The sequence below is a fragment of the Zootoca vivipara genome, chromosome 3 (genome assembly GCF_963506605.1).
Source record: "Zootoca vivipara chromosome 3, rZooViv1.1, whole genome shotgun sequence".
NCBI classification, from domain to species: domain Eukaryota; kingdom Metazoa; phylum Chordata; class Lepidosauria; order Squamata; family Lacertidae; genus Zootoca; species Zootoca vivipara.
Window position 1 is genome coordinate 25,793,136 of NC_083278.1, and position 144,179 is coordinate 25,937,314.

General features: G+C 45.6%; 3 protein-coding genes across 4 annotated transcripts; 2 read left to right on the forward strand and 1 right to left on the reverse strand.

The window, feature by feature from the left end:
• Positions 1 to 14,051: 14,051 nt before the first annotated feature.
• On the reverse strand, positions 14,052 to 22,644 carry CMPK2 (cytidine/uridine monophosphate kinase 2). The gene is made up of 5 exons (XM_035110611.2): positions 21,769 to 22,644; positions 20,755 to 20,869; positions 19,203 to 19,404; positions 18,083 to 18,316; positions 14,052 to 16,594 (listed from the first exon to the last, which is right to left on the reverse strand). Exons 1-5 carry the CDS (start codon positions 22,417 to 22,419, stop codon positions 16,471 to 16,473), a joined length of 1,326 nt encoding a protein of 441 aa, XP_034966502.2. The 5' UTR covers positions 22,420 to 22,644; the 3' UTR covers positions 14,052 to 16,470.
• Positions 22,645 to 23,695: 1,051 nt separating this feature from the next.
• RSAD2 (radical S-adenosyl methionine domain containing 2) lies at positions 23,696 to 33,727 on the forward strand. The gene is made up of 7 exons (XM_060272476.1): positions 23,696 to 24,212; positions 25,345 to 25,506; positions 26,560 to 26,788; position 27,263; positions 28,104 to 28,253; positions 29,370 to 29,402; positions 31,402 to 33,727. Exons 1-7 carry the CDS (start codon positions 23,915 to 23,917, stop codon positions 31,564 to 31,566), a joined length of 1,038 nt encoding a protein of 345 aa, XP_060128459.1. The 5' UTR covers positions 23,696 to 23,914; the 3' UTR covers positions 31,567 to 33,727.
• Positions 33,728 to 38,307: 4,580 nt separating this feature from the next.
• RNF144A (ring finger protein 144A) lies at positions 38,308 to 89,986 on the forward strand. 2 transcript variants are annotated; one of them, XM_035109892.2, is made up of 9 exons: positions 38,308 to 38,694; positions 54,677 to 54,745; positions 74,256 to 74,401; positions 83,061 to 83,165; positions 83,360 to 83,420; positions 84,184 to 84,391; positions 85,829 to 85,976; positions 87,798 to 87,887; positions 89,399 to 89,986. In XM_035109892.2, the coding sequence occupies exons 3-9, from the start codon at positions 74,267 to 74,269 to the stop codon at positions 89,528 to 89,530; spliced, it is 879 nt and encodes a 292-aa protein (XP_034965783.1). In that variant the 5' UTR covers positions 38,308 to 38,694; positions 54,677 to 54,745; positions 74,256 to 74,266; the 3' UTR covers positions 89,531 to 89,986. The 2 variants fall into 2 exon arrangements, with proteins under 2 accessions (XP_034965783.1, XP_034965782.1); XM_035109891.2 differs by lacking the exon at positions 54,677 to 54,745.
• Positions 89,987 to 144,179: the final 54,193 nt, after the last annotated feature.

Sequence of the window (144,179 nt, forward strand, 5' to 3'; positions counted from 1 at the left end):
TTCTTGTGACCACCGATAAAAACTTTGCCACTGCTAGTGTTCTGGCATTTGACCGGTCTTCCAATAGGAACCTGATATAGAAATCCTCTGATTTTCCTGGGAGCAAGGCTAGCAGGGGTGAAATCACTTCAGCCCTAGCTCGCTCAAACTTTGGCATTAGTTGTTTACATTCTGTGTCTTTGAAAACACGTCTCACATCTATATTGTAATTCAGCAGATGGGCTCTATATTTCAGGAGCTCTTTAGGTGTAGTTGAATCAGAAAATGTCAGCATAATCCTGGTATGCTGGGAATCCGTACAGAGCAGATTTATCATATTCAAATTTTCACATTGGATGTTAAGCAGACATTTAAGGTTTCTCTTTACACTGTCAATTGATTTCCAATAGGGAAGTTTGCCGTAGTAAGGATAAATATCAAGGGCTACTTGAGTATTTTGTAGGATCAGACCCCTACTATCACTTTTGTTGTTTTTATTGCTTGTGGTTCCTCGCTTATCCAGTCCAGGTTGGTCACAAACAATCATTGCAGGACAAACAATCATTGTTGCATAACCTCCCAACAAATAAGTCACAGCGGATGCTTAATAAGACCTGGATCCAACCTGGCCTCCACATAAGCTTTGTGCAAGCAAATCAGGATGGATGCTAAAGAATAAAAATAAAAAGAGGTCATCTGAAGGAGACTTAAGTGGGTCTGGCCATTTAAATTACCTGGATAGGAAGCACACACAAGAAGAGAGAGAGAGAGAGAGAGAGAGAGAGAGAGAGAGAGAGAGAGAGAGAGAGAGAGTTTACTCTGAGATCTTTGGTGGAAGAGTGGAGCATAAATGTGATTGATAGTTGCATAAGGAGAAAGAGCTGGTCTACCTTTACCTTCCTGTGGAATAGAAGCAGCCAATATTGTCGCACATGTTCAAAATAGCTGCTGAAGCCCTGAAACAGGAAGGACTGCCAAATGCAGGCGGCCCGAGTTTGCCAAGGCGCCATCTGCTCAGCGCTTCTGTTGCCACACTCCTAAAGCTGCAGCAGAGAGATAATGGATCGCTGTTATGTGTCTGTCCTCGCCCGTGAAACATCTCCTCTGTCGCATCTGCACCGTTGCCATTCCAAACTGCAGCGGCGAAATAGAAAGGTATTTATTTGTCTATGCCGAGGCAGCTGGACAACAAGGACGTCTTGTTGGAGAGCAGCACAGCTGGGCATTTGCCAAAGCCTTGAGACTTATCTGAGGTGGACCTACCCTCCTTGCAGGGAGCATCAAAGAAGGCTGAAGACAATGCGTGAGGGATTTTTCAACCTGTGTAGCCAAGCACTAACTTTCAGCTTAATGAGGTCTTTTGACAGTGCCCCCCCCACCACCAATCCCTGCCAATTCCGGGGCTGCCACCAGCTATGTGGCAGAGAGACACAGAGCCCGATCTACAGCGAGAGGGAACTTTTCAATGCACACCTCACTACCCGATGCAGCACCAAGTGACTGGTTGGAGTAGGCCGCCTTACGCAGGATTCCCAGGCCAAAAGGTTTTTGGAAGTGGGTCAGATTCTGAAGCCATATCTAATCTAGAGCAGGTGTGTGCTTCCCTGCTGCCCCAGGCCTGCTGAAGGAACAGCCGGTGGAGTGACCCCCCCAGAGATATTAGTACATGAGTCAATTCCTTTCCAGTGCAGAGCGTGCCAACTGAGATGCTCAGAAGATGTTATTAATTATGATGATGCATGCACACACACACACACACACACACACACACACACACACGATGTTGAGGGCTCCTCTCATAGTCGAGGATTATGCACAGGGCAGAATAATCAGGCTCATGTATAAGCCACAATTTTGCAAGCTTGTAGGAAAAAGCGTAGGGTGCTATTATACTGGATGCAGGTTCTCAACAGGCCCCAACTTATTTTTTATTTTTTTAAAAAATTAATGTAGCGGGTTTCTAGCCCTTCTGTGAATATATGCTTCCACGTTGCAATGTCTGCTGAAATCCAAAAAGTCAGAAGGCTTGCTGAGTAAGATATCCAGATGACTGGGAGGAGAAGAGTAGCTTCAGTGTCCCGGACAGGTCATCACTCCACCTCATGATTTGCAAAATCCAAAATAAATTATGGAGGGTGAATCTATGCAAAGCAGGGGGAAAAAATTCAGATTTCCATTGCTTCGGTAGATGATTTGTACTGAGTGCATGCACACAGCCCAGAGAGTAATGGGTGGTTCTGGGGAATTTGAAGCAAGCAGATGGAGGCTAGCTAGGGCATTTAGCAAAAAGAAAAAAGAAAGAAAAAAGGGACTCACATATTAATCCTGGAAAGAAAAACTGGCTTGGTTCAAATACTTTCAGGGAACATTTAGTTGCAACAGAGCCAACATGGTTCAATGGGTTCTTATCATGAAAAGGCCTATTAAAAAGAGAGAGAAAGAAAACAAGCCTCTTTACCCCATCAACAGTAGCTGTTGATGGAGTCAAATCGATTCAAGGTCTTGGAAATAAAACATTGTGGCTTAAAGAATTAACCAGTGTGGCGACTCCTGCGTGCTGAGATGAACATTTTAAAATGAAATCCCCGTGATAAAGCAGCAGTTTCAAATCCTCCTGCCGATGCCACAACATCATTTATTCGTCTTCTGAGGAACTCCTGGGTATTAGTCTTCCATAAAACACTGGTTGTCTGCAGAAGATTCTGAGGCACCTTTTTTCAGGCAGAATTGGGAAACCTTAAACCTATGGGCCAAAAGTGGCCCTCGGTTTCGCTGTATCTAGCTCCTAGGATTCCCTGTAGGGTACACACCCTCTCTCCAACCAGCACTGAAGAAGTGTGCATGCACACAAAAGCTCATACCAATGACAAACTTAGTTGGTCTCTAAGGTGCTACTGGAAGGAATTTTTTTATTTTGTTCCAACCAACACCCTTCACCTTCCTCTTTGAGTGTTCTTGCCTGGCTGGAATATGTGCTTGAGTGTAATGCTTTTTTTCTTTTTGCTTGCCTAAATCTTCCTCCAGGATAGAGATGAAGGATGAAGGATAGAGAGGGATGTCTGAATGTGTGTGTGTGTGAGTGAGTGAGCACTAGACTACTGTACGAAGGTGAGATTTACACTTGTACTTTGGCCCACTTTGACCTCTGGCCTCACCCACCACTGCCACTACCAATTCCCTCAGAGACGCCTATAAGGCTTCAACATTACCTCACGTGATTTGGCAGTACACTCTCTGTGGCTCCCACAGATATTTCTAGACTACAATTCCCATCGTCTGTGACACCGGCTGAAGCTGACAAGAACTGGGATTCAGCAACATCTGGAGGGCCACAGGTCCCCCATTTTAGGGGAAGAGAGTTGCAACTGTAGAAAAGCTGTTCTTCAGAGAAGACCCTTCAGGGAAGGTCTACCATTGCTAATCTGTTCGTGGAGAAACCTTTGACGACCCCAAATCACAGCTGGAAAGCCGTCGGGAGAAAGATGTTGTGGAAAGACTTCAGGCTAGTGGGAACTACTGTGGTCTCTCTCTCTCTCTTTTTAACTAGGACCCCCTCCCCCAAATAGGAGTCATGTAGGGTTGCCAGACTCAATAGAGGACAGGACTTTGTTTAATTTCCAAGCAAAGGGTCTGCTGGTTTCTCTTTAAGGTTTCCAGACTCAAAAGAGAGCAGGGCAATTAAAGGCACAGAAGTCCTGTCCTCTATTGAGTCTGGCAACCCTAGAGTCATGTTCAATAGTGGTGAGAAGTGGTATAGCCAGATACAAAATGGTGGCTCAGCAGGTGAAGCCAATTATCTACTAAACCTCACAAGTTATACATTGGGACAACCTGAATGGGCATAGCTGCCAAGTTATCCCTTTTTTTAAGGGATTTTCCTCGCGAGAAAAGGGAAAACTTGGCAGCTATGGGCCAGATGGGCTGTGTGTATGTGTAATGATATCTTCATCTAAACTTCTACAGAGCTTGCTATTGCTAAACAGTTGGAAGTAAAAATAAAAATTGCCATCTACAGCAACCTACCAGCAAATCCTGGTTTACCACTTCTTTCCACTCTTGTGGCAGCAGGTGCGTTTTAACAAGATTTGAGCGCTCAGACTCTGCATTTGCTTTCCTGTGTATTTTGTGCTTTAGCGGTTGGAAGGTTACTGAAAAGTGACCATAATGTGGAATCAGCATGTTGAAATCTGCTTTTCAGGTTATTCTGCTGGTAGACAATATACTCGATTACCAGGTGACCATGCTCTTGTTCTCGCTGCAAACACACGTGTGTGTGTGCGTGCGTGCATGTACACACACACACACACACACACACGCAGAGAGAGAGAGAGAGAGAGAGAGAGAGAGAGAGAGAGAGAGAGAGAGAGAGAGAGAGCGCCTTTAAGCAATTGCTGTTAACTGGAGGTTATTATTTTATTTAAGCCTTTATGACATTTTTAATTAAAAAGGTTTTAGTGCTTCCCTCCGTAGCATAGTATTTGATTGCACTTTAGATAATGCCCCCATCTGAGCCCTGGCTAATGGTCAGTAAGCCAAATATAAGATATATTCCCCCAAAAGCGCTTTTGCCAGATTTGCCTTGAATGAAAGACACTCTTTTAGAGCAAATTTCCTTTGCAGAATGAAAATACAGCCTCTGCCAAGAGCAAGACAGCTGAAGAATAACACACCACCCAAACCACTGCGTGTGCATAACTGGTTACATTTTCACACTCCCTTCCACAGTCAGCCATGCGCTCTTGTACTATAGAGCGACTGAACTCTCTGTGAACCATTTGAAAGCACTGATTGAAATTAAACGTGCTGTAAATTATGTGTTTCCTGTTTGAATAACGCTGGGACTGATTTGTACTCTTATTTAAAGTAAGTTTTAAACTTAGATTTAATTTGTCACTTCATTAATGCAGCTTTTAAATTAAACCACGAGTCGTCGACACTTTGGGAGAAAGGAATGTGGTCCACTTCTTTCCTCCGCTTTCTTTAAAAAAATATAATCTGCCGCTTCTCTGGATGGAAACAGATAACTGGAGAACCAGAGCGGATAGCCACTTAAATGTTTCCCATGCGGAGGCAGCCAAACCTAGCAAGTGTATATTCTTGCTAGTTAGCATGAGAAGGGGCTGAGCCCACAGAGCTGTATTGCTGATAGGCAACACACTCAGACCATAGAAATACAATTGATAGAGAGGGCTCTGTGTGATGTCATTTCCCCTCCTTCCCCATCCCATCCCAACCCAATTCAGCTAATAGTTGCTTTGGGAGAGGGCGAGTGGTTTAGATTAGGACAAGGGAGAGAAAAGGCGTCACTCCCCCCAGTCTTCAAAGCAGCCGCCACCACAGGGCAGCGCAAATTCGTACATTGAGGGAGCAATCCAAACAGGCCCGTCTTAACTACATCCAGTGCCCTGGTGCAAAGGTCCCTCTGGCGCCCCCTCCCTTCCCAAAATTTAGCCTGGAGCGGAGGGCACCATTGGGGCCGCTGCCCAACGGCTGCGAGGAGCTGGGTTGGCCAGCGAGTCGCTTAGGAGAGACACACGGCAATGGGTGAGGGAAGTGGCTCCGCAGGGCAAGCGCGGCCCCCTTTGGCCCCAGCCGAGCGAGAGCGACAGCGCCCGCCACGACAGGTCGCCACTGCCTGCTGGCTTTGTGCAGCCGCCGCCGCCTGCAGCAGGAAGGGAGGCGGTGCAGCGCAGCGGCTGACGGGGACCCCGCCAGGGGTGGCGAGCCCACCGCTGCCTGCCTGTCGGGCTCCCCAGGCGGGCGTCGGCTGGCAGTGTGGCTTGGGGAGCTCTGTCCGCGCAGTAGTGTCAGCAAGGGGCCGGTAGGAGGTGGAGTCCCGCTTGCCTCCCCCAGAGTGAAGGCGCACCATGCTGCGGTTCGGCCGGCGGTCGATGCAGCGCTACAGGCGAGCAGCCGGCAAAGGAGACAAGCACGGCGGGGTGCCCCAGTGGCCTTGGTGGGAGTTTTGCTGGCCGCGCCCGGCGCCTCCACACATCCCCTACCGAGCCGTGGCCCCCGGACCCCTTCCCTGGCGCCCTCCAGTGCCCTCCAGTGCCCGGCGCCGTGGTTCCCCACGCCACTAGCCTCTATAGCTAAGACAGGCCTGAATCCAAATCCAATCCAGAATAGAATAGATTGGTTTCTGGCAGCTGGCTGAGCCACCTGAAGGCCCAGCTCAGATAGGTATATGCCATCGGAAGTTCTCCGAGCTCACCTGGCGCTGGGTGGAAGCTAGCTGAGCCGAGGCTGGAGAAAGTCCTGGAAAGGGGCACCCTGGGAGGGTGGAATGGGTGTAGTGGGGGCAGAACAGGGCAGTGGGTAACATACCCTTATTCCAAACACTGTTCTGTCATGGAATTCTACTCAGTACAGTCATACCTCAGGTTGCGTCTGCTGCGGGTTGCATTTTTTTCGTGATGCAAACGCAGCGGACCCGGAAGTGTTTCCTTCCAGGTTCCGCTGCATGCGCATGCGCAGAAGCGCTCTATTGCGCTTTCGCGCATGCGTGAAAGCGCTGATCGGGTTGCGGACTTTTCAGGGTGCAAACGGCACCCCGGAACAGATCGGGTCCGCAACCCGAGGTACCACTGTATTGATCCAGAGTAGAATCCCAATGTATAGTTGCCAGAGCAAAAACTTAAAACACATTGCAGGATCCGCCAAATAGACCAGAGGCAATAAATATTTCAACCAGCAGAGGTTTACAAATGAGCATAATGGTCAGAAATCCAACACATCCGGGATTGGCTTTGTCCATGAGAAATCCAGTTGCCGCAGACTTAACTTAAACTTATCATAACTTATAATAATTCACTAACCTGGAGAAAGTGAAACCCGGACTCCCTCTGGCCCTATTTTTATAGTCAGCAGGACCTTGACAGAAGAGATAAGAGAACCAGTTTTAACCAGCTGTGCTCAGCTTCTCTGAAGGAATAACCCAAACATCATGAACCTCCTGCTTGTTTCTTTCACACAGAGCAGCTTTCCAGAACCCTCTTGAATTAATTAGAATATGAAAGATCTCTACACATCAGATCAATACTTTCCGCACTAAGAAATGCAAACTGACATGTTCTCCTCAGTCATGTGACCTAGCAACCCAGTGGTGTAAGGCAATGTCTATTTTAAAGGCTTGTTTTCCCTCTGGAAGGCTCTGGCAGGCTCCTGAACAGCATTTGGAATGGGGGGTTGCCCACATTTCTGCTTGTGTCAGGCCCTAGAAGGCACAAGACCACAGAATCATAGAACTGGGGACAAGGGTCCTCCTGTCCAACCCCCTGCAATGCAGGAATCCAAGGAGTCCAAACTGTTTTCCTCTTGCCATGCTCCTTGTTAAGCTATTTAGCGACAGATTGGAGCAAGTGGCAATCCGGGGGAGAAACCCAAATTGTTGTTTGCTCCAATTGAGCGCTAAAAGAGCGGTTTTCCCTGGGGGGGGGGAGCCAGGGGACAAGAGGGACAGTGGAGAAGCAAGTTACACCAGCATCATTTACCCTTGCGTAAATCGCACTCGCTTCCTTTAGTTTGGATCGTGCAGAGGCTTGAGACATCCTCATCAAAGATCTCCTTTATCTAAGCGAGTTTGGACCTGAGAAGACTTAAATTTAAGCCATATTATAAAACAATAATATCCGAAGATTAATTAGCTAAGCTCTTCATTAATAGTTCTTTACTTAATTCAGTGAATTTAACTAGCTAAACTATTGTGTTTGCCCGACATAAAAGGATCGCTAAGCTTGTGGATTGCAACTTGTTCATGTCAAGGGTTGGGCTGATTAAGAGAGACACAAAATACACATAAAACTTCATCTCCCCCCTTGAACCACATTCCCATAACTGCCAACTGCAAGATGGTGTTTCAGCGCATCCTTTCATAATTCCTTTTTCGTGATTTCTTTTAATAGCAAATTCACATTGCTGCTATATTTCTATGCACCAGAACAAAATTGGAGGTGGGGGGTGGGGTGGGGGTTGCGTAACACAGTTGGAGGGGAAGGGAGACTTCAGGAGCTAATGTATTATTGTGCCCACTCCCCTCTCTTTTTCTTAATGAGCCAATTTGGTAAAAAAAGAATGTTTTAAGGCATCCAGAAAAGCTTTAAAAGCAGTGGGACCTCTTGTATATATCCCAAGATGCAGCCAAGAGTGAAATTTTTATAGACCCCCTGAAAAAAATCAGATCCCTATTATGGAAAGTCTGACACACCCTTAATTATAACAGCATGAGCGAACCTATTAAAATAAAATACATCAGAGGCACAGAAGGGCTCTCTACAATGTGGTGTCAGATCAATGCAATTGGTACATGGTTTTGGAGTTCCAGGAACCAACAATTTCCCCAGGCTGAATGATTCAATGATAATGGAAATAGCGCTAGTTAGGTAGGTAGCCGTGTTGGTCTGAGTCGAAGCAAAATAAAAAAAATCCTTCAGTAGCACCTTAAAGACCAACTAAGTTTTTATTTTGGTATGAGCTTTCGTGTGCATGCACACTTCTTCAGATACAGTACACTGAAACAGAAGAGCCAGACCCTTATGTATATTCAGAGGGTGGGGGGGTGGGTGGGAATGGGTGATGGGCTGATAGGAGTGGTAAACCTGTTGATGGCTGTTAACAACTGCTGATGACTGCAATAGGTCCTGCGGGGAAAAAGCAGGGGCTGAGGTGCTAAAGAAAGCTTGATCGTGCATAATGAGATAAGAATCCTATGTCTTTGTTCATCCCAGGTGGCTCCATGGTTTTAAGCTTGGTAATGAGTTCCAATTCAGCAACTTCCCTTTCCAGTCTGTTTCTGAAATTTTTCTGTAATAAAACAGCTGCTTTGAGATCTTGTATAGAATGTCCTGGGAGATTGAAGTGTTCTCCTACTGGTTTCTCTGTCTTGTGGTTCCTGAAGTCAGATTTATGTCAATTTATCCTTTGGCGTAGGGTTTGGCCTGTTTGTCCAATATAGAGAGCTGAAGGGCACTGTTGGCATTTGATGGCATACACAATGTTAGAAGATGAGCAATTAAATAGTCCTGAGGTGGTATGTTGGATGTTGTTGGGGCAAGTAATGGTGTTTTCCGGGTGTATGTGGCAGCAAAGTTGGCATCTGGGTTTATTGCAGGCTCTGGTACCAGTGTCCATGTTAAGTCTGGTGTTAAGTCTGGTATTATTGTGGTTGAGGAGTTATTTAAGATTGGGTGGCTGACAGACAGCCACCCAATCTTAAACAACTCCTCACCCACAATAATACAACCACCAGACTTAACATGGACACTGGTCCCAGAGCCTGCAATAAACCCAGATGTGTGCATGCACACGAAAGCTCATACCAAAATAAAAACTTAGTTGGAAATACCGCTGGTTGAGAACGGCAACGTTGCAGAGCAGGTCCGCTAAGAAAGACTTTGAAAATTAAAGAGTGATGCAGCTGAAATTGGAAGTTTAGCTCATAGGAGCTGATGAGATGGGCAATTCTATAATGATCAGTGCACCACCACGTTCCGCAGAAATTTAAAGGCTACAAATACGTACACACCAGGGCTACGTGCAGGGTTCAAGTTTCACCTTGCATTTTGGTGCTTTAAAAACATTCCAGCCTGTTTCCAAGGCGTTCTGTGCGCTCTCTGCTTTGCTTTGTAATCAGCTCCCAAGATGCTCTGTGTAAAAAATGAAGCTCTGGGTCACCTGATTCACTACAATGGGGAATCTAAAAAATAAAATAAAAATTTTGGAATGCTTTCTTTCTTTCTTTCTGCCAAAATAGAGGAAATTTACCCACATAGGTGTGTGGATTAAGCCTCTAGAAAGGATGAAGCTTGGGAAATTGCAGACAAATAGCTCCAGGGGCTTTTTCTGCGAGGGAAGTAAAATGGATTCACTTTCTTCCACATCCCTTATGGCAGGGATCTCTAATAAGTCTTATTATGTGAGGCTTTCTAGATCAGATCACCACCTGCAGAGTTCTGAAAAGCTGTGGTGTGTGTGTGTGTGTGTGTGTGTGTGTGTGTGCGCGCGCGCGCACACACACACACACACACACACACAAACACACATGCATGTGTGGTAAAGCAGAGCAACACAGGATTTAAAAACCAACTCTTAAAAAAATCTAACTCAGGAGAGAGGAGCTACTGAGGTCTCCCTTCAACTTATGGGAAGGGTACCCTCAAAGCACCTGTTTGCCTTGTTCCTTGGCATCCCATTCAGAGCCAGTGTACACCCCTGATATATGCAAACACTGAAGTCTGGTAAAATGTGAGCAACTGTTGTTCAATCACAGTGCCGAAGAAAATGCAACCATGGAACGCCCTCCCAACAGATGTCAAAAAGGAAAACAACTACCAGACTTTTAGAAGACATCTGAAGGCAGCCCTGTTCAGGGAGGCTTTTAATGTTTAATAGATTATTGTGTTTTATTCTTTTGTTGGAAGCCGCCCAGAGTGGCTGGGGAGACCCGGCCAGATGGGTGGGGTATAAATAATAAATTATTATTATTATTATTACTATTATTATTATTATTATTATTATGTTGGTGTAGGCAGCTGCGCCCGCCCCCCATCAAGTAAATAAATAGAAATACTTAACTAACTGACCAATTGCATCACAGATAACTCGGTTCTGCCTCCCCTAACCTAAAACCTGCCCCCCTAAAATAAATCCCAGCTACACCCATCTGAGCAACCCTGAATACTTACTACCACCACCTCACTGATTGTACTCTTTATCTCATTTACTTCAGAGGAGTCCTGTTAAGGTCACCTCCATAAGGTCAATATCAGTAGACAACAGTTTTGCTGCCTTCCTTTATAGCCTGTGTTTTGTGTTTTCGATAAATACCTGTTTTCTCGGATGTGTGGTCCATTTCAGGAACTCCCAACTAGTGAATTGCCTTTGAACAAGAGCCAAAGAGATGAGATGCTAGCAGGGGTCAAGGGATATGTTGGCCTCCCAAAAGCGCTACTTTCTAGTTTTCACACGATTTAACAGATTTGCCCGCTTTGGAAACACGTCCGAAACGTTTTCGTTTCAGAACACGGAAACCGCAGCAAAATTAAGATGCTAAAGAATGGTTTCCATCTTTAGGGATTATAATCACTTGCAGCAGACACCTTTTCAATGGGAATGCCAAAGTGTTTTTGAGCCAAAACAGCCTTTCTCATCATCCTGGTGCCATTCAGATGAAGTCATTCCAGCACCCATCAGCCAGGGATTATGGTCAGGTACAGCAGGAGCTGCAAACTAGCAAAATCCGGAGGGTGCCAGGTTTCCGAAGGCTGTCTTGCAGCATTTCGTCCAGGGAAGCCCTCCCACATATTCACAAAATCCTGCCGGACCGCGATCTATCAACAGCAGCTCTACCAGAGAGCTACAGCATGGCCTGAAGCTCTAGACTGAGCGTAATGCGTTCTGCTGTTTCAGCACTCTTTATCTCTGCTCGCTATCCCTCCAAAGCTGGAAATGATTGCCTTGACAGAAGGTATTTGTTGTTGCCTGACTTTTGAGACATGCTGTGCCTAGCTCTTTTCTGCCCTCCAGTGGCAATATCTGCTCATCTAGTTAAAAACAACAACAAAATGAGATTTCCCCCCTAACAAAACCTCTTTGCTCATTTTAAAAGGCAGCGAAGAAACTAATTTCCGTAGAGCAGAACCAAGTCCTTTGGATTAAAAAGAGCCAATGTAAATATGGGTTGAGAAGGCGACGCACCACTATGTTAATGGTATTTTGGTCCAGTAAAATATCATGTTAGTTCTAGATCAGGGGTGGGCAAACTAAGGCCCAAGGGCCGGATCAGGCCCTGTCACCTTCTAAATCCGGCCGGTGAAAGGTCCTGGAATCAGTGTGTTTTTACATGAGTAGAATGTGTCCTTTTATTTAAAATGCATCTCTGGGTTATTTGTGGGGCCTGCCTGGTGTTTTTACATGAGTAGAATGTGTGCTTTTATTTAAAATGCATCTCTGGGTTATTTGTGGGGCATAGGAATTCATTATTATTTTTCAAAATATAGTTCAGCTCCCCACAAGGTCTGAGGGTCAGTGAACCGGCCCCAGGATATTCCAAGGGGGCCACAGGTGAAAATGCATAAATGGGGGGCCACAGCACGTGGATAGACTGCCACAGAGGGAAGTGATAAGTGAAGAAAATATATATTATTATTATTTTAAAAAAATCCTGATTGGCTGGCTATCCTCTTGGCCAATGAAAAGCAAGTAAGGGGGCAGCCCACAAGGGCCCAACACTATTTGCCATGTGCATTTTCTTGGAGCAGTCCTGGCTTGTTTCCGGTGGGAGAGGGCAATCGCTCAGGCTCCTGTTTCAACTGTTAGAGCCTGCGATCCTGAACCCCGAGGTCAGGTAAGTGTGGTGGTGGGGCGGCAATGGGAAAGGCTGGGTGAGCTGGAGCTGCTTTTTGCTGCTACCAGTGCTGGGCCCGGTGGTAGCCTGGGCCTGACTCTGCAAGGCGCAGGGTGCAATCCACTCCAGTGGATCAGGGCCTTCAGATGTTGCCTTTGAATGTTGTGTCTGCCCGGCTCCGCAAGTTCACAGGTTAAAATCCACCCCAGCGCATAGCCAAGGGGTGCTGCAGACTTGCATCTAGTAAATAACGGTCTACTCAGAAGAAAGCCGCCTTACTCCCAGGTAAGGGTGTGCGGGGCTAGTGTTTTATCTAGGCAGCCAGCTTTCCTCTGGAGGACAATATCTTTTTGCAACAGGTCAGTGAGGACCACTTGCTTTTTATGATTCTCCAATATATACAGAACTCCCTTTTGGACTGCATCTGTAGGTTTCCTCCTCTGTGTCAAATAACTTGGGTCAAATAAGTGTTTACTTTTTAATAATCCATGGAAGATGGATCTCCCTCGGGAGGTTCTGGTCTCTCCTTCCCTGGAGGTTTCTAAGCAGAGATTGGATAGCCATCCGTCATAGATGCTTTAGCTGAGTTTCCTATGTTGCAGGGGGTTGCACTAGAAAGATGACCCCTGGGGTCCCTTCCAGCTCCATGATTCTGTTTTTCAGCTTCCACAACATTTCATTATGTTCCCGAGAGCCAGTGTGGTGTAGTGGTTAAGAGTGGTAGACTCATAATCTGGTGAATCTGGTTTGCGTCTCTGCTCCTCCACATGCAGCTGCTGGGTGACCTTGGGCTAGTCACACTTCTCTGAAGTCTCTCAGCCCCACTCACCTCACAGAGTGTTTGTTGTGGGGGAGGAAGGGAAAGGAGAATGTTAGCCACTTTGAGACTCCTTCGGGTAGTGATAAAGCAGGGTATCCAATCCAAACTCTTCTTCTATCATTTTGTGTAATTGCATTGTGGATAAATTATGAAAATTATAAAACCTGTTCTATTTGAAAACAAAACATTTAAATAGCTACCTTTCTACCGATAGAACAGGGGGGCATGAGCGTAGCCAGGATTTTTGTCAGAGGAGGCAGGCTTTTGTTGGGGGAGGGCAGAACCTCAGATTTGTATTGATTTTTACCTATTTGGGGAGCAGCTGTCCCCCTTGGCTACGCCCATGGGGGAGCCACAGGAAGGAAACAAGGTTGGAAGGGGGCCACAGTCGGAAAAATGTTGGGACACACTGCTTTAGTCCCATTTAAAACAGTGGGGCTAATTTAAGTCCCAATGAGACTGAAGTTTGACTGTCTGGATCCAACCCACAGTATGAACTTTTGGGAAGGGGCATCTATACCACTCAGGAGCAGTGTGCAATTGGCTCCTTTGTGTGTAATTTAGAAAATTTAAGTACTGTGCGGAACTACAGGCTAAGAATTTTATGAGTTACCTTGTGCCCAGATGTAATGGGAGATCGGGGAACAAGCTACTCAGAAACAGGAGATATCAAATCACATTACTCCTTACACAGCTAAACTTTAGGTGTTAGCTTCTTGAGGGAACATTAGGATACTACTAGCTATTAAAATTTGGTTTGAGAAAATCTGGTTCTTGTTTATCCTGGACAAAATTCTGTGATCAGATGCATTCTAATGGCTTCCTGGTCAACTGTTAGCCTTTCGTTACCTTTGCCAAAAGTGAAGGAGTTATTGTCATTATTATTTATTGAATTTATATACTGCCCTATACCCGCAGGTCTCAGGATAAAATCAGAATATAAAACCACAAAGCACACAATCAAAATAAAAACAACAGCCCAATAACCCTCCCCCTCAACCCATTTTAAAAGCGCATAGGACGTCAATCAAATCAACCAAAGGCCTGGTTAAAGAGGAACACATTTTTGCCTGATGCCTAAAGGTGTATAATGAAGGCACCAGGCGAACTTCCCTGGGGAGAGCATTCCACAGATGGGGAGCCACTGCAGAAAAGGCCCGTTCTAATGTTGCCACCCTCCAGACCTCTCGAGGAGGCACAAAAAGGCAACCGTAAATGGTTATGGTTGCACAACAGTAAATGGTTAAACATAAACTTCAAATTGGGTGCTATATCCCGGCTATGTTATCTTGCTTCCTAATTTTTTTCTTCAGTTCTGTTTCTTAAGCTTCTCCTTAGAGTATTCATCTTATTTTTGCTCTTAAATTTTAGTGAATTGAAATATGCATTAAAATCGCAAAAATCCGCTGGTTGACATTTTGAGGCTTTCTTTCAATTTACAGCACCAAGCCATTTGAAATAGGACCATTCCTCTTTGTGGAAATGCAATAACAAACATCTATTAGTGACTACTAATAGTCATGTTGGCAACTACACAGAGTTCTTCTTAGGCTCTCATGTTGTCTGCCCTGGATGAGTAGTCTGGTTTATTTTATATGCACACGCATAACCACCTAGACAACAGGTGCACAGCCAAAGTTTTGCAAGAGAAATGACAATTTTAATCCATGTAAGATACATTACTTCTCCTGTAGGACAGTGACAAATTCAGCTGATTAAAACACAAGAAGTGGGAGAGTAAACTGGCCCATTTAAGTGAAAGCTAGAGACCCCTCGGCTCTACCCACTACAAGTCAAAGTTTTGGATTACTTTCCTACCTAGAGTTTGCTTGAAGAGACATGAATCTTCTTCATTTGCAATTGTTCAGGTATCAGCCACTCCAAATGACCATTGGTAATATAGGCCAAAACTAAAAGTTTACATCTAAACAATATTCCTTATGATCTTTTGCTGAAGCCAAAACCCAGCCCAGCGGGCTACGCATAAATATTCCTGTTTCCCCAACTTCTCTTTTTAAAACAGTGAGCTGCTGCACCTCTCTTTGCTGCCACATGAGTGTGCCAAAAAAAAGGAAGGAAGGAAGGAAGGAAAAACGAAGTGGAGCGGTGTGAATTACTTTGTAAGCCACAGAAGAGCAGCAGTGTGGCACGAAAGGACTTGCACATCCACCATTCCGTGCTGCCCCCCAGGGCAGAATTATATCTCTAATTATCAGAGGAATCAGCTCTCAGGACATCATTTTACATTTTTATGGACTATGACTCATTGGGCAGATCGACTCTACAAAAACGCATTAGTGTTATAATGGCTTAATTGTCATAGCCTCCCTGCAAAGAATTGTAACTGAAGTTTGGTGAGAGTTGGGAATTAGGATGATGCCAAATTGTACGTGTGTGTGTGTGTGTGTGTGTGTGTGTGTGTGTGTGTGTGTGTAATTCATGATCACCACCTCTTTACCTTTTTGGTGTACCACTTTGCAACTTTTCAGAGCTTCTGTCTTCCCTAACCCACAGTTCCAGCTCCGTATTTTTTTATTAAATGGGCTAGCAAAACAGAAATCATGTAGGCAGCATAATGAGTTTGCTAAATTAAGTAACCCATCAGGTTTGGCCCTGTGATATTGTCACAAAGCCAAGTCAGAGAAAGAGCAGGAAGTAGTGCCCTCCCTCTTACCTTGCAGTCCCCTGAAAGACTGGGGAAAACGAGAGGGAGGGCAACAAATCCCCTGATTTGCCTCTGGTTCTACTGAGATTTCTGCTACAAATCCCTGGTGCTCTTCAGCAAACTATAATTGACAGGATTTTTGGCTAACCCACGACAATGTGGCATCTCCCCCTATAATCCAATATGCTTCTCACTCTTTGAGGAAAATGAAGTTGTTAACACTCCTACTCAACACTTACAGGTAAAACTCGGAAAATTAGAATATTGTCGAAAAGTGCATTTATTTCAGTAATGCGACTTTTTATTTTTCATTTTTCTTTTAATTTTTACAAATGCTTTCTTTTGAAAATTCCACAGTAATAAATAGTTACAATAATACAAAAATAAACATCGCTATTACATTTCATGAATTACATTCCATTTATAATTGACCTGCCTAACGACAAATAATTACAATTACAGCAAATAAAGGCTTGACATATCTTGCTTTGCATGTCATGCATCTATCTCATATATTGGTTTCACCTTTTAAGTTGCATTACTGAAATAAATGCACTTTTTGACGATACTCTAATTTTCCGAGTTTCACCTGCATCTGCTGGGAAGTTTAGGGTCAACCCCCTTTATGCCAGAGCAGCCTGGCACTACTACATTCGCAACCAATTATGGTAAACGACACTGTTTTTTAACCAGGTGCAGAACAGCTTTGAGAACCTCTTCTCTAGAGGGACTGGCGTCAACTGGTTGACACGTCGGATTCTCCATCCTTCTGTAAGATTCTTCAACTCTATCAGAAAAGAGTAAGCAAGATTTCAAATTTAACCCACACCTAGAAGTCAGTCACAATGTTTCCATTGCAATGCTACTCAGTTCGGTCCTTAGGAACTTACTCCCCAAACAATGTATTTAGGATTGACTCCTGTAACAGATTTCAGCTATCCACTGATATGTTTATAGTACTATCCTCCCAGGGTGGTGGCACAGTCGGAGCCATGTAAGTGCACCAGCGGGGATGCCTGATTGGCTCTGCCACTGTGTTTCTTCAGCTCCAACCTCACTAACCCCACTGTGCCACTCTCACACCATCCCAGTAACCAGCAACAGTGTTAATGTCAAATGGGTGGCTCCATGGCGCCACCCCACCTGTGTTTACCCAACATGAATCACACCAAGCTGAACAGGCCTTTCACACTAGAAAGTTTGTTTGGGGATTGTAGCCTTAATTGAGCTGTTTTAGATGCATCTCTCCCACTTTCCAACTGGAGTCAAAGGACTTCACGACACATCTGAAGTACAGCCACAATTAAAACATCAAAAGAAATGGATTCCTAAGGAGAACTAAGGGACGGTGTGGCAGGGTGGAGAGAGGAGGGTGAAAAACAGCTCATAAAATGGGCAGGGGGTGTAATTGTCAGGTTGGTGGAGGGGTCAAGTGATCTGGTTCAAGAGCAAATGGGTAGCAGGATCTTTACCTGCCTGCCTCCTTCTCCAGGCTACCTCGCCTGGAGCAGATGGCCTTATCCAAGTCTTTAAACATGCCACATGGTGTAAGCCATGGGTAAGCAAACTAAGGCCCATGGGCCGGATCCATCCCAATCACCTTCTAAATCCAGCCCGCGGACAGTCCGGGAATCAGCATGTTTTTACATGAGTAGAATGTGTCCTTTTATTTAAAATGAATCTCCAGGTTATTTGTGGGGCATAAGAATTTGTTCATCTCCCCCCCGCAATATTGTCCAGCCCCCCCCCGCAAGGTCTGAGGGACAGTGGACCCGCCCCCTGCTGAAAAAGCTTGCTGGCCCCTGGTGTAAGCCATGAAGTGGGAACTTATGACCCTCCAGATGTTGTTGGACTACAACTCCCATCATCCCTGAATATTTGCCGCACTGGCTGGGGCTGATGGGAATTGCAGCCCAACAACTTCTGGAGAGCCACAGTTAAAACAACTCTCTTTAAAAAAATGTACAGCTCAATTCTTCCCTTCTTCCTTCTCTGTACAGGGTGTGGGTCCCCTCTGACAGCTATGCTTTCTCTATACAGGCATTCCTCCTCAACCAACACCTAAGCCTTCTTCAGCCATCTTGGTTCCCATGGCAACATATCATCAGGCTGTTGACCTAAGAAAGCAATATGCCGGGATAGAGCTGACCGACTGGTTTGTCCATTTCAGCAGTACCTTACAAACATAGAATCAAGAGTTGAAAGGGGCCCTTGAGTTCATTCACTCCAATTCTCTGCCCACGCTTGCAACAATATTATGGGTAGCAATACATACTTTTGACGGAAAAAAGTATTAGCTTCTAGCTCAGTCTCCTCCTCTGTTTTCTCCATCCCTCGTCCCTGCAGTCTCCGGATTCTTTCCTCAGGACTAACAGTTAGCAGTAGAACAACATCTGGTTTTAGGAGGTCTTCGGGCCAGTGGTATACTTCGTGATGCAGCGGAGGGAGATTTTGCACTTTCCCGCTTATTTCGGTGGCAACTGCATACGCGGCAGTGCTATGCCAATACCTATCAAATTATGGGTGTGAGCGAAACTCGAGGCATTTGAAATTCAGGTTTCAAGAAAATTCAACACTAGGTGTATAGAATGAGCTGTGCACATAGGCGACTCTGCATCTAACAAAAATCCGTTTTGTGGCCTCCATGCTCATTTTGGACCACATCTCTTCTCAAGAGGCATTTAAAGCAGTCTATACGAAGGGCCAGCCTCACAAGAACCATGTGTGAGGTAGGTTAGTTTAAGGGATGGTGACATTGGTCACATCTATGCCATGCACATTTAAAATACGTCTATACAGTGGTACCTCTACTTATGAATTTAATGCGTTCCAAATGCACATTCGTAAGTGAAAAAAAAAATGTAAGTCAAATCCCATAGGAATGCTTTGGGAGAAAAAAATCCTAAGTCAAAGCAACCCTATCTAAAAATTCGTAAGTAGAAAAAATCCTATCTAAACCGCATCCAAGATGGCGGACGGAGCTCTGTTTGTAAGTAGAAACATTCGTAAGTAGAGTTATTCGTAAGTAGAGGTACCACTGTACCACTTTTACAGTCATGGCTTCCTCCAGAGAATCCTGGAAAGGGTAGCTGCTGTTGGAGAAACACATGTTCCATCTTCCTTGAGTGCAAGCAACAAGTTCTCTGGATTCAGGCCTGTTAACTTCGGGTAAGAGTGAGATCCAGCCAATCAAAACAAGGGGTGATTGACTGGTTACATTATACATGCTTCTGCTTTCTAAGATTCTAAAGCAGAACAATGGCAATTAGGGCAAAAGCAATGCCAATGGTGGGCCCATACAGGAAACAGGTAATGTAATTATATACAGACAGAAAAGGGGCTCCCAAGTTCTTTTTGATAATGTGCAATGAAGGGGATATTTCGTTTTTACCAACCTGTCTATGATCACTGGTGACTTAGATGATGCTTTCGCTATTTCGGAAGCAAGGATGTAGTTGGTCAGAGCATAAAATGCCCTCCGTATGAGCGTTGGTTCATCATCAAATATCTTTCTCCACTGGCTGACGCTAGGCGGAGGAGACTTCAAGAGAGCAGCATTTAGTGAATCCTTCACAGCTTGAGTCAATGTTGTTTTGCCTATACAAGGAACAGCATGTCCTTTATTCATGGCACTTGGAGTTCCTCTAAGAAGTTCAACAGAAACAAAAGCATCCTCTGAAAGCCTCTTGAATTTTGTAGCAGCTGCATAAGTACTTAAAAAATGCATAATGTTCAGCCAAAAATTGCAGGATGCAATGTATTATTATCATCATCATCATCATCATCATTTGATTGATTAAATTTGTATACCACCCTTCTTCCAAAGATTCCAGGGTGGTTTACAACAGAGAAATACAAAATGAGAAGACAAAATACATAACATAACAAATCCAACCAATAAGTCCCCTCCCACAGACACATTTAAAAAGCCACAGAATGCCTGGTTGGAGAGAAACGTTTTTGCCTGGTGCCTAAGAATATGTAAAGAAGAAGCCAGGTGAGCTTCCCTGGGTAAAGCATTCTACAGATGGTAAAGGGACACAGGTGGCGCTGTGGTCTAAACCACTGAGCCTCGTGGGCTTGCCGATCAAAAGGTCAGCGGTTCGAATCCCTGCGACGGGGTGAGCTCCCGTTGCTCGGTCCCAGCTCCTGCGAACCTAGCAGTTTGAAAGCGCGCCAGTGCAAATATATAAATAGGTGCCGCTGTGACGGGAAGGTAAATGGCATTTCCGTGCGCTCTGGTTTCTGTCACGGTGCTCCATTGTGCCAGAAGTGGTTTGTCATACTGGCCACATGACCCGTTTGTCTGTGGACAAACACCGGCTCCCTTGGCCTGAAAGCGAGATGAGCACCACAACCCTACAGTCACTTTTGACTGGACTTAACCATCCAGGGGTCCCTGACCTTTACCTTTTTACCTCTACAGATGGGGAACTACCGCAGAAAAGGCCCGTTCTTGTCTTGCCACTGTCCAGACTTCTCATGGGAGAGGGACATAATGAAAATGTGCCTGAGGAATTTAACGGCCTGTTTGTCCCTCCTTCCTGACACTTCTTTTGGCGAGAGGAAGACACCAGTTGTCTCCCACCCTACTGTGATTCCCTTCCTTCACCCTCAAGACATGTTTTGTGGCCTGTGCTCTTGCTGCTCTTCTCCCACCCCTGACAGGTTAGGGTCATCCTGAACTGTCAGTGTGTGAATAGGATTGCAGGATTAGCATCATCACCAGAGAGACCCAACCTTCTTGGAGCAGCCCTATTAAGGGGGAGCCCCAAGAACCGTCCAATGAAGACCAAATGTGCTCAGTGGCCACTGAAAGTTGACTATTGGGGATGGACAGAAACTTGGGTGGAGCGGCTAAAGCCCTGAAACACTTCTCACTGCAACATCCTGTTGCAGAGCTCACAGGTTTATTCACGCCTTTTGAGTTTTGCCTTAAACTCTTACCTGTTGCGTCCAGACCCTCGATAACTATCACTGGGAAATCACCCTTCTTTGGATGCTGAGGGCACTGATCCACCAGATCAAGGACTGCTTTGGCCTCAGGAATGAGAGAAGTGCACTGTAAGGAAAGCATGTATTTACTAAAGAAAAAGTTGCTTATCAGTAACTCGGGGGCTGAAGCCTCAGCAATGTCTATGGGGGAACATTTAAAGGGCTGTCACAAAAGCCTTGCGAGAACTCTGAAAGGTAGCATTTGTTTCCTGGGGTTCTTTGAAAAGCCCCAATGGCAGTCTGCCCAGTCCCCTTGCTGGGAGGCCAAGATATGTTTGAATTCCCTGAAAAGGGGCCAGTGCAGAGAGAGATTCATTTGGGCATTCAAGGAAACAGAGAGGGAAGAAAAAATGCTACTATAGTAGCTTCTGGATAGCTCTGTTAGCAAAGCATGAGACTCTTAATAATCTCAGGGTTGTGGGTTCAAGCCCCATGTTGGGCCAAAGTATTCCTCCATTGCAGGGGGTTGGACTAGATGGCCCTCGGGGTGCCTTCCAACTCTTTGATTCTATACTTTTCCAGCAGGTGAAGACCTTGTTCCAACAGGCATTTTGGACCTGACTGCTTTTAACGAGGGAGGTGGTGCCATGCTGCTTTTGTTGTGATTGTGATAGATAGAGAAAGAGAGGGGGATTCAATTCTATGAATTCAATTGTGTGTGTGTTTTTTAAAAAAACTGATTGATTTCTTTCTATGCTTTTCAGCTGTTTTTAGCTGTATGCTGACTTGTGCCCCTCTTGGGGGGGGGGGAGATACTGTAAACAAATGCACAACAGTGATGGGTGTTTTCAGGGGGTACTCAAAGGTACGCAGTACAGGCACCTCTTTTTGTTGTTGTTAAAAAGTGTGGCATTTATTGTAGCAACGTGATGGTTTGTGCCGGCACCTGAAGGCTGCCCATTCTGTAAATCCTGGGAGTTATTTCATTCGCCTGAGCAACAGATGCACATGAGAAGCAACACTCACCTCCTCCAGGACCATCCGGGCAGCTCCCCGAGAGCGGAACACGGCGTCGTCCAGGAGGTGCGCGACGGCGGGATGCAGCGCCGGCTCCTCCTCGGCGACCACGCGCGCCCTGCGCACCAGCTGCCTGCCCTGCGCCGCCCCGTCAAGGCGCCACAGTGCGCAGCGCACCTCGCCGCCTTCCGCCACCTCGTATACCGCGAGGTGGACCGGTGCCGGCAGCAGGTGGCGAAGCAGCTCTTCGACGGAGCGCTCGGTCTCGGGAGCCCGCCGCTCGTCCCGCACAAGGAAGCCTCTCTCGAGCGCAGCCTCGCGGTGGGGGCTGTAGGAGAGGAGCGCCAGCGCTGCGCTCCCGGCCCCGAAGGGCTGCTCCTGGCTCAGCCTCCGCTGCAGAAGCCGGTGCAGCCGGGCAGCCCGGACTCGCTCCCGGGGGCTCCCCGCCGCCGGGAGGCAGAAGGAGTAGCATCTCCCCGGACGGGGCGGGAAGGACCGAGGAGGCGCACGGTTGTTGTTGTTGTCGTCGTCGTCGCTAAGGGAGAAATGGACCAGCTCCGAGCCCGCGAGTTCCACCACGAAGCGGCGATCGGGAGGCGTCGCCATGGCGGAGTGGCGTCTGAGCGGCACCAGCAGAGCGAGGGCGCCCCGTCGCAGCATCGCTTCGCCGCAGAGAATCGAAACTTACCGAGCGGGGCGCGCAACAGGCAGGGGAGCGAAAGTGATCGAGGAGGAGTGGGGGCGGTTTCCGCCAGGCGGCGCATGCGCTCTCTCTATAGTGCCTTTGCTCGGGGGGGACGAGTTGCTTTCTATTTCTTTTCATTGGGCTTCTTTCAAAAAGCAGGTTCGCTTCATCATCAGCCGCTCTTGCAGAGGGAGAAACGAACCTGAACTTTGGCAGGGAGCGTTTTGCATGTCATGATTAGGCGGGAGCTGAGGAAAGGGGGCGGGTGTGCCCAGGCAGCACTGATTTGCCAAGCGGAGCAAGAATCAGATTCAGAAAACGGAATGGAAACTGACGCAAAGGGAAAGTGAAGCCGACCCTTCCCCTGGGCATTCTCAATTGCTGGGGCGACACAGCCATAATAATAATGATGAAGGCGCTTTCGCAGATACATTTTGGAATAAGCTTTCATCAGCTCACATTCGCGGGTAGGCTATAAGGAAAACGGAAGCGAGGACCCCACAAAGACCCCCAAATTCTAGGAGGGAAGCCTGAGACGTTTCTAATACAAAGCTCAAAAGTGGAACGGAGCGGCCGTCCCCTGCGTTGGTTATTGTTGTTTACACGAACTTCCTAATATCATGACTTGATCGAAGTTGGGTTTTTTTAAGCGTGTAGTTGGTGACAAAATATGGAATTGGTGTGGGGATTAATGTGCACTTGGTAAGAGGATACTGTAATACGCAGTTTTAAAAATGGGGGGCGGGCGGTTTGAGCATTCAAATGATAGGCAGTATCAGCAGGGGCACAAACTATTTGAGGGTGGGAATGTGCTCCATTTCTATACTGTACTTCCAAATCATATTAAACACCAGCTTCACTTTCGCAGTCGGGACAGGTAAACATTCCGCATGAAAAGTTAGGGCCCTCCCTCTACCTTTTGCACAGAAGTAGAGTCATGAATGAATCACGGCTGTATACTAGCTAAGAACTAAAGAACTAGGTGTGTTCTCTCTCTCTCTCTCTCTCTCTCTCTCTCTCTCTCTCTCTCTCTCTCTCTCTCTCTCTCTCTCTCTCTCTCTCTCTCTCGTGTGTGTGTGTGTGTGTGTGTCTAGTTACAGGTAGGTCTGCCGTAGTCGAAACAAAATAATAAAAAATCCTTCCAGTAGCACCTTAGAGACCAACTTAGTTGCGCTCTCTCTCTCTCTTTGTGTGTGTGTGTGTGTGTGTGTGTGTGTGTGTGTGTGTGTGTGTGTGTGTGTGTGTGTGTTGTGTGTGCGGGGGGCTGCTAGTGGGTGCGCCTTTGCATAGGCAGCCGAGCGAGTCCTCGCGCCCTTGGCAACCCCGGGCCAATTTTAGTTTCTCGGGAAATGGAAACCGAAACTCTCCTCCTCCCCCGGCCCCGCCGTCCCGTTATCTGCTCGCTAAAAAGCCGCCGGCTCGCTCTCCGCCGCGCACTGAAGCCTCGGAGAGGAGCGCCTGTCCGTAACGATGATGATGATGCTCTCTCCTCCCCGCCACCTGCTCAGCCTCCTGCTCCGCGCTCTGGCCGCGCTCTGGAGCAGCCTGGCGCCCCTCTGGCACTGGGGGGCTCCCGGACGCCGCCAGTGCCGCCTGCCCGCCCCGGAGAAAGGACGCCCCTCCGGGACGCCGGTGCCGCTGAGCGTCAACTACCACTTCACCCGGCAGTGCAACTACAAGTGCGGCTTCTGCTTCCACACAGCCAAGACCTCCTTCGTGTTGCCCCTGCAGGAAGCCAAGAGAGGGCTCAGCTTGCTCAAGCAGGCAGGTGAGTGAGTGGCCCGAGGCTGTCTGGCTAGCTAATAGGGCTGCCAACTGGAATAATATAAGAAGTAAGTAAGCCAAGTCATAATCGATTACAAGATGCTGGGTGCGCACACTATTTGAATAGCAATGCCCATCAACTTTGGACGGGGTGGGTGGGTGGGTGAGCAGACATCTCAAATATTTTATGGGGGGACTGGAAGGGACCTCGGCCCCTAGGAGTTGGCTCCTATACTAGCTAGATAGCTGGTGCTTTTCCTCCAGGAGAGAGTCGTGCCGTTTGTTGTTTAGGCAGACAGTAGTTCAACCATGCAAAGCGGCAACAGTGGTGGGACCTCTTGATGTTTGCCTCCCTTGCAAGTTCAAGTGGATTTATCCTGGTGTGAATATGTATAATAATAATAATAATAATAATAATAATAATAATAATAATAATAATAATAATAATAATAATAATTTATTATTTATACCCCGCCCATCTGGCCGGGTTCCCCCAGCCACTCTGGGCGGCTTCCAGCAAAACACTAAAATACAGAAATCCATCAAACATTAAAAGCTTAAGTATAAAATTGCAACCTAGATTAATTGTGCACAGCCTTTCGTTTGCAATAATTAAGACAATACAATTGCATTCCAAGACTCCAACCTTTTTTTTTTGTATAAAATTTTTATTAAGCTTTCTGTTTTACAATTTAAAATTGTACTCATTTTACATCCTTAAGATAACAGTGACTTCTTTTCTTCTCTTTCCGTAGTTCATTTTACATATCATAAATCCCTGCATATTTTACAAAAACTGTACCACTCAGTATTCAATTATTGCATCCATCAAAACACATTTACACTGTTGAATTTATCTTAATCCTGCCAATGTTTTTAGCTGTACACATTTATTTTCCATATATTCAATAAACGTTTTCTAATCTTCTTTAAACACGCGTTCTTCTTGTTCTCTTATTCTATATGTTAAGTCTGTGAGTTGCGCATATGCACGACTCCGGCCTCTTCTTAACCTGCAGGGGCCCGGCACTTTCCTGTGAGCCCTTGTGACAATACACACACACACACTGCATGTGCAATTGTTAGAATATACTTTTGACTTTCTCTCTCCCCGCCCTCCTTATTCTGCATCCTAGGCATGGAGAAAATAAACTTTTCAGGAGGGGAGCCATTTCTGCACGAGAGAGGAGAATTTGTTGGGAAGCTGGTCCAGTTCTGCAAGGAAGACCTTCAGCTGCCAAGCGTTAGCATTGTGAGCAACGGCAGTATGATTAAGGAAAGATGGTTCAGATGCTATGGTAAGAGAGAGCGCAGGAGAATCTTAGAGTTGGAAGGGACCATTAGGGTATCTAGACCAACCCCCCCTGCTGGGCAGGAATCTTTCTCCTAACGTAGGGCTCGAACCCACAACCCTGTACCTACTGAGCTATCCGGCCATTCCGGTATGGATGCTTTACTTGAAGCCTCATGAGGAAACAAGTAAAATAAATAATCTCCCATTTACCACAAAATGATAAACACTAATACTAATAGGGACCTTGTTCTCTGAATGTAAATGGAGCCAATGGAAACAGTCTATCCACGCACAACAGGGCATTGACCTATCCCCCTACAACAGCTTACGAATCAGTATGGCTAACCTGACCCAACAACCTACCCCCACCTCCACCCCCTGGAAATATTTTTTCCAATGATCATATTTTTTATGATTGTAAGATTGCAATACTGTACGATGGTACCTCCGGTGACGGACGGGATCCTTTCCGGAGCTCCGGTCAGATCCCGGGGTTTCCACAACGTAAGCCAAGGTGCTACTGTATGTATATACACTGATGGAGATTGGATCTGTAAACGGGTGTTTTATGCTAGCTACTCCATCTGCTTTTGCTCAATAGCATTTGATGCTGAATACACGACTACTCCCATAAGTTGAATTTTCAGTGCAGCCTTTCCGTGCACGTTTTGGTTTTTTTGTGTGCATTTTGGTAGTCAAGACATTAATTGGTAGTTGTTGGAAGAATGAGCTCATTCATTGAATAGGATATGAGTCATTGGCCCATAGTGTGGATCAAGACATTTTGCTACTTGAGGCAGACCCCAAAGTAGCCCCAGGAAACAAGGGGTGAGGGAAAGCTCTACATCATGAACAAGGAGGGAAGAAAGATCAATACCAGGAACTGCTACCCTGGTGGATCCTGCTGCCTGAGGCAGTCACCTCACCTTGCCTCATGGGTGGGCCAGCCCTGAAGAAAGATCTACATTGGGATCTGCTGCCCCTGGGGCTCTGGCTACCTGGGGCTCTTGCCTCACCTTGCCTCATGGTGTTCATGGGTGAACGTTGTCTCTTTCAGGGAAATACTTAGACATACTTGCAGTGTCTTGTGATAGCTTCTGCGAGGAAGTCAATGTTTTGATTGGCCGTGGGCAAGGGAGGAAAAGCCATGTTGAGAACCTCCAAAAACTGAAGAAGTGGTGTCAAGATTATGGTGTGGCTTTCAAAATAAACTCCGTGATTAACAGATTCAACATGGAAGAGGATATGAATGAGCACATTAAAGCTCTGGATCCTGTCCGTTGGAAGTTAAGAACCTCTTCTTTTCAGCAAAATGCTTTCATTTCATTATAAGATTTCTTACTTGCCCTTCACTATAAGGTCCCAGGGCACATTAGAACATAATGGCTGTGTTTTATCTCCACTGTTTGAGGCAGCATATCCCTAAATACCAGCTGCTGTGAATCCTGCAGAAGCAAAAATAATACATGGTATATACAGACCAAAAGTAAAGTAGGAAGAAAGGATAATGTGCTCAGTGGCAGGTTTATATCTCCCTGTCTCTGAGCACCGACCTTGAGTTCTCGCATGACTCAAAGGAGAAAAACACCAGCTGCGGTCATGTTAGCCTAGAAAGTGCAAGAATGTGCTCAAATGTTCTAGTCTAGTGAATCCAGGAAGATTCTGCACCTATAAAACTCCATCCCAGACAGGATTGCTCCAATGCACTCAGGTTCTGCTTACAAGCTTCCTATAAGCATCTGGTTGACGACTGAGAGCAGAGTTCTGGGCTAAATGAAAGTTTGACCTGACCCAGTCTTCTTTTTCTAGAAAAATAGCACTGGTTGTGCGGCTCCTCCCAGTTCTGGGCCAGGAGCTTCCATTGAGAAAGCAGACTCATTGCTTCAGAATTTACGCCCGACACAGTGGTGATGATGAGGCTGGACATGCAATTGCACAGCCTCTTTCACCACATTCATCCTCTTCACACGAATAATCCCTGAAGAGACTAGTGATTCTCTATTGCTGCTCTAGGAGGATAATGGACCTACTGGCTGGTGGGACAAAATGCTGTGGGTGCATTTTCTCATAATTGACAGCAAGTGAGCCTCCAGTCACTATCATATTGTTTAAAGGTAAAGGTAAAGGGACCCCTGACCATTAGGTCCAGTCGTGGCCAACTCTGGGGTTGCAGCGCTCACCTCGCGTTATTGGCCGAGGGAGCCGGCGTATAGCTTCCAGGTCATGTGGCCAGCATGACAAAGCCACTTCTGGCGAACCAGAGCAGCACATGGAAACGCCGTTTACCTTCCCACCAGAGTGGTACCTATTTATCTACTTGCACTTTGACATGCTTTCGAATTGCTAGGTTGGCAGGAGCAGGGACCGAGCAACAGGAGCTCACCCCGCCGCGGGGATTCGAACCACCGACCTCCTGAACAGCAAGCCCTAGGCTCTGTGGTTTAACCCACAGCACCACCCGCGTCCCATATAGTTTACCCGCGGTCTATTACTGTGTAAAAAGAAACTACCGAGAGTCTCTCCATCAGATCATTGTTTTGCCATGGTGGTTGTGTGACTGACAAGCAGCCTCTCTTAATCATACACTTGGATGTCTCACAGGTATTTCAGTGCCTGCTCATCGAAGGAGAAAACACAGGGGAAGAGGCTCTGAGAGAAGCGGAGAGATTTGTCATCAGCGACGAAGATTTTGAACGATTCCTGCATCGTCATAAAGATGTCTCGTGCTTAGTGCCCGAATCTAATGAAAAGGTAAAGTTCTTTTAATGCGGACTATTCATCAACTCTGAGAAAAGACCTTTTTATCTTGAAAACTAGAAATGCTGTTTGGTTTTGTATTTTGAAAGGAGCTTGCTAGCAGAAAAACGCAGGCACAAGGTTTCTTGCTTTCCCTGGTTGGAAATGGGGGCCACGTTGGCTAGAATTCTTGTAAGCTTGCAGCGCTGTATGATAAGCACTCCAGATGGATAGGGCTTGGACTGATAGGTCTATCAGTGGAAAACATTAAGCCATAACATTATGCTGGCATTGCAGCAGTGTTAAAGCAGCTTCTGAAGCAGTGTTTCATCAGAGAGGGTAAAAGGTAAAGGAACCCTGGACGGTTAAGTCCAGTGGAATTCAACTATGGGGTGCAGTGCTCATCTCCGTTTTCAGGGAGCCAGCATTTGTCCGCAGCCAGCTTTTCCAGGCCATGTGGCCAGCATGACTAAACCGCTTCTGGTGCATGGAGCCCTGTGATGAGTGCCAGAGCACACGGAAACACCATTTAACTTCCTGCTGCAGCGGTACCTATTTATCTACTTGCGCCGGTGTGCTTTCGAACTGCTAGGTTGGCAGAGGGGGTAGCTTTGTTGGTTTACTCACTTCCTAAACATTAGCTCATTTGTTTCAAAATAGTTAAGAAGACAAAATTGTGGTAGTAATAGAGCTGTTGCTGATGAATGCTCTCACCAGGGCCATGTGCTGTATTATTTTATTATATTATTGTGAGGTGTAAGAGAATAAACTGGGATTGGGTATAGAATTCGGCATTCTGTAAATCTTAGGGGGTTCACCCCCTCACTTAATGTTTGAAGATAGACCATCCCCTTTATCTGTTTCCTCTCTGTTGAATTTTAGATTGAAAGCACTTTAAGACAGAGAGCTGTCCTCTTATACCCAATGAAGTTGTTTTTGTCTTAAAGCATAGATCAGTTCTATGTAATTTATATACAGGTTTAAGTTAGTAGAAAACCAACAATCCTAAAACTATAACAATTTCTTAGGTAAAATATTCATTATTACTGTTAACCAATCTTCAAACCTACAGATATATTTTAATATTATTATTTTTTTCTCCACCCCCCTCCATTTTTCTCCATTTAACAGATGAGAGATTCATACTTAATTCTGGATGAATATGTAAGTTGTTTTCTTTTGTTGTTTTATTTACCCCACAACCACAACTTGAAATGTCCATTCAATCTATGGGGCACAATGCCAGCCTTTGCCCTACACTTACTTGGCTGGCCGAGTCTCACTTTTAAATCAGTGGGGATTGTTCTTTCACAGCCCCATATTTACCGGTCCCACATCTGATGTCACATATGGAATCTGTGGTGTGGTCTGGGGAAAACTGCCTCACAGGCCAAATTAGGAGACCCACCCCGCCACTGTTCAAGATTAACCACATTTTAGGGTTTGAACAGAACAGTAAACTGTGCTTAATCCAAAACAGAAGTGAAAGCTTTTGATCTTCTTGTGACCATTCTGGTGGAGAGGAGAGGTAGGCTTACTGAAGCTTATCCCTGTAATGTGTGAATGGCACCGATGTAAGCAAGTATTTACAATTCTAGTTTATATTTCATTATGAGAAAAGTAAAGGAAAAAAGAGGGAATGCTACATCCTGTGGAGGAACCTAAGGAAGTGCAGCGCCCCAGTGAAACAAAGCAAAACAATATTAGGATACTGCACAAATACCCACCATGTTTCCCCCCACACACTTGGATACCAGAAGTATTTATTTATTTATTTATTTATTTAATTTATATCCCATCATTTCTCTGTGGAGTTCAAGATGGCTTATATAGTTCCCCCGATCCTCATTTAATCCCCACAAGAACCCTATGAGGTAGGTTAGGCCAGTGTGGTATAGTGGTTAAGAGTGGTAGATTCATAATCTGGGGAACTGGGTTCGCGTCTCCGCTCCTCCACATGCAGCTGCTGGGTGACCTTGGGCTAGTCACACTTCTCTGAAGTCTCTCAGCCCCCCTCACCTTACAGAGTGTTTGTTGTGGGGGAGGAAGGGAAAGGAGAATGTTAGCCGCTTTGAGACTCCTTCGGGTAGTGATAAAGCGGAATATCAAATCCAAACTACTCTTCTTCTTCTTCTTCTTCTTCTTCTTCTTCTTCTTCTTCTTCTTCTTCTTCTTCTTCTTCTTCTTCTTCTTGGCTTGGAGGGAGTGACTGGCCCAAGGTCACCCAGCGAGCTTCATGATTGAGTGGGGAATCAAACCCTGGGGTCTCCCAGCTCCTAGTCCAACATTCTAACCATTGCACCACCAGCTTTTAGATGGGCTTCGTGAACAGATGACTCTGCTTGGCTGTGCAGTTCTGGAATATAAATTGATTCAGCTTGAGCCTTCCTGTACAGTGGAACCTCAGTTTACGCCTACCTCTGTGTATGAACGCCTACGTTTATGAACGCCGCGGACCCGGAAGTGTTTACATCTGGGTTCCGCGGCGCTTGGATGTGCAGAAGCGCTCTATCAGCGCTTCGTGCATGCACAGAAGTGTGCCTTCGGCGAGCGAACACCTCCGCGAGCGAACGCTTCCGCGGAACGGATTGCGTTCGCAAACCGAGGCACCACCGTATTTTGATGGAATACAACACCTATACCTGAGAGGATGGGTAGATCCCCTGTCCCTGAACATTTCCTGGTGTGTGTCTAGTGGTTGAGATTTGTACTGTCAGCATCTTGAGGTTTTAATTCCTGACCACACAAATGTATCAATTCGTTGTTGTTGTTGTTAAATGTATCAATTCGTTGTTGTTGTTGTTGTTGTTGTTGTTGTTTACCCTACCTAGGAAACCTGCAGCCCAAACTGCTCAACCATAAATGCTTTCTGAAAGTGTGTTTTACATTTCTATTACCTGTTCTATTTCACCTGCACACTTGTAGTGCAAACAGGTCTCAAAGTGGTGTGCAAAAATACAGTGTGGCAGGCTAGGAAATGCATTTATTTAAAATGTTCCTGTGTGGATCTTCACTGCATACTTTACAAACATTTGGAGTTAGGCACCAGGGGTTGTCCCAACAACTTGAATCTCAAGTGATTGGGATGTGGGTATTTGTTGTGTGGGATCTGCTATACAGTATATGTTCTTAATTCTCCTCTCTGTCCGCCGCCCGCCCCCAGATGCGGTTTCTAAACTGTGCAAATGGCCGGAAAGAGCCTTCCCGATCTATCCTGGATGTAGGTGTAGAAGATGCAATAAAATTCAGTGGATTTGATGAAAATATGTTTTTCAAGCGAGGAGGAAAATACATCTGGAGCAAAGCAGATATGGCACTAGAATGGTGACCCAACCTGCCTATTTACACATGTGCACTGAAACCATGAACAGTATCCATTTCTTCCACCCTCGAGAGAGAACGATATGATTTTCTTTTTTAAAAAAGAAAATTTCCTGCATTTTAGCTTCTTTGGGTGTTTGGCAGGATTTTAATGACTGTGGACTGCTGCAAGCAAAATAGATGTACATTTCCCCACAAGTGGGAATTGGCTTTCAGTCACTGTATATTTAAATAATGGCTTGCACCAGCAACAAAAGCTGTGTATACATTGACTTGGATAAAACATCTCCCCAAAGACTCAAACCCAGAAGAAGATTTGAACTGCCACACCAAGTCTTCCTAAGCCTTTGGGTTTGTGGAGGACGACTACATATTAACCAGCAATACCTAACGTCGGTGAGGCTTAAATGTATAAAGAGGAAGGCCCATGGTGTCAAGGACACAAGCGCTCAGGTACTTTTTTACATGCACGCAGGCAGCTGTCATCAATAAGTTCAGATAAATGCTGTTAAGCAAATCGAAGATATAGCCGGGCATCAAGCAGAGACAGACATCACTGGAGCATTACTAAATTACCAAGAGTGAAAAGACTGTCTTCGGCGAAGACTTTAGCAATACGGTACATATGAAACTAAATGTGCTACCGCCAAAAAACGGGGAAACTCTCAAACGGACTAATGGCCCAACAGTGGCTAATGTGGCATTGGAACTCAACAGAACAAATAAAATGGCACAATCTTTTTAAATATATATATATATAGGTGTGATCGCCATTTATTTAATACACCAGCAACGATCCGTTAACTCTGGCTGGACACACAGAGCTTTATTATTTTGTAAAAGGAAACAAAAATTCATAGAATTGTAGAGTTGGAAAGGACCCTGGGGGGTCGTCTAGTTCAACCCCCTGCAAATTCAGGAATAGGCAGCTGTCCCATGCAGGGATCGAACCTGCCACGTTGGTGTCATCACTGCCATCCTGAGCTATCTGGTAACTTCCAGATTATAGCTCCAGCTATTGAGAACACAGAAGCTAGACTACTGATGGGGGCAGAGTGTGCTGGCAGTGTGTGACTACGCTGCTAGATCACCTGCACTGGCTGCCCAGGTTCAAGTCTCTCATATTAATATACAAAGCCTTTGAACTACTGTACTTGTGTTCAGGATACCTTAAGTGCTCCCTGAGTCCATTCATCCCAGCTCCATCACTGAGATCATGTGGAGGAGCAAGATTTGTCCCTTGTGTTTCAGAGATCCAAGTGGCGTCGGCTTGAAGTCGGGTGTTTAGTGATGCTAAATGTGTGGGATTTTTTTTGGGGGGGGGCTATAGAGTTGTTTTTATTTCTATTATGTATTTTGTGGTTTTATATCTTGATTTTATTCTGTGTACAGCCCTGAGACCCCCGGGTATAGGGCGGTATATAAATTCAATAAATAACAATAATAGATGCTATGGAAGTTTTATTAAGGTTAGGCAGGCACCTTGAAGATTATTTTGTCTTGTTTTGTTCTGTATATATTGTTGTACACCACCTTGATGTTTCTGATGTGACATATAAATACTTTTGTAAACTAATACAGGTGAATGGTCATAAAACTGGAAAAACCATTGCTTGTTTCTAGTGCTTATGTATTTTTTGTGTGTGTTTTTATATTGTGATTTTATGTTGAAACCACCCTGAGAACTGTGGGTATAGAGCAGTATACAAATGTAATAATAATAATAATAAAAAAACAAGTACAGTCATACCTCGGTTTAAATATGCCTCGGTTTGAGTACTTTCAGTTTAAGTACTCAGCGGACCTGTATGGAATGGAATAATCCATTTTCCATTACGTTCAATGGGAAAGTTTGCTTCAGGTTAAGTACAGACTTCCAGAACCAATTACATTCATACCTCGGGTTAAGTAAGCTTCAGGCTGAGTACTCCGCGGACCCGTCTGGAACAGAATAATCCACTTTCCATTACTTTCAATGGGAAAGTTCGCCTCAGGTTAAGTACGCTTCAGGTTAAGTACAGACTTCCGGAACCAATTGTGTTTGTAAACCAAGGTACCACTGTAGTGTTGTTGTTTTTAATAAGATGGGGGATTACATGCGCTTGTATGTGTGTGTGTGAGGGATGGAAGTAAAAGCAATAAATAAAAATGGCTGTTAAAAGAGAAGGTGGTGCCATGTGCCTTGCTAAAGCATAATAAATCTCCTTGCGCAACATAATATTCCCTCCCCCTCACCCCACCACCCCTAAACCAAGGAAGGAGAGTCCACCCCAGAATAGATGCCAAGCACCTCCACACTCATGCTTAGAAACAACCTTAGAGGGTTGCAGGAAGGTTCAATGCTTAGAGGGATGCAGGAAGGTTCCTTATACTGAGACAAACCATTGGTGCACCTAGTTCAGGATTCCTAACGCTGGATAACAGTGGCTCTCCAGGGTTTCAGGTAGGGACATCTCCCATCCCTACCTGGAGATGTCGGGGACTGAACCTGGGACCTTCTGCATTCAAAGCAGATGCTGTACCATTGAGCTACGGCCTTTCCCTCCTCCCCACAAATGCCCCATGTCCCCTCTACTTCCATACCATTGGCGAACTAGCTTGGAGACAGGACTTTGCCAAAATGATGCAACAGATGGTAGCCCCAGTTCATCTGGGTGGGAGAACTGGATGCCTACAAGACCAGGGACTCGAAGAACACTGGGAGGCTGATGCTCCTCTGCACTATTTCCATCCAAGAACTAGGGCTGGGCGATATCTGGTTTTCAACATTGCAATATGTATCACCATTTAAACATTGCAATATACCCGATATAACACAATGTCCAAAATAAGGATGGAGCTGATTTTCAACATTGCAATGTATCGCTAGCCAAACATCACAATATACTGATATATCACAATGTCTGAAACAAGGATGGAGCTATGTAACGGCATCTGCTGGCTTCATAGTTGCCCCCACATTGTTATTTTTGCATAACACACACACACACACACACACACACACACACACACACACACACCATGACTGTAATATGTTGCCAGGTCAAAAATCATGAAAGCAACATCATGATATGGACTTCAAACCAGTTTTGGTTGATATATCGCCCAGCCCTAACACATATCCCGATTCACGATATATTGCCAGGTCAAAAACTATGAAACAGATATCACAATATGGAGTTCAAATTGATTATTTTGAACGATATACCGGTAGCGATATAGCGCCCAGTCCTACCCAGGACAAACATCATGACAAGGGGGAGACAGGGCCGTCTTAAGCACCTCTGGCGCCGTGGTGCGACGGATCCCTCCGCCGCCCCGTTTTCCTGCGCGGCGGGCGGGCTCAGCGCGCAGCGCGGTCGCCGAGGGTGCTGCTGCACGACGGGCGGTCGGCCTTGCTGCACGGGGGAGTGGCCGGCGGGTGGGCAGGCGTGGCTGCGTGGCGCCCCCCCCCCCCCGGCGGGCCGGCACCGTGACACCCTGCGCCACCCAGCCTGGCCGTAGAGCCGGCCCTGGGGGAGACCAGCTTGGCCCTCGCCCATTAGTCAGTGAAGGAGCCGCTGTAGGGAGCTTGCTCCCCTCCTCTCCCACCACCAGAAAGAACACTGGACTCTCCTTCCTTGAGATTCTTGCATTGCAGGGGGTGGACTAGATGACCCTTGGAGGTACCTTCCCACTCTATAATTCTATGATTCTATGGATAGCAACTGCCGGAGACCATGGGATTGCAGGCTCTGACCATCAACAGGGCTGTTGGCCTGCATGTGAGTTTTTGGAGCTTGTTATCGCTGCTGTCAACAACTTGTAAGATGCCATGAGAATAACTGCATTTCAAAGACAGGCTTAAAATCCTCAAAATAAATGAAGAAATAATAAATACTCCAAATGACAATGAACCTAGGCAGGTACTGTAATGCACTGTTATGCAACAATCGCTTTCATTTGAGAGGGATTTTATTTTGTCCATTTAACCACACAGCCTTGTAATATTTTGAAAGATGAATTTTAAGTTGGTTACGACGTCCTGCGTTACATCGGCAGGACACCAGTTTAGACCAAAGCCACAGGCTCTATATAAAGATGTATCGTTTGCTGCCGGGACAAAATAAATATATATATAAAAGAACTACTTAAATGGTAATTCTCTGAATCACTATTTTTATTGCCATAACCATAATCATATACAACAAAGTGTGTCCAGAAATTCTCCCATCCTTATTATTTCTTTTATATAGGCCTTTGACATTAGTTTCCCCCCTCCCCGCCTTCAAAATATGTAAGAAGCAATTATGGGGCTTGATTCCACAGCAGTTTAGCCAAATCTGCCCTCTCTTCAGATGGAATCTTGCCTAAATAAAGTTTGCAAGTCTACACCCAAACCACATATCTTTCATTATGGATTGCATTGAGCCTTAAAACCTCAAAGCCACCAGCACACATGTTGCAAGAAGCGTGATGGCATCTGTTCCAGCCTTACTACTGTAGCAATGCTACTCTACCATTACAACCGCTGCCTGCTGTTCATCCAGAATATCTGCTACTTAGCAGCTGAATGTATTACAGCCTGTAGAACTGAATCTCCTAGCTGAGTTAGTCAGCAATGTACGGTAGTTTTCCTGGGCAATTCTGCACGGATATTCTTCCTGATGCCCCAGAGAATGATCTAATTAGTGTGTTGATCTTGCACATAATTAGAAAAAAAATAATTCTTTTTTTTTTAAGCTATACACTTTGAAACTGCCAGGCTTCCATTTGCAACTGGCATTCATGGTTATGAACAGATAACCCACTCATGTCATCACCAGACAGTTAAAAAATGCTGCCCACTTGATTGTGCTTGATGGGAGTGTGAGGGGAGAGGTAGTACCTCTGGTGGGGGAGACGTTGTGGTCCTTCTGGAGTAGTTTGTCCACTTTTGGTCCCCCCCCCCTGCACTCAGCTGCTGTCACCTGTGGCTCCTATAAGCTGTCAGAATGTGACAGCAGCCATACCCAGGGAATGGCTTCAACTGGCTGGCTAAACCAAGCGAGGGCAGCCGATTGGTATCAAACCCTTAATGAGTGAAGGCAAGCTCTGGAGGATTGAGCAGACAGACCAAAAGTGGGTCCAACAGCCGAGAACACGGTTTCTGCACATGCTGTAGAGCAGGCACCCCCAACTTGCAGCCCTCCAGATGTTTGGGCCTACAACTCCCATGATCCCTAGCTAACAGGACCAGTGGTCAGGGATGATGGGAATTGTAGTCCAAAACATCTGGAGGGCCGAAGGTTGGGGATGCCTGCTGTAGAGGGAAGAGAGGAGCAGATATGGGTCATCAACTTGGGAAGGTAGCCCATCTAGAAGAAACGCCTGTAAACCTGAACTGCCTCAGGAGAAGAAAAGGCTACACAAATCCAGAGTGGAGTCCCTAAGGCGGTTGGATGGCACTTTGTACGCCTCCTTCCGGCAACTCCTGCAGCCAAACTGGTGCTAAATGTATTGCTCTGCTTTCCTTCGAACCACATCAGTGAGGCTTGGTTACAGGTAGGTAGCCGTGTTGGTCTGGGTTGAAGTAAAATAAAAAAATTCCTTCAGTAGCACCTTAAAGACCAACTAAGTTTTTATTTTGGTATGAGCTTTCGTGTGCATGCACACTTCTTCAGATACAGTGAAATAGAAGTCCCCAGGCACTTATGTAGAGAAGGGGTGGGGAGGGGTGGGGATGGGGAGGGGAGGGGGGATCACTCAGAAGGGTGGTGGAAGTGGGTGATTGACTGACTGATAGCTGTTGATGACCGAAAACGACTGCAAATGGTTTTGCATGAAAAAGCAAGGGTTGAGATGGCTGAAGATCGCTTATCATGTATAATGAGATAAGAATCCGATATCTCTGTTCAAACCAGGTCCCTCCATGGTTTTGAGCTTGGTGATAAGTTGTAATTCAGCAACTTCTCTTTCCAGTCTATTTCTGAAATTCTTTTGTAGTAAGACAGCTACTTTGAGATCTTGTATAGAATGTCCTGGGAGATTGAAGTGTTCTCCTACTGGTTTTTCTGTCTTCTGGTTCCTGATGTCAGATTTATGTCCATTTATCCTTTGGCGTAGGGTTTGGCCTGTTTGTCCAATATAGAGAGCTGAAGGGCACTGTTGGCATTTGATGGCATACACAATGTTAGAAGATGGGCAATTAAATAGTCCTGAGATGGTATGTCAGTGAGGCTTGTCATCTGGGCAGCCCGGGTGCTCCATACACGCTGCCCAGGTGAAGCAATGAATGTGCCTATTACCTTTCTCCATCTCGGATTCCTAGATGATGTTGTACTACAACCCTCACCCATCCCTAGCCAGCAGGGACCAGAAGTCAGAGATGACGGGAGTTGTAGTCCAACCCCACCTGTGTACGTACTTACAGTACTTAGGCTAGTTTTTACTCACACTCATCTTACCTATATTGGCCAGGGAGGACACAATCTCTCCTCGCTTTCTGTCACGGGTCGACGGCAGGCATTCGCACACAGCCGCACAACCCACCCAGAGGCGCTTTTTCGCAATGGGTGAAGAAACCGCCCTCCAGCTCCTGGAGCCCTCTTCCCCGGAGGCGCTTCTCTTTCCCAAGCCGGAGAAAGGAGACCCCGCACCACGCCAAGCCTCCGCCCCGTCTGAGCCAGGCGCGAACTGGAGCGTCCGCCGCGGGCCGGCAGGGGGCGCCTCCTCCCCGCTCGCGCGCCGCGCCCCGACTTAAGCGGCGCGCTTCAAAGCCCAGCCGCCGCGGCTGCAAAGCCGCCGGAGCTTAATGGCGTCCTTGCGCTCAGATTAGCTGCTCCCTTTTCCTTCCTTCCTCCCCTCTCCTCCTCCCTTCCTTCGGGGAGGCGGGCGGCGGGCAGGAGGAGAAGAAGAAAAGGAGCGGCGGCGGGAGAGGGAGAGACAGAAGCTCCCAGGCGCGCGGGCAAGACTTCGCCGTGAAAGCAGCGCGGGCGGAGGCAGCCGCACACAATGCGCCAAGAGGCAACACCCGGGCAAGGCAGCGCGGGAGACTGAGGCGCAGCGGTCCAGGCGAGCGGGCGGCGGAGGAGGAGGAGAAGCAGCAGCAGCAGCGCAGGAGGGAAGAGGCAGCGGCGTCCACAGTCCCACCTTCTCCCCGCGCGACGGCAGGAGGGTAAGGCGGCGCGGCGCGCTCGGCTTTGTGTCTGCTTGCATCCGACGGGGATGGCGCGCTCGCTAGGCCGCTGGCTCGGGGAGAGGCGAGAGGCGGCTCCTTCTCCGAGGCGTCCGCACCGACGCGCGCCTTGCCCGCGCTGCCTCTCGCGCTTTGTGTTTCCTTCCCGGTGACGAAGATGCGGGCATAGGAGCCCCTTCCTAGGGCCGAGGTCTCCCCTTCGCTCCCCTCTCCCAATAAAATATTGGAGGGGGCTGCCCCTTCCCCCCCAGTTTATGGACATTGCCATTCAAATGGCGTGTGCGCACCGCCACGTCTTGTGATGGATTACGCGGGGCGGAGCTTACCTGGTCCCCCATTCCCAATATTTTGTTCAAGTTGGCACCCCTGTGCAGGGTTAGATTTTAGCCCCCCCCCCAAAAAAAGAGAGGCTGAGGCGGTGGCGCCTTGGAGAAGTTCACTTTGCCCTCCAGGGGCGGCTGGGAATGCGGATTCCAGATTCTCGCCTGTCCCTCCGGCTGGGTCGGTGGGTGTGCATGCACTCTGAAGGGTCCTCTGCCTCTTGGGTGATGGGCATCCTTGGCTATTCTCCTCACTCTTTTCCGCCAGGCAAATGAGCGTAGGAAATTGGATCGGGCTGCCTCTTAAAGCTTCTTGATTTCTAAAGTGCTATATAGATAGCGTCTCCCTTGGGGGGGGGGGGAATACCACGCAAGTCCTTGATCGCCAAGAGGCACAAATTGGTTTTTGTGTTGGTTATTTATCTCTCTTGGAATTGGTTTTAATGTCGGTTATTTATTTCCGTTAGCTGGCCTGCACACTGGCCAATAAATGAGGGTGTATGGGGGAAAATCCTGCTTGATTGGCACCCGTGGCAGGTACTGATGGCTGTGGAAGTACTTTATTGGATAGCTTTTTGGCATCATGTGGCACAATGGGTCATTGCATCTGGCTGCTGACCTCGAACCTTGGTGGTCCGAGCCTACCAAGGCACGGCTGTGCGCAGGATTCCTGTATAGCAGGGGGTTGGACTAGATGACCCTTGGGGTCCCTTCCGACTCTATGATTCTTTGTACGCACACAATTTAATATAATCATGGGCTTCTCTCCTGCTGTCCTCCTACCGCATTTGGCATCCATCCTGGCATGACCCTCCATTTATAAAGCCCTCTGTGCCCATGGGGCAATTTTTTTCTTTTGCTTAGTTTCCCCCACCCTGCCCCAGCCAAGAAGCAGGTTTGTAGAGACAGTACAAAAAGGCAGGGGGGTGCAGCCAGCATCCACAGCCTCCACCGACACTAATACTCAGGCAGCCTTGGAATCCCTTCAGATGGAGAAGCAGCAGCAGGGAGAGCAATCTCCCAACTTAATCCTTTCCACTGGCAGATTTTCTGCAGGGGGGAAAAAGGGCGAGATCTGACAACCTTTGGCCGCACTTGAAGGTCTGAGTATGTGGGGAGGGCTGCCAGAACAGAGGGGAAAGCGTTGGGAGAGTATTTAAGAAGCTTTCCGAGGATTTAGGCCTGGGATGGTGCTACGTGTGGATGGGTGGATGGATATGATTATAACGCCGAGAGATTCCCCTTTGCTGGTTCTCTGATTTGTTGAGACTGGATAATATTATGTCCCTCGGGAACGTCAAGGCTGTAAGGCTGTGATGGGGAACCTGTGGTTGTTGAACCCCCAGATGGTTTTTTTTTAAGGACTCCTAACTCCCATCATTTGAGAGCATTGGCCATTCTGCCTGGGGCTGATGGGAGTTGGATTCCAACAGCATCTGGAAGGCGGTAGGTTCCCCATCCCTGCTGTTGGGTAATTGACTTATACCTGTGGACATTTTCAGATGAACTGCCTCTTCAGAATACATTGTTGGGAGCAGCTGCACCTGTTGTCATTTCATCCATCTCACACTTATGGGTTCTGCTTTGTGATGCAAGAGTGCTATCCAGCCACGTCCATCCCCTGTTCGAAAGCCATTTGATCCAGTGGAGGCTTCCATTAGAGCAGGGTTCCCCAAACTTGGCTCTCCAGCTGCTTTTGGGCTACACTTCCCATTATCCCTGACCAGTGGTCCTGCTACCTAGGGATGATGGGAGTGGTAGTCCAAAAGCAGCTGGAGACAGCCAAGTTTGGGAAGCACTGGTTTACACACCCTGGCTTCCACCCCTTTCCTGAACCCATGCTTGCCGCTTCTTGTTATGGGGATCTTGTGTGTGAAACCCCCAATCGCTCCGGCTAGAAAAGCATTGGCATTGCTGCTGGCTATTGCTGCCTGAAGCCACTGTGGATCTGTTGTCTGTGCAACCCTTATAACCAGGGAAGCCTTGGGTGAGGCCGCTTGAGAGATGGGTGGGGAAGAGAAAGTGGCCGGCTCGCATGTGTGAACCACTTCCTTGTGATCATAAGGAACCAGATGGCGGAGCTTGCCTGGACCAATTAATGGACAACATAAGGGGGCATTCTGGTTTATGGAGTACCTGGTTCACAATCTGGGAACGCTTTGTACCTCCTGTTCACATGTTTAGCAAACATCCTGATACAACAAACAACAACAACAATTCTTTTGCAATACATTCTTTGGGCACTTCACAAGTGGGTTTTTCAAAATGCAAGTGTGGAAGTGTTGAGGCTTAGAGTGCAAGCCCCTTTTCCCCATTCCCTCTGTCCGCTGGAGGAGCCAGAGTTACGTGAATGTCAAGTCTCTCTCTCTCTCTCTCTCTCTCTCTCTCTCTCTCTCTCTCTCTCTCTCGTGTTGCTACTGGCAGATGCCTTGCTCTTGGAAGTTCAGATCTGCTAAAATGGCTGAAAGGTGGCGTGTGCCTAAAATTAGCCTCAGAAGAAGCAGCAGAATTGTGCAAATACCAAGTGTAGGAGGAACTGGTATGTTGCATCCTACCACCTCGAGACCACAGAACTGCACAGAGGCCCCCTGACGTGTTCTCTAAAGGAGCTCCGGCCATCTCATCCATAGGCTGGCCTGGCGAATATTCCACTCCCTCCAACTCTGCTTGCCTGGAGAGGCTCATATGCTATTCTTGGTATGTTTTTTAAAGCGAGCCTTGCTGAAGCTTCTGGCAAGAAACCCACACAAATTGACTCAGGATACTCATCATTTGCTGCAGGGAAACATAAAGTAGATAGATGGGGGCAGGGAGGAGGAATGGTACCCTCAAGTATGCTGTCAACGCAGCAGCGCCGGGCATTTATCCATAACCTTGCTTCCCGTAAAGAGGCGAAGAGGGAGATCGAAGTGTAAGAAATAGAACACGGAGAAAGAAAGGCAATAAGTATTGCTTGGCCAAGTCGTCGTTCAGAATTGCTGTATGCAAGCTTTCAGGCGACACAGGTTCCTTCCCTGCGTAAATCAAAATTTAGGAATATATGTGCATGTGTTGCATCGTGTCTGGGCTGTACTTATTTACTTATAAACTTATTTATCGGCTGCCTTTATGGGCATAGTCCTTACAAGGTGGCTTACCTATCATAAAAACACAATACAGTACCATTTAAAGCCAAACTAGACCATTTTAAATGCTAGCAGCGCAAAATTACCCGAATCATAGACCAGTTAAAAATAAATGGAACAGCAGCATGAATTCCAGAAGCTAAAAAAGCTATGCATTCCAAAACAGCTATTTAATTTTAGCTCCTAAAGTAAAGGCCTAAATTTAAAACTGGTTGTGTGTTTTCTTAAGCCTGTAGATTTTAAAATCTGCAAAGTTGAAGCCACCTGCAGTTGGGGATGAAATCTGGAATTTTAATTTTTGAGTATCTGTAACGGATGAATTAACTGGGTGGCTTATCATGAGGGAGTCCATCCTTTGCTAGCTAAACACTGACAGCATGAAAACTTCTTAGTTGTTGCTGTTTTGCCTGCATTTTCCATAATTTGATGGAGTTCTCTGCGTCCTTTCCATCTTGGCTTATATTTTGGGGCAGATTTCATTAATGTCATGATTCACCCCAGGCTATTTCAAATCTAGTTACATCATAGGAATCTTATTTTATTCCAGGAGATCTTCCGGTCTAATTATATGAGCCTCCCTCGCTGACTTTTGACCTCTTCACATCCTTCAGAATTCTTGTTCTCTTTTGCTTCCCAGCCATTTCTTATCTGTAGCAGCACACCAAGCCTTTATGGGGAGTAATGAGGATCCTATAGTTTCTCTTCAAGAGATCTCTCCATCCTCTTAGCTTTTTTGCTTGTCAGTTTAAATGTGAGTATCTACTGAGGGTTTCCTTATTATCTATAAGAGGGGAAATAACAACAAACAACAACAACAAAATTATTATTATTATTTATACCCCACCCATCTGGCTGGGTTTCCCCAGAAACAGAAGGTGGGGGGAGTTGGGTGAGATGGAAGGAACATTGCTGTAAATATTTACAGCACCATGAAGTTAAATCTGCAAAAGAAGGAACTTGCTTGTGGCCTTTTGTGCAAAATTATCTGCAGCTTCTCAGCACAACGGTGGAATAGCTATACCTTTCAGCACAGGGGTTGAAACAGCTCTTTTATATGAGAGAGAGAAGGCAGTGTAAGCTGATTAAAAATAAAGGCTACCAACTTTCTCTTCTTTTTCTTTTGCTCTGGCCGGTTCCTTTGCCTTTTAACAGCTGTCTGACAGGCAGAAATATAGCAGATGAAGCTTCTCCTGCCATGAAGATGAATGGATGGCTAAAGCTGCACCTGCTACATTTCTGCACGCCAGGTACCGTATATTCCGGCATATAAGACGACTGGGCATATAAGACGACCCCCAACTTTTCCAGTTAAAATATAGTTTGGGATATACTCGCTGTATAAGAAATACGACCCAGCGTATAAGACGACCCCCAACTTTTGAGAAGATTTCCCTGGGTTAAAAAGTAGTCTTATACGCAGGAATATACACTAGGTATTAAAGACCCAGAAGTCCTATCAGGAAACATTTGGCAACCTTAGCTGGGGGGTAGGGGTGGGAATAGAATTAATTGTACTGCTCACTCGCTAATCACTTATGCTGGTGTGATCTCAGTGTCTTTTTTATTTCTTTTAATGGGGCGCCAGTGTTTGGTTAATTGTACCCTTAGGTATAGTGTCCATTTCATCAGCAGCCCTCAACTGCACACTGTACTTCTGAATCACAAGGGAGAAACTGGCTATTTTGAGGGGGTTGGGAACAGTGTTAGAAACTCAGGTATATGAGCTAGGCGCTAAATGGCTCCTTAAACCAGGGTTGCAGTCGTCAAAACAGAATGTCCATTTGCCATTTGGGGGCAAGATAGCTCTAAAGTCTTATTTTCCAAATGATGGACTGACTCTGATTGATTATATCAGTTAAACATCGGGCTAGTGCAGAAGCCAACCTTGAGAACTTGGTTAAGAACTTTGAGAGTAAAAGTCACTTGATCCAGCGACAGTCCACATAGATATTGGCCTATTCCTACCTCTTTTTTCTTAATGGTGACATGGACCATTCATAACATAAGAATAGTCTTCACAACTGTGAGCAGGGCAGTGGGGTGGGGTAAGTGGAGACGAGCTACAACAATTAACTATATCGTCATTCACTGCACAGCAAAAGCCAAGTTTGGTTCCTGAAATTCGTTCTGATTGTGCAGATAAAATATAACTGATAGAATTCTGCAGGATGTGAAATTAGTGTGTGGAAACAGTCAAGATCCAATGATCCCCAGGCAGGCACCTCCAAATGATGGAGATGTCAGGCGCCATCTTGGCAACCAGGAATCTTCACTTGGTCACAAGTGGCCGATAGCCAGGTGCAAAAAGCACCTGGCACCTGCCTGATGTTGAACACTGGTTGGAAAGGCCTTCCCAACACTCAAGTAGGCATCTGCTGAGCAGTAGTTACTTTCTTCTGTTTTAGGGACCACATTATCTCTACCTTCAACACCACCCACCATGCAGATAAGCAGCTAGCATAAAGCACAGCATGGGCATGGCTTTATAGAAAAGGCTGCTGGTACTCCTGCCTCACCAATTTTTCAGAATTCTTTGACACTGTCAGCAAACATGGAGGAAGTCACCCATTGGACTTCCAAAAAGGTTTCAACATTTCTCTTCATTAGCTCTTGGGGAAATTTAGAAGACTTGGGGGGAGAGGGTGGATTCTCGCACGGTTCAGGAACGGTTTAAAGAAAGCAAAGAATCTATGCGACATTTTAACAAATAGCAAGTTTACCGTGGCATTAGCTTGCATGGACTGGAGTCTACTTCATAAGATGGGGGAAAGGGTTATCTTAAGAGGCGCATTTATACATGGGTGGAAGAAACAGTGGGGGTCAGATGGCAGCGGAATGGATAGTGAAAGGCAATTTAATGAGTAAGCTAAGGGAAGGAATCACAACAACAGTAGCGAGTGAAAACGAAATAATCTTAGATTTTCTAGGTTGCTTGGCACTAAATTTGTAAGCTTTTGAACTAAGGAGATCCATTCTTAAAAATTCCTGGAAGTTAATTGTTTTGAGAATGCTTGGCCACATGTTTCTGTCCAGGGTAACTCCAACAGCAGAGGTGTCAGCGGATGATATCAAGCGTGTGGCTATCCCTCCAAATATTTTAGGGAAATGTTTTAAAGGACCATCGTCTGACACCTTTCCCCAGCTGGTACAGAGGATGACTTCTTGCTGTTGGTGTCTGTTGGTGTTGCTTGGGCAGGCTGACAGAATGAGGCTGTTTGTTCAGAGTTCCACTCAGCACCAGGGGCCTGTGCCCCCATCCTTAAATTTAAGGAAGGTGGGAAGTTGTTTCAGCCTAACTGAGTTGTCCTTCGATGCCGTCACTTGCCATCCTGTGTAATATAGAACATACACCCATCTTTGTTTTGGCTACTCATACTTCTGGACTGCCCGTTAAATGCAGAGGCCAGCTTCACCAGAATAATTTGGTTCCATAAAAAGACTGACCTATGCCTCTGAGAACACCTGAGTAGTGTTTCAGAAATGCTGCTCTAAATTGTGCTTTTTATGGAAGGTATTTGGCATTTTTGCTTTGCAGTACTTTGGGGGAAAATGCTCAAGTGCCACCAATTATTATTGGATTTTCCGAAATTAACTGGTTTGAAAATTCTATCTGTTTACTAGAACCTACAGTACAGTATCATTCCTAGATTTTTATAGGGAGGTAAAAAGAAGCAGCAGTCAGGGTTCTTTTTATCTATTTAGGTCTTTTGGCGCATTATGTTCCAGACATTTCAAAAACAATTGTAACCATAAAGGGCTCAGTTGCTCCCTCGAAAGCCTCTAGATAATGTCTCATTCAGGAGCTGCCCATGTAATCCATTCTTGCTGTCTTCTCCAGAAGTATGTGAAAGAAGAAGAAATAAAGCAGCATATTAGCAGGATATTTCCAAGCTCCAGTACACTAAAAGCAGAACACTGGGTCTTTTGGGGTCCAGACTTTTGAGAAATAGGAACTCCAGCCCAGGTAGACATTTAGCTAATATTTTGAAAGGGTAGCTTTTGGAGGTTTGGAGTTTTCAACAGAAAACTGCACTCAAAATAATATCCTTTAAATTCTGCTGCAATTTCTAGATAGCTTTGCTACCGCCTCTCATGCGGGAATTCTTTGAACCTGAGGTGCAAAATTCTCATCTGAGGCCTGTTTCACGCATGATTCACATGCATCCTTGATCTTTCTGTCAGCTCTTATTTGATTGACTGTTAAATGTGTCAGCTACTAAAAAGCCCTCTGTTGGTGATGGCAACTCTTTGCTGCCTGTGGTGATGGTCCATTATGTAGTCTGACAGTCATGAAGTAGGGAAGAGCATGCATGCATGTATGTATGTATGTATGTATGTATGTATGTATGTATGTATGTATGTATGTATGTATGTATCAGCCTGGAGATAGTTGTGACTCCAGCTAGATATCCAACTTTTAGAAAATACTTCTGTCTCAGCTACTTAGCTCCTGGCTGTCACATATGTCTATGGGTTAGACTCAATCTGGTTCTCTGTGTCGGGAGCAACTCAAACTGTGGCTTGCTTGGAGTATCTTCCCACAGCTGTGGTTGCACTGCTCTAGCACATTTTTGATTGCTTGTAGGTTCGGATTCCTGGCTTTGACTCCTGGGTTAAGTGTCTCCCTCGCCCCACTAAAAAACACCCCCCAGCTGACCACTTTCTCACTCCATGACCCAATTACTGACCTCTGGTTCCCATCTCCTGATTTCCCTCTGATAGCTGGTTGTGGCTTAGCTCTGATACAGAGCTGGTTCCTAACACATACCACACACACACACACACTGAGAACTAAGTATTTCCAGAGCCATACTTGACCTTGGATAAACAGGCAGCACAGATGAACATTGAATTGGGTACCACACAGCAAGGGGGTCTTGGGCAAACTGTGTACAGCAGCTTGCAAGTGATGTGCAGGTGTCCTGGCATGTGCTTTCTCTACCATTAAAGGCTTTCCCTGGGCTGGACAGAGGCAGGAAGTTATTTGTAGCCCATCTGAGATGCCAGCCTCCCAACAAAGCCATGGAACTCCCCACCCGAGAAGCACTTGTAGCTGCCTTGGAAGAAGCAGAGGTGAAGTACCACCAACAAGCTTCTTCCCGTCTGGAGAGAACTGTGGCTCCTGGGAGCTGCTACTAGACTGCACCTGTGCCCTCTGAGGCACCATGAGATGTGATGTCAGGGTGATCCTTATCCCTGGATCTCTAAACCTTTGTTCGTGGGCACCTAATCCTAGCCGTAAGGGCCCACTTTGTGTACTCCCAGTGCTGCTGACAACTGAATGTTCTTCAAGCTGGGAGTAGAACAACAATCCCCTTGGGATGGTGTGAACTAGTCACCGTCTCCTCCAGTGATTCGGTAGGGGAGGGAGCGGGAGGCAAAGGAAACAAACACATCAACATAGAAAAAGAAAGCATCGTTTATTATTTAGAGGGACTCGAGATGTTTGGAGATGCTGGGAAATGGTACAAAAGTGACTTGCACTTTCTGTTCCTGCACTTCCTCAGTGCATCCAAAGTGGAACTTTTGCATCTTTCCACACACTAAGATGCTCAAGAAGATGCCTTTCTATTCTGTGGGGAGATTGATCATCCTGAATCTTTGTGTTATCTGAAGGTGATTTCTTTATAATTTTTTTAAAATTAGGATTTATAAAGAAAAATACAAAGATTATTATCAAATAGCTTTTTTTTGTCCAAACTAAAACAATAATCTAAGGGGGGGGGGAGAAAGGAAAGGGGATGAAGGAAAAAAGAAAGAGGGAGAGATAGAGAAAAAGGAAATGAAAAAGATTTCAGAGAGAGAAGTAAAGAAGCTAAACAACTTCTGATTCTTCATCTGACTTCTATATATAATTATTGACTTCATCCATTCCAGTAAAATTTCAGTTTTTGTCTCATTTCATTCTGTTTGAAATCCATAGCCCAATTCAGTCATACAATTTCTCTCCCCATTTTCATGCATGCTGGATACATTTGAGGAGGACGGATCAGGCCCGATAGCTCTGTCTCCCAAACTTTTTGTGTTCAGTGCAAACATGGAAAGGGGTTTTTCTACGTGTATACAGCTGTACATACATTGGCTTCTCCAAATGGTTGGACACCCAGATTTCATGAAGAACCTTTGTTAGCCTCCAGATGTTGCTAAACTACAACTTGCATCATCCATGGCCATTGGCCATGCTTGCTGGGGCTGATGGAAGCTGTAGTTCAGCAACATCTGGAGCGCCAAAGGTTGTCACCCCTGGCAAGGTACACAGATCTCCTTTCAACTTGCACAGAACCATGGAAATCTGATGGATACATATAGTTTGTGAGAGAATAAGCGAAGCACTAATACTTGCTGTCAGTGATATCCTGTTGGAACAGATGAGACTTCCCATTTGAAGAAGTCTGAAGCTCATTATGTGTGGTGCCTCCTGTGCTGGACAAGGAAGAGCATTTCAGAGGGTCGGTAATACCACAGAAGAGACCCACATCTGAGAAATTGTTAAACAACAGTTTGCCAATGATGGTATGGTTAGCGATGCCCCCTCTGAAGATCTTACAGTTCAGCTGGGTATACAACAGAGTGGCCATGTTTTATAACTTCTGAGAAACTTCTGTTGTGTTTTTCTTTCTCGTATCTCCCTTTTAATTTTGCGTTAACAAGCTTTTATGGCCCTAGATCATCTGCTTGGTCCACTAACACTTAGTGTTTTGAAACACGGGGAATTTGAAGTAAATGGCATTTTGACAGGTGTGGTCTCGTTTTATCTAGTAGAGTACTTCTTGTGGTTTTCATTATGCTCAAGATGAGATGAATGGGATACTGCTTTAATGTGCCTCGGAACACTTATTTCTGAACTGTCAATGCCAGATGCTTTCTGCAGCCTTGGATGGATGCAGACCAAAGTTGGTGTGTGTGTGTGTGTGTGTGTGTGTACAGGAAGCTTTCCAGTACAAATGATTCAGTGCCAAACTGCTCTACACAGTTTGTTTTTAAAAGTGATTTGACTTCAGTGAATTGATAAAATCTCAAGTATGTTTTGAGCACCTACATCTGAGGCCCTCCGGATTTTGATGAGCTACAACTCATCATCAGCTCGGACCATTGACCATGCTGCTTGAGGCTGATGGGAGCTGGAGTACATTAACATATGAGGGTCACAGGTTCCCTGACCCACGCATACACACTAACTTTTACACATATGCTGGTGGCTTTTGGGAATCGGTGTGGCCAGCCCCACGTAGACAGCACATAGCGGATTTCGAAATAAATCTAATCCGGGACAAAGAAAGGTGGAATTCCAGACTGTTAGAGCCACACCCCATAGCTGAACATTTTGGGGGGTCATTCACATGCAGGTTGAAGTCAGCTCATTTCTGCTTACAGTAACTGCCCTGTTATTGGAAGAATCGTCACAAATTTACTTCTCATGGGGTGAATATTTCATTTGAATATGCTTGTTTATGATTGAGAGCAAATATTTGCACCATGTGGGGAGCGGGGGGGGGGAGCCAAACAAAAAATAATTTGCCCTGATAGGTAAGCGCCAACCTTTGCCAACGAACAGGGCATACAAACAAAATAACCCCAAATATGGTAAAATTGCTGTATGTTGACCTTTCTGTATCAAAACAATGGGTGGAACTGGGCGTCGTTTTAAGACCATTGAGAAACATGAAGAGCCCATCATTCCGCCAGGGGTTGTTGATCCTCTCCTGTATTCATCCTCTAATTTTAGTAGAAGAGCTAAAAGCATGCATGGACGAAAAAATGAATAGCGAATCACGAAAGCAGAAATACATACAGTGGTACCTCAGTTTATGAACACAATTGGTTCCGGAAGTCTGTTCATAAACTGAAGCGTTCATAAACTGAAGCGAACTTTCCCATTGAAAGTAATGGAAAGTGGATTAATCCGTTCCAGAAGGGTCCGCGGAGTACTCAACCTGAAGCGTACTTAACCCGAAGCATGGGTGTAATTAGTTCCGCAAGTCTGTTCATAAACTGAAGCGTTCATAAACTGAAGCGAACTTTCCCATTGAAAGTAATGGAAAGTGGATTAATCCGTTCCAGAAGGGTCCGCGGAGTACTCAACCTGAAGCGTACTTAACCCGAAGCATGGGTGTAATTAGTTCCGTAAGTCTGTTCATAAACTGAAGCGTTCATAAACTGAAGCAAACTTTCCCATTGAAAGTAATGGAAAGTGAATTAATCCATTCCAGATGGGTCCGCGGCGTTCGTAAACCGAAAATTCATAAACCGAGGGCCCACTGTATGTTGCTGATAAGGAGAGGAGGTGCTATTTGGCAAACTGTACAAGACTAGGTAAATAAAAAGGTTTTCAATTGGTGCCTGAAACCTAAGCATGTGGGAGACAGACACGCCTGAGTCGAGGCCGCCCCACAGAGAAGGCTGCCCTGTGTATCCCCTCACCCTGAATCTTGGCAGGGTCTGCAAGCAGATTTAGTTGTCTGGTGTTGCAGAGATTTGGGTCCCAAGCTGTTTAGGACTTGTATGTGTCACTAGCACTTTAAATCAGATCTTGAATCGGAAGCCTTGAATTGAGGTTAGAATAATATACATGGCAACTGTTGCCTCAGCAGCTCAAGGAAACCGGCATGGGTATAGCCAGCTAATCTTCTCTGTCCTGCTGTTCCCCGGAATCATTTTTTTTTTTAATTTTTTATTACTGAGGAAAACAACTGGCTTAAATTTGACACAGTTCCTCCCTCCCCACCAACAGTGCACTCTGGAATCATTGGGTCTGTTTCCTCAGATTAATCCTGCTACAACAGAACATCAGCTTCCCTCTCTGGTTTCTAGCAAACCTTTTATTGATTTTTACGAAAGCTGTGCAGCAGAATAGTACTGTGCTATAGGATCTGCGTAGTTTTCAGTAGAGATAGTAGGAAGAATGGTGAGTCTGCTACCTAGTCTGGAACGTCCTTGTATCTTTGTTGGCTGAGGAAGGATGAACTTGTTGCACTGCTGAACATTGGAGTGTTAGGCCTTCCATGTTGTAATGCCCCCCCCCTTTCAGTCTGACGATTTCCCAGCATTGGAAAGTGAGACAGGCCTGCAGGTATGTTTCTACTAGCCCACAAGACATCTACAACTACCTCACTCTTCCTCTGAGGAGGTTAAGGCCAGGCACCGTATATTCCGGCGTATAAGACAACTGGGCGTATAAGACGACCCCCAACTTTCCCAGTTAAAATATAGAGTTTGGGATATACTCGCCGCATAAGAAATACGACCCGGCGTATAAGACGACCCCCGACTTTTGAGAAGATTTTCCTGGGTTGAAAAGTAGTCTTATACGCAGGAATATACAGTGTGTATATAGTTCAGAGCAGCCCCTCTGAGGCTGAGAGGTGGTGATTTGCCCAGGGTCACCCAGTGAGCATATCCTCGCCCATTTATGTTAGCTAATTACCTGTGGCATATGGATGACTTGAAAGGGAGGGGGAACTGTTTTTACTCATCAAATACAACCAGAATAATAGCTCTTAAGAAGCCTGAAGAGAGAAGTGGATTTTGATATGGAATACTCTTGCAAAAAAGAGGCAAGGAATTTTAAAGGCTTGACACCCCATGATGGGGTCCATTTGTCCTGGAGTTGTTGTTTCCCGGCAGGGTGGTGGTTTAGTTGCTGTTTTGCCATTACTGTGATAACAAGCGGCTATCAAGTGAGGTAGTTTCTGATCTCAGAAGCTGACAAATCTAAAACCAGCCAGGGCAAGTTTAGGACAGTGGTATCTTGTGGTGGCGATCTGTTGGGTTAAGACAGGCACCTCCAAGCTTTGGCCCTCCAGATGTTTTGGACTACAATTCCCATCATCCCTGACCACTGGTCCTCTTAGCTAGGGATCATGGGAGTTGTAGGCCAAAACATCTGGAGGGCCGCAGTTTGGGGATGCCTGGGTTAAGATCTGTGTTTTCTCACTTGACATCCAGTCTGGTGGGCTAGCTAATAACTGCACATGGCAAAGTGCCCAGTTCTGATCTGCTTTGAACTTCCACAGTAGGTACATTTCCCTTCTTAGCCTCTAAAATAGACTTTCATTCTTCCTATCTTTCTTCCTGGCTTGTATTGCATTTTCCCGAGGTAGCTGTCAATCGGATAAGGGAACTACCAGTGTTCAAAGCCTTTCTCTCACATTTTTAACTTCTCACCATATTAAGTCATCAGCAGGGTTTCTGCCTTCTGCAGAAGGTTTTGGCAAGAGATTCTGCATTTTTTTTAAATAATAATAATCTTGGGATATAGTTTACTTGCCTGAGTCACCACATATTTCTTGCTAAAATTAAAAGTGCCATCTTGGGGACGGACCTCACGTTCTGCCTTAGCCTCATGTCTTCAACACCCTGCTACCCTTTCTCCTCTGCAAGTTGGGGTGGTGGTGTCAGAAGGTGTTGATGCATTTATTGAGGTGGCGGAGAAGTGGGCAAAGAGGGCTTTAACCCACCTACCCACCCCCAGCTGCTTCCTTCTGCAGCCCAGATTACGGGCCCATGTTTCTGTGTCAAAGGCAGGTTGCGGCAGGATTAAACTCTCTTTGCTTGCCTGCCCACCTCCTCTATGAAGATTTATCACACCTTCTGAATTCCCTCGCACCCAGCTACTACTACTTTCAGATGAGAATGGGAGCTGAGCGTGGAAGACATGAATGTGCAATTCCTCTCCCCCATGGCAGTTTTAATTTTGGAAGGAAAAAATGGAGGAGGGGACCCCATGGAAGAAAACCAGTGAGCAGGAGAAGGGATATTTCTCCCACCTATTGCTCCCCCCCCAATGCAAATTAAGCCCTTCTTGCAGGGGGGAAGCAAGGGCAAAACATATTGACTAGACTAGGGTGAAACAGAAGGCAGTTCCTCCCTTGGAAAGTTGATGTTGCGCTTCCTGCCATTTGTTCCTGTTGGACTAGCTACATTTTGTTGTTGTTGTTTTTGAAGTTATTTGTTAATTTATTCCATAAACTTTATACAATTCTTTATTGTAACTAGCTACATTCTTGTAAAGGTTCTCCTTATTCTTAGTAACAATGGGGATCCTCTTAGGACTGCCACGTTTTGTTCCAGCGTGGTTCTTGTGCTTTTAATTTCGGTGTAACAGTCTGAAATCCAACAGGCACACGTACAGTGATCGGGAAACTTCCCATCACGATTAAAGGCGCCGGAACCCACTTAGTTTTAGTTCTAAAGACAACCATTATAAAAGGGCAGTAGAACAGGATCTAGCCACCCTCCTTCACAGGTATAGGCTGAATCCTGCACACGTTTACCTGGAATTCACCTTGAACTCAAGTGTGACTTACTTCTGAGTAGACATGGGATTTTGTTGCTGGTGGATGGACCTCATGCCTCAAAAGTCCTCAATTCATATAAATTCTTCCAATGTGTACTTTTTGAAGTTCAAATGGCTTTAAGAAAAATAAATGGCTAAAACTAAATACCGTAAATTCCTAACAACTTAAAAAGTGCTAGCTGGCAAGTTGACGCCAGCTGTTTGCCAAGTTTGGAAAGAAAAGCTATACAGGTATATGCAGAAGTTCATTCAGCAGTAATGTAAAGATAGAGCTTGGTATTTTTGTCATTTATTTTAACCTTGCACCTGCAACACACAAGTGCTTCTGGGTTGAGAGAAGACAGTTACAAACAATACAAGTACAAATAGGTACAAATAATAACATTGCTGTTGTTGTTTATTGATGTTGTTGCTATCATCTCAAGTCCAATAAAACGACTGCCTAGCTGATAAAATACAACAGATAAAGATCTTTAAAACTGTGTCTACTCAGAGGTAGGGATGGGGGACAAATTAGATTTAATTCACATTGAAAGGCAAACCTACCTAATTACAAAACATCACACAAACTGAAATTCAGGCATCGTTTGAATTCACACTTCTTCAATTTTTTGTTGCGGTTCTCCAGCCAAGAAGTGTGTACTAACACACACTTATTATGTACTTATTAGTGGAAGCAACATTGGAAAGGCATTGAATTAGGGGAAATTGATTTACAAAATGTGTAGATTATGCAAAACAGCATAAAAAGCCTATATAGTAGGATAAATTTGCTGATGAATTTTCACTAGGACTTAAAACAATAATCACCAACTTATGTGAGAATGTGGAGAACTGAACTAAACATTAGAAAAATGAGAAACTGAATTTGACCGAATTGCCAGTCCCTACTCAGAAATCAACTCCATACTTTCAGGCCAGTAGGTATATAATTGCAGTTTATATTCCTGGCAGAGATTTTGTGCCCCCTCCAAGTTTTCTCCAACAGGCCCCTGGGGTTAAAACCCTGGGGTTAAAACCCAGAGTCCTGCCTGCAAGATAGGACTGTCACCTAGATCCAGCTTTTCAGTCTGCCCCTGCAGCTATGCCTTTTCATAGCTGCACAAAAGGCAAGAATTAGCCGGCAAAACTTTTCTCCTGTATGGAGATGAACATTATCATGTGCAAATTGCAATAGATCACACTGTCGGTGTTTTGTTTTTTAAAAATCATCCTTACAGGTGCTAGTCGCAAAGTTGGCTGCCTTAGACAGACAGGATCTGGCAACCCTCCAGCTGGGTTTCATAACTGTAAGTGATGATTTGCAGCCACTTTATAAAAATTGAGGCTTTTTATTTATCCAGGTTTATAACGGGCTCATAATTGCTACCCTTTGCTGGGTTAGGATTTTTTATTTATTTATTGCCATTGAGAAGCAGGATACTGAGGTTTGCAGAGGTTTTTATTATAATAATAATAATTATTATTCCAGAGACCTAGAACCTGGATGTTGGGCAGGGGAGGATAGAGGAGAAGAGACTGACTTGCAGTCTTGGGATGGGGCTGTATTAGGTGTTCCCTCTCTTGCCTTTTTGTTACTTTGTTTGATCTAATTTTAACGACATGTACTGGGTTGCACAAACACTGTCGTTTGACATTTTTGTTGGTTATTTTCATGCACTGCTAATTGTTCCTTAAAACCAAGGAATCTTCGCTGTTTTTACACACACACACACAGAGAGAGAGAGAGAGAGACACTCCTCTGCTAGAGTTGCCAATCCTTTTCCTGGCAGACATTCCATGCCTTTAAATAGCTCCTTGGCTTTTAGAAATTTAGCAGGGGAAGCTTTTTCCCATGACTTCTTCTCCAGGCCTAGAAAAATTTCCTCTGCGGAAATGCTGTACACCAGGCAGTCCTCCCTTAAAGGCAGAGGATCATTGCCACCCATGCAGAACTTCGTGCTCCCTCCCTCTTTCCTGCCCAAACAAATGCCTTAGATTTATTCCTACAATTGCCAGCTTCTCCTTGCAGGTGTCAGGTGCCTTGAGAAATGCGTGGCAAGCAAGATTTCAGCTAATGCAGCTTTTCCAGATTAGAGGAGCAGCGATAGCAGAAAGTTTTGCTTCCTGCACACATGCCGACCATGCAGCTGCAGGCATTGGAGTGCTTTCAGAAAACATGGTTGCAAGCAGGGGCCCTTGTTGCATTGGTGGGAGCACTTGAAGTTTGCTTGTCTCAATATCCTATAACAGGCACCCCCAACCTGCGGCACTCCAGATGTTTTGGCACTACAACTCCCATGAACCCTAGCTAACAGGACCAGTGGTCAGGGATGATGGGAATTGTAGTCCAAAACATCTGGAGGGCCGAAGGTTGGGGATGCCTGTCCTATATGTTGTTACGGGTTTTCTCTACCTGTGTTGTAACACATCTAATATAGAAATGTGAAACATCCCGTCTCCCTATACATATGCACTCACATTTAATGCCTTATTTGTAAATAAATAAGTAAATAAATGGGCAGTTCCATGCAGATTGTTTCCATTGTCTCATCTGTGTGTACAGGCAACCCCTGATTTGTGTAGGGGGTCACAAGGCTGGTCATCATGTGTGACGGCCACTTCCAAGTCACCACGATGCCTGTGGGGGCATCAATTAGACGTGCATAAATCTGTCATTGCCTCTATGGAAAAAGGGAGGCAGCACAATACCTACTAGCACTCAAAATCTGTCAGCCAAATCAGGCTGCTTGCACAGTTTCTTCCCGTTTAACCCCCGTCTTTTGTTTCAAGGTGGGGGCTCCATTTTAGAACTCCCAATGTGGAAGACAGATTTCACACGGAAGAGAAAATTAATGTTAACTGCAGTTTGTGTTAGAGGTTTATCTTGAAACGAGGCTTTGACAAAATACCTCAAAGACTTGCAGAATCAAAGCACTTGGATGTCTCTTTGCAGACTGTCAGCTGGTGCTAAAATATTTTCACCAGCCATTTCACATTTCATTTAAATCATCAAACAGCTCCAGTTCACAGTTGCACATAAAGCCTAACACTTCCCTCTTGTTCCTTACTTTTGATCATGTATTAGCCCTGGTTGTATTGCCACGCAAAGTTTTCACCCGGTGTTGCTGTTGTTTTTTAATTGCCTGTCTCTCTAACTACCAGACAGTTGCTCTTTTGAAATAGTGCAGGCTGCTCTTCCTTTTATTCATCTGCCCTGTTCTTTGCTAAGACTGTTTCATGCTGAACAATTCACTTCAATTTTTGCCAAGTGTTCCAATATTTTTTTAGCTCCTATTATTGCTAACCCTAACCCTAAGGATGGTTATGAGATTGAGATTGGGGAGGAAGCAAGCTGTATTTGAGATCCTTAACCTCTGGATCCACCTAATTCCAAAGGAAGAATACAATTACAAGATAATATATGAATAATCGTAGAAAGTTTTAAAAAGAATGAGTGGCGTAAAATATATTCCATATTGAAATACACGGTTTATATTTGTACCAAATATTCATGAATGTTGCCAAATAAAACCGTATTTAGTTGTAATGTGCCAAGCCAAACTCTATTTTAAAGGCTTTCCTCTCCTCTGCCAGGCTTAGGTCAGCTCAGCCAGCACTTGTGATGTAGCAGAGTTTGTCTTTTCTGAAAATGCATCACATATGCAGGGGGCATAAATGCAAAAAGGAACGGCTTCAGGGTAGTCTCTCTCAAGGCTCAGAGGAATGATGGCAAGCCATGCATGCAGAGAACCCATGTTCCTTATCAAAGTCGCAAGGATTTGACAGACATATAAATAGAAACCCCCTTTAAAAAAAAAGACTTGCAGAAAGCAAAAAATGCTTAATGACAGGCAGGCTGTGACTTTTGATAGGTAGTCTTTCTCTCAATGCATGGCACCAGAGGGCATCCACCATTGCTTATGGTGAGAGCTGATTCCTGCAAAATTGCTTTTAGATGCTTTGTTTATACTGTATGCTAGAACTCAGCATAACCTGCTTTGGCAGAACCAGGAGGTATGTGGGAGAAGAGAGATGGAGGAAGACATCAATGTGTTCATCCATATTAGCTTGAATGGGCACTACTAGCATTCCTGGTGAAGGCATGCATTTCTTGAATTTCTTCAGTAATACAAAATACCTGCGTTTTAAAAAATCGAAATATTAAAAGTATATTTACTAATAGTTAAATGGTGGTACATTGCTCGGTTATGGGGAGAAGGGAGGTGTGTGTGTGTCTCTTTTTCTAAGTATACTTGCAAAGTGATGTAAAAATTCAGCTCTTTAAGAAATGAAGCATTTCTTCCAATGGGGAAAAAAGTGGTGGTACGTTAAGAAAACAGAGATAGCAACACAGTAAGTTTCTGGTTAATAGCAAAGCCACATTTTGTCCACAGGGGCACCTGATGACTTCGCCCTGGTTTTGACAAGCCTCAGATCATGCGATAAAAGCTGTTCCTGGCTCTGTTATTTGGACTAGCAGCAGAGGATTTGCATGTTTGAATGTGTGTGTGTTTTTTGAGGGGGGGAATAGCGTGCCAGAGTGAATGCTAGGCTGGAACCCTTTTCCTCGACCTCCAGTTCTTTATGAGTAGAGAGTTTCTTTAAATACAGGAAAATTCAGTCGGGCTGCTGCAGCCTTTTGATAGCTCAGTCGGTAGAGCGCGAGATTCTTCATCTTAGAGTTGTGTGTTCAAGTCCCGCCTTGGGCCAAAGATTCCTGCATTGGAGGGGGTTGGACAAAATGACCCTCGTGGTCCATTCCAACTCTTATGATTCTATTATCTGTGGAGAAGGTGCTGCCCATGTGATTTGTTCTTTGCCCACGTGACCCTGTCATCAGCACTGCATATTCGCCAGTTAGGGCCAAACCGAGATGTAGCTGCAGCATAGCCAGATGCTTTAAAACCTGGATTTGCCCGAACTGCATATAAAGGGGTGGGGAATATGGTTTGGAAAAGAGGTGTGGGGTGTTGCACCACTTGCCAACTCCAGCAATAGGAAACAAGTCATAGAATCATAGAGTTGGAAAGAGACCCTGAGGATCATCTATTCCAATTCCCATCACCCTTGACCATCACTCGTCCTGCTAGCTAGGGATGATGGGAGTTTTAGTCCAAAAACAGCTGGAGACCCAAGGGCACATTCTACTCATGTAAAAACACACTGTTTCCCAGACCGTCTGCGGGCCGGATTTAGAAGGCGGTTGGGCCGCATCCGGCCCCCGTGCCTTAGTTTGGCCACCCATGCATACAGGGAACGAACCTGTGACCTTAGCATGATGAGTACCACACTCTAACCAACTGAGCTATTTCCTCAATCCTCAATGGTATGAATGAGGGCTGAGGTGGGCAGAGAACAGCCATTGCTTCCGAAGTTCAGATTATGCCCAGAGGGACAAATCCAGAGCCTTGAGGTTTCAGCGTTAAGAGTTAACTTTGGGTCTTTCCTGATAGCAGCGTGCACAGCCTAGTTCCATTTCCACCTAATGTATTCAGTGGCAGCAGACAGTTGCCCTTTCTTCCCATTCAAAAGCAGCTTGCTATTCAGAAAACCTGCGACAGCTCATTTAGCTCTTTGGTTACCAGCCTCATAAAGCCCGAGGTATAAGAGAGTGACCCTTCAGACACGAATAATGGTGGTTCCACGACTCAATGCTTTTTGTGCCTCTGTTTTAGTTTAGTAATCTAGATAAGGTTTGGTCCTCCAACTAGTTCTTCTGTTAGATATTTGGCTCACAGTATTCTAACGTTCCCCCTGCTGCCCTTCTTGTGGGATCGACAGTGCAGACAAAAGGGACATTGTTGTGCTGGACCTTGCATTAGCTGTCTTGACAACGGTTGGCCTCTGCACACAGTTTTCGCTTTTTATCCTTTTATTGTCGTCCGGTGCGAAGAAGAACATTTTACTGTTCTTAAAAATAAAAATAAAAATTATGGCAAGTTCCTTTGAACGAATCTGAGATACAGTACAACTTTCTATTTATGTATCTACCAACCATGAAAATAATTCAATTGCTTTTTTTAAAAAAAAGAACCGGAAAGATGTATATGATAAAATGAGTGCTCATTACTAAACTCTTGGCAACAAATCTCAGCTCAAAAGAAAGGACAGAGTTGACAAGATTTTTGGCAGTTTGCTAAACAGGACCAGGGTAAATTGCTTTTAAAAGTGATTTTGGGTTGCTTTTTGTCATTTTAGCTGGAATTCCCCCCCCCCCTGTGTAAAATGCTTAGATTGATGTACTTTATCAGTTTAATATATTATTTTAGTGTTGCATGAGAAATGCATTTTCAGTTTTAAATACCGCGAGAATGGCTGCTATCCAAATAATGAATTAGTGAAGCAAAATGTCAAATTTCCTTTCATACTGGAGAAGCTCTGTACATTATATCATTAAAAGAGAATCCTATATTGCAGTGATTCCCAGTTTGCTAAGCAAGGCAGGCCTGCTTGTTTTTCAAAAGCCAAAGCATGGACCTCCTACTTTGGAAAATTTTGATACCTCTGTGGTAGTTTTTGTTACATTTGAATGGTGCCACAGACCCCCTGGGTGGGTTACGTGGAGTTTCCAAATTAAAACTCAACTCCTTCAGCACTCCAGTTCAGCTGTACTTTGAGCAAGAGAATAAATCTGTAAGGTCAGCTAGTGTGTTCCTTCTTTCTACATACAAAGTAGACCTAAGTTGTGCCACCGTGCCAGAGATAAATAAATGTCCTTTCTGGGAGCTTCATAATTAGCCACAGTATGCTTCAGGTCTATTAAGTGATGAAATAAGATTATATTGTGTAGACTAGGGTTCTAACAGCAAGCCTAGGGTCTGTTCTTGTCTGAATTTGCCTATGGCCAGATTACAGGTGCCAAATTGCTGCCTACCTTTCCCGACCCTATTGAGTCCCACGAGCAGATTTGTGTGTTAAGTTCAGTAGATCAGTTGAGTTCAGAAGACAGTATTGCAGAGTACTCTCAAAAGCACTGCACCACACAAAATGGCTGCAAGTGCATTGAACATGGGCAGATAAACATGGGTTGAGTTAATAAGGGGCACGTACTAAATCAGTGTTATAACCCCTTAGAGCAGCTTAGAAAGCTAATTTCCTGGATTCTGAATCACAAAAGGAGACTCTGTGAGTGCAGGGTGCTCCTAACTTCAGAAGTTCACCACCCAGTTTGCGGAGCAGGGTGGTGACAGAGGGGAATGTTCTCCCTCTCAAGATGGTACTCGTGTAGCGGGCTGTAACGCCTATAGAGGCCTAATCAAATCGCCCGGTGCCCAAACTCAGATGCCCTTGACCTAAACATTTGTGACCAACTCCACTTAGGGTCACATGAATTGGCCACAGCTCCCTCTTGTTTCACCTTTTGAGTTTTCCTTCACAGTTAGATTTGGCCAGTGTCGGAGGCAACTGCATAACTCATTCCTTTCACCCAAACGGACTCGTGCTTCCAAAACCGCAGCCTTCCCTGCCATCCCATGACTGTGCCAAATGGCTTTTAAAAATGAGCAATTTATGATATAGCCCAGGCGGAGGTTGCTCTAAGTATGACTGACAACTAAACAGTAGCTTCTTGGATCCTGGCCGTTTCGTGTGCCATGCTCTCTCCCTTTTCTGCTCACATTTCTGGTGCAATTGTGATGAATGTGCCATTTGTTGCTACTTTGTCGTAGTTAGACGGAGCCATTTCTTTCAACGCAGAGAGGGCCGCTATAACAATAGTTTTCCACGAGGGCAAGCGTAACCTTGCCTACACAGGTCAAGCGGTTGTTTGTTTTCTTTAAACTGCCTCTAAAGGGAAGGAAGAGCTCTATCATAGGAATGTGGTGAAGGCTAAAGTACATTTTAATTGTGTTCTGTGGTCGGGAATGGGCAAATTTAGAACTGTCCGCAGCAGGTCTCCCACTGATAAAAAAACCCCGGGACTTGGGTGGGTGGTATCGGGACAATGCAGAGCTAACTTCATTTCCAGTTATGCAAGGTCTGAGAACCATCAGCCCTTTGGTTTTCTGGCATGGTGCTGCAGCCGAAGCCAGTTCCAGGAAGTTGTATTGAAATAATATGGACTAAATTTCTAGTAATTAATTGGGTTTGGGTGTCAAGCAAATACAGTATTTTCCGGCGTATAAGATGACTGGGCATATAAGACGACCCCCAACTTTTCCAGTTAAAATATAGAGTTTGGGATACGCTCACCGTATAAGACTACCCCTCTTCCTACAATCGTCTGTGGGCTGGACATGCCCGCGCTGCCCATATCCAAAATGTCCGCAGAACCAGAAATCGCTTCTGCACATGTTTGGGATCCGAAAATCACGTCTGGACATGCACAGAAGCGATTTCCGGCGCTGTGCTGCCCATTTCCAAAATGTCCGCAGCGCCAGAAATCGCTTCTGCGGCTGCATATAAGACGACCTAGCGTATAAGACGACCCCCGACTTTTGAGAAGATTTTCCTGGGTTAAAAAGTCGCCTTATACGCCGGAAAATACGGTACTAATGTGGGACGTTGTGACTCATGGCTTTGAAAGTCCTGACCTGTAAAATCCTAAACGTTGCCAGGTGCATTGAGAAGAATGGATCACATTGCTGATTTGATCCTCATTTGGAAGGTTTCATCAAGTCATGGTTCACAGGTTTAGACGTAAAGGCGTTTCTGTTTTATTCTTTGTGTAAACTGCCCTGCGAATACAACTGAAGGATGGTAACAGAAATACTTACAATGCATAATATACGAAGCTGGAAGCAGACAGAGAATGTGCAGACATAGGGCTTGTTCCAGATCGTCCAAACCAGGACACCTGAATCTCACCAACGGGAACTGAATCTCACCAACGGGAATTAAGCCAACTTGCAACTGAGATTGGTTTCATTGATTTTGGTGTGACTTCATAGCTCAGTGCCAGCCATGTTTGCTCAGCGGACATAAGTCCTATTGAATTCAGTTGGACTTACTCCCAGGTCAGTAGGGTTAGAACTGCAGCCTTAGTCATGACTGACGACTTTTGATGTATTAGTGACTCACACTCATGTTTTTGCCTCAAGAAGAGTTCCTTGGCCAATTCTCTCTCTCTCTCTCTCTCTCCCTCTCTCTCTCTTATGTGTCTTTGTCTTTTACAGGACAGAATATTTCCGCACTATGGACAGTCAGGGATGGAGAACCTTTGGCCTCCAGATATTGCTGGCTCCAATCATTCCTGACCATAGGCTATCCTGGTTAGAGCCAATGGGAGCCAGAGTCCAACAACATCTGCAGAGCCTTGGATTTCCCATCTCTGAAATACTGTTTTTTGTTTTTAAATACATGTACAGAAGAATAGGGAGGAAATCGGGTGATTCCTGGGTAGAAAGAGACGTTGTTTTCCTCATGGGCAAATAACATTCAGAATGGGTGGGATTCACCTAACCAGCCCCATCAACGGAAACCCCGTGCAAGTACTGCACAGCAAGGACCCCCCTCTCCATATTGGCTCAAGGGGCTGTCAGGAGAACCCCAGAACAGCAGGGGGAGGGGTAATTTTTTAAATAAAAAAATACACCTGGCAATCTGGAATGCTTGCACAAGTAGAACCATTGGGAAAGCGCAATGTTGAATTCCACTCAGGACCACTTTTAAGAGCATTTTTCTGCAAGGCTCCTCTTCAAGGCTGAGATGTGCTATTCCAAAATGTTTGATCCTAGCGAGCAACCAGCCCAGCCCAGCTAGATAGTATAACCGACCAAGGGTGTGGGGCTGTTCCTTTGGAGGCCTACATTTCAGTTCCCTATTTGCAGTTATTCCTATTCTCCCCACCTCGACCTCCACCAAAGGCCAAAATACTCTTAAGTATTTTCTGTTTTCATTTTCTTCCTATCTGAGGACTGCATTTGGTTAGTACAAGTGTTGTCATAGAACAGGCATCCCCAAACTTCGGCCCTCCAGATGTTTTGGACTACAATTCCCATCTTCCCCAATCACTGGTCCTGTTAGCTATCTGGAGGGCCGCAGTTTGGGGATGCCTGTCATAGAATCATAGGGCTGTAGAGTTGGGAGGGACCCGAGGATCGTCTAACCAGTCCAACCCCCGATTGAACCCACAACCTTGGTGTTATTGGCACCAAGCTCTAACCAACTGAGCTATTCAAGCTCTGGATTTATACATTCTGCTCAAGCGCAGACCTCCTTGGTGCTACTGCATGTGAAACAACAACAAAAAACAACCTCCCCTGAAAAAAGGAGAAAGTTTATGACTTATTAAGATTTAATCTGCTGCTGGAAATGTCCGAGAACAGCTTGGACGTCCTAATTTAAGCATTCCGGTGTAATTTAGGGTGTACAGTTTTAAAATAGGAAAACCCGAGGTAGTGCCCTCTTAGAACCCAGATCCTATTTTTGTATCTGAGATGGTAATTCTGGACTATAAGGCTGCCCTTAAGGAAAGAGCGGTCATTAAAGTAAATAGGAAAGGACAATAATGAAAGAGAGTGACCCAGAAAAAGATTCACTGTTGGAACAGTGGTATTGCTTTAAATAGACATGTATGTCCCAGGAGCCGATTTTCTTTTACCACATGACTCAACTGGGCTACTGTGGAGGAATCTTCATCTATGATTGTCCCAGGAGCTTGAACAGAGGACAGGGCCCTGTGGGTTTTGGACTGGTTTGATCTCTGTCAGCATAAGTTCAGTTTTGAGATTCCTACCTTCTAAAATATTCAACAAACACTCTCTTTTGGAAACTTTAGAACAGGCTTCTTCCTCTTTAATCACAGTCTCTTTAGTAATAACTTGATTTTTCCACCAAAGCTTTTTATAAGAATTTATTTGAAGCGTTTACTTTTTGTGCATGAGGTCTTCTAAGTGTATCCCAAGAAGAACTCTTTGAGAGAACAGTTTGCAGAGCAAAGTCCGATTCAAGCTGTTTTTAACCGCCATAGTTAAATGGATCATATTACTGCAAGGATAAAGATTATTGCAAGAATACAAAATGCTTATTTATAAAATTGGTGTCAAGGGAAAGGGGGGGGTCTGCACTTTTCATTTAATTTTAAATTTATATACTGTTTTTCATCATCACTGTACACAAGGCAGTTTTTCAATTGATAAATGGGTATGCATTAGATTTGTTTAGTATTCTGCAGGGCAGTATTCTGAATTGGCAAATCCCCCCCCCAATTTTACCCAAGTCCTGCTTTGGGTATACAGTGGCACCTCGGTTTAAGTACACAATCGGTTCTGGAAGTCTGTACTTTACCTGAAGCGTACTTAACCTGACGCGAACTTTCCCATTGAAAGTAATGGAAAGTGGATTAATCCGTTCCAGATGGGACCGCAGAGTACTTAAACTGAATGTACTCAAACCGAGGCGTACTTAAACCGAGGTATGACTGTACTTCAGTAGCAGTGATGTGACTTTCTCTTACTCTCTTCTCCTTTGTGCATATGGCATGTGCTGGTGGTTGTCCCTCCCTCCCTTTTGGCCAGTTTAAGCTAATTTCAAGCCACACTGCTCTACGCCAGAAGGGTCACACAACTGCCACACACTGAAGTTGCACAGCTAGACTTTTAGGGCCCTCCCACAACAGAAGCTTCTAAAGGGTTTGCTGCACTATGCACATATTCACACAACCCTGCTCCGTGCAGGCAAAGCCAATCCAAGCAGAATGAACAGTGCAGCTGTTGAGCACAGATGGATTTGTTAGAATGGGTCCCTTAATCCTGCGAGGAAGCTAAAGCCTTTCCTTCCCAGTTGCATTGTGTGGTTCTGCGCAGATTGACTCTAAAGTACTGTACCTCCTCCCCCGCAATCTCTTTTGTGTTGTGTCTTTTAGATTGTAAGCCTAAGGGCAGGAACTACGTTTGTAAGCGGCTCCAGAAGCCCTCTTTAGCTGAACGTTGAGATTTCTTTTTAAAAGCTTTAAATAAGTCTTTAGTGCAGCTTGCACCTTGATAAGTGTGTTTAGGAGGATTGCAGCCTTATAGAGGAGTCCCATGCATGGTTACTCACAGGTAAAATGTATGCACACTTACTTTTTGCCTTGCCCCGCTCTTTTTTTGCCCCAAGCTTTCCTCGCAAAAACCTGCTCTTTAAAGCTGAATCGGTGCAAAAGTTTCTCTGTGGATTGACGTTTGCTCCAATTGAGCTTTAAAGAGCAGGTTTTTGCAGGAAACACTAAACAGCAACCCCAGGCACTCAGACACGAGAGCTTTAAATCGTGAACTGTGCCAGGAAAGAGCAGAGGAAAGGTAAGAGTGGATAATCTCCCTGTGGAGCTGAATGGGACTTAGTGCTATGTAAATGTGGACAGAATTGACTGGAATTTGCAGGCACTAAGCTTTTTATGGAGCAGGGGAAAAAAGCATTGAAATCCTCAGCTTCGAAAGTTTGTAAGCAAACCAGAGGTTTGTTTTTGGTCTGGTTTTTTAAAGCCCTTAATTCCCTGTTTCTTTCTTGCATGATGGAATCCTCACAAGGTAAAAAGTAAGAAAGCAGTTTCTCCCTTCTGATAACCACTCACAGCTAGAAGCTTCTCAAGCAGGCAGGGACATGTTGGGTGTCACATCAGGACATGGCCAAAGGAGGATTTTGTTTGATGTTCTACCAAAACCACTTCACTGCTTGGAATGTGGAGTTCTGAGACATACAAGCAGATGCTTTGTAATGAGCACTAGGATTTATTCAAGACGCCTCTATGTTTGAGCCCTTCACGGAGCCCTGAATATTATTAACACCGACATAGGTAGGCTCGCAAAGGTAAAATAGCCCGAAAGGAAAATTCCTCCCAGAATAGTTTCCTGGCAGGACAAGCCGTACTCCTTCGTGGAGTATGGTCAGTACAATATGGCGTGTGTTGTCTACTACCTGGTGCATGCAGTCACAGATGCCAGCAGGCACCACAATCCATTGGGAGGTTTTCCAGCAAAAAGCCCCATTGTAGTGAATGGAAGCTGTGCAAGATTCCACGGCAGGAAAAAGATGGTAGGCATTATTTCTGGGTAAAGCAAAAGTCTGCAATAGCATTTTCATAGCTTCTACCCATTTACCTGTAGGTAAGGAAAAGGTAAAAGGGACCCAGGTAGCGCTGTGGTTAAACCACTGAGCCTAGGGCTTGCTGATCAGAAGGTCGGTGGTTCAAATCCCTGTGACGGGGTGAGCTCCCGTTGCTTGGTCCCAGCTCCTGCCAACCTAGCAGTTCGAAAGCATGTCAAAATGCAAGTAGATAAATAGGAACCGCTACAGCGGGAAGGTAAACGGCGTTTCCATGTGCTGCTCTGGTTCGCCAGAAGTGGCTTTGTCATGCTGGCCACATGAACTGGAAGCTATACGCCGGCTCCCTCGGCCAATAATGCGAGATGAGCGTGCAACCCCAGAGTCGGTCACGACTGGACCTAATGGTCAGGGGTCCCTTTACCTTTACCTTTAAGGTAAAAGGTAAAGGACCCCTGGACAGTTAAGTCCACTCAAAGGCAACTATGGGGTTGCGGCACTCATCTCACTTTCAGGACAAGGGAGCCGGTGTTTGTTCACAAACAGCTTTCTGGGTCATGTGACCAGCGTGACTAAACCGCTTCTGGCTCAACGGAACACCATGACAGAAACCAGAGTGCACAGAAATACTGTTTACCTTCCCACCACAGCAGTACCTATTTATCTACTTGCACTGGTATGCTTTCAAACTGCTAGGTTGGCAGGAGGTGGGACAGAGCAATGGGAGCTCACCCCGTCACAGGGATTTGAACCACCGACCTTCTGATTGGCAAGCCCAAGAGGCTCAGTGGTTTAGACCACAGGCTCTAACAATAACCACAACTTGTTTAACTCTTTCCCACCCCTAGGCAGTTCCAAGGGAGAGGTGCCTCCTCTTCCCCCTCAACCTCCTATGGTTGGATGCCTGCGTTTACTTGGAGACAACCCAGTCCCCCCCCCCCCAAAAAAATGCACCTTATAACATAGTCGCAATCTGGAAGTTAAAAATAAAACTTGCAGTTCTGAGCATGCTTACTTGAAAATTAATTCCATCAAAATCAATAGGGCTGGTGTTTTAAGAAGAACGTTTAGCATAGTATAAGAGAAGTGTATTATTACGGTACAGTGGTGCCTCGCAAGACGAATTTAATTCGTTCCGCGAGTGAATTCGTTTTGCGAAAAATTCATCTTGCGAATCGCGGTTTCCCATAGGAATGCCTTGGAATTTCTTTTTTTGCCCATAGGAATGCATTAATTAAATTTCAATCCCTTCCTATGGGAAACCGCGATTTGCAAGGCGAATTTTTCGCAAAACATATTCGTCTTGCGAGTCACAATCAGATCGCAAAACGCATTCGTCTTGCGAAAAATTCGTCTTGCAGGGCATTCGTCTTGCGAGGTGCCACTGTATTTCTCTTTCTGAAATCTGATATGAGGAAGGAAGCTTGTCCTGACCCCTGCAGGGCACTTAGCTTCTTTGCTTCTCTGTGCTGTGTTCCACCACACGAGTTATTTGTGGTCTCATTTGCTGTCCATGCCAGCCATCAGGTACTTGACAAGTTAGGAGAGCCAGACCGTCAATGGATCCCTGCGTGCCCAGCTTGATGTGGCATTGTAGTATCTACTTAGTTGGTTTATGCAATGGCCATATGGTACACGGTTGCGTAGAAAAGCAGGCTGCCCATAAATCACCCCTCTTCAATTTGTGCAACTTCATTGGGAGCCGTGGCTTATGATGGGAAGTGTAGAAAGTATTGCTGGCTCTAGTATCTTGAGATACTTTCAATTCTTCATTCAGTTTATATGTCCAAGCTATCAAGGCTATGTATGCTTATGCACACCACCCAACATTTCTCTGATGAAAATAGGGATGTCCTATTCCATACCCTCCAACACTTCTCTGATGAACATACCACACCCTTGAACGTTTCTGCGATGAAAGTAGGAAAAGTAGGATATTCTGGGATCAAATCAGAAATCGGGACAGCTTCTGTAAATCTGGGACTGTCCCTGGAAAATAGGGACACTTGGAGGATCTGATTATGTAAAAGGGACGCAGGTGGCGTTAAACCACTGAGCCTAGGGCTTGCTGATCAGAAGGTCAGCGGTTCGAATCCCTGTGACGGGGTGAGCTCCCATTGCTCGGTCCCAGCTCCTGCCAACCTAGCAGTTTGAAAGCACGTCAAAGTGCAAGTAGATAAATAGGTACCGCTCCAAGCGGGAAGGAAGGTAAACGGCGTTTCCGTGCGCTGCTCTAGTTTGCCAGAATCGGCTTTCTCATGTTGGCCACATGACCTGGATACGTCGGCTTCCTCGGCCAGTAACGCGAGATGAGCGCCGCAACCCCAGAGTCAGTCACGACTGGACCTAGTGGTCAGGGGCCCCTTTACCTTTACAAATGTTTGGCATCTTTTTGTGTATCTCTCGCTTGCTGTCTGCCCACTGTGGGCCCAAGTGCCACTCATTACCTTTAAAAACTCTTAATGCCTTTAGAGAACTGTCCCCAGGTGTTACAATCTTCATCAGAGGCCCTGTTCTGTATTCTGTTGCCCTCTGAAGGTGGGTGGGTGGTGACCAGAGAGAAACTTTTAAGTACATAGTGTTGCTTGCTTAAGAAGCGCAGGACCATCTGTAACGGGAACACGGATTTGTTTTAGTTCCAACTGAAACAGAAAGTTAATTTCTAAATCTGGCATTCCTCTTCCTTAATTTGCTTAGCTCGCTAGAAGTACTAAACCACTTTCAGAGAAGCAGCTGAAACATGGAGGGAATTAATCAGTTTACTAACTCAGAAGTTAATTTTCAGTTTCCGCTTGAGATCGACATGGCAGCAATAACTATCTTCTGGTTAAGTTGCTTCCCTCACCCACCTTGTTTTTAACATTTATTTTTAAATAAGTGGACCATAAAATATTCACGAAATGCTTCCTAAATTACAAAGTACATTGTAATTTTCTTTGGTATATTAGTAACAGATGCATTTTCATATTTTTCATATTTGCCAAAGGGGGCAGAAATTGCCTGACCAAAATTAGGGTTTACCTTGCAATTCTCACCTGTGGTACTAACAACCTTCCACCTGGAAGGAAGGTCCAACTCACATGCCTTCTGTCCGGAACAACGAAGACTCTTCTTACACATTACAGCTGGGAATATATGTTTTTCAGTGGCTCCCTCACATTGTCTGCCGCACTGTAAAATGTAGCAGCTAAGGCTCTGCCATGTTTCATTGCTATTTTGGGTGGACTTGTACATACTAGAACAATAATTTACCACAGTGAAATAGCCCGCAGGAAGCTTGTGGGATGTTTGTGTTCCTTTCACCTATTGTAAGCTGTGCCTCATGATATTGTTTTCATGGTTTCTCTGGGACGGTGCTTTGCTGAATGGGACTCGCTCACAGTTAAGTTTGTCCAGCTCTCCCACAGGCACTGGAGCAGCCTATCTTGATTCAACACATACATACATACACACTTCATAATCTTCTCCCTTAGGAACAATGTTTCCTCATTCAACCTCCCAAATAATATATAAGCAGGCCTCTGTTGATCACCTGGCTTGGGGATTAATTACTTTTTAAAAAATTTTTTAAAAAGTAAACTTTATTAATTCATTCTTTAAAACAATACATTAAAAGAAAAATATCTGTACAACAAATCTATACATCAAATATAAGAATAAAATCACTTCCCAACTCTTAACGTGTCGCTTATTTCTCATATTCTCCATATTCTTGCGTTATCATTTCGCTACTTATATCATATTAATATTATTTTCTTTTCTTATCACTTGGTTTCTCAAAAACAATACCCCTGCTCTCCTCTAGCTAAGACAGACCCTTAATTCCGTTTTAATATTCTTTTTTCTAAAATATTCCTCTACATATTCCCATTTTTTAATCAATTTTTGCTTCGATATATTTCTTATTACAGCAGTCATTTTGTCCAGATTCATAAATTCAACTAGCTTTATCTGCCATTCTGCTATTCCAGGTACTTCTTCCTTTTTCCATTTCTGGCCTATCAATAATCGTGCTGCTGCACACCCGTAAAGAAAAATATCTCTTCTGTCTTTAGGAAGGTTTTCTGGGAGTAAGCTTAACAAAAAATATTCCGGTTTTTTTTTTAAAGGTGACCTTCACTATTTTTTTTAATTCCTCATAAACATCTCCCCAAAAATTTTTAATTTTAATGCAGCCCCACCAGCAATGCATATAATCTCCTATTTTACCACAACATTTCCAACAATTTTTGTCAACAGTTTTGTATATTTTGGCTATCTTATCCGGCGTAAGGTGCCAACGATATAGCATTTTCAGCATATTTTCTCTAATTCCTTCACAGGCTGTGAAATTCATTGTTCTTTTCAACAGTTGTTCCCATTGCATTTTATAAATTGGCTTGCCCAAATCTTGTGCCCATTTAATCATGACACACTTTATCTCCTCATCTTTTAATTCCCATTCCAGGAGATATTTATAAACTTTAGACATTGATTTGGTCTTGTTATCAATTATTAATTCCTGTAATTTGGATTTTTCTTTGGCAAACCCTTTAACTTTATGTTCCTTAAATAAGCTTTGGACTTGAATATATTGTCTGGCTTGGGGATTAATTACATACTACAAGTGGCAGCTGCATATGATGGGACTCTTCAACATCATAAAGCTCTGAAACTACTCGGCCAATTTGCACACTGTTACCAAACAGCATCATGTCTGGGTAAGGGTAGTCCATTGCTTTTGGACCTAGGACACTTCTAAGGCAGGTCCAAGAACCCTTTGGCCTTCCAGATGTTACTGAACTACAGCTCCCATCAGCCACAGCAGACGTAGCCAGTGGCCAGGGATGTTGGGAGTGTTAGTACAACCACATCCGAAGGGCCAGCACTTCCCCACACTCGTTCAAAGGCAATCCAGTGCCCCTCCAGATGTTTTGGACTCCAACTCCTATTGGCTTAGCCACTGTAGCCAATGGGAGTTAGAAAAATAGAACTGGACCCTAGTTGGACTAGGCTCATCTAGTCCAACACCCTGCAATGTAGGGATCTTTTGCCCTACATGGGGCTTGTACCCGCAACCCTGAGATTAAGAATCTTATGCTCTAGTAACTGAGCTATTCGGTGAGACTTCATAGTTGTATAGTCCAAAACATCTGGAGGGCACCAGATTGAGGAGGGCTGTTCTAAGGCACTCGGGTCCAATTAAAAAATCATTACAATGGAGCTATGCTGCTTACCCCTTTTGAAACATCTTTGGGAAGGGGAAGCTTGTAGCAAAAAGGGGGGCAGAATGGGAAGAGGCTAGGGTCTTTCATTAGTGGACTATCTTCTCTTGACACTGTCCTAAGCTGTCTTCCCCACTCCCCACCCTGCAGGGTTCCCGACTCATATTTAATGAAGGTTCCTTTACAAGGGAGAAACATTTACTGGACTGGCATTACGCATGATGTGTAGTTTTGCTCAGCGTGTGAGTTATTTGCAGTTGAGCTAATGGCAGCCGGAGCATCTGTGATGTCATGCTGCTTTGCAGCTGCAGGTGACATCAGAGTAGATTGGCCAATGTACCAAGAGGGCAGTTAGCGAGGGCAGAGTTGGAGGATGAGGCTGCAAGAGGGATGAGGTCAGCAGAGAGAGAAGAGATCTTATGGAATGGTGGATATTATACTGATGGGGTTTTTTTAAATAAAAAAATTAAAATTAGCTAACGGTACAAATCAATGTTGTATTGCTTGCTTCTGCACGAGGCCCAGCCTCTTCGAAAGCTTCTCTCAGAGATGATGTCTCTCCTGTGTAGCATCCCTGACAATAATAGAAGAGATGGACACCCTTTTCTTCCCTGGACGGACTCTGCGCCTTTAACGGTTCTGTGGCCTGCACACAGCCTGGCCCTATAGCACTTCCCAACAGGAAATAACACAACCCTGGATTTCAAAATATTAAGTGTTCTACTCCCACTTGGCTCCTGACAAGTAAACAGGCCTCTTTGTTCTCTGCTTCGCACCAACCAAGTGCCTGCGTTTTTCTCACCCACAGACAACAGACTTCCTCTCTAAGGGCAGCTTGTTGTGTTGTGTTTTGTAATTGGATAGGGAGCAGAGCAAGTAGAAAACACACTTGCCTCCACATCACTTGTGAGAGTGCACATATGTATAAATAACCACTTTCTCCTTTAAAATCCACAGACTTGGCAACTGGGGAAGGCTCTTCTCTGCTACTTATGTGTATCTTGAGAGGAAAATAGTATAGTTGAGCCACCCTGGCATATTGAAAACAGAGCAGCGCCTTGAGTAGTAATAGATGAAATGGCATCTCTTGATGTTCCCACTTTCGGTGTTGTTTTTGTTTTTTGTAATGCAGCAGTAAGTGGTACACCCGATGCATCACAATGCTTAAAAATGTACTGGTAAGCAAATTTCATTCCCGCATAAACTCAGGTAGTTCAGTGTCTCTCAGTTCGGAAGCAAAAAATGGAGCCATCTAAAAATAAAGTGGTTTCTACATATTCCGGGAAATCTCTAGAGAGACATTTGTGTGAACATTTTTTAAAACCAGCACTGAGTTGATTGGTTGGGGGGGGGAGTGAACCCCAGTAAACCAAAACCAACATAAAGTGTGGTTTAATACACACACAAATATCTCTACCCTCCTCCTTCTGCCTGGTTCACACACTCTTGCACACCCTTAGAACTTCCCACAAGGAAAATAGTTTGTTCTGAGGTCCGCTGTATCTTTGTAACAACATGATTTAGAGCTAATATCCTGTTCAGCGACTTTTTCTATCCCCCCCCCCCCCCCCGAGCAAGGTTCATGCCGTGGATTTTCAGACGAAATGATCTGGGACGCCCACCCCAATATATGATTGCTTGATCTTTTCTTGCTTTTCTCTCTCTCTCTCATCCAATTCTTGCCATTTCAGTGTTAGCTTTGCCCGATAACTGCTTTGTGGCGAAGAACTGAAATATTTTGTTTGTTTGTTTCCTTGGAGACCTGAAGGCCAAACTATAAAGCGGTTTTTCGTAACCGTTGGAGGGCTTCAAGCCCACAAATCGATAGTGACAGGAAAATGCAGCCTTTTGAGCTGAGATGTGAATTACGAAGAAAGCTAAAACTGTAGCTCGATATAGGGATGAATCATGTAATTACACTGTTCGTTAGACTGGTGGGAGTGCATGGGATTTTATCCCTTTTGGTATTAAGGTGCAGGTGTGTGTTTGGGCATTTAAAAGAACAGGGGAGCTATATGTTACGGATTATGTAGCCTGTGGCAGAACGCTCATGCTCTGTTGCTCTGCTGCCCACCTCAGCAGAACAGAACTAAAAACACAGCAAAGCTCTGAGGGGATGTCCAACTCAGGATTCACTAGCATGGCACACACAGTCCGAACCTTGGACTCAGCTTACAGTCCATTTGCCAGCAAGGCTGGCCATTGCTGAATAGAAACATCCTCTTTGGCCTGTGCCTATGAGTTACGTGATAACATAAAACCATTTCTCCTGAACAGGATTATGTCTTAAGTGTTCACTTTATGCATCATTGCGCTTTGCAGTTTGAAAAACGGGAATAGTGATTGAGCCCATTAGCACTGTGGTGGAAGTGACGAACAGCCTGATACGATAAACTGACCTGTGGCGCGGACACTGTGGGCAGAACACCCAGTTAAGTAGGGTGGCCATGCCTGTCCCCTTTCTATGCACATTTCCCATTCCGGAGGGAAAAATAAGGCTATGCACAGCTTTGCATCAAGGATGAGGTGTCTGATAAAGTTCGTTCTCTCTCTCTCTCTCTCTTTCTCTCTCTCTCTCTCTCTCTCTCTCTCTCTCTCTCTCTCTCTCTCTCTTTCTTTCTTTCACTGATGCATCTCTTCTCTCTCATTTCAGATTATTCTGCAATGACTACAGCAAGATACAGACCTACTTGGGACTTGGTGCTTGATCCTCTTGTGTCCTGCAAACTCTGCCTTGGGGAATTTCCAGTGGAGCAGATGACAACAATCGCACAATGCCAGTGCATCTTCTGTACTTTGGTTAGTAAGCTTCAAACCATGTACAATGGTACCTCTACTTACGAATAACTCTACTTACGAATGTTTCTACTTACGAACGGAGCTCCGTCCGCCATCTTGGATGTGGTTTAGATAGGATTTTTTTCTACTTACGAATTTTTAGATAGGGTTGCTTCGACTTACAAATTTTTTCTCCCAATGCATTCCTATGGGATTCGACTTACAATTTTTTTCGACTTAGGAATGTGCGTTCGGAACACATTAAATTCGTAAGTAGAGGTACCACTGTATGCGCCTCGGCTGGAATCAGTTCTGTTGTCCACACCACACCCGCCAAGATCTGTGCAAAGCCAACAAGAGTTATGCTTAAGGATTTGTGGGTTGTACGTGCCACGCATGCGTACCTAGTTAATGCAGGTGTGTGGTGTGGACATAGTCCCAGGGTTGTTGTGGTGCCTTTGCACCTCCTGTTGTATTTACCCTGTGGGAAAATTCTGGGCTGCTTCAGGGAAGACTGAAGTGGTGAGGTTTATTGGACAGAAGCTCCCAAGATGCACCTTGCTGGTTCATTCGCTGGCATTTGGCCTAATCTCACTTGCAGCGCCTGTGAGAGGATAAAACTGAGGCAATCCTTATAGGTGCCACTTTCTCAGAGGGATAAAAATATTATAATGATAATTATGTGCCTGTTTATGGATGAGCAGGCACCTGGGGCTTATTCAGACCCATATTGTTATGACCCATTACCAGTTTGTGAGGTTGTGTTTATTAAGTTGTTTGCCTTTCTTCATAAAAAAGCACACCTGAAAAAAGAGGGGAACGGAATGTGTGTGTTTGTGTGTGTCTGGGGAGGGTGTCTTTGTGCTACACCAGCGACATTTCAAAGAAGAGAAGCCAAAGAGCAATCTCCTAAACGGCTGCGTGGAGCTTTTGACGTCCGGGTTTCGAAAAGCAGCGTGCCACAGAAAAGAAGGAGCCATCTGGTTAAGGTCATAAGTGTATTGAGAATGGCATGGGCGGGAAGCGAGTGGGCGTCGAGCTTCATCCATCTCCAGTTAAAAACAAAAGCCTAAAGTAGCTTCAGTATGTATTTACACAGGGAGAACTTGGTCGGGTCTAGAAGGGTAGTAAGGAAGAAGACTAGTTTCAGTCAAAGAACACCACCCAATTCCACAGTCCCCCCCCCCTTAAAAAAGAGATTAATAGGACTGAATCTAAGCAACAGCCAGCAGAAAATTCTTCAGAGATTTTGGGGGTGGGTAGAGGGTGCAAAACTCACCCCTTGCTTAAACAAAAAAATGCAACCCAACTGACTTTCAGTTTCATTCTTCTGCAGCTTCATTCTTCTTGCCCGGGTGATGACTATTTCCTTAAGGCCAGCGCCTTAAGGCCAGCGCACTTTGCAGCACAGGAAGGCTTAAGGGCAACTCTGTGTTCCCTGGGCAGTGAGGTAGTCTCTCTCTCCCCCCTCCAACACACACACATTGCCTCAATAGCAACAAAACCCTTAGTTTGCTGTATTGTGTTTTTAAAGTTTGGTTGGGAGCCGCCCAGAATGGCTGGGGAAACCCAGCCAGATGGGCGGGGTATAAATAAATTATTATTATTATTATTATTATTATTATTATTATTATTATTATGCTTTCTGCTGCTAGTCGCAGGAGCAACTTCTGCACTCATACAAATTGCTGGTAACAAGCAGCAATCATCCCTTATAGAGCAGGTAAATGGCAAAGTTTTATCTATTTTCTGGACCTCCTTTTCCCGCTTACCCCCTTGTATGGTTGCGGCTGCTCAAGATACCTGTTCCAAGCTTTTCAAATCCACGACTGGCAGCGTGACTTGCCCCGCACTTCACTTTTCAGCCTGAAGGACAGCACTGGGCTGGTCCACACAGTCCTTTTGCTAAAGCAAGGTTGGGGAATCTTTTTCAGTGCCATGTTCCGTTCCGAGCAACCTTTCAAGGGGCAGGGGAGGGAGCAAAAGAGAGCTGAGCAGCAAATGTTAATTGACTCACGCAGCGCTTCCTTGGCAAGCAAGGCCTATTCTCAGTTCACGGGCACATTCTAGCTCCAGGAGGAGGCGAAGCAGGGTTGGTGAGCGGTGTGGCCTGGAGAGAAGAGGTGGCTGCGGAGAGTTCTGAAAGCCAGACACAGAGGCCTGGAGCGCTGCCCTGCTCAGGTTTCTCATTCCACATTCGGCTGTTTTTGAGGTTCTCTTTCCTCCCCCTCAACAACTTTGTCTCCCCCCAAAAAGCTCAACAGCTTTGGCTTCCCTAAAAGAAAGCTCAGCAACTCCAGCCAACCCAATGGGTAGATCACTGCCAGTTTTTTTTATAGTGGTTGTAGATTGCAGTCTCTTGGAAGTTGGACAGCCCTGCTCTAAAGCTTGCATTGTACTTCCATAAAACTCTGGGTTCCCCCAAGCTGCCTAACATCTCCCTTTGTGTGTGCATGGGAGCCTTTGGGCTACATAAACATAAACTGAAAGCCTGAAAGTTGTAAATAAGGGGAAGGCTGGCAAGTGCCCTTTAAGGCAGGGTTCCTAGGAGCGATTGAGCCTAGGTACAAACTTGACTGTTCTTGACTCATTGTTGTTGTTGTTGTTGTTGAAATCGCTGGGTTTGGCTTTACTTCAAACTTTTTTATATACTGTATAGAATTGCAGCTCTGAGCAGCTTCCTTAAACTGGGGAGGACTAAATGCCACTGTTAAGAGATCTGCCATTTATTACAGTGCAGTACAGTACATTGTTAGGAACTGCTGGAAGATCTCTTTCATTTTTGTGGATGGAAAAAATGAATGGAAAAAGAGCCCCACAGAGATCTTTCAGAACTACATAGTCAGAACGAAGTGCACATCCTACGCCAACGCTTTAGTCTGCACCAGTAAAGGAGCATTATATAACTGAATAGCCCTCACTACATTGGCAACCCCTGAAGTGTTGCTGGAAAGGAGCTCATAAAGGATAATCTCCTTGACACATTAGCATCATGTTGTCGTTTTTCGGTTGGGGGGGGGAGAGAAATAGATCGGTCAGCTTAATTCACAATCTCATATTTTGGAACAGTTTCTATTACAAACCACCCCAATCACCTGTAAGCCATAGCATGAGAGTCCAGGGGTGGGTTGAACATTTAACCAGGGTTTGTGTTTCCTTGTTGTGTCCTGCACCCATGCCTCTCCCTGATTGCTAACTATGTGAGGGAGAGCAGCTGTTGGGCACTCAAACCATCTTTAAAATAAAACACAATTCACGAGCTGAGAAGCACCTAATAGTACTGCTAATTAATCCTCTCGGCAACCATTTCTGAAACTGCTTTCCTAGAATGTATTCCAGTTTCTTGGCTATTAATCTCACCGTCCGCAGCCAGTCACTTCCCCTAGTCATGCTTATCCCAGCTTCTTTTAACGGGTAGCCAGCGCTGTGCTCTCTCTCTCGGGGCAGCTTTGCGAGAGCATCTGCTGCCAGTGCCCTTTGACATGTTCTCCAGCACACATGTAGCCCTGTGTCCTTTTTTAAGGAGGCATCCCTCTCAGCTCCATCTGAGGCCTTGTATAAGCCACAGCCGTGATTAAAAACGCACTGGTGCTTTGCAGGGGAATTACTTGCCAGCCGAGCAGGATTAGCACGGTATGAAGGTTGCAGAAACGGACCCGTTTCCTCAGCCCACGTTTCTCCGCTGTGTGGGCGGGAAGAGCTTTCCAAGGTTGTCAAGCTGCCTGTTATCTTCTGGCGCAGAGGGGGAAAAACCACACACATAGTGCTTGTCCTAGCATAGTTGGCCAGCCTTGCTTGTAGAAGAAATGCAGTTGAAACGAGTTTGCAAAGAGGCAGATAGAAGAGAGCAGGGGCTCCTGTTCAGAGACATAGCTGCCAAGTACCCCATTTTTCTCGGGAAACCCTGTTTCGTGCTGGTCTCCCGAATTGATTTATATCCCGTAAATCCCCCGGAAAGCAGCTCCTGCCGGCGGCCATTTTTCTGGTGCCGCTCTGCCCATGTATGGGCACCGGAAATTGGGCAGCGCCGGCATCGGAAGTCGCTTCTACGCATGTTCAGAAGTGCGTAGAAGCGACTTCTGGTGCCACTCTGCCCATTTCCAAAATGGCCGCAGAGCCAGAAGTTGCTTCTATGCATGTCCGGAAGTGTGTAGAAGCAACTTCTGACGCCGCTCTGCCCATTTCCAAAATGGCCGCAGCTCCAGAAGTCGCTTCTACGCATGTCCGGAAGTGTGTAGAAGCAACTTCCGATGCCGCTCTGCCCATTTCCAAAATGGCCGCAGCTCCAGAAGTCGCTTCTACGCATGTCCGGAAGTGTGTAGAAGCAACTTCCAACGCCGCTCTGCCCATTTCCAAAATGGCTGCAGCTCCAGAAGTTGCTTCTACGCATGTCCGGAAGTGTGTAGAGGCAACTTCCGACGCCGCTCTGCCCATTTCCAAAATGGCCGCAGCTCCAGAAGTCGCTTCTACGCATGTTCAGAAGTGCGTAGAAGCGACTTCTGGTGCCACTCTGCCCATTTCCAAAATGGCCGCAGAGCCAGAAGTTGCTTCTATGCATGTCCGGAAGTGTGTAGAAGCAACTTCTGACGCCGCTCTGCCCATTTCCAAAATGGCCGCAGCTCCAGAAGTCGCTTCTACGCATGTCCGGAAGTGTGTAGAAGCAACTTCCGATGCCGCTCTGCCCATTTCCAAAATGGCCGCAGCTCCAGAAGTCGCTTCTACGCATGTCCGGAAGTGTGTAGAAGCAACTTCCAACGCCGCTCTGCCCATTTCCAAAATGGCCGCAGCTCCAGAAGTTGCTTCTACGCATGTCCGGAAGTGTGTAGAGGCAACTTCCGACGCCGCTCTGCCCATTTCCAAAATGGCCGCAGCTCCAGAAGTCGCTTCTACGCATGTCCGGAAGTACGTAGAAGCGACTTCTGGAGCTGCAGCCATTTTGGAAATGGGCAGAGCAGCTCCAGAAGTTGCTTCTACGCATGTCCGGAAGTGCGTAGAAGCAACTTCCGACGCCGCTCTGCCCATTTCCAAAATGGCCGCAGCTCCAGAAGTCGCATGTCCGGAAGTGTGTAGAAGCGACTCCTGGCGCTGCAGACATTTTGGAAATGGGCAGAGCGGCACCGGAAGTTGCTTCTGCGCATGTCCGGAAGTCGCATAGAAGCGATTTCCGGTGCCGCGCCGCTGCTGGTGCTGGATCTTTCAATCCGGAACTTGGCAGCTATGTTCAGAGAAGGGCTCTAGAACCCTAGATTCACGCATGCAGAAGACCCTAGATTCAATCCCTGGCATCTCCAGGAAGGGCTAGAGAGCGACTGCTGGTCATTGTAGTCAATATAGAGCTAGAGAGAGTGGGGGACCTCTCTGGTATAAGGCTGCTTCCCGTGAATAAACTGGTCCCCCACTCCCTTGCATTTGGAAGTGGAATGAGCAATGACATCCATTTATGGGTGTTGTTCCTCTGTACTCAATTGGATGCACATCCTCATGCAAGGGAATTATTATCGTTGTTGTTATTGCTGCTGATGCAATTTATACAGCACCCTTTATCAAAAGATCCCTGGCAGTGTACAACATTAAAAACACATTACAGAACATCGATGATAAAAACATAATAAAAAGCATACTGACAGACAGCCTAATAATCAAATAGTCATCATAATAACAGCCCTCCCCACCACCACTTTCACAGGCCATAAGTTATTTAATAGCCATAGACCTGGGTAAAGAGGAATGTTTTGCCTGGCACCTAAAGACATGTAATGATGACGCCAGGCAAGCCTCTCTGGGGAGAGCATTCCACAACCGGGGAGCCACCACAGAAAAGGCCCGCTCTCTTCTTGCCACCCTCCGAACCTCTCTGGGATGGGGGACATAGAGAAGGGCCTCAGATGACAAGCACAGGGCCCAGGCTGGGTTTGTATGGGGAGAGGTGATCCTTAAGGTATTGAGGTCCTGAGCTGTGTAAGGCTTTATAGGCCAACACCAGGACTTTGAAGTGGGCCCGGAAACTAATCAGCAATTGCACCAGGATTGGAGTTAAATGGTCAAATGATGTCCTAGTTACTTTGACAATAGTGATGTGCACAAAGTTCCCCTGCCCGTATTTATTTCACTGCAGAAGGCTGCTCTGCTTACACAATGCAATTTGTGCATATATATATATTTCTTTATTCATTCCGAATATTTATATCCCGCTGTTCAGCACGCAAGATGATCCCGCAGTGGGTTGCCAGTAAAATACATAACCCAACAACCCAACCCGCAGGGAACACATCAACAAACTATAAAAATATAAAATAGCAAGATAAATAAACCACACAGCAGCAGGCATAGAGGCCAATAAATCACCCACAGGGCTGTGCAAATAAATAAGTGTTTAATTGGTGCCAGCAACTTAAGAGTTGGCATTGTTTGGGTTTGCGAGGGAGGTTGAAGTGCCTGAGAATACCCTTTCCTGTGTCACTGTATGTCTCATTGGAGGAAGAAGAGGGGCCATCAAATGTGCAACAGAGCAGCGCTCTCTGTGAAAGCGGATGGGAGAGCCTAGTCTCAACTGAGTAATTTGTAATAGGACTGGAATCTCTCAGAGCAGATCCAGTCACCTGAACAGACAATGAAATAGTCCCATTCTACTTTAGGGTGTCCAGGTGGGGTGCCTTGGAAGGAAAGATATCTACAACTTCCATCATCCCTAGCTAACAACCCGTGGTCAGGGATGTTGGGAATTGTAGTCCAGAAACACTTAGAGGCGCAAGTTAGGGAGACACTGCCTTAGTTCCCTCCTCTGAAGCCAAAGTGAAATTGAAATGACCACCTGTTCGTCTCCTGCCTAGCTGTGCCTCTTATTCCCATCACTCCATTCTCTTTAGAGTCTGTAGTTCTTAGCCGTTGGGGACATTGGGAGAGAGAGAAGGAAGTTGGCCTCAGAGGTACTATAAAAGGAAAAAGAGCACAGCACCAAGTTCCCACATGTGGACATACGTGTACAAGTTTGTTTGCTTACAGTCCCCATTCAGCGTACCCATTCCCTCCCATCAAGAGAGGCTGAGTGTGAGCAGAACACAAACCTATATGCTTTCTATTTCTTCTGCAACCATTAATCTCCCAAAACCTGGATTCTTACTTAAAACCTATTAAACGTCAAAAGAAAGAAAGCTATAGCAACTGGGGGGCGGGCGGGTATCTGCTGGTGTGAGTGGAGGCTGCCTGAGCATGCATTTAGGTAGGTAGGTAGGTAGATACTGTATATGTTTTAAAAACAAACAAACATGGGTTCATTTATGTAAAGCACCGTGGGTGGAAAGAGCTATATAAAGAAAACGATTATAGCAAAATGCTCTAGTATTGTATCCTGGAAGGTGGGAACAGCTTGGTAGTTGCTAAGAGCATCGTGGAAAGAGCTGTGGGAATCCACAGTTCACACCACGAAGGATGAAAACATGTTATCGGTCTTAGAAAATGAAGCTGCCACAAACTTGGTTTTAAATGTAGCTGTCAATAGGCCCTGTGTGCTGGGCTCTGAGGACAAAGGCTGGGAAGGGACCATAGAAGTGTACAAAGAGTTCCAAGGATCGTATGAATGAGCTTAGTCCATAGCAGCCCCCCATGCCACAGTTGTTTCTGGTCATGTGACAGGCTGCTGTTGAAAGGGAAAGAGTTCAACACATCCCACTGGGCGAGCTGAACTGTAGCCCTTGGGCTATCCTAAAATAGTATTTTGGATCCCTGGTGTCTGATTCTGTCACTCATCAACCTTCTCTTGAGTCTGGTTAAGTCTGAGTCTGGTTCAGTCATTCCTGTCAAACTATAGTTTGGTCATCAGGAACAAGTTGTATAGACTTGCATGCTGGGGGTGGGGGAGGAAAGACCCTCATGCACTTTCTCCTTCATAAATGAATATAGTTTGCCATGAGGTCTGAATCAGGTAACCAATCACCGTTGTTTCCCGCCCAAACCAGAAATGGAAAGCACTTCAAACCATGATACTGATCCTGGTTTGGAAGCAAACTATAGCCAGTTACAACCATAGTTACTGGTCTGTCATGAAGGTAACGGCAAACTATGGTTTACCCTGAACCAAGGATGTGCAAGAGGGCATTAACACAGAACACTGCTTACTCTAATAGGCTAGTGACTTGTTCACCAAATGAAGGTTGGCTTTCCTTTTAAGATGAAGGGTTGACCAATCCTCATGTGGCAAACCAAGCTCTAAATAAACTATTCATAGTTTCCCTGCTGGTGTCCAGGAAGTTGGGAGTCTAACCAACCACATGACTGTTTCCATCCAATATATTAGCAGCCTGGTTAAAAAAAGGAATGGGCATGTGCAGAGGAAAAGGAGCATGAGTCCCCCACTGCAAGCTTGGCATCCAAACTCTGGTTCCGCCATATTGTCTCAACTGGGCCATGGGCAGGTCAGATTTTGTAGGAGCTGTCCAACGGGTGCAAATATACATTCAAACCGGGGAGCAGAGGCAGGGGTCTTCTCTGGTGAGCAGCCAGGTATTGGAGAAGGAAGATTAATAGCGTGGAAAACGCTCAAGGAATATCTGAAATAACGTTGCTCACGTGAGTAGACCCATCAAGATTTGCACCTTTTGGATGACAGAACAACTGTTATTGTTTAAGCATATATTTCAATGGTGAATAATACTGACAGCCACTGGGTCTGACTTTCTTACAGTGCCTGAAACAGTATGTGGAGATTTTGATCAAGGAAGGCTTAGAAACAGCCATTAGCTGCCCTGATGCTTCCTGCCCGAAGCGAGGTCATCTTCAAGAAAATGAAGTACGTTTCCTGACACGAATTTGTCTTACGTAAAAGCTCAACTCAGTTGTCATTGCAGATATTTGTGCGTGTTGCCGTTATATAACTTCTGCTCCAAGCTCATTGTCTATCTTTGCCTGTTATCCCTTTAGTTATCGCTATCATTAATCGGATGCTTGTATCTCTCTCTCTTTCTCTGTCTCTCTTTAAAACAGATTGAGTGTATGGTTGCATCAGAAATCATGCAGAAGTATAAGAAGCTACAGTTTGAAAGAGGTATACAGCAGACATCCCAGGTGGCCCCAAACTGGGGGTTGTAACCAACTAAATTCCACTCACAGTAGACCCACTGAAATTAATGTGCCCATGTTCATTAACTTCAAAGGGTCATCTCTGAGCATGACTAACATTGGATTCAATCTCGTGTGTGGAAAATGCGTTTCCAAACCACGAGGAAGAGGCGCTTTATTTTTATTTTTTTAACCATGTAGGATAGTCTCCCCATGGAAATTCGAAATGTGCTGTCAATATTGTATCTCCAACAGATGTTAAAAACTTACCTGTTCATCCAGGCATTTTTTGATCTTGATTACATGCATTACCACCTATTGTAGACTCTGTTTTAATGAGGCTACAGATACTATTTAACAAGGTTCTTATTTATTTTTCTTATGTCTTCGTTATATGGCTGTACATCACTTGGAACATTTTTAGAAATAAAGCAGCGTAAAAATGGTATTCAAATTTATTTATTTATTAAATTTCTTGCTCCCCGTTGATATTCCACAGCCATGCCATAGATAGAATAAGGTATTGGATATGATCATTAATTGGCATTCTACTGTGTGTGGCTTGATTCAAGATCAGTTCTGCATCTTAAAAACCTTTGCCTTATGCTTGATTCAGACCATTATCTTGCAAGGATAGGGATTTTCCAGCCCTACCTTGAGATGCTGTGAATTGAACCCAAAAGCATATTATATACATGCTCCTTCACTGAGCTGTGGCCTTTTCCAATTGCAGTTTGTTTCCCCCGCAGAAGTGCTTTTGGATCCTTGTCGGACTTGGTGCCCATCCTCTTCCTGCCAAGCGGTTTGTCAGCTCCAGGAATCAGGCCCCCAGAACCCCCAGCTGGTACAATGCAAATCTTGCGACATAGAATTTTGCTCGGCGTGCAAATCCAATTGGCATCCGGGACAAGGCTGTCAAGAAAATATGCCAATCAGCTACCTTCCAGGGGAAACAAGGTATAGAACTGTACATTACCAATTGATGCTGGCATAGTTTTAACACATTAACAGCTTCGCTCAGCAGTTGTTGTTTTTTTAAAAAAAGACTGATTTTCATTGTGATAGCCTCAGGTGTCTCCTTATTCACCTGTTATTTGAAGCCGTTTCTCCCTCCTATCACAAGACTGAAGCAGAAAAATCCAACTCTGGCAGATATATTGCCCTACTTCTGAAACCAGGTATATGCTAGGAATTCCTTAAGGTTCTGGAAGTTATAAGATGTCACCTTGTCAATGTGGGTTACCTTTTGGACTGTGGCTCTTTGCCCTGCTGTTTAGTAAGAAGTCCATGTTCTGGTGGAAATATTCCACACCATGGCTCTATCAGCACACCTATGTTACTCAGTTTCCCTGTGGAATTCTAATGCTGCTGATTAGCATGACAAAAAGTCCACCACCGTAAGTAACGTTGGAAAGAGCCCATAATTGTGTACACAACTTAGCTCCCCCCCCCAATTCCTGGGTTTATACAAATCAGATCTGTTATTGGCGGGCAGACGTATTGCTAGGCAACCTGACTTATTTGAGGTTTGTAGAAGCTATTAAGATTGAACGATAAAGATGAAGGATGTGTAGCTTCAATGGAAACGAAAACCTGCCTTTGGTCTTGTGGCTGTGTGACAAATCCATGCAGACATAGGAATAGCTTCAGTCTGTGAAAGGGTCAGAGTGTTTTAAGAAATGTAGCTTTTAAAAATCAGGAGCATTTTGTCAGGAATGATCCAGTTCCAAGTGAAGGTTTGCAGCCAACTGCAGAAAGCAGCCAGGAACAGAGAGGCTTAGATCAGTGGTGGCCAAACTTGGCTCTCCAGCTGTTTGGGGACTACAGCTCCCATCATCCCTGACCGCTGGTCCTGTTAGCTAGGGATGATGGGAGTTGTAGTCAAAAAACAGCTGGAGGGCCGAGTTTGGCCACTACTGACTTAGATTGTACTTAGGCTGAGCAAAGACCACAGCAGACAAGGGTACATTGTACAAACTGGACATTGGAATGCCAATTGCCAAGGGAACAACAGAGCGGGCTGGAACACAGCCGAAGCTCTCAGAAAGCTCAAACAGCCGCAAACAGAGATGGAAGCAGTCTGTCAGAACGGGAAGAGGTTGGAGCTGATCCAATCTCTCCTAAGAGTCAGCGAATGGGAGGGCTGCTAGACAGGAAACAAAACAAGAGACGTAAGGTGCGACAGTTCAATATCTTCTGTAGAAACTGGAAGGGGTCTTCAGAAGGGTCATCTTGATTGATGATGCCAGAGGCTTTGTTAGAGCCGTCCGGAGCTATCTTTGTTTTTTCAATAAATCCTCCTTTTTTAATTAACAATGCTTACTGTGTTATCAAGCCGGGAACCTGGACTCATGACACATTTCTCCCATAAAATTTCCAAAACGTCTCTTCCAGCTCTGCTTATAAAATGGAAGAAGATGATGCACCAATCAAACGCTGCCCGAAATGCAAAGTTTACATTGAACGGGACGAAGGCTGTGCCCAAATGATGTGCAAAAACTGTAAACATGCCTTTTGTTGGTACTGTTTGGAATCACTTGACGTAAGTATACGTAGTTGAGTTTAAGATTGGAAGATGAAATTCCTTGAAGCTATCCCTGTAATAAATTCCTGTTAATAAGGCATTCGAAAGGTCCATTGCTAGAATATTCAAAAACTCTAAAGGGAAGCATTGAAATGTTAAAAGTCCTAGAAAACTAGGTTGCCTCTGTAGACATAAATACAAACTGTGGCATACATTTAGCTGTACTGCAGCAAAGAATTAGAAAGATACAATTGCATGAACTAACATTGTTACAAAAAATTAAGAGTTCATACATTTAGAAGTGACATTTAGGTTGGAGTTACTTTGGCCATATCAGGGTTTAGGCTCGGCTTAGCTGCTATTGAAAGCAAATTTAGCTTTGTTTTAGAGAGACAATTTTTGTTGCTAAATTTAGGGCTGTTTCTAGGTGGTGGTTGTTTTATAAATTCTTCTTAATATGATGGGCTGTTTAATCTTAAATTATCGTACTGAATGTTTCATAATAATAATAATAATAATTTATTATTTATACCCCGCCCATCTGGCTGGGTTTCCCCAGCCACTCTGGGCGGCTTCCAACAGAAATATTAAAATACACTAATTTCTTAAAGATTAAAAGCTTCCCTAAACAGGGCTGCCTTCAGATGTCCTCTAAAAGTCTGGTAGTTGTTTTTCTTTTTGACATCTGATGGGAGGGCGTTCCACAGGGCGGGTGCCACTACCGAGAAGGCCCTCTGCCTGGTTCCCTGTAACTTGGCTTCTCGCAGCGAGGGAACCACCAGAAGGCCCTCGGCGCTGGACCTCAGTGTCCGGGCAGAGCGATGGAGGTGGAGACGCTCCTTCAGGTATACTGGACCTGAATGCAGGATGTTTTTGAATCGGCCTGTTAAATGTTGATTCTCTGCTGCTGTAAACTTTGTTGTTACGGTTTTTGTGTTTAAGGAATGAAAAGTTTTGGACAGTTTGAAATTTTTTGTTACATAACATTGTTTTCCTGTTATACCGATGATGGCACTTTGGGAATGGTTTACTGCAGAAAAAAGGCCACAAGAACAAACCCTGGCATGAACTCATAGCCCTGAAAGGGCTGCTGCCAATTCTGTAGATTGCACGATGGCCCATTTCGGCCTATTCCTGTGAAATATGTGTTTTTGGGTTCCACGGGGCCCTTTCTGCGGTTAATATTGACTTTGCGCTCCGTGCCATAGAGGTGAGCGGTCTGACTCATTTATGCTGGCTGTTAGCTGCTCCCTGTTCCAAAGGAGCCAACTCAGTGATGTCATTGCACTTGGCACAGCAGCGGAATCCATAGCTTTTGACGTTGCCATTGCATTGTGAAATGTGGCTGATGTGCCAAAAGTAGGTAGGAAAAAGAAAAAAGGAAATTGACCTCTGGGGGTGGGGGTGGAAAAACAGGGAGAAGTACCACTCACTCATCTCTCTAGCCTGTGGCAGGATCCTGGAACTTCAGTCCTTTGCACGTTTACTTGGGAGTAAGCCCTGCTTGCTAAACCCAGTAGGACTTCTTTCTGAGTATAGAATTCAACTCCCAATCGAAATTATTCAGCCCTCATCACAAACCAGGTTTATTATCAAAATTTGCAGACTTTCAGCTGTTTGCTGAAAACAAGAAGCAATTGAAATAGCTCAACATAACAGGTGCTTCAAGTAGTTTCGGAAAATTCAGCTGAAATTGCAACCCTGCCTGTTAAGGGGAAAAGGTTTTGTAACCAAAAGGTTTTGTAACCTTTGGACTGCTTGTCAAGAGTCAAGTTCTCAACCACGGCTGAAATAATATGTATGCATATTCCCCCCTCTCCTTTTATTGACACTTTACAGGATGACTTCCTACTTATACATTATGACAAGGGACCTTGCCGAAATAAGCTTGGTCATTCCAGGGCATCAGTTATTTGGCACAGAACGCAGGTAGGTGTCAATGTGACTTTGCGTATCTGCTGGTCCGCCCCCCACCCCCTCTAATTTTCGTCTTATTCATTAAAAAAAGTGAATGTGGGGAATTGTGTGAGTCAGAGGAGGGGGAATGGCATGAGGAAAATGGGAAGGTTTTAAAAAAGCAATGTTAGCTGGCTTGCCTCACTTACAAGTATTGCTGATGAAAGCTGATATGAGGTGCAGAAATAATAGTTCCTCTTCAGGGTGGAGGGACTACAGAGTCACGTTGCATGAAAATGGGGGCAATTACCCAACTTGCAATGAGGTGGAGAGTAAGGTAAAATCGGGGTCTCAGTCAGTTAATCTCTATAGTTTCTGCGGGTCTGTAGCTGCTGGATTTCTGCAGGGCAAGAAACAAAAAAAAAACCTAAGAGTGGTTGCAGGATTTACAGACATCAGTCTGCAAACCCAAGATGACATAATTTGATGGAGCTGGCCCACAAGACAGATTGATAGCCATTAAAATCTACCATGTTTATTTTGACATAGAAGAATAATATTAAAGAGCAGCAGAGGTTTTTATTACTACATCAGGCATGCTGTTGCAATGGGGAGCTGTGTTGCTCGTGCCAAAATGACACTTCGCAGATGATGTATAGCAGGAGATTGCAGAGAGGGAAGCAGACATATTTTTCAGGGGATTCAGGGGAAGCACATGTTATAAGCACAATAATAAATTCGCCACTACACAAAAATATAAGTATTTAAGGAATTATTGGGGCGGGGGGAGGGGGAGGGAAATGAATTGAAAACCTCCAAGTATACTATTATATAATACAGTAAGTAATGCATGCTATTCCTTATTTTGAATGTTGTTCAACAGTACCACCTGCTGGCCAAAAACAAATTGACTTTTTTCAGGACCAATAAAGAGAAAGTTAAGTAATCTGAATCCGAAGCCAAAAGAAAGAAAGATTATTATAAAGTGGCTTTTAAAAAATAATAAGAAGAAATACCCTCCACCCAAATAATCCCTGTTTAACTTAAGAAACTTATGTTAATGGATGTATTACGACAAACACTAAAGACTGCACCTGTTGCACTTTTCTTTAGCTGGACAATTTTATAAATCACTGGAACCATACTTTTCAAGTAGGTCAGCAATTTGGAGATTTTGGTCCTCCATGAAACCGAATCCTTAGATGCATATTGAACAATACCCTATTGAATCCCATACCACCTCATAGGCTACCCTGGGGAGTGCGTAATTCCATGGATAAGCTCAGGGCCTTTCATGAGACAGGTGACAGGGGTGCAAAACAGTTGAAATTGCAGTCGCCAGCCCATTATTCTTTTGTGTGTGTGTGTGTGTGTGTGTGTGTGTGTGTGTGTGTGTGTGTGTGTGTTGCAACAATGTGCAACCCCTTGCCACAGAACAGTTTGGAAGGGGGCAGGAAGAACTCTCCCCCAGTCCCCCTTAAAGCAGACTATTTGAGAACAACTGCTGGGATACGTGATCTTCTTTCTTTTTCTTTTTTATCCAGGTCGTGGGGATCTTTGCAGGGTTTGGTCTGTTACTGTTAGTGGCCTCCCCTTTCCTTCTGCTCGCTACCCCATTCGTGCTCTGCTGCAAGTGCAAATGTAGTAAAGGAGACGACGACCCCCTCCCAACTTAAGGTGGAGTGAAAGTGGGACTGGCTCATCATCGCAGTGCATTTCCTAACCCACCCACCCCCTTCTTGCACTTGACATTGCGTTGGCCTTACTCACCCTGATTCCCGACGTTGCAGGAAACAGGAGGAGCCACGATTCCCAGCGATCTTGCCCGCAAGTCAGTTTACAGAGTGCAAGGCATATCCTGGTGTGTTTTTAGGGGGGGCAGCGTGAAGCAAGCTGGGACGTCGGAAACATCATGTGCCAGTAACGCAAAGCTATGTTGGCAGATTTGGAACTGAGACGCTACGGTGTCGAAACAAAGCCCCGTTCAGCATATCTATTTGCATCAAATTGAGGTGTTAGACATGTGTGTTTTAAGAATCGCTTACCATTTAAAAAAAAAAATCAGCCCATTTTAAAGTGTGACTTTAAATATCTGTCTAATGAAACTGAAGTCTTTTGCCATGGGGAAATATTGAGCATCCACACACCCCTGAAGCTGTTCCCCATGCAACATTATAAGAACAATCTGGTCACGTACGTATAGGCCAGGAATGTTTGAGGGTGGGGGCTAATGCAGCCCTCCAAGCAAATGTTTCTGCACCCCTCATGCCACCCAAATTGGTTGTGACAGCAAAAAAGTAGACACGTCCCGGGGGGGGGGATTGAAACATTTCTGCCCACTCCAGCACCTGATAGGGATGCAAATCCCCTTTTCCCCATAATAAGGACTTGGATAGGATTGGGCTGTAGCCCCTGCTTTTCAGTTGATCTGCATGTGTATGTGTGTTGTCTGTGAGCATGTGAGAGTATTGGGGGGGGGGGGGCGAGCTGCATCCACTGCTGGCATGGAGGGTTAGCAAAGTGTGAATGTGTCCATAAAAAAAGGTTAGCCACCCCTGATACAGGGCATCCTATGCCTTTGGCTTTTCAACAGGATGTCTCCTAACATTTTGGGAAACGTGAACTATTTGTGTGGATGCACATTTGTCTTTGGAACAGAAAAATAAACTGCAAACCATTGAGGCTGAGATACACAACCCAGACCTGCTATTATTGTCAAGGCTCTTTAAAAAAAAGTTGGCATCCCTTTTCTTTGAAAGTCTGCCCAACAGTCTTTTCTACATCTCTCTCACCTGTTACGTGGCTACGTGTTGCATAAATAGGGCTACCTCTGGTCAGGTATCTTTTTATGTACCTATATGTCTGTTTAAGCCAAATAGATCTTCTCCTGAATAGAATGAAGAGGGAAGACGGAAAGAGAGTAGTATTGAGCCTTACATCCATCTCAGTGCATGAGATGTAAATTTATTTGTACAATCATCACCCTATAGAGTATGCAGATTTTTAGGCTCTCTTGAGTTTGTTTTCACTTTTCTTTGATGAATGCAAGCGCCCGCATATGTAATAATATAAAGAGTCTCTTGAGATCGATAGGTTTTTCAGTCCATTTTTAAAAGAGTTATATCTCGTGCTGTATGATACTGTGACAACAAACATTTTGTTCTGTTTGTTTTTAAGCAGCCCTCTCCCACTTTCGTCTTTCCTTTGTTTATCATTTTGCTGCTCTGTTTAGGGTCTTGCCTAAATCAAGGTGCTGCCGTTATCCTGAAGGAGAACGATGTAGACATCAACTTACTATATCGATAGGCTACTCTGTGTGATTTTTTTCGTGCTGCTTTGGGTGAGAACTGTAAACGAACTCTCTTAAAAGTGCATAAGTTTCCATAGTAGGAAAACGTATGAGATGAAAATGTAGTATACAATCAATATGAAACGTGATCCCGAAGAATGAAAAGAATGGGAAGTCTTTCGGTGCCTGTGCAATGACAGTGAACAGGAGCTAGGCCTATGTCTTAGGTAGGTAGGTGACAACCAAAAATTTCCAGGCATTAAGTACACAGCAGTAGGGACTGAGCAGTTAGCGTGTGAATCCACTGTACACCTGGTTCATCCTCTTCCCCACATGCCAAATAATCGATCCATTGATTGCAGGAGGGAAAGGAACCTGTTCTATCTATCTTAGGACCTGGTTTTATATACTAATTCGCCCGATCAGCAGCAGCAGTATATGTTGCTCTGGAGGTGCCCCCTCAGACATCAAAATGAGGGTGGTTTGCCTGCTCCTGTCAAGTTGCACAGGCCGTTAATGTATGGATACACTTAGTCCTCTGCTATGTTTTCAGCTATTCCGCTTACAAAGTTAACAAATTCACTGCCTGGCTCTCCCATTCCTCCCCCTTTCAAATAAAGATGGAGCTGAGGTGAAAAGTGGGAGAGACCCGCTGAAGTGGGCACTCGTTTTTGTTCTCTCTGGTGACCTCAGGTTGCTGACTGCGACTTTGTTTTGTGAGTGCTTGCACGTGGGTGGGTAAAGAACCTCCAGAGGCGTTCTGTCCATCTGACGCCGTCGGACGACAAAAAAAAATCCAAAGTTGCATCGCGATAGAAGCAAAATGGCGTTAGAGGCACACTTCTTTACTTGCCTTCAGGTTGCAGCCTCCGTCTTATCTTTGGAAGCCATGCTCTTCCTAACATATCACATCCTCAAAGAATACTTCAATGAGGGGACGGACGGACCTCCTTTAACATTAAACTAGACACTGAAATCGCTTTGGCATCCTGCATATCAGACACATCACACTGTATTTTAAGTTTGGGTCCTTTGCTTTGAATCAAGGAGTTGCCATTTGTTGGGAATCACATCTTTTGACTGTCAGTATTTCTTTGAAATGGGGGGTGCGGCGTGATATAACATGAACTTATTTCAACTTTAAATTTCAAGCCTCTGTAGAGGAACATCAGTTATTAGCATTTTTATTGTCATTCTAAAGAAGGGTGGACCTCGTCTCCTGCTATCACTTGTATTTTATTTCTGTACTGTTGCTGCTTTTAGTGCATTGCCTTAAATCCCTTTTTAATGGACATACAGTGGTGCCTCGCTAGACGAATTTAATTCGTTCCATGGGTCTTTTCTTATAACGAAAAATTCGTCTAGTGAATCCCATAGGAATGCATTGAATTTTTTTATTATTTTTTTGCCCATAGGAACACATTAATTGAATTTCAATGCATTCCTATGGGAAACCGCGATTCGCTAGACGAATTTTTCATAGAACGAATTTGTCTAGCGAGGCAACCTCCGCTCGAAAAATTCTTTCGTTAAGCGGAAATTTCGTTAAGCAGGGCATTCGTTAAGCGAGGCACCACTGTAATGTGTTTTCTTTTGGACGATACTGATGTAAAGCTCATTCCATGACCTAGGACATTCCAACCCCTACCAGCTGACCTGGGTTATACTTCTACACACGCTAAAAATGAAGAGTGGCAACTAGCAAAATGTTCTGCTACACCTGGTCACTAAACTTTAGGACCAAACTTCTGTGTATGCCAGATTGAGCTTCATCCATGTGGGGCAAGTCATTTTGACTGCATCTTTCCTCATTTTGGAGATGTCTTGTGTCTTTCAAGCTTCTTTGGGAAGCGCTTGGGGTACAATTCTAGTTGTCTTCACCTTCAACCCTTGTACCATACAAAGTCACCGTTTTCCCAATGTTTGGCATGGCAGTGTTTTAGATAATGTTTTATTCTGTGTACCTTCGGGCTGCAAAAAAAATAAATAAATCAGAACTATTTAGACCAATTCTTCGTATGCAACGAATGGTCTAGTGTAGTTAGCACAATATCTTTTTGTCTGAAGCAGAGCGACAGAAATTTTGGACATATGAACCATGTTAAGAAATAATATACATACAAATACTTGTTTGCAATTGTAAATATTTGGCAGGGGGAGAAAGTAATAGTTTATTCCCTAGAGCTGCTTCCTCTGTGGGTTTGGGTTTCTGAATTACTTGATCTTCTTTGCAATATCGCGCCAATGCATTAGTAATCCATCATTGTTCTCCATTTTTGATTTTCAGGCTTTGTTTATGCTGCTATGCATGCACACAATGTATCACAGTTTTCAGTTCTTGTTCATTTGTTTTTAAAGAATATGAGTGCATATACATGCTTGTTGATTTTTCTTTTTTTTTAAGTCCACCTGAGGCAATGCTATGATTGCACCAAGATCCTTTGAAGGCCTTGTTTTTATCCATACTTCAATTTAAGTTCCTGCGCATCAGTAACCTGTAGGAGAGAGGGTGGTACAAAAAGAACTGATAACTGCAGCAAATTCCAAAAATAACGTTGAAAAAAGTCTTAAGTTGAACAAGAAAAAATGGTGAGGAAATGCAAGACAGAGCCAACCCATGGAACTCATCTCTGGTGTGTGTGTGTGTGTGTGTGTGTGTGTGTGTGTATCAAAGCTCTTTGGCCTGGTTAGCTTTACAAAGAGATTTCTCCCAGGGACTCTACTGAAGATGGACAATAATGGATTTGGTTGATGGTGATGGCATTAGGGATTTCCAAACAGCTTGTAATCATGCTTACTTACTAATACTCTTCCACAAAGTAAACGCCTGCCATTTGTGTTTAAAGCCCCATGATGGTTCTGGCTTTGTTAATGCGTGTATCTGTCTTAACAAAGATGAGGAGCCTTTGGTACAGGTGTAGGTATGTGCCCTATAAACAAATCCCTCCCTTACTCATTTTACCATGGGTGTATTTTTAACCTTGTATAGAGAAGCACGGAGGAGTCATGCATATGTACAAATGATGTATTTGACTAGTGTAAAAGGAATTTAATTTTTGTTTTCTGTATTTGAAATGTAACTACATTTCGTGCCACTAACACTGTGATGTATAAAAGAGCTGTTGAATGCCTTTGAATGTTGTTTTGTACTTCGAATCATATTGAAGAGTTTTATTTGTAATTTCAATAGATATTTTAAACGAACCTGTCTCCTGTCAGAAGTTTGTTTGTTTCCTCTCCCCTTCCCTCTCAGCGTAATAGCCTTCTCATGGGCTTGTTCTCAATGAGAACTCAACACAAAGTGATTTTTTTTTTCAACTGCAAGAAAAAAAAACACATTTAAGATTTGCATCCTGGTCAGCAATGAGCCACAGGGACTACTGGTTTGTTTCAGCTAAACTATTTTCTTCCGTCACATGCAATATGTGCTTCATCTGTCTGGCTGCTTGCAAGAACAGTACAAAGAACGGTCCACCCCCCTCCATGGAACTGAGCAATGATAGAGATTCAGCCACCAGAATCTCTATCAGCAACTTTAGCTGACAGAGATTCTGGTGGCTCCAATCCTTTCTGTTGTTCCCAGTCAACCCATATCAGAGTGACAAGATCTCAATCTTGCCCAATGTTTCACGAACATCCTACTTGCTACTTTTGCTTCGCATAACCCAACCCAACCAGTCCTGCGACTGTCAAAAGGCCCGGTTTAGGCCCGGTTTAAACTTATAAGCCTGGGATGTTTCCAATGATATTTTGTCCCAAACACCCCCTGCCTGTATGTAGGGCCTGGTTGAACCCCTCCCCAAGCTGGCATGCTTTCTCCCTGCACTTCTCTACAGGCTGATTTTGTGTGTGTCATCCCCACTGCTATATTTATTTTTTAGAAAAATTGGTGCCAGATCTTACCATGAATGTCTCCCTTGTTCTCTTATGTTGCCCATCTGGGAGGAGCCAGAACCAAATTCTGGCTGTAAAAAAACCCACTGGTCATCCTTATGTTTAATCCTCAATCACTCAGTTGATTTTCCATTGGGGAATAAGCTATATCTTTGAAGCTTGCATGTGCTGGATTCTTTGCGTGCAGGATCGCATTTTGACAGGAAGGTGAGCATGGGCACAGTGACGACAAGTGTGCCTTAACTTTGATCTGCCAAATCGAGATGAAATTATCATCTGAACTCACTCGGTCCTTTCTTCTTCTTCTTCCTGGAATCAAAACGCAATCATTACTGCTTTTTCCCCATTAACGAATCTCTGCACAAGAGGCACTGCAAAGCAACTTAAAAGACCCTTAGGATAGTGCACATCTCTGTAACAAATACCCCAGAGGACAGGATCACACTTCAGAATGACCTTAACAGATTAGACAACTGGGCCAAAGCAAACAAGATGAATTTTAACAAGGAGAAATGTAAAGTACTACACTTGGGCAAAAAAAAAAATGAAAGACACAAATACAGGATGGGAGACACCTGGCTTGAGAGCAGTACATGTGAAAAGGATCTAGGAGTCCTGGTAGACCACAAACTTGACATGAGTCAACAGTGTGATGCAGTAGCTAAAAAAGCCAATGCAATTCTGGGCTGCATCAATAGGAGTATAGCATCTAGATCAAGGGAAGTAATAGTACCACTGTATTCTGCTCTGGTCAGACCTCACCTGGAGTACTGTGTCCAGTTCTGGGCACCACAGTTCAAGAAGGATACTGACAAGCTGAAATGTGTCCAGAAGAGGGCAACCAAAATGGTCAAAGGCCTGGAAACAATGCCTTATGAGGAACGGCTTAGGGAACTGGGTATGTTTAGCCTGGAGAAGAGAAGGTTAAGGGGTGATATGATAGCCATGTTCAAATATATAAAAGGATATCATATAGAGGAGGGTGAAAGGTTGTTTTCTGCTGCTCCAGAGAAGCGGACACGGAGCAATGGATTCAAACTACAAGAAAGAAGATTCCACCTAAACATTAGGAAGAACTTCCTGACAGTAAGAGCTGTTCGACAGTGGAATTTGCTGCCAAGAAGTGTGGTGGAGTCTCCTTCTTTGGAGGTCTTTAAGCAGAGGCTTGACAGCCATCTTTCAGGAATGCTTTGATGGTATTTCCTGCTTGGCAGGGGGTTGGACTGGATGGCCCTTGTGGTCTCTTCCAACTCTATGATTCTATGAACTTTTGTATAGTAAATTGAAAGTTCAACCTGTGCCTTTGGAGATGTAAACAGAAACGAGGTCAAAATGCCAGCATGCTCAAGACAGCCATAAGATTTGCAGACATCTCCCTGGAAAACGCTTTGGGTGATATCTAACCCGAGGAAGAATTCCTAGCTTCCCTTGCCTGTCCCTCCAGCCCTCTCTCCTAAAACACATTTCGTCCCATCCATTCATATATCTGGTAAGCTGGAATGATAGTGGCCAGGCACACAAGGCTTTCCCCTCCATCACCCTGACCTAATTGGTAGCAGTGTACCAGTGTCTAAAGCCCAAGTGGCTGTCAGAAATGTACCCAGGAGGGCTGGGTAAGTGTCATTGCTAAGTATACTGAGGAGCAAGAAAGGGAGGGAAAAGAAGAACATGGGAACCTCGCCTCTGCTGTGACCCCTTGTCGCTGTCACTTATGGAGGAAAGGAGAAGTTGTTGGAATTTTATTTTGGTGGATTGCGGGTGAAGGCACTGGCAGAGAAGGTTTTTTGGTATGGGCAAGGGTAGATTTCCAAACCCTTATATTGGCTTAGAAAAAATATCAGATTCCCTTGTTTCCCCATGGAAATCCATCATTTCCACAACAGCACCTTTGAGAAGTGATTCAATCTGTTATTTGTGTACACCTTTTTGTGAAGATGAATTGATCACTCTTGTGCTATATCAAGTTTAATTTAAAATAAGAAGATTAAAGGAAGATGTGAAAAGAACGGCCTTTTTGTTTTCAAGCTATGGATAAATAAGGCCTGCTCAGTTTTCACCTCTCTAAACTGAATGCAGCCTACCAGCCATAAATTCACACTGTAAACATTTTTTTTTAAAAAAAATCTGCTTTGCAATCTCAGGCAAGCCACTAATAGCAAGTTTACTGAACCACTAATAGCCCCCAGTTTTGATATGAGTTGTATTCAGCCTGGTTTGGCAACACTTGAACAGGTCTCAGTTAAATCAAACCCAACAGATACACAATGAGGGGATTTTTTTATGAATATTTGGCAAGTAAAGTGTTTAAAAAATGAAAAAAATGTGCAGTGTTATTTTTGTCATTATAATAAATATTTTGTCTAGCCATGCTAGAAAATGTGAGCTACCAACATGAAGATTTCCAGGCATGGAATACATTTTATGCCTCAGTAAATGTTGGTTGTTCATGCTGAAAACTGAATGGCTAAAGGCTCAACGATTGTTACTTTAATGATGCAATTCTGCCCGTTTCTTTTACAAGCAAGCGGGGTTTTAAGCATCTCATATTTTCACTTATTTTGCTAGGAAACCAGCAGGGCGCAGTCTTTACACACATTAAAGTATGTCAAACAGCTTCCTTGATCAAATATTTAACATGCATCACATAAGAAATAAATTTATGGTAGTGCAGATCCACTAAACATTATTTTGTGTAATAAACATTTATCAGTGATCACGTGATCCTTGCTGAAAATGAGGCAGGGACATGCTTAGGCCACTGCAGAATATTGTTAACTCGTATTGCATGCTCTGTTTTAGGAAAAATACACAAATGAAAGCGGGCGGGATATTACTTTAACTGAGGTCAAGCACACAAGCACTTTTTGATAAGCTGGAAGTGTCCAAAGATTTATTGGAATAGAATGAGAAAGTATACAACCTTTAGAAGACATCTGAAGGCAGCAAGGAAGGGTGGTTTTGTTTTTAATGTTTTACTGTGTAGTGGAAGCTGCCCGGAATGGCAGAGGCAACCCAGTCAGATGAGTGGGGTACAAATAATAAAATTAATATTAATTGTTATAAGACTGGGTGGTGATGGTCTAAAATAGATTCATTGTGGGGGAAATTGGGAGCAGGGCTTTTACAAACACAACTATAATGGAGCAACAAGATTTAAAATGGAATGTGCAGCCACAACAGAAGCGGATTCAAGGGGTGTGTGTGTGTGTTTTTCTTCTTCTTTCTGAGGTAAAACATTTGACTTTTAGTATGTAAAGAATGGCTACCCTTTTGAGGTAAAATATTGGACCATGAAGCATGACAATAAATTGGGTCCTCCCTTAAAGAGGGCATGGGTTGCGGTGAGACCTGGCAACCAAACCCTGTGCCGTGGGTGGGTATGATTTGATAGCCACAACACCCAATTGGTAGGTCCCTCGATGCAGGGACTCAAGCTAAATGGATCGAGGGACCTATATATACCTATGCATGTGACCCAGAGCTTCCTCTTTCGGTGCATGCATCGGAACACCCGCCCACCTCTCCCTACTTTTAGGGCTTGTGCGCTTGACCTTGCTATGGCATTGTGTGTCATCTGTCATTGGGACAGGGGCACAGCAGGAATTTCCCCCTCTTGGCTAATTGGCTGGTGCCATTTGGGTTTTGCCTGCCACGTAGCAAATCATCACAACTTGTAAGGTTGCGGAGAGTCTCTGGTTCGGGTAATAGGGATGGGAGAATGGTCTCGCCATCCCTATGTGAAGGGTATTCCGTTAAAGGAATCCAGGGACTCGATGGTTTGGCCAACCCTGAGAGAGGTTGTGCCTGAGTCCAGGGGGGACATCTTGGTGGTGGACATAGCATGTTCCCGGATTTCTGCCTATCCAGGTGTTCACCCTAGACGGACCTATGCTGGGACACTGGGTCAGCGCTACCTGCAACGGTGCAGGGAGCTAGTCGAACCAGAGCCTATGCAACCACTCACTTGCTGTAATTAATAAAGTTGTGGCCTAAATTCTGCCAAAAACCAAACCAAAATTTGAGTCTTGTCTGAATTTATTTAAGGGGGAGGTTTAAAGGTCTAAACATGCAATGGGTGTTACCACAGTGAACCCTTTTTTTAAAGTACTACTTTCCACCAAGTAACAAATTTCCAAACCCCAATAATCCATTAATCTGACTTTGTGGTGCTGCATCCACAGCCAAAGGAGATGTGTGAGGACACCTACCGGTATCTCTTTCCTTTCCATATCCCTCCTAAGCTTGCTGTTTGAGGCAACTGCCTCAGCGAGACAAATGGCCAGGCCGGCCCTGAAAGGATGGAGACTTATGGCCCTCCTGATGTTGTGGGACTCCAACTCCCAACAGCTTCAGCCAGAATGGTCAGAGGGGATGGGATTTGTAGTCCAGCAACATTTGGAGGACTACAGGCTTCTCAAAACATAGTCTAAGCTAACTAAGATGTTTTTGTTGCTCTCCTCAAATGGAAAAGAAGAAATGGATGGGTGTGCTGTAGGAACCAAACAGGTTATTAACTGGGCACAGAATTGAAAAGACAAACATGATAGAAACAATATGCCTGCTTTAAAATTGGAAGTAGTAATGTTAAGTAATTAACAGCCTTGTTAATTAAGAACTAGTAGGCTTGTAGACCTCCGCCCTACCAAAACACAGTGAAGCACCTTTCATTCTTTCGCTTGCTCATTGCCCATCAGGTATACATTTGCTACATTTCTTCCCCTAGACTCAGAATTTACAGATGAGATCCAAATGTGCAAAGTACACATGGACACTCAAATCAATAACTTTTTATACATATTCCGCCTAATATTTAATGTCCGTGGGTTAAAGCCAGGCTTTAAAAAGAAGCCATATGTCTGCACTTTGAATATTTATAAGTGCTCAATCAGCCCTTTGTTCTTATGGTTCTGGGTGATCTTTATTATTTTAAAAGCAATTAATCACGTTAAATGTAAAGTAATGCCTTCGATTCGAGCATCAGGATGAGTGCTTTGATGATGGCCTTGTACTCAAGTTGCGCCTGCTAATAATTTTCTCTCAGCTGTCCCTGTGTAAGAATTATCGCTGGCACTTATCTCTTCCTGAACATTTCCACAGACTGAGCTGGTATTTTATTAGCGTACAGGGAGGGGATGATCACGCTGTCAGCATTAACACATTTTTGGCAAAGCACTTGCTCTCCAAGGTATTTCAAGATAAAAACCTCAGTTTATTCTTGTATTTAAGTTTCTGCTTTTTGTCTGAAATGCAAACTGCTAAATAGAGAAACTCTTCAAGAGCGAGAGTTGTGAGATCGAGGAAAGCCCGAAGGAAAGGAACATAGATGGGTTTTATATATATATATATATATATATATATATATATATATATATATATATATATATATAATACATGGGATTCCTCCTATATAGGAAGTGCCTGTTTGCATCTGAGGTGAGCAATACTCTATGCACGCAATGTGAAATCTCTGTACAGACATGTGTGCAAGACTCTTTAACAGTATATTGTCTCTTAAAGAGAAATGTGTTTGATGGCACCTTGAGACCGATTTTTAATATGCTTCTAATACAAATTGGCATGGCAGGCAACCACCTGCTTCTTCATATGCTGAATTGGAACTGGAGGAAGTAAAGTAAAAAAATAAATAAAAGCCAGTTAAAAGCAGATCAAGATAAAGCATTCAAAAGCTCTTAAAGGGACAATATTAAATACAGAAGTGCAAATTACGCCGTGTCTTTATAGTGTGGAAAGAAACCACGATCTCTGTTAAACCCAAGAGATTAATATACTTCCATTTCTGGATGAACTCCTGTCCACATATTTTTGCATTTCATGTGCCCACATGGTTTTTGCCTTCCTAAGAGTAGCTCTGAAATCGGCAACTCTGTGTTTAGGGTTCGTTTTGTTTTGAGTGTCCTCTGTATTCATATCTGACTTTGGTCCTTGAGTCTTTGCCTTCAGGTTAGCCCCACTTGCCCAATGTCAATTGCTGGTGCACATTTAATGCACATAATTAAGTACACAACAATGGCGGACATGAAGGTATAACGTGTAAGTCCTATGCAGTGCAATTTTCCAGAGAAAGAGCTCACCATGAACTTCTCCTTTGTTCTCTTAGAATGGCAGTGGCACCCACCTGAGAGGTGCCAGAGCTGAGCACCGATGAGCTCTGGCTGCGGGGGGGGGGGGGGAGCCCTGGTCCTATGGATGTGATGGATGGTTCACACAGCAATTATGGGTATTGACCTGGGCCTTGAAATCTAGTTATCAAGATTTGTAGTTATCTGGCTAGGGTGCCGTTTAAGGTTTTAAGAAGCTAAGAAAAATGATACAAGTTGTCATCGTGATCACATGGATTTGAAGATACTCAGCCATTAACAGGGACCCAGGTGGCGCTGTGGGTTAAACCACAGAGTCTAGGGTTTTGCTGATCAGAAGGTCGGTGGTTCGAATCCCTGCAATGGGGTGAGCTCCCGTTGCTTGGTCCCAGCTCCTGCACACCTAGCAGTTCGAAAGCACATCAAAGTGCAAGTAGATAAATAGGGACCGCTCCGGCGGGAAGGTAAACAGTGTTTCCGTGCGCTGCTCTGGTTCGCCAGAAGCAGCTTTGTCATGCTGGCCACATGACCTGGAAGCTGTCTGCGGACAAACGCTGGCTCCCTCGGCCTATAAAGCGAGATGAGCGCCGCAACCCCAGAGTCGGACACAACTGGACCTGATGGTCAGGGGCCCCTTTACCTTTACCTTTACCAGCCATAAACATTGAACTTATTTACAGTGGTACATCGGTTTAAGTACACAATTGGTTCCGGAAGTCTGTACTTAACCTGAAGCGTGCTTAACCTGAAGCGAACTTCCCATTGAAAGTAATGGAAAGTGGATTAATCCATTCCAGACGGGTCCGCGGAGTACTTAAACTGAAAGTACTCAAACCGAAGCGTACCTAAACCGAGGTATGACTGTATTTATTTTTATATTGTTAACTACGAGTTTAACCCACCATTGATCATATGAGTCCAGGGCAGGTTCAAATGCTGCTAAAAATAAAGCCATTCTAATGATAAAGAGCAGGTAAGATGTCATATTCCTCCTAAAATAAATTATCCATTAATCCACAGCTTTTGTTTGTTTGTTTGTTATTTGTTTGTTTGAAAAATATGCTGCCCTATACCCGGGGGTCTCAGGGAGGTTCACAGAATAAAATCAAGATATAAAACTACAAAATACCTAATAAAGATAAAAACAACAACCCAGTAGCCCCCCCCCCAAAACAAACATTTTAAAAGGGCATAGGATGTAGGTCAGATAAACCAAAGACCTGGTTAAAAAGGAACGTTTTTGCCTGGTACTAAAGGTGCATATTGAAGGCTCCAGTTGAACTTCCCTGGGGGGTGAATCCCACAGATGGGGAGCCACTGCAGAGAAGGCCTGTTCTCGTGTTGCCACCCTCTGAACCTCTCGAGGAGGGGGCACATGAAGGAGGGCCTCAGAAGGTGATCTCATGGTCCAGATAGGTTCATATGGAAAGAGGCGGTCCTTGAGGTATTGCGGTCCTGAGCCGTTCAAGGCTTTATAGGTCAAAACCAGCCACAGGCTGATCTCATCATCCCACAAATGCCCAGGCAAACAGCACCAGAGCCAGTCATGCTTTCAGGGGAAGGGCACTCCCAGGGCCGTCTCGAGCAGGTCGGGTGCCCTGGCGCTGAGGCGTGGAGATCGCTCCAGCGGCCCCGCCCTCGCAGTGCGCAGCACGGCTTCCGCGCGGCTTCGTCGTGCAGCACCCCCCTGCCGGCCCGGCGCCCTGGTGCCCTGCGCCACCGGGAGTGCACCTAGAGCCGTGCCTGGGCACTCCAAAATCAGGGGGCCACTGCTGAAAAGGCCTCTATCTTGTGTCGGCTCATGACATGTTTTACTATGGTGGGACACAAGCCCAGGGCTTTATAGATCAATGCCAGAAACTTAAACTCGGCTCATGATTGGGGTAACATGATCTCTACCTCCTGCCCCAGACAATACACTAGCAACTGCCTTGGAAGCTAATTGTAGCTAATTCCAGTTAGGAAGCAAATTGGAAGGCCGCCACCCTGCAGAGTATGTTACAGTAATCAAGGTGGAAGCGGCCAGAGCATGGGGTGCTGTGCTCAGGCTATCTCAAGGAACAGCTGAAATGGGAAAACCAGCCAGAGCTGGGAAAAAGTAGGTCAGCCTGTCACCTCATATGACAGTGATGGGTCCCGGTCTACCCAAAGACCATGCACCTGTTCCTTAGGGGGAGTGAAACCCCTTCCAGAACTGGCTGCCTAACCAGTTACTGGATCCAAGAACCACCCACCCACAGGCCCTCTATCCTGACAAGATTCAGCCCCAGTTTATGGGTCCTCATGCAGCCAATTACTTCATCCGAAATGACCTTGAACAACCGCACCTAGTGTCCAGAAAATTAATTACAGGTAGGTAGCCGTGTTACCTGAAGAAGTGTGCATGCACACGAAAGCTCATACCAAAATAAAAACTTAGTTGGTCTTCAGAAAATTAATGTTAGCGGTGGCATACGAAATGCTCAAATTACATATGTGGGATGTAACATAAGCAGTCAAATACAACATTTCCTGTTTGCCCAGAGTGGGCACACAATGGAAGCATAGCTGCCAAGTCTCCCGTATTCTCTGGGAAATCCCCGTTTTCCCAGCTGTTCTTAGCTGAAAAAATGGATTTTTTTGTTTTCCCCCGGTTTATTCTGGTGCGGCGGTCATTTTGGAACTGGGCGGAGCATGCTCAGAAGCGACTTTTGATGCTGCTCTGCCCAGTTCCAAAATGGCTGCAGTGCGACTTCTGGCGCGGCGGCCATTTTGGAACTGGGCAAAGCAGCATCAAAAGTCACTTCTGAGCATGCTCCGCCCAGTTCCAAAATGGTGGCAGCACTACTTCCGGTCTGCTACTTCCGGCCCGGTCCCTTACTTCTCGGACAGCAACTTGGCAGGTATGAATGGAAGCCAGGAGGACTTCCTGTCACACCTGGTCTGGAGCATCCTCCCCCTGTGTGTGACCAGTTAGATGGGTGGCAGACCCTATAAAAGGGCTGGTCAAGCACCCACCTTCATCCCCTTTCTCCCTTTTTTGCCTTATCCCATCTTGATGCCTTTTGCTGTGTGCTGGCTCTCAGCCAGCAGCACATGGGTGTATCCCTCACAAAGGATGAACTCACACTTTTCTCTGTAACTGTAACTACAAGCCTGCCTTCAGGATCATACTGTGAACTGACTGTAAGTAAACCTTATCATTACTTTCAAAATAAGACTGTTGTGTCATTGTTATTTTTAAGAGGGAACTAAAGGGGATTTGCCAGGAACACTCCAATCAGGACAAGCCAGACTGGATTGCTTAACTCAAATGGTTCTAAAGAATCTATCAACTAGCTTCCTGCTATGTACAAGGGAATGTGCTCTGCTACTATCTCACTATATCCTCTCTTACTATCCACAACATTCCCACAACATATTGCCTCTTGGATTTTATATTGTATTTATTTGACAGTTATTGTATTTTATAGTTGATCTTTATGGCTGCTCGCCGCTCTGAGCTTGTGCATAAGCCTTTGTACACATCACAGGCTCCGAATCGCTGTAATTGTCTTTTGAGATGATGTGCTGTTTCCTATTTCTGTGTTAACTCCAGTTGTAACTAGATTGGTTTGGTTTGCCTTCCGTCCTGCTGCAGCTGCAAAACTGGATGCAAATAGCTAAACTCCTTAACTCAAGAAAAGTTAGACAAGTCTTACATATGAATCTTCCAGGCTGCTTTAGAAGCCCCACAAAATTGTGCCTCAAACTCCTATCTGATGCTTTTCTCGTGATGAAAGAGTTGTGTTGGCTTTTCGCCCAATTCTCTAGTGAAAATATGTACAGTGGTACCTTGGTTTACAAACACAATTGGTTCCGGAAGTCTGTACTTAACCTGAAGTGTACTTAACCTGAAGCGAACTTTCCCATTGAAAGTAATGGAAAGTGGATTAATCCGTTCCAGATGGTCCGTGGAGTACTTAAACTGAAGCGTACTTAACATGAAGCGAACTTTCCATTGAAAGTAATGGAAAGTGGATTAATCTGTTCCAGACAGGTCCACGGAGTACTCAACCTGAAGCGTACTTAACCCGAGGTATGAGTGTAATTGGTTCCGGAAGTCCGTACTTAACCTGAAGCGTACTTAACCTGAAGCGAACTTTCCCATTGAAAGTAATGGAAAGTGGATTAATCTGTTCCAGACAGGTCCGCGGAGTACTTAAACTGAAAATACTCAAACCGAGGCGTACTTAAACCGAGGTATGACTGTATTGTTGAAGTCATCCATCGTCTTCAGCAGCAAGTGAGCAGGTGTGTGGGTGAAGCACAAAAATGTAACGATGCAAACTGACCTCTGGAAAAAGACAGATTTGCTGAAAAGTTTATTCTAATTGGCTTGTTTTGCATTAATCTCTCTTCATCTTGCCCCTATCCTTTTCCATCAACATAATAAAGCCCCCTCTGTGCCTAGCTATGTTGTGCTGGAAGTATATCCCTGGCTAACTCAAATATTAATGAACATTCTGTGACACCTCAGCAGGTAGCCAGTGGCTGAGAATTGGTGCTCATTTCAATAAACTTGAAGGTAGAGCTCTCTGGCACCAATTGACTTTCAAGTTTGCAGCTGAGAGGCAACAGCAAGCCGAGTTTACCTCACATTTGTCTTAATTTTCAACAGTCCCTGTGACTTTTTCTGGTAAATTGCTACTAGTTTTCAGGAGATATACATTTCCAATATTTTAATTTGACGCCTCATTCATATATATCAAATATTTTGGAAGGGAAGATTTTTGCTTTTTTAAAATAAATTTTTCTTGGCGGGCTTTTAAGTATCTCCTGGTGTCTTTGCATGTTTTATTGCTGCCTTTTTCATTGTTTTGTGGATAACAATCCTCGATTATTGTTGTATGTTGCTTTGGAAAACAGCACACAAATGGAAATGTGCATATTGATATGTAATATGCATCACAAAAGTACATAATCTTTGAGCAAAGATATGCATATTTCCGTTGTGCATATTACGTATCTATATGCACATTTCCATCTGTGTGCTATTTTCCAAAGCAACATACAACAATAATCAAGGATTATTATTTTATTGAATTAACATCCTGGGATTTTTCACTGAAAGGCAGTGCAGCAGCAGTATTTGAAATAAAACAAACCAACTGTGCCCTTGCAAAGCCATATTGCAAGAGGCAGCATGGCATGCTAGATGTGACACAAACTCATTTGAATTGAATTGAGCGCAGGTATATTCAGGGCCGTCTTAAGCTCATCAGACGCCCTGGTGTAGGGATCCCTCGGGCGCCCCCTACCCCCACTCTTAAAAAAAAATAAATCTCAACCTCCAGCTCTTCTCCTCCATTAAAAAAAGAAAAGAAAGCTCTTATCTTCCCTGGAGGCGCTCACCGTCTCCCCCGCGCCGGAAGGCCTTGGGGCTCTGCCTCGGCTGAGCTGAGAGCCGCAGGGCTGGGAAGGGGAGAGCGCGGCTTGCGGAGAGGCCCGGCGTCCCGGCCACTCCGTAGTTTTAAGAGAGGGGAAAGGACAGCCCTTTCCCCTCATGCCCCCCACCCCGCAGAGCCAGCAGGGAGAGCCCCGCTCCTGCAGTCCAGTCGGAGCCCTCCCACCGGCAGTGGAGGCCAGATGGGCGCCATGGAGAGCCCCGCTCCTGCAGTCCGGTCGGAGCCCTCCCGCCAGCAGCGGAGGCCATGGGCGTCATGGAGCCAGCAGAGAGAGCCCCAGACTGTGGGAAGGCATCCAAGCCTTCCCGCCAACAGGGATGAACCTGGTGCTGTGTTTCATTGGTAGAGCTGCTGCCATGTGGCGTCGCCTCTACCAATGAAACACAACACCAGGGTGAGGGATGACCCTGGCGCTGCAGAGCGGAACAGGGTCCTAGAGCCCCTGCTTCGCTCGCTTACCTCCGTGCTCTCCCCTGAGCGGCGCAACTGGCGGAGGGAAAAGGGAGGCCGCCGTGCACCTCCCCCACTTGCTGGGGCGCCCCTCAGCACCCAAGCGCCCTGGCGCCCCGCACCACTAGAGTCAATGGGCAAGATGGCCCTGGGTATATTAATCTGGTAAACTCATAAAAAATCACTGCCTTCTGAGATACCAGATTTAAGGCATTTTTTCCCCCTGTTACAGGAATGGAAACATCAGCATGTCAAACACTTGACTGATTTTGTGGCAGGAGGAGATTTTTATTTTGCTTGTCATCTCAGGAAAGCGAGTGGGGGTTGAGTCTCGAAAATCATGCCACACTGTGATGCTTTGAGACAATCTCATCTGAGCATGAATTGCGTTCCCTGCTTATGGTAGGGACAAGATCAAAGCGAAGATGGCATCCATATGGGTATATTGGCAAGCCACTATTTTCCAGGTGTGTGTTCTATTCTCTTCTGGTTCCTTGGAGCTGCCTGTGAGCTAGATAATTATACAACAGAACAATGAAGACTCTTGAGGACCAGTAGCCAAGGGCAACAATGCTTATGCAAATCTTATCCACTCTGATCACACTCCTGCTGCACTGGCTTCATGAACCAGCTGGACCTAAAGTTTTCCTTACAAAGGAAGGAAATGGGACCCTGCTAATTTAAATCTGAGGTTCCAAAAGGGAGTGTCAGCTGCGTTTTAATTTTCAATGCACTCTTTTTTAAAAAAGAAAGGAGGAGAGAAAGTCGCTAGAAGAATTAACAGAGAAGAGACAAAAGGACACCTCACAGAAGAAACAAACCCAATAATTTTAAATGAATGGTTTGTGGGCATTGTTAAGTTATTTTAAATTCCTGCCTCTAAATAAAACATTCTTGTATATCAGCATATGACAAAAAATGACGTGACAGTACATCGTCAGTTTAAAACAACATCAAAACTTGCATAAATACAGTAGCATGACATGTAATATGTAAAACCAGAATAACACTCACTTATTAAATAAAGCTTGCACTATTTTTCAAAAGGTGTAATAAAAAGTTTGTTTTGGTGTGCAAATTAGTGTTCTTAAATTGTGCCTCATAGAAAATTAGAAACAGTAAAAAGTATATATTTATACTTTAAAATATATACTTTCAAAAGATAGAATGTTGATCCAAATTATAGCATTTCAATGAACAAATGTGAAAACTAAATATTTTGCACAACAACAACGTTAGTGGATGTGTGTATCTCTCTTTCCCCCTCTCTGGCTATATACACAGAGTAATGCTAACAATAAAGTTCAGCTAAAACATCCATTTTAGCATTGTAGTTTTGTACTGGTGCTACTACAGTAAAAGTGCAGTCCTGACCTACAGCGTGATAAATGCTACCGTAACCATCTGTTGTCGATGACCTATACTAGTAGCCTTCTATCATCTCAGACCAGCAGGACCCACATTTAACCTCATCCTGCAACATGCGCCCCACTTTTCAGTGTTTACTATAAGTCTGTCCCTCCATTTTCCTCAGCAAAAGTAGATCAAGACAGAGGATCAGAGTGAAGCAAGGCTAACATTCACCAGCATCAGATTGCATTATACAATGAATAAAACATTGTTACGGGGTATTTTTTTAAGTAGAGGCTAAATGGCCATGATCAGGAATGCTATAGTAGTGAATTTCCTGCATCACCAGGGTTGGCGTGTTAGGGGTTTTTGGAGAGAGGTAGTACTTTTGGTGGGGGACACGTTGGGGTCCTTCTGGGGTAGGTTGTCCACCTTTGATCCCCATTCTGCACTCAGCTCTCACCTGTGGCTTATAGAAGCTGTTCATAAGTGACAGAGAGAAAGGTAAAGGGACCCCTGATCATTAGGTTCAGTCGTGACCGACTCTGGGGTTGCGGCGCTCATCTCGCATTATTGGCCGAGGGAGCCGGCGTACAGCTTCCAGGTCATGTGGCCAGCATGACAAAGCCGCTTCTGGCAAACCAGAGCAGCACACGGAAACACTGTTTACCTTCCCTCTTGGAGCGGTACCTATTTATCTACTTGCACTTTGACGTGCTTTCTAACTGCTAGGTTGGCAGGAGCTGGGATCGAGCAACGGGAGCTCACCCCGTCACAGGGATTCGAACCACTGACCTTCTGATCAGCAAGCCCTAGGATCTGTGGTTTAACCCACAGCGCCACCTGCGTCCCTTGTGACAAAGGTATACACCAGGAAATAGCTTTGACTGGCTGCGTAAACCAGGTGAGGGTAGCTGATGGGTCTCAAACCCTCAGTGAGTTTGGGACTTCCCCTGCGTGTGAAGACAGGAGACGGAATAAACCCTACACAAATCTGGAGTAGAGTCCTGATTGGATGGCGCCTTGTACGCCTCTTTCCAGCAGCTCTTGCTGCTAAGATGGTGCGAAACATATTGCTCTGCTTTCCTTTGGACCACATCAGAGAGGCTGAGAGGCGGTCCTGTTGTCTGTGCAGCTCAGAACCTCCATATGCTCTGCCCAGGCTTGTGCCCCAGGGCATAGCTGTCAAGTTCTCCCTTTTTAAAAGGGAAATTCCCTTATGCTGAATAGGCTTCCTCACGAGAAACGGGAAAACTTGACAGCTATGCCCCAGGGAGGTCCCTTTGGTGCTGCTAACACAGTTGTTTGACTTCACCACCCGGAGGTGTACTCCATTGTGTCTCGACATGGTGCCTAGCAAACAACTTGCACATAAATATCAGTAAGACAAAGAAGATGGTGTTGGACTTTCAGAGGAAGAGAGGGGAACTAGCCCCGTTGTATATCAGGGGGGGCCTCATAGGATTATGCAGCTTGTGATTGCAGTGTCCAGAATTCTCTTGTAAACTGAAGTGAATTAAAGTGATTTTTATTTATTGTTGTTGTGTGGCCCTACTCCTTCCCTCATCCCTCTGAAATGATCCACGTACAATATGTATGACAGGCAGGTTTACAACAGGGATAGCTCCTCTGTCCATAAACAACAGCATCCAATATATTAAAGCCTACTTCACGGTTCCCCTAAGGAGCCAGAGAGGGCAGCTTTCGCCTTATTTTTAAACCTCAATGTGTTCGTTGATGTACAGGAAATCCAAGACTATGGACATCTGGCTTTCCTTCCCTGCTTTGCCACAAAGGTCCATTATGGTCTGTGATGAGCACAGCCTCTTCTTTATATGGCTCCATTTCCCGCAGAAGTTAAGGTGCCCCCGCTTCCCCCCCCAACAGGGATTTGTTTCAGAACAGACAATTGCAAACCATTTTCAATATTAAAAAGAAAACGTGTCTTGTGGAATGGCCGCGAGTGTGTTGGAGGGAGGGAGAGCGAGGCGAGGGTACTTGTCTTTAAAGCAATCTCTTCTAATGGGGAATCCTAATGAGAAAATGTAACAAGCAGGAATGCTAACACAATTTCAGAGGAGTTGTGGGAGCGAGGGATCAGTCCCAGCTACTAGTTGCAAGAAGTATCGCTAGCAAGCCTCTCTTTTGACTGTGTTGCCTCACCTTTCCTCACTTACCTGGGTGTTAGTCCAGGGCTCCGTTCTGGTTGCTGCTGCCAACTCCTTCTTTCCTCACGAAAGAGGTTTAAAGACTGTCTCAAGGCAAATCTAAAAAAAAATGTAGTATAAACACCGGCAACTGGGAAACACTGGCCTGCGAGCGCTCCAGTTGGAGAACAGCCTTTACCAAAGGTGTCATGGGCTTTGAAGACACTCAAACTCAGAACACAAGGGAGAAACATGCTAAGAGGAAGGCATGCTTGGCAAATCCACACCGTGATCAACTCCCGCCGGGAACCAATGTCCCCACTGTGGAAGGATGTGTGGATCCAGAATTGGCCTCCACAGTCACTTACGGACTCATTGTTAAAACCGTGTTTATGGAAGACAATCTTACTCGGCTACGAGTGATTGCCAAAGAAGAAGAGTCCAGGGCTGGCTCCAGACCTGGACAAGTGCTTTCGATGCCCCCTCCATATGAACTATCTCTTGCCATGACTCCCCCTTGTGGTACATACACCATTTCCCCCAGCTTCTGGCACTGCATTGTGTGGCACAAAAATGGCAGCTACCTGGTTTATTTTTTTGTCCTCCTTTTGTTGCATGATAGTCCCTCCATACTACAATAATGTAGCATCATTGGGAAGCACCACAGAGCAACTGATAAAGCAGAAGAAATCCACCACTAATGCACTATTATTGTGTCAAGAACACATTGCACATAAAGCTGGCACTAAAACACAGGTCTGAAGGGGCCTTTCACTTCCAGACTAAGCAGTTGCTCCCAGCTCCTCCTGGGTAACTTACCTACAGTAGAATTGGTCCCTACATGTTGCCCAGGTACCAGCATTTTTAAATATAATTTAATTTTAGTTTTAAGAGTCAGCAACCCAGCTTTCAGGATAGCTCACACTCCTGTTTGAAAAGGCAAGGTTATCTTTGAAACTCCCCCCCCCCCAGCCAGAACTCAACTGAACTCCGTTCTGGCACCTCTCAGGTGGGAGCCATTGCCACTCTAAGAGATCAAGCGAGAGGTTCATGGTGAGTTCTGGCACCTCTTTTCCTAGAAAAATAGCACTGCCTTCAGTGTTGGTGTAACTATCACACCACTGTCCAGTCAGGAAGAAACAAAACATCCCCATGCTAAATTAAATTAAACAAAGCCAACACCACCGTAGTCCAGGAACAAAATAGCCCCAACAAAATGTAGTAGGTATAGAAGGAATTCCAAAAAAGCTGAAGTACATTACCGCTCTTTGACTTCCTGAACAACATGCCCAAAATCCCAAGCAATCCCACTTTAGCAACTGCCGCCATCTTGGAAAAATGGTGACCATTCTATGAAAATGGAATGTGACCATTTCATGGGTTATGTAGAACCTAGAATCGTTATTTTGGAGTCTACAGCCAGGATGTCTTTCATGGGAGCGGCTGGATGACATTATAGATGGCAGCAGTCTTCAAGAGCTGTGGGAAACTGTGTGTGAAGAGCACAGTGGTGCACATGCTTAGTGGCCATGCTTATTCTGGACTATTAGACATATATCTTGATAAAGGAAATTACTGCAAAGTTACTGAAAATTGTAAGCAAGATATCACAGCTTGCAGCTATGCACTTAACTGCCGAGCTGGTTCTATGACAGGCTAATCAGGTGGGTTTAATCCTATATGAACCTATCTGGGAATAAGCCCCACTGAAATTAACAGGACTTTGGAGTACACCTACCGATTCCCACATAAACCAGAAAGTCTGGATCACAGTCTAAATGGAACGATTACAGTTCTAGCAGCAGGCCCAGCCTCAGCCCCACATCCGAATCTATTAAGAGAGACACTGGCACCTTTGTGGAATTCTGCTGCCGGAGTCAGCTGCAGATCTTGGAATAATCACCAGCAAATATTTGAGAACAGCCTTAGCCAACAGGCTGCACAGAAGTTGTGTGGCAATACCCGAGTCCTCCCCGAGAGAATAAAGACACAAGACACTTGGTATAAGGTTAATGGGCATAGAAGGCCACAACTTTATTGATTACGGATGAAGAGAGGTATTGGCATAGGCATTGGATCTAACCGACTATATCTGACTCCAGCCCGTTCTGCTGGCAGTCTGTGAAGGGTTAACCCCTATTGGATGAGTCCTGCGATGCACATCAACTAGGACCCATCCTGAGGCCACCATTAAGGGCGTGCCCGCTGGCCCTCACCTTCCACGGCTTCGGACTTGGCAACGCCCCGGACTCCTTAAGGGAGTACCCTTCCGCCTTTGGGGGGAGGTGATGGCAGCAACCTCCCCCCCCCCGCACCTGTACCTTCCAGAGAATCCAATGCCTACCGCCAAACCCCAAGTTGTGACGATTTGCATACGCGGCAGGCAAAAACCACAAGGCCAGAGCCAATTTGCCAAGTGGGAAAAAATCCTACCAGGCCCCAGATGGTGGCCAGTAAATGTGCGCAGCAACGTCAAGAGCAAGCCTGCCTGAAAAGAGGGTGGGTGGGTGGGGAAAGCAGGAGCCGGGTCGAAGAAAAGAGGCTGATTCCCCGCCGCGGGCCTGCTTAAATGCGCAAGCCACGCCTACGTAGGGGATCTTGATTGGTTGCGCCAACGGCGCGTCGCGGCGGGGAGGCAACCAATGGGCAAGGGGGAATGCTAGCCATTCCCCCTTCCGTGGAGCCCTCGAGTGCCCACAACATCTCCTCCCCCTGAACGGGAAGAGATTTTGTGTGGCAATACCCGAGTCCTCCCCGAGAGAATAAAGACACAAGACACTTGGTATAAGGTTAATGGGCATAGAAGGCCACAACTTTATTGATTACGGATGAAGAGAGGTATTGGCATAGGCATTGGATCTAACCGACTATATCTGACTCCAGCCCGTTCTGCTGGCAGTCTGTGAAGGGTTAACCCCTATTGGATGAGTCCTGCGATGCACATCAACTAGGACCCATCCTGAGGCCACCATTAAGGGCGTGCCCGCTGGCCCTCACCTTCCACGGCTTCGGACTTGGCAACGCCCCGGACTCCTTAAGGGAGTACCCTTCCGCCTTTGGGGGGAGGTGCACCTACCGATTCCCACATAAACCAGAAAGTCTGGATCACAGTCTAAATGGAACGATTACAGTTCTAGCAGCAGGCCCAGCCTCAGCCCCACATCCGAATCTATTAAGAGAGACACTGGCACCTTTGTGGAATTCTGCTGCCGGAGTCAGCTGCAGATCTTGGAATAATCACCAGCAAATATTTGAGAACAGCCTTAGCCAACAGGCTGCACAGAAGATACTAACAGTAGGAAAGTGATTTGGGATTATTACCTTTTGTTGTTTGCTTTTTGAGATGCTGAAGTTAGAGCTCATTGCCACTGAATAAACAGTATATTTAGGCCTATTATTTCCCTTCATTATTGCCGAGCGGCTCAATAAAACCAAATGTGTTATTTGTCCAGCACAGTAACAGTGTATTTCCTTAATGACACAACATCATTGTGTGCCTTAGGAAACAGCTGCACAAGCCAGGAAAGTGATGACACATACTTGGAATTTTCTCCATCTCTCAACCATGTTTTTGATGACTATCCCATGAAATGAATAAAAGCTATCCGGTGTAAATGTTAGGCAGGTGCTGTCCAGCTGCACAACAAACACGGAAAGTGTCGTTCATGAGAACATTATCTATCTTCTCTCCCTCAACCCCTCCGGTCGCTCCCCACACCCCACCCCCGCTCCCTTCCTCACCCAGGCACTGGAACGTATTGCAATGTTTTTCTGTTGGGGGCGTAAAAATGTGATTTTGCCAACCATTTTGCTCCAGATAATTTCTTCGATTTCTTTCCTTCTGTAAGGTGGTTGCTTCTGTACTAGTTATCTGTGCTTCATTCCCTTCACGATGCTTCTGCATCATTACAGACTTACGTCATTGAATGGTAGCTGCTGTGCTTCTTAAATATTCCTTGATAGGGGCAGTGGTATATGTTCATCCACGGGAAATCTATATGGCAGGAATCCATATAACTCAGTGGCAATGGTTCCTTCTCAGATTCAGTGCTAGGAAATGGCTGCAAGCACATACCCTCCAACATTTATCCGAATAATAATAATAATAATAATAATTTTATCAATTATACTCCGGCCATCTGACTTGGTTGGGCAGCTTCCAACACATATAAAAACATACTAAAACATTAACTATTTTTTTAAAAAAATCCCTGTACAGGGCTGTCTTCAGATGTCTTCTAAGACTTGATTAGTTACTTATCTCCTTAGCTAGGGGGTGGGTCGCATAACTCCATACCCTCCAACATTTCTCCGATGAAAATAAGGACATTCTGAGGAAAAGTGGGACATTTCGGGATCAAATCAGAAACCAGGACGGCTTCTTTAAATCCAGGACTGTCTATGGAAAATAGGGGCACTGGGAGGGTCTGCAAGCAGAGTTTTGCAAACAGAAAGCTCCACATTCAATTTCTGGCATCTCCAGGTAGGGCTGGGAAATCCTTGGAGACGGATCCTTGACTGAATCCCTGGAGAAGTGCCGCCCATCAGTGTAGATCAGGTATGGGGAAGCACCAACCCAGCTTGAATTCAAAGTGCCCAAGGGCCCCATGGGGGTAGGACAGCCAACAGGATCCAACCTGCTGTCTGGAAAAGGTCCCCTACCCCTTGTGTATAAAATGCTGATCTAGGAGGACCAATGACAGCTGCCTAACAGAGCAATCCTAACTACAGTGGTACCTTGGTCCTTGAATTTAATCTGTTCCGGGAGTCCGTTCGACTCCCGAAACCATTCGAAAACCAAGACATGGCTTCTGATTGGCTGCAGGAGCTTCCTGCACTCAAGCGGAAGCCGTGTTGGATGTTCGGCTTCCAAAAAAGTTCACAAACCGGAACACTTACTTCTGGGTTTGCGGTGTTCGGAAGCCGATTTGTTTGGGAGCCAAGTCGTTCAAGTACCAAGGTACCTCTGTATAGGAAGCTGACGTGACTTATCCCTATATCAAACCCACCCAGCTTGGACGGTGAAACTTTTAAAATTTCACAGTTGTAAGACATATGTGTCATTTTGTATTTGTGACTATAGAGAGTTTGTGGATACAATGGATGCTCGGGTTGCGAACGTGATCCGCAGCGCCACATCTGCACAAGCGTGGGTCGTGATTTGGCACTTCTGCGCATGCGCAAAGCATGATTTAGCGCTTCTGTGCATGCGCGAGTGCCAAAACCCAGACGTAACCCATTCCTGGACTTCCGAAGCATCTGTAACTCGAGGTATGACTGTATAGTTTGAAATACACATTCCTAGTGTATTTTTTTAAGGGTTCTATAGGTAAATGGTATGATATAGTTTATCATGCTGTGATATTTATCTTAATTGTATTAAACTATAGGCAGTTTTGTAATGCTATAAGAATTATTTTATACATTCATTTGTGAACTTATAATAATTTTATTTTAAAAAATTTTTTTATTCCCTGCACTTCTGGCTGGGTTCCAACTCTGGGCGGGTTCCAACACATATAAAAAACCTAACAAAACATCAAAAATTAAAAACCTCCCAATACAGGGCTGCCTTCTGATGTCTTCTGAAAGTGGTATAGTTATTTATATCCTTGGGAGGGTGTTCCACAGGGTGGGTGCCACTGCTGAGAAGTAGTGTTGAATCTGCAATTGTAATTCTCTCTCTCCTATTTGTTAGTTTCATTCTGCCCCTTCTGCTTATTTACCAAAAGAAGTGCAATTTGTGTTAAAACGCCACTTTTATATCAAAATCATAATTTCAAAGGTGACTGTGGGAATTAAAAGCTTAATTCAGGGTGTAATTCAAAGTGATTTTAGCTTTGCTTGTGACCATGCTTCCTGCAGATAGAGAACTAGTAACTTTAAGGTATCCCTTAAAATGAAGAATGTGAATGAGTCGGAAATGCAAATCTTTTTAGATCACTAGTGCTATCCTGAAAGTATAGGAGAGAAAGAGACCCTGAATACTTCCTATTCATTCAGTCCATCTGTGACCCGATTTGAACCTATATATCCAGATGTCAGAGGCTTGTGAATAAGTATATTGTACAAGCGTTGTTCCTTTTTCGCCCTTTCACTGTCAAGGACTGCTTGCCCAGAACTGGTGTTTTTAAAACTTCAAGAGTCGGCTATTTAGAATGAAGATTCATCTTTTCAAATAATCCCATTACTCTGATCATTATGAGTCGCTTTCATCCTCAGAAACTGAACAACTGCTTCAAATAAGTTCTCGCAGATAACTCTAGTACAGACCTGGCGCCGACATTTATGGCAAATATAAAACCAGAGTTCAGGGGGGGGGGGAATTGCCCTTCAACTCAGGTTCCGTTCTCAACAGTTGGGTATGCCGTACTAATATCCACCTTGTCCTCAGAGAATCTCTTATATGTTCATCCCAGACCAGGAGAACTTTCATTGTTCCGTTTGCTCAATTTCCCCACTCTTTCCTTTCGAATTATGTATGTGTTATGTACTGAGCTGAATCCTAGAACAATAGGATTCAGAATCAGCGGGAGCTACCCAATCCAACTCCAGGTGGAAGGGAATCCGCAACCTGATTGGCCTGCTGGAGCAGCCAATCAGGCGGCTGGCAGAAGTGAATCTGCTACCTGATTGGCCTGTAGGAGCAGCCAATCAGGCTGCAGGCAGAAGTCAATCCACAATATAATTGGCCCACAGGTGTAGCCCTGAAGTAGCCAATCACGCAAGGCCCATTGTGTAAATAATGTATATAAGCAGATGGTTTGGGGAAAAGAGCCATTCGTCTTCACTTCTCCTCCTTGATGACTATGAGCTGAATAAAGAGCATGAAATTCACTCTTGACTCCGAGTATATTTCACTGGCGACGAAGGTGGGATCCTGCTGAGCTGACCGCCACCACGCACTGCACCGCAGCACCGCCACCTGCTGCACCGCTGCATCGCACCGTGCATCCAGGCTTCAGCTCCAGGACCCAAGGAACCCAGAATGGCAACCGACAGCAGCTTCTCGCCATTCAAACCAGCATCAGGAGACTGGGAAGGGTACGCCGCCCGTTTCAACTTCCTCCTGCAAGCGAAAGAAGTCACCAACGATGCCATGAAGAGGGCAACATTCTTCAGCGTCTGTGGAGAGGAGACGTTTGAAATCGCCCGGGCTCTCCTTGCACCTAGAGATGTCGCTACCGTCTCTTACAAAACAATAATGGAACGGCTGAAGGAGCACTTCTCACCACAGCCCTCGGTGGTAGCTTGCCGAAATGCCTTCTACGCAAAGCGGCAAGCCCCGGGGGAAACCATAACTGGGTTTGTGACCTCCCTCCGCCAAGCCGCCCGGTTATGCAACTTCTCAGAATTGGAGAACATGCTTCGTGACCGCCTCGTCGGTGGCCTGAGGGACGAGATGTTGCAACGACGCCTCTACGCCAAAAAAGACCTCACGTTCCAGATTGCTCTGGAGGAAGCCCTGGCAATCGAAGCCGCCGAGAGGTCAACGCAAGAGGCACGACCGGCCCCGCCATCCCAACCGAGGGTCTACCACGAAGACCTCACCGACGAATCCGAATCTGACAGGGAGGAAGTACACCGAGTACAGCGGCGCACTCAAGCAGCACACACACCACAGCAGCCTCGACGAGAAGGAGGGAACTGTGCAAGCTGCGGGGAGAACCACGAGAGGAGGACCTGTCGTTTCCGCAACGCAGAGTGCAGGCAGTGCAGAAAATTGGGACACATCGCCCGGGTGTGTCGGGCTCGACTCACCCGTCGACAAGCATCAGATGACCGACCCAGGAGCCCCAGGTCACACGGCACCATGCACCAAGGCAACTCGACGGAGTTCACGGACTACCAGGTATTCCAGTTGCCCCATCCCAGCACAGAGAAAATTTATATAGAGGTACAGATAGAGGGAGCCCCATGCCGCATGGAGCTGGACACGGGTTCAACTCTATCCATAATCTCGGCACGAACATTAAGGGAACTGTGCCCTAATGGGGGTCCCAAACTAAGGCCGGCCCCATTCACCCTCCGGGACTTCCAGAAACGTAAGGTCCCTACTATGGGGGTGGGGACCTTCAGGGTGCAATATCGAGGGCGAAAGCAACAATTGGACTTGCTGGTAGTTAAGGGCCCCTACGTTAGCTTACTGGGACTGGCATGGTTTGGACCTCTGGGGCTAGCCGTTACTGGGGTGAACCGCACTAGCTTACAAGTGGACGTGGACGCCATATGCAAAGAGTTTCCAGGGGTTTTCGATGGGGCATTGGGACGATATACAGGACCCCCCATTGCCCTACAGCTAGACCCCGCTGTACGACCCATCAGGCACAAGGCCCGCCGGGTCCCGTTCGCCCTGAAACCCCGCATAGACGAGGAATTGGACCGGCTCGTGGAGCAAGGAGTGCTGGAGCCGGTGCCCAACGCCCCCTGGGAAACTCCAATTGTCACACCCGTCAAGCCTAACGGTTCGGTCCGCATCTGTGCAGACTACAAATGCACCATAAACAAGGCTCTCACGGCCCATGCATACCCAGTGCCAGTGGTCAGCCATGTCCTCGCCACCCTGGCTGGGTCAAAAATCTTTGGCAAACTGGACTTGGCCCAAGCGTATCAACAGTTGCCTGTGGACGAAGCCACAGCAGAGGCTCAGACGATTGTGACGCACAGAGGGGCATTCAGAGTTAAGCGGCTGCAATTTGGCGTTAGCGTGGCACCAGGCATATTCCAGAATCTAATGGACTCTCTCCTTAAAGGGATTCCTGGCGTCACCCCCTTCTTCGATGATGTACTGATCGCCGGGCCCACACCAGAGGAATTTGAGGACCGCCTCCGCTCCGTCCTGCACCGTTTCCAGACGGCGGGCCTCAAGGTGAAGCGGGAAAAGTGTTTACTGGGAGTGCCGCAGGTGGAGTTTCTGGGATTTAAGGTGGACGCAGAAGGGGTCCATCCAACCGGTGACAAGGTACGGGCCATTTGTGAGGCCCCAGCGCCCAAGAGCAAGCCCGAACTTCAGTCATTCTTGGGACTATTGAACTTTTACCATGCCTTCCTTCCCCATAAGGCAGCGGTAGCGGAGCCCCTACACAGACTCCTAGATAAAAGGGCCCCTTGGGTGTGGGGCCAGCGACAAAGGGCCGCATTCCAGGCAGTCAAGGACTTGCTCGTCTCGAACTCGGTCTTAGCACACTTCGACGAGAGGCTGCCAGTGGTGCTGGCATGCGACGCCTCTCCCTATGGCATCGGCGCTGTCCTGGGACACCAACTCCCGGATGGAAGAGAGGTGCCGGTGGCATACTTCTCCCAGACGCTTGCTGCAGCCGAACGAAACTACTCACAGATTGACAAGGAGGGTCTGGCAATCGTGAAGGGCGTAAAAAAATTCCATGATTTCTTGTACGGGCGGCCCTTTACCATAGTGACTGACCACAAGCCGTTGCTTGGCCTGTTTGCCCCTGAGAAGCAGACCCCCCAAGTGTTGTCTCCACGTGTCCTCAGGTGGTCAATTTTCCTTGCCGGCTACCAGTATGCACTAATCCACCGCCCTGGGAAGGCGATGGGCCACGCAGACGCCCTCAGCAGGCTACCACTACCAGAAACAGGCCCCGACCCAGCGCCTGCGCAAGAGGTTATGACCCTGGAGCTGCTTCCCGACCGACCCATTCAGGCACAAGAAGTTGTGCACCATTCCACAAAAGATAGGGTCATCTCCCGGGTCCTGGACTGGGTGTGGCGAGGATGGCCCAGCAGCAGCCCCGGGCCAGAATTCGCTGGCTACACAAACCGCAAACATGAACTGTCGGCCCACAAGGGGTGCCTGTTATGGGGAAGCAGGGTTGTTGTTCCCCAGCCCCTCCGCAAAAGGGTCCTCACAGCCCTACACGAGACACACCCAGGGGTAGTGAGGATGAAGGCCCTTGCCAGGAGTTATGTGTGGTGGCCGGGGATTGACAGAGAGATAGAGGCCTGGGTCCAACACTGCCAGACCTGCCAAGAATCCCGCCCGGATCCCCCAAGGGCCCCAGTCCAGCCCTGGGAGTCCGCCCGACATCCATGGTCACGCTTGCACGTGGACTTCGCTGGCCCCTTCCAGGGAAAAACATTCTTCATAGTGGTGGATTCCTACACCAAATGGCTGGAGGTCGCACTGGTACCATCCACTTCTACGGCGGCAGCCATCCGGGTACTACGTAAGCTGTTTGCGACCCACGGGCTCCCTGACACCCTCGTCTCGGACAATGGAACCGCATTCACGTCAGAGGAGTTCCAGACCTTCACAGCGCAGAACGCCATCCGCCACATCCGCTCAGCACCATTCCACCCTGCCACCAATGGCCAAGCGGAGCGCATGGTGCGGACCACCAAGGACAGCCTCCGCCGCATGACACAAGGGGACTGGGAATACCGCCTTGCCGCATTTCTTCTAGCACAGCACAGCACCCCAAGCACAACGACGGGCCGGAGCCCAGCTGAATTACTAATGGGCCGGCGCCTTGCAACTAGACTGGACCGACTTCACCCCGACAGAGCTCAGGATGAGGTAGTGGTGGGGAAAGGCAGGAACCCCCGGACATTTGTGGCCCAGGACCCAGTGTATGCAAAGAATTTTGGGGCAGGCCCAGCATGGGTACCCGCCACAGTCACCAAGGTGACCGGTCCCGTGTCGTACGAGGTACTAACGGAAGGGGGGCAATGTTGGCGCCGCCACTGTGACCAGCTACGGCGACGATTCCCAGGAGGAACCCGGGAGGAGAGCGGGACAGAGGGGTCCTAAGGGGACAGCAGGGCAGTGAGGCCTGTAGAGCGAGAGGGGTGGGCAGGGGAAGCAGAAGCAGTAGGCACAGAGGGGCGCCCCGAGGCTGGAAGGACACCGGAACCAGAGCTACAACCTAGTGGTTCAGTGGCGCCAGACCAGACAGCCCTGGCACAGCCAGCAGCCTCGGAACACGAGCCAGAACCAGAACCCCTGACCAAGGAACACCCCAGGCCACAACGCACACGGAGGCGGCCAGCAGACCTTGGGGACTACGAATGCAACTTCCCGGGCAGGACTGGAACTTAGAGGGGAGGGGTGTTATGTACTGAGCTGAATCCTAGAACAATAGGATTCAGAATCAGCGGGAGCTACCCAATCCAACTCCAGGTGGAAGGGAATCCGCAACCTGATTGGCCTGCTGGAGCAGCCAATCAGGCGGCTGGCAGAAGTGAATCTGCTACCTGATTGGCCTGTAGGAGCAGCCAATCAGGCTGCAGGCAGAAGTCAATCCACAATATAATTGGCCCACAGGTGTAGCCCTGAAGTAGCCAATCACGCAAGGCCCATTGTGTAAATAATGTATATAAGCAGATGGTTTGGGGAAAAGAGCCATTCGTCTTCACTTCTCCTCCTTGATGACTATGAGCTGAATAAAGAGCATGAAATTCACTCTTGACTCCGAGTATATTTCAGTATCCATCCCATTAGGGCTCATGCAAAACTCTTTCAGGCCAAAGCCAGATACATTGGCGATTGAATGAAAGTTGGCATTGATGAAGACTATAAAATCCATTATGCTGTGCAACTGCCAGGAAAACATACTTGTGTGATACCATCTGGGGCAAAGTGATAGATAGTACTGAGAAGTGAATTATTGGAACACACATGGAACTTTATTTCCATTGAGCTGAGTGGTGGATTTTCCATGGAAACTCCAAAACAGCTGTAATATCTGCTGGTTATTTTCATGCTGAGCTTTTTTCTTTCTTTCTTTCTTTCTTTTTTTGGAATGGCTGCAATTTTGTAGGAATGCATTCCTTCCCTCCATCCCAGTTATCTACAGGAAGGAGACTGCATTTAATGATTTGAACCCGCCCGCCCCTATAATGTCATGTAAACTGCAAGCACCTGTTACTTCAAATACCATTACGAAGGCTTTCCTCATTAAAATAAGGCCATGGAAAAGCAACAGGCTGATGTATCCTCAAGGGAGTCAGATATCTGTTGAATGCAGCTTGCCTATCAGCATTCGAGTGATCGCTAAATTGCCATTGTCTACTCTACAACAGCACATGACTAGGAGAAAGAGAAGATTTTTCTGGACTAAAGAACCCATAAACTGAATTTATTATGATCTCAAGTGAATATGGCTTATGTTAAATAATAAATCTGATGTCTGCATAATTCATCACTTTTCTTTTCTTTATTGTAGTTAGAGACACAGGCAAAGATTCCATTTTCAGCAAAAAACGGGGTTGCAGTGGTGGTTTTCTACATTACACAAAATACTGTACAATAGGCAAGATTTTTGAAATGTTAGATCTTTGAGATACAGTGGAACCTCGGTTTATGAACACCTCGGTTTACAAATTTTCGGTTTACAAATGCCGCGGACCCATCTGGAACGGATTAATTCACTTTCCATTACTTTCAATGCTAAAGTTCGCTTCAGTTTATGAACACTTCAGTTTAAGTACTCTGTGGACTGTCTGGAACAGATTAATCCACTTTCCATTTCTTTCAATGGGAAAGTTCGCTTCAGTTTATGAACGCTTCAGTTTATGAACAGACTTCCAGAACCAATTGTGTTCATAAACCGAGGTACCACTGTACTGAAGTCTGGTTCACACGTGGTCCCACAGTTTCACAAGTGCTGGGGGTGGGGTGGGAGGAAGCCTTACCCACATGTGTATAGAACTATCCCTGCAAAGCAGAGCTCACTTTTATAGGAATAAAGGAAGCTGCCTTATACCGAGTCACATCATTGGTCTATCTAGCTCAGTATTGTCCCCAATGATTGGCCACCAGTCTTCAGGGCTTCAGAGAAGGTTCTCTCCTAGCCCTACCTGGAGATGCTAGGGACTGAACCTGGGATCTTGTGGTACAAAGCCTTGCTTTAATCCTGGACTTTGTTGCTTGATATTTCACATAGGGTTCCCATATGAATGGGCCAGCTTTCATGAACCCTTCCCACTTTTAGCTGTCAACAAATACTGCATTTTTATCCTACTCTTTTCTCCAAGATTCTCAAGATGATGCACATGGTTCGCCCAATTCTCATTCCACCGCTTTCTCTGACAAATAGTTTCCGTGCCATCAACAGCAGAAAAATTAATAGGAAATAACGACTAACTCAACATTACAATCCCAATGTATAGTTAGCAGAGTAAAAACTTAAATGTGTTGCAGGATTCCCCAAAAAAGACCAGAGGCAATTAATATTTCATCCAGCAGAGCTTTACTCACTGCTACTGAAGGCAAATGTGCATAATGCTCACAAATTCAATACATTCTGGATTGGCACTGTCCATAAGAAATCCAGTTGCAGCAGACTTAACTTAAACTTACAATAACTTATAATAAGTCTAACCTTTAACACTCAGCATACAGTCATACCTCAGGTTATGGCCGCTTCAGGTTGAGTGTTTTCGGGTTGTGCACCGCGCCGAACCTGGAAGTCCTGGAACGGGTTACTTCCAGGTTTAGGCACTCACACATGCACAGAAGCGCTAAATCATGCTTTGCATGCGCAGAAGTGCTGAATCACGACCCACGCATATGCAGATGCAGTGCTGCGGGTTGCGAACGCTGCGGGTTGTGAACGTGCCTCCCGCACGGATCATGTTCACAACCCGAGAGTCCACTGTACTATGTACAGAATACCACACCAGAAGGAAAAGAGATAGCAAAAGAAAGTGAAACCCAGGCTCCCTCTGGCCCTACTTTTATAGTCAGCAGTTCGAAAGCACGTCAAAGTTGCAGCGGGAAGGGAAACGGCGTTTCTGTGTGCTGCTCTGGTTCGCCAGAAGTGGCTTTGTCATGCTGGCCACATGACCTGGAAGCTGTACGCCGGCTCCCTCAGCCAATAATGCAAGATGAGTGCCGCAACCCCAGAGTCGGTCATGACTGGACCTAATGGTCAGGGGTCCCTTTACCTTTGCCTTTATGAACTTGACAGAAAGAGATAAGAAAACCAGTTAAAGCCAGCTGTATTCAGCTTCTCTGAAGGAATAACCCAAACATCACGAACCTCCTGCTTGTTTCTTTCACACAGAGAAGCTTCTAGAACCCTCTTGAATTAAATAGAATAGGAAAGATCTCTGAAAACAGGAGTGCCTGGCGTGCTATGGTCCATGGGGTCACGAAGAGTCGGACACGACTAAACGACTAAACAACAACAACAACAACAACAGGAAAGATCTCTACACATCAGATCAATACTTTCTGCATGAAGAAATGCAAACTGACTAAGTATTCCACCCCGTGATATTTTGCCTTCTCCAGTGACCATAGCATGGGTCTAAGAAGGCACCAATCCCTATGGAATTTGGTGGAATTCGCTGACCTGCATGGTCCCTTCCAACTCTACAATTCTATGATTCTATAATTTAAAATAAAAAGAATTGAGTGAATCCTTAAAAACTAGTAAACTAACAAACAAACCTCTCTCAGGTATCAAAGGAAATGACATATATTGTGTAAGCTATTCCACACCATAGATTTCAATGCAAAGGAAACACATTGATAATGCAGGGAAAGTCATATATTTGCAGACTGAGAACAACAGCAACCATGTCTACTGATCATATTCACTGAGTGGATTTCCAGTTCAGACATGGTACAAATAAGCAAACACTGGCTATTTCCACTCTCCTTTTCATTTCCACTGGAATTTGCTGACATCCTTAAAAGTAAAGGGACCCCTGACCATTAGGTCCAGTCATGACCTACTTGCACTTTGACGTGCTTTCGAACTGCTAGGTTGGCAAGAGCTGGGACCGAGCAACGGGAGCTCACCCTGTGGCAGGGATTCGAACTGCCGACCTTCTGATCAGCAAGCCCTTGGCTCTGTGGTTTAACCCACAGCGCCACCTTAGTCCACAGCAATGCATGTGCTAATGGCTCCATTTCCTAGTTTATAATTGCTTGTAAGATGGCCCAAGAACCATATAGTAGAATTAACATTGGAACTTATTACAGAGTATTCCAAGGTATGTTGCAGAAGACTCCCAAGATATTTCCAGGGATGCATGCCGTAATAAGAAGCGGCTGCAAAATGGCACCAGCCCTGCATAGATGTCAAACCTCATAGCAATTTCTTGTTTGGCTCACGCTGCGGTCAGGATGATCCGGCCTTTGTAAATATGCTTCATACTTACCCACGCTCATTTCTCTGGTGGCAAAATATGCATACAACTAATCCGTTGTGAACGGGCACCCGTCCACATTCATATAGTTTTTTTTTTTTTGCAAGGTATTAAAGCTGTGAAAACAGGGGTATGAGCGACAGATGAAGCATAATAATTTTAAGAATGAATTATTAAAACAGCCAGGCATGTAAACTACAAATCATGGTGAAACCCAGGCCTCTACCTCGAAAGATGGGGAGTTATGTGGCTAAGTGCCATGCAACTGTAAATCCAAAAGGACACTTTCTACCTTCTGTATCTTGCACTTCAGCATGATGTGCATTCAGACATAATTCATTACCTTCATGATGGGTATTAGAGAGATTTACAGGATGCAATTTCGGTTGTCATGAGGTAATGGCAACAGTTAAAGGAACATCTATCCAGGTGGTTTTGATATATAAAACGTGCAGAGGTTCAAAAATTCCTTGCACTGGAATTTGACAGAAAACCATCTAAAGCACAATCTACAACTGTACAGACATGTGCATTGCAATTAGTCATGGTTATGTCGCAATTTCAGCTCGGAGAAGCTTTGTTCTCCTTCCCAGGTGTTTTCTGGCTTCTCATGACATTATTTACAGGCCAGCAATATGGAAACTCCTTGTGCATATGAAGTATTCTTTCAGTTCATTTCTTTTGCAAGAATATATATTTAGAAGGGAAGGCTTTTGTTTGTTTTGTGAAGGATTAAGAGAGCCACTTAAAATGATACCTTTTGAAGAAAGGTCTGTCAGAGTGCTTCTTCCCTAGTCTTGTTCTTCTGATTGTTGAGAGGCGGGGCTCCTTGTTGTCCCAGCGATGGGTGTCACTACCATTTGGTAACACAAGGTAGGGCCTTCTCTGCAGTGGCTCCCGGCCTCTGGAATTCTTTCCCCCTGTAGGAAGACATAGCAATTACAGCTTGGAAGTTCTGTTCCCAGTTAAAACTTGCATATTTTCTTCCTTTGGAGGAAATTGATTTGGTGGTGAGGGCCCTAGGTTCTGCTGATTTTTAAAAAATTGTTTACTGAAAAAATATTTTTATTTATTACAAATGCTTGTTGTTGTTTAGTCGTTTAGTCGTGTCTGACTCTTCGTGACCCCATGGACCATAGCACGCCAGGCACTCCTGTCTTGCACTGCCTCCCGCAGTTTGGTCAAATTCATGTTGGTAGCTTCGAGAACACTGTCCAACCATCTCGTCCTCTGTTGTCCCCTTCTCCTAGTGCCCTCAATCTTTCCCAACATCAGGGTCTTTTCCAGGGAGTCTTCTCTTCTCATGAGGTGGCCAACGTATTGGAGCCTCAGCTTCACGATCTGTCCTTCCAGTGAGCACTCAGGGCTGATTTCCTTCAGAATGGATAGGTTTGATCTTCTTGCAGTCCATGGGACTCTCAAGAGTCTCCTCCAGCACCATAATTCAAAAGCATCAATTCTTCGGTGATCAGCCTTCTTTATGGTCCAGCTCTTCATGGATCAATGTCTTGTCGTGGCGAAGGGGCTTGAATAACTCAGAGAAACTATGAGCTATGCCATGCAGGGCCACCCAAGATGGACAGGTCATAGTGGAGAGTTTTGACTAAACGTGATCCACCTGGAGAAGGAACTGGCCACTCAAGTATCCCTGCCAAGAAAACTCCATGGACAAAGACAACAGGCATATAAAAGTTACAAACGCTATGTGTGTTTTAAGATTTTTTAAAATAATATATTAGAAGGCTGATATTGTTATGTGTGATGAAGGGCAGTCTAGAAATTCAGTCTCTCATTTTTTACTCTCTCTGCCACCCACTGACTCGATGGGGTATGCATGTTAGAAGCCACTTCCCAGAGATGCTTGGATCACCTTTGTGATGAGGCATGCAACAGCTTGATCTTCCCCTCTCATATGGTTCAGGAACCCTGTTGTGGGCTGCATTAATTTGAGCTCCCATGTGTCCTGCAGGTTCCCCATTACTGGCCTAGATATGCAGTTTAAAGAAATGGCTGGGATGGAGAGAGAAACCACCTTTCCCCTCATCAACAATACATATTCCAGCTAGATTCCACACTCCACAACTCAACTGAAAGCCTACACTAGTGGCCAAAATTGTGGAAACCTTTTGGGGAAAGTGCATTTCCGAGGTTTGATGGCTCATAACACTACTTTTCTTTTGGAGTAATACCATAAAATTATATATCAATGGAAAGATAATTTAATGAAGTATGAAATGCAACAATTATCTGCATTCTATCAAAGGTTATAGCCAAATAACCAGAAAAAGGAAGCACAATTTGCTTAGATTGATATGCAGTAGCTTTCCTTCATTTGAATGTAGCCAATGAGCAAGAAGAGGAGGAAGAGGAGGAGGAGTTTGGTTTTGATATCCCGCTTTATCACTACCCAAAGGTACTCACTATGCTTTATCACTACCCAAAGGAGTCTCAAAGCAGCTAACATTCTCCTTTCCCTTCCTCCCCCAAAGCAAACACTCTGTGAGGTGAGTGGGGCTGAAGTGTGACTAGTCCAAGGTCACCTAGTAGCTGCATGTGGAGGAGCGGAGACGCGAACCTGGTTCCTCAGATTACAAGTCTACCACTCTTAACCACTACACTACACTGGCATGAGTGTTTAGAGAGTCAATCAGGTGTCATCTTGCTTTGGCACTGATTCAATCAGGTCACAGTAGGATTCAGCTATTGATGTTCTGGAGCTGAGAGGAGGACATTTGTCAGTGTGTTATGTGATTTCTATCAAGTTGGTTGGTTTTTTGGTGTTCTTTTATTTAGTGAGCTTGCAAAATGTAATAAAATTACATAGATATTCAGCATGTCAATGAGGCTGGGCAAGCAACGGGATAGGGAAGGTGTTTAGAGAAATTAGGTGGGTTTGAGAAGGGTAGGATTTGTCTGATTGAGATTTATGCTTTGTAGGGGAGAAGTGTCTCCTCTTCTTCCAGAACTTCCCCATCAGTGAAGGGAACTTCACCTGGAGTGAACTGGGAAACCCTTCCACTTTCAGAGCATCAGATCTCTGCACTCACAAAGGATCACTGCCTCAGACAAGCGTCTCCAACTTGGATCTTAAAATAGAAGCATCCACATCTAAAATTGCAACCTACATACAAACATTTGTGGTTTTGTCAATGATGTAATTGTGTTACTGCAATGGTGCATATTTGCCAGAAGATGGAGTCGCAGCACTTTCTTGCTTACGTTTCCTCGGAAATTGGAACTAGCATGTTAAGACTGCAGTGATGGTCCATGCTGCTTGCTTTCCTGTACATTCTCTGAATTCCCTCCAAACTTTAAATAAAATAAAATAAAATAAAAGTTTTTGTTTTTAAGCACTCAAGCCAGGCAAGTGCAGAGCAATGCTATACTACTACATACATGGGTGGGTGAATGCATTGTGGGGTAGGTAACACTTAGATACACACACAGCTGAGTAAATTGAGCTTGAATTCTACAAGCATAGATTAATCTTTCTGCCTGCGACTGGAAATCTTGGCTACTTGATTCAAGTGTGCAGGGAGAAGAGAACTCCTAAAGACCAAAATCATTTCCTCTAATAGCAAACTTTCAGATTAAAAATAAAATAGCACCACTTCAGGATAATGTTGTCATTTCTATTTTCTACTTTAGACAGTCTCCTAATTGAATATATTGCACGATCTGCTTCATGCTTCACGTTGTGTATTCAGTTTGGAAAAGTGTGTGTGTGTGTGTGTGTGTGTGTGTGTGTGTTTAAATGGGCAAGCATTTAGAGATCACAAATGCTGTCCTTTAAGAAAGGGACTTCACTTGGTATTAGAGTGCAAACTGTGCATGCAAGAGGCTTCAGGCTGAAACTTCGACACCTCCAGGTAAAGCTTAGAAAGACATGGCTGGATCCAAAGCGGGGTCGCAGGCAAAATCCATCTTCCAAGCACAGAGTTTTGCAAACTTGAACAATCAGCGCTGTGTACATTATACTATAGAGTAGGCTTGCCACACGTCAGTGAAATTCCTGACATGTCTTGGTTTTCAGGTGTAAAAATGGCGTTGGAGGGAATGTTGCCGAATTGGCAAAACATCAGGGAAAACCTGGATGTATGGCAACATGATGGAAAAAAAGCAGCTGAAACAGCTCCAAAAACTTAAAATCACTATTTTGGGGTTAGGTTTCCCCAGAAAAGCTCAACAATTTGGCTGTCAGGGTGCCAATTTGTGGATGTCAGTAATTTTACTTTTTGAAATACGGCAACCCTAACTATAGAGTGGCAATGGTCTAGTTCACTATAAGGCAGCAACAATGGAAGATGAGAGCAAGTGCTGAATTTTGGCATTGCCCAGGGTGCCCCAAGACCACCACAGCTGAAGCTCACTGTATAACTTTGAGCCAGTCACTCTCTCTCTCAGCCTAGCCTACATCATAGGGTTGTTGAGAGGTTAAATTGGAGTGTGGAGTGTGGGGAGGGAATAACCAATCTGAGCTACTTGGAAAGAAGAAGTAAATGAAACAAGTAAATGAAACATTTCCCATCACTGTACCAATCAGATCTACATTTACCTTTTGCTGCGGCGCATCCCTTTATGCTTCCTGTTCAGATAAACAGAACTAGTCTAATCTGAACAGAATTTAGGATTTAAATGCGCCTGGGTTTTTTATTTTTGATTTTGGTCCAGTGTAAGGAAAGGGAACATAATATGATGAGTACATGCTTATATGTACAGTACACAGAGGTGCCCTGAGCCTTGGTTACAGTAAATTAAGTCCACGTAAACATAGCTAAATGATCTGCAACTCCCTCAAAGTTCAAGGTCAATGATAAATGAAAGTACTGAAGGCAAGTCTGGTGACAGCCAGTGTGGTGTTGGGGTGAGAGGCCAGACCTCAACTCCCCACTCAGACTCATTGTGTGGGCCTTTCACCATCTCTCAGCCTAACAGACTTTAAAGGGTTGTTGTGAAGATAAAAGGGACAAAGGGAGAACCACAGGGAGAACCTTGACCTGCAAAGAGGAAAGTTAGGGCATACATGTTCTAATAAAAAGAAGAACAAGGATTTCCAGGGACAACATGGGTCATAAACCTGTCTTGTGTTATGTGTGAAATCAGCCAGTCTTCTTCTTTGGCGATCCCTCGTAGCCGAGTAAGATTGTCTTCCATAAACACGGTTTTAACAGTGAGTCCATAAGTGACTGTGGAGGCCCGTTCTGGATCCACATGTCCTTCCACAGTGGGGACATTGGTTTCCGGGCAACCTTTCTCCCTCCTCTATATGACATCCTTTTATATATTTGAACATGGTTATCATATCACCCCTTAACCTTCTCTTCTCCAGGCTAAACATGCCCAGCTCCCTAAGCCATTCCTCATAAGGCATCGTTTCCAGGCCTTTGACCATTTTGGTTGCCCTCCTCTGGACACGTTACAGTTCGTCAGTATCCTTCTTGAACTGTGGTGCCCAGAACTGGACACAGTACTCCAGGTGAGGTCTGACCAGAGCAGAATACAGTGGTACTATTACTTCCCTTGATCTAGATCAGGGGTCCCCAAACTTACCCGGCTTCGGGCTGGTGCCCACCATGCTGATCACACGGTGGGCCGGAGGGCGGGGGAGTGCACGCCCGTGTGCATGCGCACACACTCTTACAGGTGCAGCGGCGCGCTTCCGGGTCGGAAAAAAACACCGAAAATCGTTTGTGTGCATGGGCCTCCCCTGACCTGGAAGTGCACCAGAAATGACGCTTGCGCAAGCATGCAAACGTTATTTCCGGTGCACTTCCGGGTTGGGAGAGTCCCATGCGCATGCGCACAAACAATTTTCGGCATTTTTTTCTGACCCGGAAGTGTGCCGCCACGCCGGTAAGAGCGGGTGGTGGCAGCGGGCGGTGAGGGTCGTCGTGGGCCGGATAAAAGAGGCCTTCGGGCCGTATGCGGCCCACGGGCCTTAGTCTGGGGACCCCTGATCTAGATGCTATACTCCTATTGATGCAGCCCAGAATTGCATTCTGGATCTTTCCATTTTGATTGGGATCAAATGATGCCCTGCCTAGGGAGACACTGTGCAACTGCTGGGCAAAATGATTTGCAGCTTGGCGAAGGATAAAGGAAACCACTGGATGCAAATATTCCAGCTTCCCAATGGTTTCTTATAATCAGCATAACTTAGAGTGAGTCCAGAGCTCACTGGTAGCAGGTTGCATGTTTTTTTGTGTGGGTGGGCTCAGGTGCAACCCTCCCTACTTCCAGCAATGCTAGGAATGACCTCTGCCTTAATCTTGGTGAGATGCTGCCGGTCGGAATAGGCCATGCTGGATTGAAATGGGCCTGTAGTTTGCAGTCAGTACAAGGCAGCTCCATGTGACCCAAAGTGGCCAAGATAATGTGCAAAGATCCAGAGACCTCCCCCCTAAAAAAAAATCACAAATTTTAGTTTTGGTTTTTGGCAGAATTTAGGCCACAACTTTATTGACTACAGAAAGTGAGTGGTTGCATAGGCTCTGGTTCGACTAGGTCCCTGCACCCTTGCAGGCAGTGCTGACCCAGGGCACCAGCATAGGTCAGCCAGGGATAGGCGAAAACCCAGGAACAGACTATGTTCACCAGCCAGATGTCCCCCTGGACTCAGGCACGGCCTGAGGGTTGACCAAATCATTTGAGTCCCTGGATTCCTTTAACGGAATATCCTTCACATAGGGATGGCGAGACCGTCCTCCCATCCCTATCACCTGAACCAGTGCCTATCCGCAACCTTACAAGTTGTGACGATTTGCTACGCGCCAGGCGAAACCCAAATGGCAACAGCCAATCAGCCAAGTGGGGAAAATTCCTGCCGTGCCCCTGTCCCAACGACACATGACGGCATAGCAAGGTCAATCAGAAGAAAGCCCTAAAAGTAGGGAGAAGTGGGCAGGTGTTCCAAATGCACGAGCTGAAAGGGAAGCTCTGGGTCACATGCATGGGTATATATAGGTCCCTCAATCTGTTTAACTGTGCCCCATTGGCCAGATTGAACCCAACATCGAGGGAGCTACCAATCGGATGTTGTGGCTGACCAATCTTAGCCACCCACAACACAACATAGGAGGTCAAGTCTCCAGGTCTCACCACAATACGTGCCCTCTTTGAGGGAGGACATGATTTGTGGTGGTGCTCTCTGGATTCTGATGGGCTACAACTCCCATTAGCCCTAGTCAGCACAGTCTGTGGTCAGGGATGAAGCGACCTGTACCCGAAAGACAGCTGGATGGCAGCATATTGCCTGCCTCTGGACAGAAGGAATATGCTTGATATAATTTTCCCCATTAGTATTATTGTGGTGGCATTGTTGCTGAGTATGCACCGATAGCATGAATAAGTTTCCTTGGCAGTGAATGACTTTTAATTGATCCGACTATTGCAGGGATGGGAAGCCTTGCCGATGGAGGGTCCCTAGTTCCCCATTCCAGGGTTCCTGGAAGGGAGTAACTCCAAAGCAGAAAACACCTCCTTGCGGAAGGCTCATAGCTTAGCAGTAGAACTTACACTTCCCACACTGAAGGCCCCCAGTCCATTGAACAGTCAGTGTCAGGAAAAGGATCTCAAGTATCTGGGCTGGGGAGAGGTAAGGACCTCTGCTTTAGACAAGGAGACCTGCTGTCTATCAGAACAGACAGTAAGATCAAGAGTTGCCTCTAACATAAATGAACACATAGTTATTTCGCTCTTAAAAAAAAACACGAAGTGCGGGGGCGGGGGGAGAATCTCCTTTGCTGTCGCCTTCCTCCGAAACTGCTAAAATTGTGACATTTTTCTTTTCAAGTGCTTTCCTAGCTGCACACTTTTCTTCACATGCCTTTAGGTGACAATCACACTGTTGCACTGTGGGTAGGCTGCCTTTTTTTTCCAGCTGCCCCACTTTCTTTTTGTTAAGATGTTACCCTCCTCAGCAGTCTGTTCACTGATGGCTGCTGTTCTTGTTTTTGTTCCCTCACCCCTGAAATGACGTCCAAGCAATTCTTCAGACAATATACCAATTACGGGGGAAGAGATTGTTACCTGATAGGTAGACGTTGACCTTTGGGTGTGTGTGTGTGTGTGTGTGTGTGTGTGTGTGTGAGAGAGAGAGAGAGAGAGAGAGAGAGAGAAGGTTTCTCCTTAGTAGCCATTGGTTAGTTAATGATTTTATAAGGATTTGCTTTACTAAACAGGTGCTCCTTACTAAGCAGTTGTTAGTAGTCCTGCATGTTGCAGAAGGCTGCAGGATGTTGCAATAGCTGGTTAAGAGATGCTGCAGGCAAACATCCCAACTGCTCCAACCTCAACAGCCTTTGACCCCTGAGACTTTCTCCATTCAGACTGTACTCCTTTTATTGCTCTCTCTCTCTCTCTCTCTCTCTCTCTCTCTCTCTCTCTCTCTCTCTCTCTCTCTCTCTCTCTCTCTCTCTCATTGATTGAGGAGTGGGCTGTCAACAGAAGTAAATAAATGATCTCAATAATTCAGCAACATTTCCTATTGCTTGCTAAATCGAATTCTCTCGCTGAGATGATGACTTCACACCTTTGACAATGCTGGGTCTTTTGTTTGTTTGTTGTCATGTAAGCAGAGGTTTGACAGGCATATGTCAAGAATGCTTTGATTGTGTTTCCTGCTTCGCAGGGGGTTGGACTGGATGGCCCTTGTGGTCTCTTCCAACTCTGTGATTCTATGATTCTATGTAACCATAACTTCCTTGAACTATTGACACCACCCTTGGCTCTGTAGTGGAGAGGGACAGGAGAGAAAAAAAAAACTAGTGCTATGCACAGCGATTTCAGTTTTCGGACCCAGTCACCCACATTGTACAAGTGTAAACCATGGGTAGGCTACCTAAGGCCCGGGGGCTGGATCTGACCCAATCACCTTCTAAATCCGGCCCATGGACGGTCTGGGAATCAGCATGTTTTTACATGAGTAGAAAGTGTCCTTTTATTTAAAATGCATCTCTGGGTTATTTGTGGGGCCTGCCTGGTGTTTTTACATGAGTAGAACGTGTGCTTTTATTTAAAATGCATCTCTGGGTTATTTGTGGGGCATAGGAATTCGTTCACCACCACCCCCTAAAATATAGTCCGGCCCCCCCACAAAGTCTGAGGGACAGTGGACCGGTCCCCTGCTGAAAAAGTTTGCTGACCCCTGGTGTAAACTTTCATGTAGTGCAAAACCACCACCGGATACAGTGAACTTTATAAGAACACAGAAGAACCTGCTGCATCAGGCCAATGACCCATCTAGTCCAGCATCCTGTTCTCACTGTGGCCAACCAGATGCCTGAAGGAAGCCCAAATACAGGACCCCTGTAGGTTCCAGCAACTGGCATTTGGAAGCATTTCTGCCACCTTCCATTTCCCCACTTCTCTTCACTACCTCACTGGCTTGTTTGAGTGCGGAAGGCAGATGAACCATATATGCTGCCCTAAGCTCACTGGTGGAAAGGTAGGATATAAATGTCATAAACAAACATTTGTTGTTGTTGTTTAGTTGTTTAGTCGTGTCTGACTCTTCGTGATCCCATGGACCAGAGCACGCCAGGCACTCCTGTCTTCCACTGCCTCCCGCAGTTTAGTCAGACTCACGTTGGTAGCTTCGAGAACACTGTCCAACCACCTCGTCCTCTGTTGCCCCCTTCTCCTTGTGCCCTCCATCTTTCCCAGCACCAGGGAGTCTTCTCTTCTCATGAGATAGCCAAAGTATTGGAGCCTCAGCTTCAGGATCTGTCCTTCCCGTGAGCACTCAGGGCTGATTTCCTTCACAATGGATGGGTTTGATCTTCTTGCAGTCCATGGGACTCTCAAGAGTCTCCTCCAGCTCCATAATTCTTCGGCGATCAGCCTTCTTTATGGTCCAGCTCTCACTTCCATATATCACTACTGGGAAAAGCATCACTACTGGGAAAACCATTCTGGGAAAACAAACATTTATGGTAATGGTGTGGGACTGTTGGTGTTTGACAAATGCCATGTTTGTATAAGGCTAGGTGGTCCAATGGTCTGGCTCAGGCAGCTTCCTCTCCTCCTCTGAGTTGATGCTACATCATGGACTTAGAAGCATTGTGAAGAAAATGGCAGCAGAACAATGAGTAAATGAAGGATAACCCTGAAGGATATGTCACATCTTCAGAGTCAGATATACCACTTTCTGGAAACTGCAGGAAGGGAGAGTGCTCAGATCCTGCTTGTGGGCTTTCCATGGGTTGGCTGCTGTTGAGAACAGGATGCTGAACAAGATGAGCTACTGGCCTGATCCAGCAGGCTCTTCTACAGGTCTTCAGAAAGGCTGCAGGTCCCGAGGACACTAGGACCAGGGCTATTTTTTCAGCCAGAAACTCACTGGAACTCATTTCTGGCACCTCTCAGGTGAGTTGCCATTGCCATTCTAAGAGGACGAGGGTGGTGTTCATGGTGAGTTCTGGCACCTCTTTTTCTAGAAAAAAACACAGCACTGACTAGGACCCACTTTTTCCTTACATGCCAAAATACCCAAGGCCTCTCTTGGATATTTTGGCATGTAAGGAAATATTTCTCTAGCAACTATGCTGTATTTGGAGGTTCTTGTCTCTGATGCTGCCAAGCTTGACCAATTCCTGCTGCCAAACCGATATAATTCTGTGTGTGTGTGTGTGTGTGTGTGTGTGTGTGTGTGTGTGTAAGAGAGAGAGAGGAAAAAACAGGACACATTATCCTCCCTTTCACAGGTAGTCTTGCCAGTTAACAATATTGGCTGGTCAGCTTTATTCTTTGCAAGAGGTGTTAGCTACACTTTTGAAGTCTTAACAACAGTTCTGCACAGGAATATTCATGTATGTTTATTGAAAGTATGCCAGAGAGTGTTTTCTCTTCTCTTCTCTTCACTCCCCCCCCCGCCACCCATCCTTTCTTTTTGGTCGTTCTCTTCTCCCCTTCTGGTAGGTGGCTCATTACTTCATAAATCTGAGCCTGAACAGGAATTGGAGCTGGGGAGCAACTGTGCTGCTTCATGCATCACAAGCCAGCGCATGTGTGTGGAAGGCAGAAACAGCACCTCTTTGGACCAGCTGCTACATCCATCTGCAGCTGGGTCTAGGTGCAGTGATCTACGGTCAAGATCTGTACTGGGAGTATTTTTATAGCAGCTTTATAGCAGCTGGTGTGACTGGCAATAGGCAGAGAGAGAGAAAGGGAGGGAAAGAGGGAGAGGGAGAGGGAAGGATGAGGAGGAGGAGGAGGAAGAAGAAGATTAAGATCCCAGCCATCAGGGATAGTTTAGAAGACACAAATAAACAGAAAAGTATTTTTATTTGTTACTGTTTTAGGGAACAGCACTCCTTATGAGTGCCAAAACATGGCATAAAAGTAAAGCTAAAATATGCCTGAGGGCAAGTGGAGTTTATAATGTTTCTGTATTTTCTTAAAATGGGCCACACACACACACACACACGTATACCGTGCTTTCCCTTTTTTAAGACACCGTCTTATAACTTTTTTTACTCAAAAAACACACGGTGTCTTATTTTCAGGGGATGTCTTGTACCTTAAGGCCTCCTCGGAGGGGCCAGGCCACTGGTTCGGGGTGCTGCTGGGCGCTCTGCGCGGCACCAAGGCGGCAGGCTGCTGGCTCGGCGCTCCGCCCAGTGCTGCTGGGCACTCCGGGCGCTCGGCGCTGCAGACCGCCGGTTCTGGCGGCGGGGGGCAGGCCTCGGGCAGCTCTCCCCCCAAAAGAAGAGGCCAGGCGCTGCAGGGCGCTCCAAGTACTCGGCGCTTCGGAGCGCTCCGCTCTGCAGCCGCCACTTCCGGCGGTGGGGGGCAGGCCTCGGGCAGCTCTCTCCCCAAAAGAAGAGGCCAGGCGCTGCAGGGCGCTCCAAGTGCTCGGCGCTTCGGAGCGCTCCGCTCTGCAGCCGCCACTTCCGGCGGTGGGGGGCAGGCCTCGGGCAGCTCTCTCCCCAAAAGAAGAGGCCAGGCGCTGCAGGGCGCTCCAAGTGCTCGGCGCTTCGGAGCGCTCCGCTCTGCAGCCGCCACTTCCGGCGGCGGGGGGCAGGCCTCGGGCAGCTCTCCTCCCAAAAGAAGAGGCCAGGCGCTGCAGGGCGCTCCAAGTGCTCGGCGCTTCGGAGCGCTCTGCTCTGCAGCCGCCACTTCCGGTGGCGGGGGGCAGGCCTCGGGCAGCTCTCCTCCCAAAAGAAGAGGCCAGGCGCTGCAGGGCGCTCCAAGTGCTCGGCGCTTCGGAGCGCTCCGCTCTGCAGCCGCCGCTTCCGGTGGCGGGGGGCAGGCCTCGGGCAGCTCTCCCCCCAAAAGAAGAGGCCAGGCGCTGCAGGGCGCTCCGAGCGCTCAGCGCTTCGGAGCACTCCGCTCTGCAGCCGCCGGCCTCAGGCAGCCAAAAGAAGAGGCCAGAAAAGAAGAGGCCAGGCGCTGCAGGGCGCTCCATGCGTTTGCTGCAGCAACAGCAGCCGGTTCCAGGCCCCTCTGGCTGGCTGGGGCGCTCGGCGGTCTCGCATGGAGGTATGTCTTATTTTCGGGGGGTGTCTTAGATTTCACTAATGCTAAAAAATGCTGCCATGGCTTACTTTCTGACTACGTCTTAAAAAGGGGGAAACACTGTACCTCCTACTCAGGGCCGGCCCTAAGGCAAGGCTGGGTGGCACAATGCGCCAGGGTGCCAGGCCGCCAGGGGGTGCCGCGCTGCGCCCAGCAGACAGCCGCGCTGCGCCCGCCCGCCAGCCCAGCCGTCCTCCCGCTCGCCCTGCTCCTTGCCTCCCTCCCTCCCGCTGAGGGTTCAAGTCCCGGCCTCAGCCTGGCGGTCGGGGGCATGAGGAGGACAAGAGGCCGGGCGCTTCGCGGCACCTCCCCCCCAGCAGAGGCCTCCGTGCAGGAGGAGGTGGCGCCGGCGCCCCAGAGGACAACCAGGCAGCCTGGCCCACCCGCTTTGGCGCCCCTGAACCCAGCCCACCCTCAGCGCCCGGCCCACCCATGCCATGTCCCTCCTCTGCATCCGCGGTGAGTTGGGGGGCGGTGGCGGAGGGACCTTTGCGCCACAGCGCTCAATGTGGTTAAGACGGGCCTGCTCATCCTATGGGAAGATTGCAAAGGAATAAAATAAGAATGGAATTCACATATGTTGATACTGTACAGAGCGGATTGAGGCTGCCTTGCAAGTACCAAGACTTATGAGTGTAGCACATTATGATTTATGTATTACGTGAAATGTGCCCTCTCAGAAACCCACTAGCCTGTTTTTTAACCGTACGAAGCACCTCGAAGGATCAGACCAAAGTTCAATCCAGACTAGGGTTAGGGATTCTGTTTACAAAAATAGCCAACCACATGCCTCTGAGGACATGAAGATAACAACATTTGTTTCTGGCATCTGGTACGACCTGTGAAGCAGGAGGTTCTACTTATCTATCCTGGTTAGTAACTACTGTACTGAAAGGTCTGCCCTCTTTAAATTAACCTTTTCTTTTGAAAAGCCTGTCTTTGGTGCCCTTCGTATGTACATATTGGAGTTGTGTGGCACCCACTTTTCTATCAGTGTCTCCTGGGTACGTGAGTAACTTTTAAGCGATCCAATCTTATAAGAGCCAGTCAGTTGGTTCATTCCCACAAAATCAGCAACCCAGCTCTTGACAGGGTATTGATTCTATGTTTGGGACCCCACGTAGGGTGGACATCAGAAAAGAGTACGCAGATTTGCCAAAGATTTGCCAGTGCTAATTCATACATATAGATAAACAATTTAAAAGTGCTTACAGTGATTTAAATAGGTAAGGTAAAGGGACCCCTGACCATTAGGTCCAGTCGTGACTGACTCTGGGGTTGCGGCGCTCATCTTGCGTTATTGGCCAAGGGAGCCGGCGTACAGCTTCCAGGTCATGTGGCCAGCATGACAAAGCCGCTTCTGGCGAACCAGAGCAGCACACGGAAACGCCGTTTACCTTCCCTCTTGGAGCGGTACCTATTTATCTACTTGCACTCTGACATGCTTTCGAACTGCTAGGTTGGCAGGAGCTGGGACCGAGCAACGGGAGCTCACCCCATTGTGGGGATTCGAACCACTGACCTTCTGATCAGCAAGCCCTAGGCTCTGTGGTTTAACCCACAGCGCCACCTGCGTCCCGTGATTTAAATAGAGAGACAATATATCCCACCACAGTAGTGAACAGAGAGAGAGAGATGACCTATGTGCCTTCTCATTCTGCTGACCCAAAACGTCATGGCCAATGGGCAACTTCAAGATGCCCAGATTTTATTTGGTAGATGGCAGTGCAAACAGAGGGCTGCCCTCTGTAAAGCAGAGCCCTCAACCACTCTCGTCCCACACAGCTGGGTCAATTAAATATCACCCAACCACAGGGAAGTTGATAATGGGAAAAGAGAAACATTTCTGTGTTGCTTGTGCAGCTTCTAAAGATCATCACCACATCTTGCACTAGTGAAGAAAGTTAGCCATGTTGTGAGAAGGGTACAAAAGAGGGCAACATCATCATTAACAACAACAACAACAACAACAACAACAACAACAACAACAACAACAACTTCTATCCACTTTTGCTTCTGCAGGTACAACACCACTGATGGCCTCATCTTTTCTGTACTTCCTGCTCTCTTCCTCTTCCATCTTGGGAATCTAGTGGATCACCTGGCCAACAAAACCCAGACCCAAGCCAATGCTTATATCCCCAAGGGAAGTGTTTGTAACAGAGAATGTCTAGAATGCAACAGAGAGCAAGTGCAGTACTGCTTTTGAAAACTTCTCAACTGACTGTTTGGGTTTCTAAGATTTTACGTGAGTTAGGGTTGATTTAAAAATCTTTGCAACTCAGTCTTGAGTCCAACAAAGTTTTGCGTAATTCCACTGGAGTTCCTGTCCAAGGATCTGTCTTTTCGAATTTCACAGCAAAAGCTGTAAAGCTCTGGCCTGTATGCTGCTAATGCTAAAAACACAATGCCTTGGACTGGGGGCGGGAAGGTGATTGCAATATATATGTGCCAAATCCTTATATAAAGGCTTTTGAGAAAGCATTCTGGTGGCAGCCATGCCAAGGATTCAAAATGTCGTGTGCCTATTTAATAAGCAAAGGCAGAAAAGCAATATTGGTAAGCTGCAAGATTGCATGATGTGGTTTGATAACAATTTTTTAAAGAAACACCCTCTTATTTTTCATTGCGGCGAACAATTTAGAACAGAAGAAACTAGAAAATGCTACTGTACATTACATGGGAAAATAAGGTCCCTTTAGTGTTCCCCAGTCAGTGGTGACAGGCTGTCTTTCCCAGGCTTGGTGCAGAGGGTCAGTTTAAACCCTCCGAAGTGCCAAAAACGCCATCTGCTCTTCCATCTGAAATGGGAATATTTTTTGCTCTTTTTTGTTGTTGTTTTTAATCTTGATTTGGTCTTTTGGTGTTTGTGATGGAGCACGCAGCCCAGATGCCAATAACGAGGAAAACGTATTAAGTGATAAAAGCGGTGTGTGGGGGTGTTTTTTTGGGGGGGGTGAGGATAGGAGGGATTGAGGGCGGATGGAGAAATTAAAACGAACGAGGTAGGGAAAGGGTACGGAGAGAAAAATAAAACGGAGCTGATTGCAATATTCGAACCAGGTGTGGCTGTGAATCTAAAGCACAATCTTGAGGGGCTCCAACAGATAGAGCCTATAATCCAACACATCTGGGAAAGTGTTGGTCAAGGCAGTCCCAAGCATTGTGCCAAAAACACCTTAGAAGATATTCCGTACAAGGATCCAGCTTGTCATATTGTACATCTGCTGTTTATTAGGGATGCTCATATTTTATATATACTAGCAGGTCAGAATTTTCTTACATGCTATGGGAACCAGCAGGTTTTTTCCCCCCTTGGTATTTTTGTTTTAAACGGCTGCTCTCTCATGCACCTCCCCTTACGCAAGCCCTTCCAAACGTTTTCATGAAACGGTGAGTCAGATTGCCGTCATTTCATTTTTGACACAATTGAATAAATCTAACCTTTAAAATACTAGGAACTCTTTACTTTTCTACAAGGAAGCTGAATGTTGGCGTGGCATACTTTATCCACCCCCCCCCCCCCGGCCAAGACATGTTATTAGTTTTACAAATAAAAAGTACAAATAAACACACATCAATGAAGTCATACTGTATGTGGAGATTCTCGCCACTTCCCCCATCCCATCCATGGAGTCTTATTTTAAACATCTACAACTGCATATTAGCCTGTACTCCAGTTTTTATATCAAACCATTTTGTCCATAATGTTTTTTGCACTACAAGCGAGTCAAAATCCTGCTCTTGTTTCCATCTGCTTACAATGGTCTCCTAGATAACTTATAATTCTGTCCCATTCTTTTATAAAGTTTTTTATCCTCTTGGTTTCTGAGTTTCCCCATCAGCTTTGCCATCTCGGCATAGTCCATCAACTTGGTTTGCCATTCATCTCTGGTAAGGAATTTGTCATGTTTCCAACTCTGGGCCAATAACATCTGCACGGCTGTTGTTTCATACATAAAAAGTCTTTTCTGCTCCTTCGGAATGTTGTTACCTGTTGTTGTTGTTGCTTAGTCATTTAGTCGTGTCCGACTCTTCGCGATCCCATGGACCAGAGCACGCCAGGAACTCCTGTCTTCCACTGCCTCCCACAGTTTGGTCAGACTCATGTTGGTAGCTTCGAGAACACTGTCCAACCATCTCATCCTCTGCCGTCCAAACTGCGGGAGGCAGTGGAAGACAGGAGTACCTGTAATTCATAATAAAAAAGCTTTGGTTTTTTTAAAAGTTATTTTAAACATATTTTTTTCTCATTTCATTATATATCATCTCCCAGAAAGTTTTTATTACCTTACAAGTCCACCACTCATGATAAAAGGTACCTTCTTTTTCTTTACATTTCCAGCAGATATTTGAACTTGTTTTGTACATTTTTGCTAACTTTGTAGGAGTCAAATACCACCGGTGGCGTGGCATCATTTTTACATCAGTAGTAGAGGTAGGAACGCAAGCACCAGGAAAATAAATATTATACTTTTGTCTTTCTTCTCCCTCCTTTGTCCGGATAACCAGCCAGCAGACTGGGCTTAGGCATAATGCCTAAGCCAAGACAATATGCCTCTGTAGTCAATAATCCCAGAGCAATTCATACCCAGGGCTGAAGCAGGCCCTCTCCCTGTCTTGCCCTTGGGATTCTCCCCTGGCCACAGGGAGTTTTTGGATCACAACACTGTCACCAATTTATATATAGTGCGTTCCACCCCTACCACCAATGCTTGGTGCACATGTGCTTTTGCCATTGAAATGTGACCTTGTCTCTTGCTAGATGGAGTATGCACATAAATGTGGGTGTGCTTCCCTGCCTTGTACTACAGCATTAAGGGGGTGACGGGTGTCAAGCCCTAGCAGACTGTTGGATTAGACTTTGGTTGATCCCAAGTTGCACACTCCTGCCTTAAAGCAACATCATTCAGTAATGCATTGGTGGGTTTATAGGAGCGGGTGGCGCTGTGGTCTAAACCAATGAGCCTCTTGGGCTTGCTGATCAGAAGGTCGGCGGTTCGAATCTCTGCAGTGGGGTGAGCTCCCGAAGCTCTGCCCCAGCTCCTGCCAGCCTAGCAGTGCGAAAGCATGCCAGTGCAAGTAGATAAATAGGTACCACTGTGACAGGAAGTTAAACGGTGTTTCCGTGCGCTCTGGCTTCCATCATGGTGTCCCATTGCACTAGAAGCGGTTTAGTCATGCTGGCCACATGACCCAGAATGCTGTCTGTGGACAAACACTCGCTCCCTTGGCCTGAAAGCAAGATGAATGCTGCATACCATAGTCACCTTTGACTGGAATTTACCGTCCAGGGGTCCTTTACCTTTACCTTTTACCTTAGAAGGTTTATTATAGCTGTGCCACTGTGAACTTTAGCATGCTTTGAACCAAATGCATTGTGTATTTTTTTGTTACGCTTGTTCACTTCCTCTTTGGTTTGGACAGCTGCCTTTTCCATGCTGTCGTTCTCCTTTTAATGTGTTTTGAATATCAAATATTGCTGAAGCACCTGAATTCAAAGATGGTCTGTGTTTTACTGTATGAGATGCCTGGAATGTGTTATATTTTAAACAAAAACCTTCTGCCTTTTCAAGAAAGGGTTGCCCACCATTTAAGATTAATCTCAAGCGCTAAGAGTGTTGGGTTCTGCAAGATTCCACCCTAGGAAAATAAGGTTTTTGCCATGTTACACATCGAACTGTATGGGAAAATAATATGGGGTTACTGGGCTATAAACACATCAGGGCCAGCCCTCCCAGGAAGCAGGGTGAAGCAGCTACTTAGGGCCGCCCTCTGCCAGAGAGGCAGAGCCAGCATTGGCACCAATTTTCGGTGAGCTCTTGAGAGCTCTTGCCAAAACATCACAAGATCTTGCTAGAACCTGCTGCTGCTTTTTGCCACCATACAACCCAGATAAGGAATGCTTCAGCAGGGGTGGTATGGCATGGCTGGTGCAGGGGGGAACTTCCTGTTTCACCTCAAACAGAAAAATTGGGCACAACACCCTGTAAACACACGGTAATTGAGGGCACTTTGCAGATATGGCATTATGC

Coding starts and splice junctions, on each gene's coding strand:
- RSAD2 (XM_060272476.1), top strand. CDS start 23,915: ATGATGATGATGCTCTCTCCTCCCCGCCACCTGCTCAGCCTCCTGCTC. Junction 24,213..25,344: donor CAGCTTGCTCAAGCAGGCAG/GTGAGTGAGTGG, acceptor TCTGCATCCTAG/GCATGGAGAAAATAAACTTT. Junction 28,254..29,369: donor TGCCCGAATCTAATGAAAAG/GTAAAGTTCTTT, acceptor TCCATTTAACAG/ATGAGAGATTCATACTTAAT.
- CMPK2 (XM_035110611.2), bottom strand. CDS start 22,419: ATGCTGCGACGGGGCGCCCTCGCTCTGCTGGTGCCGCTCAGACGCCAC. Junction 20,870..21,768: donor CCCGGATGGTCCTGGAGGAG/GTGAGTGTTGCT, acceptor CTTTCCTTACAG/TGCACTTCTCTCATTCCTGA. Junction 19,405..20,754: donor CGAGGGTCTGGACGCAACAG/GTAAGAGTTTAA, acceptor TTCCTTGTATAG/GCAAAACAACATTGACTCAA.
- RNF144A (XM_035109892.2), top strand. CDS start 74,267: ATGACTACAGCAAGATACAGACCTACTTGGGACTTGGTGCTTGATCCT. Junction 74,402..83,060: donor AGTGCATCTTCTGTACTTTG/GTTAGTAAGCTT, acceptor ACTTTCTTACAG/TGCCTGAAACAGTATGTGGA. Junction 84,392..85,828: donor TACCTTCCAGGGGAAACAAG/GTATAGAACTGT, acceptor CGTCTCTTCCAG/CTCTGCTTATAAAATGGAAG.